At 44.6% G+C, this 144,179-nt stretch overlaps 1 protein-coding gene across 2 annotated transcripts; it reads left to right on the top strand.

The window, feature by feature from the left end:
- Positions 1-63,863: 63,863 nt before the first annotated feature.
- Positions 63,864-141,472, top strand: LOC146789246 (pyruvate dehydrogenase (acetyl-transferring) kinase isozyme 2, mitochondrial-like). Of its 2 annotated transcripts, none has more exons than XM_085630865.1 (11): positions 63,864-64,471; positions 95,226-95,367; positions 98,993-99,064; positions 107,098-107,282; positions 109,435-109,524; positions 110,651-110,728; positions 110,968-111,044; positions 112,379-112,477; positions 114,601-114,711; positions 137,149-137,262; positions 140,321-141,472. In XM_085630865.1, exons 1-11 carry the CDS (start codon positions 64,354-64,356, stop codon positions 140,447-140,449), a joined length of 1,215 nt encoding a protein of 404 aa, XP_085486991.1. In that variant the 5' UTR covers positions 63,864-64,353; the 3' UTR covers positions 140,450-141,472. The 2 variants fall into 2 exon arrangements, with proteins under 2 accessions (XP_085486991.1, XP_085486992.1); XM_085630866.1 differs by lacking the exon at positions 63,864-64,471 and adding an exon at positions 65,516-65,651.
- Positions 141,473-144,179: the final 2,707 nt, after the last annotated feature.

The raw sequence follows: 144,179 nt of genomic DNA, 5'->3' as shown, positions 1-144,179 counted from the left end.
TTTATTGCGTCTTGCTCTGGTGATTTCACAGTTGCATTAGATGGAAAGGGGGAGCGAATTTTTGGGGGAAGAAGCAGAGGCTTAGCACACACCCATGTCCTTGCCGTGTATAGTCATGCACAGTATGTACAAGCCAGTGGGGTTTTCAGGTTTAAGTCTGTAATGCAAATACATTCAGCATCACTAAGGCTGGTTGCCCTTGGTGGAGTGTAGCACTGTGGACATGGGCTTTTTAAAAAATCTGAAAAGTGGTTTCATAATGTGACAGTTTGTAAAAGAGATTTTCACTTGCCCAAAAAAAAGAGCAGTTTGTGTGAATTCAAATTGGCAAAGAAATTTCGTTTTGTGACTATTGTGAAAAGAAATTTAGTAATATATTTAAATACAATAACGGATTTTTTTTTTAGTTTTTTTCAGGTATTGCTGAAGAACAGTGAACAAAATTTAAGATGCCTACAAAATCTCGAGTTCAAAAAACGCTAAAAAAAAAACTATATTTGAAGACAACTGGAGGACCAAAGTTAGTAGAAGATGCTGATGTTGGGAAAAAGAAAAAATCTTCTGGTAAGCAAAAAAAACAATTTCTAAACAAAATATTCAAAACAAAGAAAAATGTACAAAATGTCTGTTCTCGGAAAAATGTAACAAAAAATAGAGAACAGCAAAAAATTGAGAATTTAGTTAATGCAAATATACCTTCTGCAATTGAAAAGTTTAACATAAACAGAAAAACAGCATTTAAAGAGATACGTAGAAAAATGTTTCAGAGAAGAGTTATGTCCAATTTGATAAAGGATATAAAGAAATATAAGCAAAAGGCAAAATATTACAAGAGAAAAAAAGAAATTGAAGCCATTGCAGCAAAGGCATTAGAATTAAAAAGGAAACTATTCATTTTAATTTTGAATAGGATGCGTACATTAGATAAAATGGTTAATGTACTGAAATCACAAAGCAAAAGCAAAAGAGTAGTGAACAGAACAAACTTTTGTAAAGTTTTTTTAGGAAAGTGGATGCATAGTTCAAGTAGTGAACCTTTTTTTAATGAAGAGAGCTATTTTCAAAGTAATAGTTTGCTGCATGCAGTTGACACCAGAGGTCGTTCATACGAAGTAAAAAATGGTTGCATAATGGAGAAGGAGATAATGGTTCCAAGAGATGAGGTACAAGTGATGGCAGATGAGGCAATGGGGAGACGTCCTAAAGCCCCAGTGTACACTTGGAATTGTAGTAGTATTTGCACTGTGCGTCAGGAATCTATTGACAGATTTCGAGAGTTTCTAAGAGAATATAGTAAAAAAAGTGTAAAACAAAAGATTAAGGTGCTTCAAAGTCTGGATCCATGCAGAGTGAGAGAGAATACTGGTTTGCAGGGTCATTCTCTTGCTTGTCTATCTAGAAAAGTGTGCAATAGTGTTTTCCATCATTTTAGGATGCTGGCTGTTCATCATACTGAAATGAGAAAGTTTGTGAGACGGTTGTATTTTGCCAAAAGTCCAGCAATAAAGTTAAATGAATTGAATAGGGCTCTGTTCCGAGGAACGGTATCAGATGTAGAGAAGGTTGTTGATGAAATTCAGTTTTGTTACTTTGGTCCTGAACAAAACAGTGCAGAGAAGGACACAGTAAATGAGGCAGAAGTGGAAGAGAATGTAGAACCTTGTGTAAGTAAGACATTTAATGATCACATAACAAAATTTGCAATAATCTCTAATGAAAGACCAAATGTTACTTGTATTTGTTGCCGCAGAACTCATTATAGAAAACAAACTAGGAATGTTGATCTCTACAGAAAGAGTGAAAATGAAGATAATTATAAGTGGATGGATTTTGCCACATATATATTTCTTGAAAATTGTTTTGAATTGGGTGAAGATCAGCGTATTTGTAAATACTGCTACAACAAGTTAGAGGAAAATAGAATGCCGACCAGAGCTGTACATAATAATTTAGAATTGGATGCTATTCCTGCTGAACTTTCTGAATTAAATACATATGAGTCTATACTCATTCAATGTGTTCATCCGTTCCAGACCATAGTACGTATGGAGCCCAAAACTGGTAAATTACCTCCTTCAGATTTACTGAGAGGTTTAAAAGGTAGAGTGGTGTATTTGCCCTTGGATTTGAAAAAAAATATGGAAACTATTGATGCGGATACTTTGGAAACTGAACCATTAATTATTCTGGTTAATGGTGTACCTACAAAGAATAAGAAGATTTGGCAGGAGCTGGTAGATGTGCGGAAAGTACAAAGAGCAAATTTGTATTTGAAAAAAAATAACAAATGGTATGAATCAATTTATATAGAAGAAGAAGAAGAAGAAGAAGAAGAAGATTTACAAGGAGACACAGAAACACCAACTGGACAAATTGAAAAAGTGGACAAGTCAAAGGAAGAAGAAATTTATGAACATTTTAGCATACATCCTCTCCATTCGAAAGAAGTTATGGGAGACAATATTGATCTCTTTCAGATGAAGAAAGCAAAAGGAAATCCCGTGAGTGTATGGGAGGAGAGCTTGGAAGCTCGATGTTTTCCCCAGCTGTTTCCTAAAGGAAAAGGAGGACGATACGATGAACGTCCAGAACAGATTCCAGCTTCAGAGTATCGAACTACAAGACTATATGCTGAAGATCCAAGATTTCGACAAAGTATTCCTTATTTGTTCCATCTTTTATTTGAAAGCGACTTGTCTGCACTGTCTTATGCAGTAAATCACATTTTAAAAAGTGGAGTACATTTACAAAATGTGTCTGCTAAGGATTTTATGGAGAAAGTGCAGCACCGAGATGATCATTTGGAAACACAACTGATCAATCTGATGGCTTGTCAGCGTGGGACAAATGAATATTGGTACCGACGCCATGGTGAACTAAAATGCATGTTACGCAATTTAGGAACACCAACATGGTTCCTTACCCTAAGCTGTGCCGAGTACGCTTGGGATGATTTACTGGATTTTCTACGAGAGGCCAATTCAAACATTAAAAACATCGAATACAAGACAGCAGGAGAACTGTGCTCATTGGATCCGGTTAATGTTTGCAGATATTTCAATCATAGATTTGAGGCTATGATGTCTTTCATCTGCAATAAAAAAAATCCACCCCTTGGAGAAGTAGTGGATTTCTTTTGGAGAAAAGAGTACCAGGCAAGAGGTGCTCCTCATATTCATATGCTGCTGTGGATCAAGGATGCCCCAAAGTTTGGAACAGATACTGATGAAGCAGTGTTATCTTACATTGAAGAATATGCAACATGTGCTATACCTAAAAGCACAGAAGAGAACAAGTTAAAGGAGCAAGTTCTACGTTTCCAAAGTCATCGGTGTGGAAAATACTGTCGACGGAAATACAAGAGCAAAGAAAAATACTACACTAAATGTCGATTTGGATTTCCTAGACCTGTTCTTACAAATGGAAGAGTCAACAGTTTTATGTCAGCTGTGAGACATACTATCACAAGAAAATCACCTAAGAATACCTACAACCTTAAAAGAAAAGAAGAATCAAAAAATATAAATGACTACAACCCAGTCATTTTATCCATGTGGAACGCTAACATGGATATACAGTATGTTGCTGACAATTCCATTGCTGTTGCTCGATATGTAACGTCTTACATTACGAAATCAGAAAAAACAGAATTGAAGGAAATGTGGGAAGAGATTTCTCACGAGAAGACTGTCAGTAAGAAGCTGTACAGTTTCAGTTTGAAGATGTTATCGCATCGAGAAATTGGATCCTACGAATGTTCAGATAGGTTATCTTCTGCAAGTCTCTACTCGAAGTCAAGAAGAATAATTTGGGCAAGTTTAGGCCTTGCAGCAATGAGAAATCGGGTACTGAAATCTGTTTGAGAAATTGAATATTTGGCTGAGAATGACCCAGAAAGTACAGACATATTGAAAACAAACATGTTGGACACATATTATCCCAAGAGAAGTCATCATCTGGAGAACATGTGTCTCTATGAAGTGTTACAGAACTACATTTATTCACGGAAAGCTGCAGAAGACATCAACAGTGGAAAATATAAAGTTGTTGGTGAAGAAGGATGTTTGGTGAAGCAAACCAAAGGAAGTTTGATAAATCACCGGAAGCTGAGTTGCGACACTACCGACAAGAAAGAATTTTACTACTTGGCTCTTTTACAGTTGTTTAAACCATGGCGTACAGAGGATGAACTACTGGGAGAATTCCAGAGCTATGAAGATTCTTTTAATGCTTGCAAAGACAGCATACAATGCAGTACATTCTCAACTTATCTGCAAATGTTAAATGAAGAAATTGAACAGGAAACTACAATTGCAGCAGAAATAGCTAGAGACAGTTCTCAGGACAGCCAAAGTTCAGGAACACACAGTCAAGATCCCCTAGGACAACCAATCGTTGAAAATGAAGCATCAATAGCCATGAATGAAGTGGAAACGGCTATGAATCAAGCTCAAGAAGAATTTATAGACTTAGAAAATTTGGAAAGACAACTGAATCAAGAGCAGCAACAAATTTATGAAGAGATCAAAAACAAAATTGATCACGGATTTCTACATATCAAAAAAGAGTGCTCATGCACATCATTTCATCCAATCAGGATGTATGTAAGCGGACAAGCTGGCACTGGAAAACGTTTCCTAATTAAAGTCATCAGAAGCTACCTAAAGCAAAAAACGGATTCTACTTTGTCTTGTGTGGTTACTGCTCCAACTGGGTTAGCAGCATATAACATAAAAGGAATCACCTTACATCGTTTGCTAATGTTACCAGTGGAGCATGAGAACAAAATACAATTCAACAAGCTAACTGGAGAAGCATCCTTGGAAGTTTCACGAGTATTGAAGAAGATGCAAGTTCTCATTATTGATGAGGTGAGCATGGTATCAAACTTAATGCTTGCCTTTGTGCATTTAAGAATGCAGCAAATTTTGAAGACAGACTATGACGTGTTATTTGGTGGAAAACACGTCATAGTTTTTGGGGATCTTTTGCAACTTACTCCAGTTAAAGGACAACCAGTGTTTAATACTGTGACACATGAAGACACAAAGAAGTCATTGGGAAGCATTGGAAATACAAATATTTGGTCCTTCTTTGAGTACAAGGAACTTACAACTAATATGAGGCAAGCAAACGATGAAGAATATGGAAGTATTCTGAAAGATATCAGGATTGGACTACTCACAGATGTTGGGAAAAAAGCATTACAGAGTCGGCTGCTACATAATTTATTTCCAAAGGAAGAAATAGTTGCAGAGAAAATATACAAGAATATTGCAGAAAACAAAAGTGTCATCTGCTTAATGCCAACTCTACGTGAATGCTCAATATTTAATGAGGAGCTTTTGAAATTGGAAAAGGAAGACATCAGGAAATTGGAAGCAGTGGACAAAATTGAGGATGGAAGAATTACAGTCACAGTAACAGGCAAACTGAAAAATAAATTGGACTCACTAGAGAAGAACATCTCCAAAACAGCAGGATTAGAAAAAAATCTTTATGTTTGCATGAACTGTAGAGTGTTTTTAAGGAGAAATTTGGATGTTGAGAAAGGCTTAGTGAATGGAGCGATGGGTAGAGTTGTGGGTTTTATTAATTATCAGAAAAAAGAAGGAATTGAATGTTTACAGATAAAATTTGATCAGATAGAGGAAGTTAAAGACATTTGTCGTTGTTCAGTTCGTTTCATGCTTGTGAAAGACTTATATGTACGTAGGAAGCAGTTTCCGTTTTCACTAGCATATGCTGTAACTATCCACAAGTCTCAAGGATTGACTGTAGATTGTGCATTTGTGAACATTGGTTCAACTGTGTTCAAAGAAGGTATGGCATATGTAGCTTTGTCACGAGTCAAAACATTATCAGGTTTATTCATGATAGACTTTGATGACTCAAAAGTTAGTGCTGATACAAACTGTGTAAAGGAGTATAATAGATTAAGAAGAAGCTATGCTCCTCATTTAGGTCAGTATCCTGTGTTGGAGAAACGTGTAGTTTCTCGTAAAAGGAGAAATGAGAATATCTGTAATGAAGATGTAGAGAAGAGGAAAAAAAAGAGGAGTGATGTAATTGCAAGCAAAAAGAATAAGGACAATGAAGAACAGGTTGTAGGATGTCATTTTGAAAATAGCTCTGGTGTCAACTGCTACGCTAATGTAGTGCTGAATGTTGCATTTTATCTGGAAAGTTTGCAAGAGCAGATAATAGTAAATCAGGGAAAAAGATTCTGTTCAGAGCTCAGTCTCCTTTTTCAAAAGCTGAGTAAAGATAAAACTCAAATAGAAAGTGCTACTGAAATTAGAAAACTTTTAGATGTATGTTCAGGACGAACACAGTTTTCTCAAAATGAACAGCAAGATGCACACGAATTTTTGATGTATTTTCTTCAGGTAGTGGAAGAAGAAGGAGTTCCCATTGACATTTTTTTTGGTCTCTCTTATAAATGGGAACATAGTTGTGATAATTGTTATAATATATGTGGCTCTATTGTTGATAATGAAAGGTTTATTTATTTGACATTGCCAGAGAGTAAAACAGTCACTTTTGCAAAATTAGTTAAAGATGCTAATCATAGCATGAAATGTGGTGAGTGTAATTCTGACATGTTTTCAACATTAATTTTAAGGGAATACGGACAGTATGTAATTTTAATGATGCAACGATGTAGAGCTGATGGATCAAAATTGGATACTTTAATAAAGAAGTTTACAGGACAGCAATTATCAATTTCAGGAAAAACTTTTGTAACTGTTGCAATAATTTTCCATGATGGACCTACTGTTACTTCTGGACATTACACAGTTTATCTAAAATGTGAAAAAGGCTGGACACTGTGTAATGATTCCCAATTGATTTTCAAACAACGTTTGCCTTTTGATTTAGCAAATTCCTATCTAATCTTCCTGAAACCTAAATTTTAGAGAGATTTGGCAAGATCTGGACAAAATAATTTTACCATTTTACTGGATTACCATTGCAATTTTGTAGAAAAAAGATTTTTAAAATTATCATTTGGCCTAAAGGAAAGATAACCAATTGTAATGTGGACTTTTTTAAATGTTAATGCAATTTTCAAAAACCAATAATTTAGAGATAATCGGTAACTTTTGCACATTTTAAATTATGGAATGCTATTGGACTGCCATTGGAAATTTTTTCAAAAATGATTTAAAAAATTACTATTTGGCCATGTGGAAAAGTAAGCAATTCTATTGTGGACTAAATAAATTATTCAAAAAATTTTCGTGAACCAAAATGTTACAGAGAATTGGTGAGATCTGGACAGATTAAACTTTAGAATTTTAATGGTTTTCCCTTGGAAATTTATTCCAGGAAAAAAAAAAAAAATACTATTTGGCCTAAAGGAAATAAAATCAGATGTATTTTGGAGTTATTTGAGATATAATATTGTGATTATACTTCTGAAACAAACATATCAGACGGTATTTTAAAGAAAAAAGTATTGTTTTTAGATGATATTTTTTTAGAATAATATGCATTTCTGTAATGATAAGTTTAAGTGAGAAGACATTCTGGGCTTTTTTAATACAATCTTTGTGATTGTTAATTTTTTTTGCCCGCTGTAAAATGATGAATGCAATTGCTTTCACAATTAATAGTGAAATGCAATATATTCTGAAAACAGCAAAAATAAGGCAAAAATATTTTTTTGTAAAAAATGTAAATATGTGTATTGTATTATAAAATGGATAAAAAATATTAATACTTTTTTCTTTATTTTCAGATCGATATAGAAAATTTTCGGAAACTACAACCATTTTAAAAACTATTTTTTAAAAAAACAAATGAATAAATATTTTTTTGAGTGAGTATGGTAAGTTAAAAATAAAAATTGTAGTCTCTCAAGGACTTTGTAATGAGATAAATGATTTTTAGTGTTTTTTTTTAAAAAATAAAAAAAAGGTACGCTTACCGTACGCGTACGGTAAAAAAAAAAAAAAAAAGTTTTTAAAAAAAAAGAAAAAAAAAGATGAAAGATAAGGTTGGCTCTTAAAAGAACCGTTGTGTTCATGCAGGGACAGAGGAAAGAAAGATTGGGAATATTAGACGGTACGACAAGTGTGCTGATCTATTTTACTGTTCACCAGGGAAACACTGGTCTCCCTATAAGTAATTAGATCGTGACAAGTGGCGCACCGTACTTCAACCCTCGCAAACCGAGGGTTAATTTCCAGAGGGCCAGCAAAAGGAGATTCTCCCCCCACAGATGAAGGGCTCACCTGACCTGCAGAAGAAGGAGTCTGCCCTGCAGATGATGGTCCAGGCTGAGCTGCTGTGGATGTACTGGCTCGTCTTTCTGAAGAGTTACCTCCAAAAAGATGACCATGTGTCCTTCTGTGTACTTCCTGGAGGTGTCTCTTCATGGTGTGATTCCCAAAGGAATACTTCCTGTTAGGATTACCTCTAGAAAGTACACGCTTACACAGCTTGCAAGTAACTAAGGGTGCATTCACCTTTTGCTGGCCTTCTGGAAAAGTAAAATACTCCCAAACGTAAGAAGGCTTTACTTTCCTTGCTCTCTGCCTCAAGACAGTGCTGCTGGTGCTAGCCTCACTCTCAGAAGAGCTCTGCTGTTCTGCCATCGTATCCCAAAGACAAACCAGCTCCTTCTCCCAAGGGATCACAAGCAGAAATGAGGGGAATGGGTGTGGTGTAGGAGAGTTCTAGAACTGAAAGTAGTTTCAACCAATCAAAAGTTGTGTTTCAAGATCACATGACCTACCGTATGCTTACGGTACGCTTACGGTACGCTTACGGCAAAAAGTACGCGTGCGCGTAAAAAAGACACGCGCTTGCGCGCATGCGCATAACAGTCACTCCCCGGCACTTCCGCGTAACGTGCGCGTGTTGCGTAAGCGCGCACGCGTCCCACGCGCAGTACGCGCGGCCACGCAAAGTACGGAACTATACGCAAGCAGCGTAGATAGATTACGGGCGTTGCGTAAACCGTACGCTTACCGTGAGCTTACGGTACGCGTACTATAAAAAAAAAAAAAAAAAAAAAAAAAAAAAAACTGGAAATAAATTTTACATGTTTATTTTAAAAAATATATATAAAAAAAATATTTAAGGATTTTAAAAATTTAAGCATAGTCTTTATAAAAGATAAGAAAATTAAATTAAAAATATGTTTGAAAAAAATGAAGAATAAAAAAAAAAATAGCATTTAAAAAACCTTGCAAATTCACTGAAAAAACCATGGGTTTCACACACGTTATATTTAGGAATTAGCATTTAAAAAACCTTTCAAATTCACTGAAAAAACCATGGGTTTCACACACGTTATAGTTAGGAATTAGCATTTAAAAAACCTTAGAAATTCACTGAAAAAACCATAGGTTTCACACACGTTATAGTTAGGAATTAGCATTTAAAAAACCTTAGAAATTCAGTGAAAAAACCATAGGTTTCACACATGTTATAGTTAGCTGGACATTTTACTCGTAACAAACCAATGAAATTGCCCCGTTATAGTTAGTTCAGCTAACTATAACTCGCGCGCCCGCAATGCACTGCTGATGACGTCACATATTACATCACTCATGACATGGTCAGTGACATCACTCATGACATCACTGATGACATCTCAAATGACATCACTGATGACATCACTGATGACATCATCCTTGTGATAGAGTGGCAGACCTCCTCTCACCTTAATATAAGCTTTGATACACACATTCAAAAATAGAGACTAAAAATTTCAAAACAATGGACATACCAATACCAGTTACAACAACCTCTTCAGTAATTCTAAGATCCACATACACATCCACTCATTCACCAACAGTCCTATACAGTCACTCATACATGTACTCACTCATCATATGTACTCATACATCTATACATCCTGTTACACAATGCCACTCATCCATAGAGTTACTCACACACATAGTCACTCATGCTAATAAAGAATAAAACATACATTTACTTGCATATACAGTAATACACACACCACCATACTTACTTCTACGGAAACTTACACATACTTAGTCTTTTAAACAATCACTTATAGAAACACATACTTATTCATACAGGAACTCTTTCAATCTCTCCCTCTCACATATACTCACATATATACACCAATAGTCACATATACTAGTTAAAAACATATGTAGTTACTCCTGAAGACACTATTGAGACAGTCATTCACTCAATAACACACCCATACACACACTCATCCACACATACAGTCCTGCACACATGCTGTCTTCAACACATACAAACAGTGAGTCACTCATTCATGCATCTATGCACTACGTAATACCCCCCACCGTACCATACAGACACTCAGACTGATACTCAAAAAACCAACTAATAACCTATATAGACACCCATGTAGCTACTCACCAACCCATGCAGCCACTTATACACAAAGTGAGAGATACACTTAATCAGTCAGTAACACAATCAATTTTTCAAAAACAAATCATCCATTTAGACACTTATATACCCATTTATTCTTCCATCGACCTTGAGATACACATATATAAAACATATTTAATTTTCAGAAAAACACACATTCACTGGATGATGTCATCAGTGATGTCATCAGTGATGTCATTTGAGATGTCATCAGTGATGTCATGAGTGATGTCACTGACCATGTCATGAGTGATGTAATATGTGACGTCATCAGCAGTGCATTGCGGGCGCGCGAGTTATAGTTAGCTGAACTAACTATAACGGGGCAATTTCATTGGTTTGTTACGAGTAAAATGTCCAGCTAACTATAACATGTGTGAAACCTATGGTTTTTTCACTGAATATATATATATATATATATATATATTCACTTAAAAAACCATAGGTTTCACACATGTTATAGTTAGCTGGACATTTCACTCATAAAAAACCAATGAAATTCCCCCGTTATAGTTACTGCAGGCAACTATAACTCTCGCGACCGTAATCCTCTGCTGATGCTAATACTGTATTTAGACACTTATTTACCCATGTCTTCTTCCATTAATCTTTAGCTATACATATATTACAAATATTTATTTTTCAGAAAGACACATATGTCATCAGTGATGTAATATCTGACGTCATCAGCAGAGGATTGCGGTCGCGTGAGTTATAGTTGCCTGCAGTAACTATAACAGGGGAATTTCATTGGTTTTTTATGAGTGAAATGTCCAGCTAACTATAACATGTGTGAAACCTATGGTTTTTTAAGTGAATATATATATATATATATATATATATATATATATCCATACGAAAGATGCACCCACATTGGAGGCCCACACGCATTTGTGTTGAATCTTTATTTTCCTTCGGTAGCACAGCTAACATCTTTCACAAACTCGAGCAGAATGGCCATCAAAGTTCCAACGCGTTTCAGGCGTCACCGCGCCCTTCATCTGGGAAATGGCATATATATATATATATATATATATATGCGGTCGCCAGTAGATTTTCCCCATGCATTTTCCCATAGGACCTTTAGTCGAAGGTACAGCCCGAACGGCTGAACAGAATTACTTGAAATTTGGCAAAGAGGTAGTCCTCAGGTCAGGCATGTGCCTTTTGCATATATGGAGTCAATCTGTTCAGTATTTCCTGAGAAAATTGCAGTTGAAAGTACATAAATATCTATAGCCGTGCACCGTGCGTGCACCGTGCGCGCACCATGCGCGCACCCTAACGTGCGCGAGCATAATTCTGATTGGTGGTTACATGTCAGTCAACGTTCGAATTGGTCGAAATCAGGAAGTGTCGTCCGCCATTTTGTTTGTTTTGGGTGCGACAGTGAAAAAGAGAGGTGGCGAACGTGAAAAGGGGGCAGGGTAGAGAGTTCCTGACCCCCTAGCCTTTGTCAGGGGGTCCCTAAAGGACCCCGAAGGGTGAAAAAAATATTTTATTTTTCTTTTTAAAAATCGCGGGGTGCGCGCAACGTGCGCGCCCGGTGCGCGCACGGTGAAAAACCTTAAAAAAATATATATAATAATACATACATAACATAAAAAACCGTACAAATTCACATAAAAAGCCATAGATTTCACACACGTTATAGTTAGGAATTAGCATTTAAAAAACCTTGCAAATTCACTTAAAAAACCATAGGTTTCACACATGTTATAGTTAGGTGGACATTTCACTCGTAAAAAACCAATGAAATTCCCCCGTTACAGTTAGTTGAGATGACTATAACTTGCGCCAACGTCCACAACATACCCACACAGTTACATAATTTGTGCCCCGGGAGGTGGTGGTCCCTGGGGCAGTGGGGGGGGGGGCAGCAGCCCCCCCACACTTACATTTTAAAAATGAAGCCCCTGGGAAGTGGCGGACCCCGGAGCTGTGGAGGGGGCGCAAGGCCCCCCTGCATTTAAAGACTAAAGCCCTGGGGAGGTGGCAGTCCTTGGGGTTTGGAAGGCCCGCAAGGCCCCTCACCCAATAATTATTCAATGCCCTGGGGAGGTGAGACCGCAATTTGTTTTTAAAAAATCAAATTCTGCGGGATTCGCATACCCTATGCGACTCCTGCCAATTTCTTTTTTTTATGCTTTTTTTGGCCCTCTGGGTCCTGTGGGACCCCCTGAGCAGGCCTAGGAGGTCAGGGTGTTTCTACACTGTCCCCTTTTCTTGTTTTTAATACTTTTTTCACCTTTTTTCTTGTGATTTGGTTCAACTGGGTGACAAGATGGCTGCCAACACTTCCTGGTTTGAATTGTTGGCAGCCAATCAGAGTCAAGCTCATGCTCTAGAGGTTTTGCTTATCCACCGCAGTCACCAGATACTAATTTATTTAAATATGAATTTCTCAGGAACTACTGAACGAATTTACACCATTTAAAGCACAGCGTGCACTCTGGACCAAGAGCTACCTCTCTGCCAAATTTGGTGTAATTCCGTTCAGCAGTTCGGGCTGTAACTGCGACAAGCGTTTCCTATGGAAATTAAAATATAGAAAATGCGTTTTGGGACCCCCTTTTTTCTCGGCCCCCACTTGACAAATCACCCCGAAACTTTCAAGACAGGAGCTGACTGGAGTGCCCCATTAGTTTTGAAAAATTTGTGAAGATTCGTCAAACGGCGCCAAAGATATTGGCAAAAGAAAAAATGCTTTTTGAAGACAAACAAGGTTCTAACTATAACTACCTACTGGCGACTGCCAGTAGGTAATATAAATAAATATATATATTCATTTACTGTAAATAACAAAGGTTACAGGGACCGTTATAGTTAAAACAGAGAAATAGTTAACTAACTATAAACTGCACCCCCGCCATGCACTGTTTATGACCTCACATATGACATCACTATAGACATATTCTATTACATCATTTATCATATCACTGATGAGATCTCAAATGACTGTGTCAACCCGTGCTTTAAATGGAAACAGGGAAGTGCTGGTACTCACCAAATTGATTGTGGTGCGTCTGTTAGGGGTGTGGCTTCGATGCAGGCATTTACAAGATCAGCATTTTCTTCTTCAATGTAAAGTGCTCGAGTGCCCTTCGACCAAGATCGGCTCATATGTGCAGGACTTGATAGGTAATTTATGTAGTTTTATATATCTGACCTGAGGGCATTAGAGCGTTTTAACATGAGAAGCAGTTTTAGATGAAAACAGAAAGTTCAGGGGCTATTTCCGGGGGTTGGTAAAATAAATTGGGTTATTAGTTACAAAGGATCTGAGTCTTTCAGAAGTAATACATCCGCAATTGTCTTTTAACTAAGGAGCCAAATACCCCATTGTAACACTTGACTCTCTCATAGAAGCACAGCAGAGCAGTCCAAGCCCTACTCAGTGGAGGTGGTGTGGGCTAGTAACCCCAGCTCGCTGCTACTCAAGAACAGTGCATAATAAATCAGTGTACATTTGATGCTACTTCTTTGAAAAAGGAGCCATTTTATTTAATACTACTAAATACTAGGCATAGATTGCAAATATGTCCATCGGGTAAATGGAAATGCCTTTGATGACATGCTCATATTACACTATAGCTCAAGTGGTTCCTGAACCCTATAACCACAATACCCCCACCTATATCAGATACATCATCTCAATATAAGGGGGGATGCAATTTTAGCTTAGGCAGGACTACTGGCTTTGTCAGGGTGTCACCACATTAATAACAATAACCACATGTCATACTGTGTCATAGTAGGACCATTGGAATGAATGGGCACATAAGTAGTGGAAAATATTCATTGTAAATGTCAATATTGCATTGATAATTTAGCATTTTTAAATTGATGATGTGTTTCAGCAACTTCCTTTACATTCTATGGGCCACAAAGTGCAACCATAAGACCAACCACAAGGCAGTCCCTGCACTCCAGAGTCTGAGAGCAAAAGCTCTCATTCTAGAGTTTTACTTAAAATCTTGGTTAACCTGTCCTTCAGTCATGTGTGCAAGGCCCCAGGAGATGTAGAGTTGATTTTGATAATACATTTTTAGGGGGCTGCTGCTCCTCTTGCAGCCACAACACACTTGAAGCAGGTTGGTGGTGTCACTGCTGTTCTTAGGGCTATCATGCACACACACAAATATGTAAGGTAGACCTCATTTGGCATTAAGGGTCGCACCTGGCCGAAAGCAGTGATTATCTGATGAGCAGCTTTGCCACTTTGTTTTTCTCTTCTTGCAGCCGCATGCCAAGTGTCTTCTTGTCTTTGTTTTTTCTAAATCCCAGGTGCCCATGCCCACCAGGCACCCAGGTGCTGCACAAGCTGGGGGCAACACAGGAATTTCTCTTTCAGATGTCCCAAGTGGTTCTGATGGTTGCCAGCACAGGAGTCGGCATCTTCATTGTCCCTGCCATGTTGGCTCTTCAGTGCATGCCCCGCTCCCCTGAGACACAGTACAGGTATTGGAGGTGCACACTACCATTTGGGTGGCGCTCCTCCTCTCCCTCTTCAATTGTGGTCCCAGTGTGGTGCCAGGCCCCCAGTCATACTATGCCGGTCCCAAGGAACCTGGGGCCACTTTGGGCAGAAATCAGTACAGGGAGGGGGCACCCTTCTCAAAGGAGGATCATTTAAAGAGAAAACCATGTTGTTTAGGGCCCAGGCCCTACACCAGGAAGGATTTTGATGACATTGGGCAGAACGTCACTCGCTCAGTCACACGTTTCTTTTCTCTTGAGTGGGCCAATCTTTGAAGTTGCACATCTTTGGCCATATAGGGCTGATTATGATCATATTTTGCTTGTTGTGCTCCCACTGTCAAGCCCTAGCCACCAGGAACATTTTCTTCAGGAGTCCTGGCCTCTAAATGTTGATCTGCATGGGAGCTAGATTTTCTGTCTCTCTGCACCAAACTTGTCCTCTGCTTGGCTTGCTTTTCTCCTGCTAGTGGGGCTTCTTGAGCAGCCCCTCCACAACCAGCCAGTAAAACACCTTCCATGCAACACTCCCCTGATCCCAGAGCCTTCTGGCTTCTTGAATGGCACCAGTATATCAGAGAAGTCCATGGCCAGTCCACAGAAGTGCTAGGGAGCCATTCATCACCTAGGGTTCCCCAGAAGATCCTTTCCTTCAACTGTTCATTATGGGGCATAAATGGGACGGCACCACTGGCCCTAGAAACACCCATCTTAGTCCAGGCAGCTAATATCAAAGTCCTTAGTCCACCCTTAAAGACCATCAGGTGGCTTTTCCTTCCTGCTGGACATCCTTTCTCCATTGTCGCCCCCAGGTCTTGGTTCTTCTCAATGGTCTCTCCCTTGTGCATGGGTTTTTAAGTGAGGTGGATGTTTCAGATACCAGGCATCCTCAGCCAATCTGAGGATTCCACACATTCACTCCAACCCTGTCCCAACCCTTCTGCACAGTACTCTGGGGAAATCTAAAGCGGTAACTTCAAATTGTCTTTTTTAAGTGCTCCTCTGAGAGCCTCAGCTCTGCCCCTAGCTGGCACAACTACCTGATCCCATCTTACCAAAACTTCAAAAGCGAGCCCCTCCTGTGTTGGCTTCAGAGATCTGGGCTTTTCATGCTTTGTTCAAGTGGATCTGGGCTGTCCCATCTCAGGTGCAGTGGGACAAGCTAATTATCGATAAAGATTTTTTTCCCACCCTTTTCCTTTCCCAGGAACTGGATCAAGCACTGTAATTGCCCTTTTGTGTGCGAAGGCATTTGATTCCTCTGCTCAGAAGCTGTAGGGGGGGGGAAAGGCCTGGAAAAAATGATAAGCTAAGCTGGAGAAAGATGACAAATCTTTGAGCCCCATAAGCTGTATAGATACCATCTTTTTCCCAGACATGTTGGAACTCAGGGCTCAAGAGGCATTCTTGCCAAAGGTCATGACTACCTTCCATATTGGGCAACCTATCTCTCTGCCTGTCTTCTTTGCTATGGGCATCAGCATGCAGGAGTGGCGCTTGTATGAGACTCTGCTCCATCATTTCTTTTTTTTTTAATTAACATTTTGTGCAGGTACAAAACAGTATAACAACATTACAGGCCAGTTTGTTGGTACATGAAATCCGAGTGTGGCTTAGTTACAGTGCATACATTGTCTCATTATTATAATCATGGAATTTGTCTCGCTTACACCATAGATTCAAGAAAACACTAAGTACATGCATTAATCTACTTACATGCATTGGCATGGAAGAAAACCAAAACATCACACTATTCCGTGGTCTCGAGGTTCCCAGATTGCTCCCCATCAGCAGCCGCAGTCTGTCCCCGAACCCATGTCAGGAATGGTTCCCAGAGCAGCCGCAGTCTGTCCCCGAACCCATGTCAGGAATGGTTCCCAGATATCCCGAGGACGGGAAGAGGGGGGGGGGGGGCAGCTCCCAGAAAACAGACAGCTGTGTGTGCTCGTAAGTCACGTTCGCTATCCAACCCTTGAGGGATGGTGTTCTCTTCCTACCCCAATGCACCGCAACCTGGCGTTTAGCATACAATAAAAGCAAAGCATGCAACTTACGCAATTTGGGCGGAGTGTCTTTAACATACCCCAATAACCTAAGGGTCAGAGATAGAACCCCCCGATCCTCCAACCATCCAGCTCACTGTGGCAAATACTTTGGTCCAATAATCCGCTATCCCTGGACAATCCCATGCTACATGTAAGAAGGAAGCAGGTGAATAGTTAGAACGCCAACAGCTGTCATCTTCCCTAAGCCCCATGCGGTGTAGGCTAATGGGCGTTCTATAGAACCTGTGTAAAAATTTGAAATGGATCAGTCTGAGTTTGTAATTGGGAGAAAGTTCTCTCAGCTGACCACAACAATATTCCGATTGTGCCTCAGTAAGAGGGGTGGGCAGTTCTTCATTCCAATATTGAAGGGATTTAGGCCGTACCGCAGGGGCAGTGTTCTGCATGTGTGTGTATAGGCGTGTAACAAGCTTGCGGGGAGAAGGGGACTTCAGCAGGTTTTCCAGCGCAGGTAGGGTCGGAGGGGCAGCAGGGAAGTTCTCACAGAGGGCTCGGCAGGCCGTTCGCAACTAATGGTATAGGAACAGCTCAGAGAAGGGCACCTCCCGGTCCTCGTCCGCAGTCAGAGGTGGTCTGCATTGGTCATCAGGGAACAAATCAGCAAAAGTGCAGAGTTGCATCTTCAGTGCTAACGTCTTACCAATTCCGTCACCTACACAGGGTATCATTGGATTCTGAGCCAGCGGGATTGAGGGAGCGTACAACCTGGGGATTCCCGCCCGCCTACGCAGTTCCTCCCAAGCCCAGCGCAGTGTTCCGGCAGAGTCTATATCGCCACGTGGGTGTCGCGCCAGGGCGTAGACAGCTAGCTTGAGCGGTACCGGTGCAACTGCATCAAGTTCCACAGCTACATGAGGCTGGAAGGGTGTCGGGTGCACCCAAAAATGCAAAAATTTAGCCTGAGCACAGAGTGCATAAAGGCGCATAGCCGGAGCTCCCAGTCCCTCGACTAAACCATATGCCCAGATATTTGACCTCCCCTGCCTCCAATTTCAAGGGGTATTCAGAGCTCACTTGAGGTGTTCCGTCTGTTAGGGGAAATATCACTGATTTCGCCCAATTGACAACAATGCCGGCGATGCCTCCAAACCTTATAAATTCCCTCAGGATTGGGTCTAGGTTCCCCTCTGGGTTTACAAGATAGAGAGTGACATCTTCGGCATATAAGGAGATAAGCAGGCTTCTAGTGCTAAACCCTATACCTCGCACTGTATGTTCCATTGCAATTGCAAACAGTGGGGATAGAGGGCACCCCTGTCTCGTGCCGAGCGATATGGAAAAGGAGTCGGACAGCATCCCGTTCACTCTAATCCGAGCTCTAGGTAAGGTGTATAATAGTCGTATACGGTTAATAAAGAGCGGGCTGAACCCCATCTGACCTAGTATGGCGAAGAGGTATGGCCATTCAAGAGTATCGAACGCTTTGGTGGCATCCAAAAACACCACCGCAGTTCGAACATATGGGTGCAAATAATGCAGGGCAGAGAAAATAGTTCGTAAGTTGTGAGATGTGGATCTTCCTGGGATAAACCCCGATTGATCAGGGAGTGCAATTATGTGGAGAAGCGGCTGCAGCCGATTGGCAATCAACTTGGCGAGTCCACATTAATCATCGATAACGGTCTATACGAATCAACCTCCGATTCTGGTTTCCCAGGCTTGAGCAAGGTGATAATCACTGCTTCCCTGTCAGGTCCTCAAATCCTCGGAGACGTACGATGCTATATGGGTTCCACCTCCTGATAGCTCAAAAGGCCTGATTGGTATACACAGACGCTATCGAGAGATCAGGTGAGGGAAGGAAAGGAAGGGGACAGCAGGGAGGGAGATCTGTGAAAACAAAACATATGCAGTTCAATACCTAACCAATCCTCTGAGCACAGTGCAGTCAATGTCCCTTATCTCATCATAGACTTGTGCCCCCTTATACCTGTAAAGGAAAAGAACGTTGTCATTGAGATGAATACTCTCTGAGAAGCCACGGGCCTGTCTTGTTCTATAATTGGAAGAGCACAGTTACAACAGGTTCCACACAGAGACAATGATACAGAGGAGATCGAGGAGGAGTGGTGCATCCAGGCTTGTTACTATCAGGGCATACCTAGCACTCCACAGCCACCGCCCTCTGGGGTAAGGAGCTAACTTCCACGGAGCTCAACCAGACCCTGAGATGCAAGACGAGAAGTAAAACAGGACGTTAGCGATACCCTCTGTAGATTTTGAGAGCCCCCACTGGCGTGTAGCGTATCCAAGAACCATTCCACTGTGACTACTCCTTTTATAGCATGTCTAAGTTCGGAACTCTCAGATTCACCCTTAGCACCACCCGGTGCTAGCATCCAAAGGCAACATATAAGGCACAAAAAATGAGGCAATGTACCGGTTGCCTGGGGCCAAACGGCATTGGAAGCATACAGCTCAGCACTCCAGAAAACCTATCTTTATGTAAGTCACGATACTGTTTCCGCCACAGCGGAGGGGACCTTCCTGGTCCACAGCAAGGGGTAGTAAATAGCAAGCCTGCATGAGTCAACCACGACTCGTCCAACAGGCCCGCACCGCTTCCCCTGGCTTCAACAAAGTATTTCACTTCCACCCCTGTTGACCAAGGGCAGTGTCAGGCTAGCAAAAGGGAGGAGAAATCTCCTGTGCAACAGCGTCAGTTTCACAATCAGGAGGAATGACTTCCTTCCCCTGTAGAATCACATACAGTTATTACGAGAATCACAAGCTCAAATAACAGGTCGATATTCTGGTGCAACCGCACCCCTACCAGTACTCGGCGTTTCGTCCGTCCGACTGGAATCAGCAGCGCCGCTCTTCGGGAACCCGGAAGTATTTCTGTATTCTCCGGCGAGCGTCCTGACGTCAGCGCTGGCGTCCGGACAGCGGGAATCATGGGAAATGTAGTTTTTCTAGGTTCTCCGACGCGCTGGGGCTACAGAAGTCGTCAGTGGTCTTGGACGGCTACGGTGGCTCCTGACAGTACATCCCTCCCCCGAAGAACACTGACAGAGACAAGGTTTCGTAGGGAATCTTTTGTGGAACAGATTAGTGTACCTTGGTGCGTGTACTCCTAATGCCGGCTCCCATGAGTCCTCCTCGGAGCCATACCCCTTCCATGCCACCAGATACCACAGCTTACCCCTGTGAATTTTTTGAGTCCAAGATACCTCGTACTTCATATTCAGGGTCTTCATTGATTAATACAGGAACGGTTCCCTTCTTGGGTGCTGTTTGGGAGGGTTTTAGGAGTGACACATGAAAAGCGGGGTGGATACGGAGAGAAGAGGGTAAGGCTAATTTAACCACAAAAGGATTGATTAATTTAACCACTCGATAGGGCCCGATGTATTTCGGATTTAATATACTATATCGTTTGAATCTGATATGTTTCGTAGACAGCCAGACGTAGTCCCCTATTTTATACACCGGCCCTGGTCTTCTACGCTTATCTGCATAGGCCTTGTATGTGATTTTAGCTGCACTAAGTTCTTTTTGTACTTCTCTCAGTGTTTTTTGGATACTGGATATTCTATCCTGGACTGCGGGCACTACGTTCGTCTCTAATGGCATCACCAAGGGGGTGAACCTGGGATGAAAACCATATGAGCAAAAAAACGGGGAGTGCTTTGTGGAGCTATGTATGGCGCTGTTATAGGCTGCCTCTGCCACCCACAGTTTATCCACCCACTCTTCTGTTGTGACTTGAACATAGCAGCGGAGGTATTGTTTTAGGTCTTGATTTACCCGCTCTGTTTGCCCATCTGTCTGGGGGTGGAAGCTGGTAGAGATGTTCTGGACTATAACCAGCTCTGAACACCATGTCCTCCAAAAGTGGGCTGTGAATTGGGACCCCCTGTCTGACACTATGTACCTGGGCAACCCGTGTAATCGTACTACATGTATCAAGAGTAAGTGTGCCAAAGTTCCGGCTGAGGGTATGGTTTTACAGGCGACAAAATGGGCCATTTTCGTAAGGTAGTCCACTACTACCATTATCACTGTGTGTCCTTTGTCCTCCGGCATTCCAACGATAAAATCTACGGAGATGTTGTCCCAAGGTTGTACGGGAGTAGGAAGGGGATGTAACAACCCGGCTTGCTTGGCGTGACTGGTCTTCATCTGATTACAGACCTCGCAGGCTTTTATCCACTTTGTAACGTCTGTTCGTAAAGAAGGCCACCAGAATTGTCTGAGGATTCTGTCGAGGGTTTTGGTCACTCCGTTATGCCCGGCACAGGGAAGGGAATGGCACCACTCAAATGCTCGTTTGCGTAGTGCTACAAGTGGCAGCAGTAGTTGCTTTCCCCGAATAGGTAAACCTTCCTTTACCTTCCAATATGGATTTTTCTTTAGCCAGGCAATCCATTTTCCAGTCTGGAAGTTTTTTGCCACACTCCGCAGAAATGCATCAGTATAGGTAACCCCAATCAGATTATGAGAAGGTATGATGGCTCTTTTGGGGTTGATCGTAGCGGAAGATGCTGTGGTTTGCCGGGTTAAGGCATCAGCCTTTTTGTTATCCTTTCCAGGTGTGTATGTCACCACAAAATTGAAGCCAGCTAAAAACAGAGTCCATCGCAATTGTCTGGGGGTGAGGTGTCTGGCAGCCGTCATGAATTGGAGATTCCGGTGATCGGTGTAAACCGTAACAAGGTGTCGAGCCCCTTGTAAGTGGTGTATCCAATGCATGAACGCTTCCTTGATGGCCAGCAGTTCTTTCTCCGCAATGGTATAATTGCATTCGGCGCTGTTCAGCTTTTTGGACATAAAAGCCACCGGATGTAGCTGTCCCGTCTCCTTATGCCTTTGAGAGAGCACTGCTCCCACCGCAGTATCCAAGGCATCTGCTTCCACCGTGAATGGTCTTTCAGGATCCGCATGCACGGGTACGGGGGCCGACGCAAACGCTCGCTTCAGGGCCTCAAACCCTTTCTGTGCGGCGTCTGTCCATTGAAAGGCTGACTTCTTTCTTAGAAGTTGTGTCAGGGGGGATGCCAGGTCTGAGAAGTGATCGATGAACCGCCGGTAGAAATTGGCGAATCCAATAAAGCATTGTATGTCCCGGATGTTCATGGGACGGGGCCATTCCAATACTGCCTTCACCTTTCTTTCCGACATTTCCTGTCCTTCGGGGGTCAACATTACTCCAAGGAATTCCACAGATGTTACGTTAAATTCGCATTTGCTGATCTTGCATTATAAGCTGTGCTTCTGGAGTGCCTTCAAGATGGTCTTTACGTGGTAAGCATGGATCTCTCGGCTGGATGAATAGATCAGGATATCATCGATATAAACCACCACGTATTTATCCAGATGTTCCTTTAAGACGTCATTCAAGAAGTATTGGAACGCAGCTGGAGCGTTGCACAACCCGAAGGGCATAACTAGGTATTCATATAGACCGAACCTGGTCTTAAACGCGGTCTTCCATTCGTCTCCGCTGCGCATGCGGACCAAATGGTACGCTCCTTTTAGGTCCAAACGCGTGTAGATCACGGCCTCCTTCACTTGTTCCAGCAAAACGTTTATGAGGGGCAAAGGGTATCGGTTCTTGATGGTTACTGCATTTAAGGAGCGATAGTCCACACACGCGCGGAGCTCGCCGTTTGCCTTCGGTATAAAAAATAACGGTGAGGCCGCTGGCGACTTGGAATCCCGTATAAACCCTAATTTCAAGTACTTCTCCAAGTACTCGCGAAGGTGCTGTGTCTCGGGTTCGGTTAGTGCATACACTCTTCCGGTGGGAACGGCGGCCCCGGGTTCAAGGTCTATCTGGCAGTCGTAAGACCGATGCGGGGGTAGTATCTCTGCCTCTTTCTCGTCGAATACCCCTGCATACTCCTGGTATTCATCTGGAAGACTTACTTCATGCTCTTCTGCGGTGGCAATGTGGTGGCATCGCGCCAGCGATGCCGCTGGATTGTCTTGATGAGGCGTACAATGTTTTCCGCAATATTGAGAAGCGAAACGAAGGGTTCTGGTCTCCCAATCTATTACAGGATTGTGAGTATGTAGCCAGGGCAATCTGAGTATCACCCCATATTGTGGGGCTTGGATGATGTTAAAATTCAAGCGTTCTACGTGGGTAGTTCCGGTCCTCACCTTGAGGTCCCCGGTGTGCCGACTGATGGGTCCCGATGATAACGGTCTCCCATCGACCGCAAACACGGCTTCTGGCGTGTCTTTCTCTAGCAAGGTGATCCCCATAGAGTCGGCCTGACGTTGGTCCATAAAACAGCCTGTAGCTCCAGAATCTATCATGGCTTGGACAATGTGCCATCTGTCTTGTATTTCCACGCCTATCTCTAGATAGAGATGGTTGTTTTTTCCCACGGAATTGTTGTCAAGAGAAGGGATGACGACCTGGTTTGAAGGGATCCCTTCTCTCTTCTTCAAGCATGGTAGATTTCCGACGGTGGCCCCGCAATGGTTGCCGCAGTTTTTCGATATTCCTCCCTCACGGGTCTCGAACGAAGAGAGCATTCCTTGAGGAAATGCCCCTTCTTGCCGCAGTAGAGGCACAGCCCTTTCTTCCTTCTATAGTCGCGCTCCTCTGACGTCAAAGGTGCCCGAACTGCTCCTATTTCCATGGGCTCCGGCTTAGACCCCGAAGAGCTGTATGATGGGTGAGCTGAGTCTCCCCGATAACCTTGTCTATCTCTTTTCTTTTGGTCTCCTTTTCGTTCGCTCAACCTGTGGTCTAATCTTAATACCAACTGGATAAGTTCTTCGCAGGAGTGAGGTTGTGGGTCAATTTGGGCCAACACATCCTTCATGTCTTCTTTTAGGCCTGATGAAATATGGCCGCTTGTTTAGCATCAGGCCACTCCGTCTCCGTGACCAGGCGTCGGAAATCATTAAGATAGGCTATCAGCTCTCGGTTGCCTTGCCTTAAACTTAACAGTTCTCGGTCTGCGGAGAGAGTGGCCGCTCTGCGATTGAAGGTTCTTTCAAATGCCGCCAGAAACGCCTCCCAATCGTACATCAGCGGATCGTCCCTTTTTACTAACGGAACTGCCCATTGTGCGGCGTCTCCGATTAAATAAGAAATTAGAAAGGCTACCCGGGACTGGTTAGAGCCAAAGGCCTTGGGCCTACACGAGAAGTGTAGTAAGATTTGTGTCAGGAATACTTGTACCTTCCCCGGGTCCCCATTAAAGCGTTCAGGAGAGGCCAAAGGAATCGGGGTAGGGACTTCAACAACCACCGAAGGGAGGGCCGAACCTGAAGGAGTCCCTATGCTAAATGGGTTTCTCTGCATCCTATCTACTTGTGCTTGAAGCGCTGCAGTCTCTGCCCTAGAGGCGCTTAACTCGCTTTGCACGACGGCCAAGGCGGCCATCACATCGTCTAAGGTGGCCATGGCACCGTACGTCCGGGAGGATGTGTTTAATCTTGGGCTGCTGATTCTGTCAGGTCCTCAAATCCTCGGAGACGTACAATGCTATATGGGTTCCACCTCCTGATAGCTCAAAAGGCCTGATTGGTATACACAGACGCTATCGAGAGATCAGGTGAGGGAAGGAAAGGAAGGGGACAGCAGTGAGGGAGATCTGTGAAAACAAAACATATGCAGTTCAATACCTAACCAATCCTCTGAGCACAGTGCAGTCAATGTCCCTTATCTCATCATAGACTTGTGCCCCCTTATACCTGTAAAGGAAAAGAACGTTGTCATTGAGATGAATACCCTCTGAGAAGCCACGGGCCTGTCTTGTTCTATAATTGGAAGAGCACAGTTCCAACAGGTTCCACACAGAGACAATGATACAGAGGAGATCGAGGAGGAGTGGTGCATCCAGGCTTGTTACTATCAGGGCATACCTAGCACTCCACAGCCACCGCCCTCTGGGGTAAGGAGCTAACTTCCACGGAGCTCAACCAGACCCTGAGATGCAAGACGAGAAGTAAAACAGGACGTTAGCGATACCCTCTGTAGATTTTGAGAGCCCCCACTGGCGTGTAGCGTATCCAAGAACCATTCCACCGTGACTACTCCTTTTATAGCATGTCTAAGTTCGGAACTCTCAGATTCACCCTTAGCACCACCCGGTGCTAGCATCCAAAGACAACATATAAGGCACAAAATATGAGGCAATGTACCGGTTGCCTGGGGCCAAACGGCATTGGAAGCATACAGCTCAGCACTCCAGAAAACCTATCTTTATGTAAGTCACAATACTGTTTCCGCCACAGCGGAGGGGACCTTCCTGGTCCACAGCAAGGGGTAGTAAATAGCAAGCCTGCATGAGTCAACCACGACTCGTCCAACAGGCCCGCACCGCTTCCCCTGGCTTCAACAAAGTATTTCACTTCCACCCCTGTCGAGCAAGGGCAGTGTCAGGCTAGCAAAAGGGAGGAGAAATCTCCCGTGCAACAGCGTCAGTTTCACAATCAAAAGGAATGACTTCCTTCCCCTGTAGAATCACATACAGTTATTACGAGAATCACAAGCTCAAATAACAGGTCGATATTCTGGTGCAACCGCACCCCTACCAGTACTCGGCGTTTCGTCCGTCCGACTGGAATCAGCAGCGCCGCTCTTCGGGAACCCGGAAGTATTTCTGTATTCTCCGGCGAGCGTCCTGACGTCAGCGCTGGCGTCCGGACAGCGGGAATCATGGGAAATGTAGTTTTTCTAGGTTCTCTGACGCGCTGGGGCTACGGAAGTCGTCAGTGGTCTTGGACGGCTACGGTGGCTCCTGACATTCCCCCATAGACTCAGGTAATACCCCCCCTTCAAGGGCCTCCTCATAAACCGCCAGCAGCTTAGGCGCCAATTCCTCAACAAAGGATGGTGGTCAGACCATCAGGTCCGGGAGCTTTGTCCAGAGGTAGGCTTTTTATAACTTGGGTAACATCTTCGACAGTAATGGGAGATTCATATATTCTCTGTGATTATTATTGAACCAGACCAGCGCAATCGAGTCCAAAAAGGACTGTAACCCCTCAGGATATGTATCTTGGGTGGCTGTGTAGAGGTGAGAGTAAAAAGTGGAGAAAGCACTCAGGTTTTCGGCCTGGCCCCAAACAACACTGCTCCATTATTTCTTAGGTGGTCTGGAATAAACACAAAGCCATGTGGTGCTACCTTGTGGCATATGGAGGCACTTCTATTAAAAGTTTCCAGATGCAGGCTGGCCCTGTGGGAATTTTCTAAGGTGAGGAAGCTGCAGTTAGATAGATATCAACCAGAAAGGGGGAACAACCTTTACAACGCAACTTTTACAACGCACTACCTTTACAACGCATTTTTTACAACGCATAATCCATTACAACGCATGACATTACAACGCATACCATTACAACGCATTTTTAAAAACTACCTTTACAACGCATTCCATTACAACGCATACTACCATTACAACGCATACCATTACAACGCATAATATTACACTACACTATCCAACACTTACTCTACTGTTGCACCCCCTGGAGTTAGAATAGTAATTTTTACCCCTATACTATCCAACACTTACCCTACTGATGCACCCCCTGGAGTTAGAATAGTAATTTTTACCCCTATACTATCCAACACTTACCCTACTGATGCACCCCCTGGAGTTAGAATAGTAATTTTTACCCCTATACTATCCAACACTTACCCTACTGATGCACCCCCTGGAGTTAGAATAGTAATTTTTACCCCTATACTATCCAACACTTACCCTACTGATGCACCCCCTGGAGTTAGAATAGTAATTTTTACCCCTATACTATCCAACACTTACCCTACTGATGCACCCCCTGGAGTTAGAATAGTAATTTTTACCCCTATACTATCCAACACTTACCCTACTGATGCACCCCCTGGAGTTAGAATAGTAATTTTTACCCCTATACTATCCAACACTTACCCTACTGTTGCACCCCCTGGAGTTAGAATAGTAATTTTTACCCCTACACTATCCAACACTTATCCTACTGTTGCACCCCCTGGAGTTAGAATAGTAATTTTTACCCCTATACTATCCAACACTTACCCTACTGATGCACCCCCTGGAGTTAGAATAGTAATTTTTACCCCTATACTATCCAACACTTACCCTACTGTTGCACCCCCTGGAGTTATAATAGTAATTTTTACCCCTATACTATCTAATACTTACCTTAAATGTAATTTAATATAATGCGTTGTAATGGTATGCGTTGTAAAGGTAGTATGCGTTGTAATGGCAATGCGTTGTAAAGGTATTTTTTTTAAATGCGTTGTAGTGTCATGCGTTGTAATGTCATGCGTTGTAATGGATTATGCGTTGTAAAAAATGCGTTGTAAGTGCATGCGTTGTAAAAGTGTGCGTTGTAACGTCATACATCCACCAGAAAGAGTTTCACTAGAGGTAAATAACTTGTTTATCAACTATGAAGCAACAATAGTACTTCAATTCAGCCCTGTTTCAACAAAAATTCTCAAAACAATAAAAGCTAAATAGTCAAAGACTTCCATAAATTCCTTTTTATTTAATGTACGGTTTACACAGCTTTAGAGCCACAGACCGCTAGTAGATTTTTGATATTTGGTCTGTGTCCATTTCAATGTTTCTGTAAGCTATCCCTCTATTCCTCCTGCATAGTTTGGGACTGCTACAAATTCCATTATCTCCTCTGCTATTATTTTTTATCTCAAAATTGAAAAACATAACTTAGGGGGAATCTAATTGACACCTTTTTTGATGATTTATTGACTTTTTGTATTAATACAACAATAAAAATGAAACGAAGTAAAGAGGAATTACAGCGTTCCAGAAATATTCACTGACAGAAAGCAGAGAATGGAAAAGTCCATTGACAGACAGAGCTGAAAGACATTAAAATGTGTGAAGTCCTCAATGAAATTAGGAATTAAATTTAAGCCTAGGAGTGGTCCATTCAATGTAAGAGGCAAAGCTGAGTACTGGTGATGAATATGGTCATCCTAAACAAGAGAAAGAGGGTTATATTATATGTCCGAATACAATGTGACAAAATGACAGCCAGCAACAATATCCACTGCAGAATATCAACTACGGTAAGTATACATCTATTGTTCTTAGTCCCCATCTGTGTAAGATGAAAATATATATGTTGTTGCTGTATGTTATGGAGTTATGAATAGTAAACCTCATATGTGTACCATGAAGATATATATTGCAATTGTAATTGTATTTATGTAGCGCTTACTACCCCAACAAGTGCTTCGACGAGTTGAACGCTACCCCAGAACCCAAAAATGATAAGTGGTGGATTAGGATAGGGAAATATGAGTTAACTTGAGCAGTGGACATTCAAGTCTGTTAGTTGGATTGAGTGGGATAATTGAGGATTACAAGAGGGAAGAGTCTAGAAAGTGTTATCTGGGAGATCAGAGTAGTAAGATGAGGTTTGGGATGAGAAAAAGGAGAGATGGAGGAGGGAAGAGACTCTAGAAAGGAATTAGGGAGAGCATAGTAGTAAAATGAGGTTTAGGATGTGTCAAAAGAGGGATACACGAAGGAAGAATTTAGAAAAGGTTTTTGAGAGATCATAGTAGTAAAATGACGTTTGGGTTGAGCTAAGGAAGGATTGAGGAGGTAAGAGTCTAGAAAGGGTTATTTTGGAGATCATAGTAGTAGAATGAGGTTTGGGATGAGTCAGAGAGTGGAGGTAGAGGACATATTAAGAGAGATGTAGTGTGAGGCAGAGTAGTACATTGGAGAGAGTCAAAGGATTTTTTTTCTTTTTTTTCTTCTACAGTAGAACTAGAGTAATAAATATATAAATACATAACTACATAGAAAAGGTATGCATGTATAAGGAAGGTAACATAATGAGATTTAAAGCTGTATTGTATAAACTCGGACGTTCAGGTGTTGCTGTACTTGAAGCTAATTTACTTGTGTATTTGTAGAACTATTTTTTTAATATATTTTTTATTTATTTTCAATTTTCTTATTTTATTTTTATCTTCTTCTAAATATTTTAATAGTGAAGCACTTGTAAATAAAATAGCTATGATAATATATACATATTGTGATGGATAAATAAAACTGAGAGCTATAAGCATCTAATCAAATAACTTATATGAAAACTATGCAGTGACCTATAACGATGTTTAGCATAGAATAATATATTTAGATATATTGAATCATAGGTCATATATACCTTTGCTAACCAGACCTAAAGAATATCTATATATTTTTTGTAACATAATTATTATTCATATTTGTACAATGAAATACACATATCTAGATACATACACCTAATGAAATTATACATGTTTACATACACAGGGATATGCTGTACATTCGTGTTGGAATATGTTGAGTAAGTAGGAAGGAGCCAACTCTTGAGTAGTCTTCTAAAGATAAGATGGTTACCCGTGGATCTTATTTATGGGGGTATTTAATTCCATAGTTTGGCTGCTTGAACAGAGAAAGAGGTACCACCTACGTTTTTATCTTGTATGGTGGGGTTTTGGGGCGAGGTGCCAATCTTGAGTGGAGGTTCCTTTTTTTATGTATTTGCCAATTTTATTTCTGATGAAAAGCGGCCCTATTCAATGTTTTGCTTTGTGGGTGATACGAAGCAGCTTAAAGGTAGATCTTCTAGTAACCGAAAATCAATGTAGGGTCCTCAAGACAGGGAGATGTGGGCTTGTGGCTTTACATGTATGAGAAGTCTGGCAGCAGATTTCTGAATCCGTTATAGTCTTTTTAAAGTTTATAAAGATGATGCATGGTAGAGCGTAATGTACTCCTCGGAGCCATACCCCTTCCATGCCACCAGATACCACAGCTTACCCCTGTGAATTTTTTGAGTCCAAGATACCTCGTACTTCATATTCAGGGTCTTCATTGATTAATACAGGAACGGTTCCCTTCTTGGGTGCTGTTTGGGAGGGTTTTAGGAGTGACACATGAAAAGCGGGGTGGATACGGAGAGAAGAGGGTAAGGCTAATTTAACCACAACAGGATTGATTAATTTAACCACTCGATAGGGCCCGATGTATTTCGGATTTAATATACTATATCGTTTGAATCTGATATGTTTCGTAGACAGCCAGACGTAGTCCCCTATTTTATACACCGGCCCTGGTCTTCTACGCTTATCTGCATAGGCCTTGTATGTGATTTTAGCTGCACTAAGTTCTTTTTGTACTTCTCTCAGTGTTTTTTGGATACTGGATATTCTATCCTGGACTGCGGGCACTACGTTCGTCTCTAATGGCATCACCAAGGGGGGAACCTGGGATGAAAACCATATGAGCAAAAAAACGGGGAGTGCTTTGTGGAGCTATGTATGGCGCTGTTATAGGCTGCCTCTGCCACCCACAGTTTATCCACCCACTCTTCTGTTGTGACTTGAACATAGCAGCGGAGGTATTGTTTTAGGTCTTGATTTACCCGCTCTGTTTGCCCATCTGTCTGGGGGTGGAAGCTGGTAGAGATGTTCTGGACTATAACCAGCTCTGAACACCATGTCCTCCAAAAGTGGGCTGTGAATTGGGACCCCCTGTCTGACACTATGTACCTGGGCAACCCGTGTAATCGTACTACATGTATCAAGAGTAAGTGTGCCAAAGTTCCGGCTGAGGGTATGGTTTTACAGGCGACAAAATGGGCCATTTTCGTAAGGTAGTCCACTACTACCATTATCACTGTGTGTCCTTTGTCCTCCGGCATTCCAACGATAAAATCTACGGAGATGTTGTCCCAAGGTTGTACGGGAGTAGGAAGGGGATGTAACAACCCGGCTTGCTTGGCGTGACTGGTCTTCATCTGATTACAGACCTCGCAGGCTTTTATCCACTTTGTAACGTCTGTTCGTAAAGAAGGCCACCAGAATTGTCTGAGGATTCTGTCGAGGGTTTTGGTCACTCCGTTATGCCCGGCACAGGGAAGGGAATGGCACCACTCTAATGCTCGTTTGCGTAGTGCTACAAGTGGCAGCAGTAGTTGCTTTCCCCGAATAGGTAAACCTTCCTTTACCTTCCAATATGGATTTTTCTTTAGCCAGGCAATCCATTTTCCAGTCTGGAAGTTTTTTGCCACACTCCGCAGAAATGCATCAGTATAGGTAACCCCAATCAGATTATGAGAAGGTATGATGGCTCTTTTGGGGTTGATCGTAGCGGAAGATGCTGTGGTTTGCCGGGTTAAGGCATCAGCCTTTTTGTTATCCTTTCCAGGTGTGTATGTCACCACAAAATTGAAGCCAGCTAAAAACAGAGTCCATCGCAATTGTCTGGGGGTGAGGTGTCTGGCAGCCGTCATGAATTGGAGATTCCGGTGATCGGTGTAAACCGTAACAAGGTGTCGAGCCCCTTGTAAGTGGTGTATCCAATGCATGAACGCTTCCTTGATGGCCAGCAGTTCTTTCTCCGCAATGGTATAATTGCATTCGGCGCTGTTCAGCTTTTTGGACATAAAAGCCACCGGATGTAGCTGTCCCGTCTCCTTATGCCTTTGAGAGAGCACTGCTCCCACCGCAGTATCCGAGGCATCTGCTTCCACCGTGAATGGTCTTTCAGGATCCGCATGCACGGGTACGGGGGCCGACGCAAACGCTCGCTTCAGGGCCTCAAACCCTTTCTGTGCGGCGTCTGTCCATTGAAAGGCTGACTTCTTTCTTAGAAGTTGTGTCAGGGGGGATGCCAGGTCTGAGAAGTGATCGATGAACCGCCGGTAGAAATTGGCGAATCCAATAAAGCATTGTATGTCCCGGATGTTCATGGGACGGGGCCATTCCAATACTGCCTTCACCTTTCTTTCCGACATTTCCTGTCCTTCGGGGGTCAACATTACTCCAAGGAATTCCACAGATGTTACGTTAAATTCGAATTTGCTGATCTTGCATTATAAGCTGTGCTTCTGGAGTGCCTTCAAGATGGTCTTTACGTGGTAAGCATGGATCTCTCGGCTGGATGAATAGATCAGGATATCATCGATATAAACCACCACGTATTTATCCAGATGTTCCTTTAAGACGTCATTCAAGAAGTATTGGAACGCAGCTGGAGCGTTGCACAACCCGAAGGGCATAACTAGGTATTCATATAGACCGAACCTGGTCTTAAACGCGGTCTTCCATTCGTCTCCGCTGCGCATGCGGACCAAATGGTACGCTCCTTTTAGGTCCAAACGCGTGTAGATCACGGCCTCCTTCACTTGTTCCAGCAAAACGTTTATGAGGGGCAAAGGGTATCGGTTCTTGATGGTTACTGCATTTAAGGAGCGATAGTCCACACACACGCGGAGCTCGCCGTTTGCCTTCGGTATAAAAAATAACGGTGAGGCCGCTGGCGACTTGGAATCCCGTATAAACCCTAATTTCAAGTACTTCTCCAAGTACTCGCGAAGGTGCTGTGTCTCGGGTTCGGTTAGTGCATACACTCTTCCGGTGGGAACGGCGGCCCCGGGTTCAAGGTCTATCTGGCAGTCGTAAGACCGATGCGGGGGTAGTATCTCTGCCTCTTTCTCGTCGAATACCCCTGCATACTCCTGGTATTCATCTGGAAGACTTACTTCATGCTCTTCTGCGGTGGCAATGTGGTGGCATCGCGCCAGCGATGCCGCTGGATTGTCTTGATGAGGCGTACAATGTTTTCCGCAATATTGAGAAGCGAAACGAAGGGTTCTGGTCTCCCAATCTATTACAGGATTGTGAGTACGTAGCCAGGGCAATCTGAGTATCACCCCATATTGTGGGGCTTGGATGATGTTAAAATTCAAGCGTTCTACGTGGGTAGTTCCGGTCCTCACCTTGAGGTCCCCGGTGTGCCGACTGATGGGTCCCGATGATAACGGTCTCCCATCGACCGCAAACACGGCTTCTGGCGTGTCTTTCTCTAGCAAGGTGATCCCCATAGAGTCGGCCTGACGTTGGTCCATAAAACAGCCTGTAGCTCCAGAATCTATCATGGCTTGGACAATGTGCCATCTGTCTTGTATTTCCACGCCTATCTCTAGATAGAGATGGTTGTTTTTTCCCACGGAATTGTTGTCAAGAGAAGGGATGACGACCTGGTTTGAAGGGATCCCTTCTCTCTTCTTCAAGCATGGTAGATTTCCGACGGTGGCCCCGCAATGGTTGCCGCAGTTTTTCGATATTCCTCCCTCACGGGTCTCGAACGAAGAGAGCATTCCTTGAGGAAATGCCCCTTCTTGCCGCAGTAGAGGCACAGCCCTTTCTTCCTTCTATAGTCGCGCTCCTCTGACGTCAAAGGTGCCCGAACTGCTCCTATTTCCATGGGCTCCGGCTTAGACCCCGAAGAGCTGTATGATGGGTGAGCTGAGTCTCCCCGATAACCTTGTCTATCTCTTTTCTTTTGGTCTCCTTTTCGTTCGCTCAACCTGTGGTCTAATCTTAATACCAACTGGATAAGTTCTTCGCAGGAGTGAGGTTGTGGGTCAATTTGGGCCAACACATCCTTCATGTCTTCTTTTAGGCCTGATGAAATATGGCCGCTTGTTTAGCATCAGGCCACTCCGTCTCCGTGACCAGGCGTCGGAAATCATTAAGATAGGCTATCAGCTCTCGGTTGCCTTGCCTTAAACTTAACAGTTCTCGGTCTGCGGAGAGAGTGGCCGCTCTGCGATTGAAGGTTCTTTCAAATGCCGCCAGAAACGCCTCCCAATCGTACATCAGCGGATCGTCCCTTTTTACTAACGGAACTGCCCATTGTGCGGCGTCTCCGATTAAATAAGAAATTAGAAAGGCTACCCGGGACTGGTTAGAGCCAAAGGCCTTGGGCCTACACGAGAAGTGTAGTAAGATTTGTGTCAGGAATACTTGTACCTTCCCCGGGTCCCCATTAAAGCGTTCAGGAGAGGCCAAAGGAATCGGGGTAGGGACTTCAACAACCACCGAAGGGAGGGCCGAACCTGAAGGAGTCCCTATGCTAAATGGGTTTCTCTGCATCCTATCTACTTGTGCTTGAAGCGCTGCAGTCTCTGCCCTAGAGGCGCTTAACTCGCTTTGCACGACGGCCAAGGCGGCCATCACATCGTCTAAGGTGGCCATGGCACCGTACGTCCGGGAGGATGTGTTTAATCTTGGGCTGCTGATTCTGTCAGGTCCTCAAATCCTCGGAGACGTACAATGCTATATGGGTTCCACCTCCTGATAGCTCAAAAGGCCTGATTGGTATACACAGACGCTATCGAGAGATCAGGTGAGGGAAGGAAAGGAAGGGGACAGCAGTGAGGGAGATCTGTGAAAACAAAACATATGCAGTTCAATACCTAACCAATCCTCTGAGCACAGTGCAGTCAATGTCCCTTATCTCATCATAGACTTGTGCCCCCTTATACCTGTAAAGGAAAAGAACGTTGTCATTGAGATGAATACCCTCTGAGAAGCCACGGGCCTGTCTTGTTCTATAATTGGAAGAGCACAGTTCCAACAGGTTCCACACAGAGACAATGATACAGAGGAGATCGAGGAGGAGTGGTGCATCCAGGCTTGTTACTATCAGGGCATACCTAGCACTCCACAGCCACCGCCCTCTGGGGTAAGGAGCTAACTTCCACGGAGCTCAACCAGACCCTGAGATGCAAGACGAGAAGTAAAACAGGACGTTAGCGATACCCTCTGTAGATTTTGAGAGCCCCCACTGGCGTGTAGCGTATCCAAGAACCATTCCACCGTGACTACTCCTTTTATAGCATGTCTAAGTTCGGAACTCTCAGATTCACCCTTAGCACCACCCGGTGCTAGCATCCAAAGACAACATATAAGGCACAAAAAATGAGGCAATGTACCGGTTGCCTGGGGCCAAACGGCATTGGAAGCATACAGCTCAGCACTCCAGAAAACCTATCTTTATGTAAGTCACAATACTGTTTCCGCCACAGCGGAGGGGACCTTCCTGGTCCACAGCAAGGGGTAGTAAATAGCAAGCCTGCATGAGTCAACCACGACTCGTCCAACAGGCCCGCACCGCTTCCCCTGGCTTCAACAAAGTATTTCACTTCCACCCCTGTCGAGCAAGGGCAGTGTCAGGCTAGCAAAAGGGAGGAGAAATCTCCCGTGCAACAGCGTCAGTTTCACAATCAAAAGGAATGACTTCCTTCCCCTGTAGAATCACATACAGTTATTACGAGAATCACAAGCTCAAATAACAGGTCGATATTCTGGTGCAACCGCACCCCTACCAGTACTCGGCGTTTCGTCCGTCCGACTGGAATCAGCAGCGCCGCTCTTCGGGAACCCGGAAGTATTTCTGTATTCTCCGGCGAGCGTCCTGACGTCAGCGCTGGCGTCCGGACAGCGGGAATCATGGGAAATGTAGTTTTTCTAGGTTCTCTGACGCGCTGGGGCTACGGAAGTCGTCAGTGGTCTTGGACGGCTACGGTGGCTCCTGACATTCCCCCATAGACTCAGGTAATACCCCCCCTTCAAGGGCCTCCTCATAAACCGCCAGCAGCTTAGGCGCTGTTGTAAATTAAGGCAGAATGTGATTAAGCATTCACTGAAAACATTAGTGTTTCCCTTTTATCGTGTTTTCCTCGTTATGTTGGCCGAAGTCCGGACTCCATTTTGTATTGACATGCTGCCACGTGCTCACCACGAGGAGAGTCCGACCTCTGTGTTAGTTGCTCTTGTAATCTGCCTAGCAACAGTTTATAAATAGCCCTCTTGTCCATCTGGCGCATGCCCAGACTTGACCACATCTGTTATAATTAGCTTTGCTTGACCATGTGTTTTCGCGGGCTCAAGGAGTGTGTTAGCTCCGCCCATGTATTGATTTGGTATCGAGAATGACCCTAAATGGTAATGTTCTTCGACTTCATGTGGTATCCACCCACTCATGAGCCCCTCTGTTGTGTATAAAAGGGGACTGTGTACGCAAGTTCTTTGTGCTACTCCTTGCAATACTGAAGAGTGTTGTGTGGATTGTAGGACCACCCTTAAGGGTTAATAAACGTTGTTTTTGTACTTTGCAGTTTCCGTGCCAACTTCCTTATAGATCTCGTTACAGAAGAGCGAACCCTTGTCTCTTGCGGGCCTAGCTGGGGCTTGTATTCATCAATTGGCGCCCGTCACGTGGGGCTCATCGGCGACTCGGATGCTCGAAGGACTGGTCGCGACGAAGGTGAGGAGGTTGGCCGGGGACGAGTTCACTGCCAGCGGCGTCTTAGCCCTGGCATCCCGAGGTTTTTCTTCCTTCCCTTCCGAGCTGACCATCTGGGTGGCGCCGGTCATCGACTGAGACCTCTTCTGTCGGTCCTGCCGTGAGAGCCGTTTGGGCGATTGTGGAGCTTGGCAGTTGGAACCTGGACTCTTGATTGGTAAGAACCGTTGTACGGTACTTGCTCCGAGTTTTGAAGCCTGGTCTGGCTATTTGAGTTTGATTGATGGTGACTAGTCATATTTTGAATTTGTCTTTGTGAAAATATATGCGTTGCAACACATATAGGCAGGTAATGTGGAGAAATTTCTCCGGAGCTGTGTAAACTTGGAACGGCGCAACGATTAAGTGCCATTTTTCTTGATAATACTGCATATTTTGCATTATTCTCAGCATGCCTGCTTTTAGCGCACTCCGTAAGTGGTGCTGCTGTTTGGGTAACCGGTTGAACCTCGAGGAATCTGCTCCAGCTCCCCCAGAGGGGACTCCTAATAGGGATATGTACGTGAAGCATGGTCTTTCTTCCATAATGTACAGCACGTTGTGGAGGAAATATACCAAGAAGGATCCTGAGTTGCGATGGCCTTTGTATGGATCGTTTGATATACGTAAGATTGAGTATGTGGAACAGTGTATGTGTAAGCGACGTGCTCGTCAGGATATGTTTGAGTGTGTGCGATTATGGGTGAAGGAAGTGCGTGAGCGAGAGAAGCGTGAGAAAGCGCTGTTTGATAAAGAGCAACGGAAGAATGATCATATGCGAGCGCAGGAAGCGAAGCATCGGGAGGACAAAGAGCAAACGGACAGACAAGAGAAAGAGCGTAGGCTACAAGTTTCGGGTCAATATGTTGTTCGCCAGCCGCTTTATCCTGTCCTTAATAATCCTGATGATGATTTTTATTTGCTAGATCGCTCTCCGCCCCCTTATGTTGGCGCATCCGCTCCGCGGCCGCAAGATTCTGACCCGGCTTCGGGTAAGGTAGACACACGGTCCATGCTGCCGGCCGAGCAAATGGCTGAGCTTCGGCAAATTTCCTTCCGTGCGCTTAAAGGCAAGGTATCCATGGAGGAATTATTTCAAATTTGGGGGCCATGGCAGGAGAGAGATAAAGTGTATTTTCTGGGTCATTTCGCGGATGAAGTGATTAATGCTTTCCGAAAATATTCTCATGTTTTTGAGCCTGACGAAGTGTCTTCGGATGCCAGAGCAATACGTAACGGTGCTTTTTCTCCCTCTAAGGCTCCTGAGGCGGCTCGGCGGCTGTTCGCCTTGCGGGACGAGGTGCTGGCCCTTCGAGAGAAAGCACGCCAACGAGCGGAGGAGGAGAAGCGGTCGGATTCAGTTGCGGCAGGGGGCCACCCATCCGCCTCCCAGTCAGATAAGGATAATGTAGTGCATGCTAAACCGATGCGAGAGGCGGCACCTTTGTATGTCCCTCCGAAAGGAGCAGGGACTAGCTCGGACATTAGCTCCGCCGATGCTAGGGGATATTTTGTGTATAATTGGGTTTATACTCCTTGGCATAGGGCCGATGTTATGGCGTTAAAGAATGCATTGCCTGACCCCCGCAAGAATCCAGCGGCCTTCTATGAAGAAGTCGAGGGGGCCTTGAATTCTTGCATTATGACCTTAGCGGATATAGATCTGTTCTTTGGCCTTATTCTACCACCGGACACGTGGCGGTCTGTCCGAAAGGTGGATGATGCAGTTGCTTTTAAGGCCCGGTGGTCTGAGCTTGAGGATGAGGATAGGGAACGGAAGCCCGCACAGAAACCACCCCAGAATATTCTAGATCTCCCTGCTGCTATTGTGGCTAAATTGAAAACAATAATCCCCCCTAAAAAGATTGACTGGAATATGTTAGCGGCATGTAAGCAGAAAGTTGATGAGTCAGTTGCAGATTTCTTCACGCGCTTCGAAGAAACGTTCCATGACTTTAGTGGCCAGTCGCTTACCGACGACACAGGCCGCCACCTTTTCGCGGACAAATATGTGGCCAATCTGCTGCCGGCAGTTGCGGCCCGGTTAAAAGCGAGTGAGAGTTCTTGGTCCTCCGCGACACCGACGGCCCTTCTGACCATCGCTCAGTATTATGAGCGTCAGGAGCACGAGGCGAAGGGCCAGGAGGAAAAGAAATCGAAAGATCTCAAAACCAAAGTGATGTTAGCACAAGTATATGGCCCGCCCCGCCGGGGTAATAATAATAGGGGAAGGGGCGGATCTTATGGTCCCCCTTCGGGCCGATCTGATTTGAATAAGAACCAATGTGCGTACTGTAAGCAGTTGGGCCATTGGGCCAGGGAGTGCCCAGCATTGCGTGCTTCGCGGCAAAGGCACGCTCCGGGTGGCCAGAGAGGTAGAGGGGGCTTCTCGACCTTTAGAGGGAATTCTAATGATAATGCCCGTTTCGACACTGCTGGCCAGCATCGAGATAGCTCAAACGTTTTCGATCGCCAGCATCAGTATCATGTATCGGACATCGATCGATCGGGATATCATGATTCTCAGCATGCATAGGAATGCGTAGGATGGGGGTCCGAATCAGTTGAGGTGCCGGTCGATCAGACGGGTCCTTATGTATCGGCTGAGGTTTTAGGTTCTACTGATCAGTTCCTAGTGGATACAGGAGCGACACGTAGTGCATTGTCTAGGTACTTGGTTCCGGGGGCTCCCCCATCCGGCTCAATAGTTACATCGGTAGGGTTTGACGGTACACTCTCCCGAAGCCCTCTTTCACAGCCCCTTGCATTTAAAGTTGATTGTTTTTCTGCGCCTTGTCCGTTTCTGCTTGCTCCGTACACACCGGATAACATTATGGGCCTTGATATGTTAAAGTACTTTAGGGCTACAATTCGTTGTTCCCCTGAGGGTGTGAGGGTGATTCTAAATGACAACTACCCCCGATCTGGGCGGATGTGTACGATCTCAGAGGATGTGTTGTTGGCTACCCTCCCCCAAGCTTTATGGGCGACTTCGGACACAGATGTGGGACAAATGGTGATTCCTCCGGTCCACATTAGTGTCCAGGAGGGGGCGGTGCTACCACGCCTCCCACAGTATCGTATTTCCCAGGAGGGCGAGGAAGCTCTCATACAGATTGTGCAGGATTTGATCGCAGTGGGAGTAGTGGAAGAAGTTCCCTATAATATCTGTAACAGTCCGATTCTCCCGATTTTGAAAAAGGACACAGATGCAAAGGTCTATCGGTTTATAATTGATTTGAGGGAGGTAAACAAGATCGTGATACCTCAGCACCCGGTGGTTTCCGATATCACGACGCTGCTTACCTTGGTCCCGCCTACGGCGACCGTGTTCTCAGTGATTGATTTGAAAAATGCCTTCTTTTCTATTCCCATTCACCCTGATAGCCGATTTCTTTTTGGGTTCACATTAAACAATAGATCTTATCGTTTTTGTAGAATTCCCCAAGGCTATACAGAAAGCCCTAGTATTTATAGTCAGGCCTTGAAGCGACAGTTGGATTCCTTTGTTTTACTCGAGGGGGTCGCCCTCATTCAATATGTCGATGACATCTTGTTGGCGGCTGACACCCTGGAGTTGTGCGAGACAAGCACGCTATCCCTACTTTCCTTTTTAGCATCCCACAATCACAAGGTCTCTAGGAAGAAATTGCAATTCTGTAGACCAAAGGTGACTTATTTGGGTCACCTTTTGTCTAAGGAGGGGCGTGCACTCACACCAGATCGTATCCAAGTAATCTTGGACACACCGAGGCCATCCACGCAGAAGGATGTGCGTGCATTTTTGGGCCTCGTTTCTTTTTGTAGACAGTGGATATTGGGGTTTTCACACACGGCTAAGCCATTACTAGCCCTCTTGACAAAAGATACGCCTATCCCAATCCCTTGGTCAGATGAGTGTGATGCTGCTTTTCAGCAATTGCGACAGGCCCTTTGTTCAGCACCAGTGTTAGGGACCCCTGATTATACAAAACCCTTTTCGTTGTATGTGCATGAGAAAGATGGATGTGCATTATCAGTTTTAGTACAGATGCATGGTGATAAGCAGCGCCCTTGTGCATACTTTTCGGCTGTACTTGATCCTGTCGCCCGAGCATTACCAGGGTGTTTTCGCTCGGTAGCGGCGACAGCTGTGTCAATACGGCAGAGTGAAGGAATTGTATTGTCCCATAAACTGTTGGTGTTAGTTCCCCACGCTGTTGATGCCCTGCTTAATCAAACAAAGACGCAGCATTTGACCAGTGCCCGTTTAACGGGATATGAGTTGACGCTTCTAGCTCCTCACATTACGTTAAAAAGGTGCGTGACATTAAACCCGGCCACATTGTTGCCATACCCCGAGACACAGCCTGAGGCACAGAAAGCGCATGATTGTATTCTTGTGACTGAGGAACAAACAAAGGGTCGTATTGATCTCCAGGATACGCCCTTTTCAGATGTAGATGGAGAGTTGTGGGTAGATGGATCATGCCTGAAGCTACCAGATGGTACGACTTCAGCAGCATATGCAATTACCACGTTGCAGACGATAGTGGAGACAGCACGCATACCACAGAAATCAGCTCAAGCAGCGGAACTGATAGCGTTAACACGAGCGTGTGAGCTTAGTACAGGATTGTGTGTGAATGTTTACACAGACAGCCGCTATGCCTTCGGAGTAGCGCACGATTTCGGCCTGCTCTGGAAGGAGAGAGGGTTTCTAACGTCACATGGGGTGCAGATAATGCATGGGGAATTAGTCCACAATCTTTTAACTGCATTGACATACCCAAAGAAAATTGCCATTGTTAAGTGTAGTGCCCACAGGAAAGTAGTTGATAAGGTTGGAGAAGGGAATGCGTTAGCGGATCGAGTAGCACGGGAGACTGCGATGCAGCCCGGTGCTACTGCCATGTATGTAGTGAAGTCACAGGTGGAGAGATGGCATGATGCGAAGGAGGAAGTGCGAGAAATACAAAAGACCGCTTCTGACAAAGAGCGGGAACAATGGGCTAGCGAAGGAGAACTGGATGATGAGGGTTGCTGGAGAAATAAGCAGATGGATAGATGGAAATTACCCACGGCTTTTGTACAACCTATGGTCCAGATGGCACATGGGCTAGCACATGTTGGAGCTTCCGCGATTGTGAAATTGCTTACCCAAGTCTGGGAGCATCCAGAGATTGCTAGCACGGCAAAGAGGGTGGTGCAGACCTGTATGATCTGTCTGAAGTATAACCCAGGGAAAGGCACGCGAACCCCAGCAGGAGGATTTGCGACACCCACTGCACCCTTTGAGGTTCTGCAGATGGATTACATCCAGCTTGAGCGCTGTAACAATTTGAAGTATGTTCTAGTAGTGGTTTGCGCCTTTAGTAAATGGGTCGAGGCGTACCCCGCGAAAGACAATACTGCAATGACTACAGCGAAGCTATTGCTGAAAGAGTTTTTCCCCCGATACGGCGTCTGTAGACTTCTGTGGAGTGATAATGGCCCTCACTTTGTAGCGGATGTTATAAAGTATGTCTTGAAGGGCCTAGGCATCACCCAGAAGTTTCACGCCGTGTTCCACCCTCAGTCTGCAGGACTAGTCGAGAAATATAATGGTACACTGAAGCTTAAGATTGCCAAAATTCAAGCTTCAACGTCTTTGACTTGGCCAGACGCTTTGCCACTGGCGTTATTGTCAATTAGGTCGGTGCCACACTCCCGAACCGGCCTTACACCCTATGAGATTGTATTTGGACGCCCAATGAATATTTGGGGTCCACCAAGACCTAAGGCTGTGTATGATGTACCTTGTGTGATGATGAGTGATTATCTGGCACAGTTAACGGATAACTTGGTTTCTATTCATCAACAGGTCCGAGAGGCGCTCCCTGATCGGTCTACCGGTGAAGGACATGGTCTCCGGCCTGGGGATCATGTCATGCTGAAGGTTTTCGACAGATCGAACAGTTTGGAGCCGAGATGGGTCGGACCTGAGCAAGTCCTTCTTGCAACGAGGACGGCTGTGCGAGTCTCGAACAAGAAGAATTGGATCCATTCCTTGCACTGTCGAAAGGTACCGCCCGGATTGGTGGAATCTGCCGTGCTGACCGATCAACGAGACATCCTAGCAGCAGAGACAGGCCGTGCTGCAGAGCCAAACGACACTGAGGAGCTCTTTTCGGACCACACGACTTCTGGAGGAAGGCGATATCATCTGCGACCAAGGAAGTGAGGTTTCCAGTACCGGGACATACTGTCAGAACGGCCCTTGGGTTAGTGAAACGGAGAGCCGATGAGGCAAGGGGGGGGGATCAGCCCTGCATTAGTGTAGCGACACCCGTCTTGGCCCGCTGGTGAAGAAATCAACCGCTGCCCAAGGGGAAGAGTTCTGACAGACTTTTTAGTTTCAGGAAGATACCAGGGTATTGTTTCCTTTGACATGGAGAAGAAGAAAATTCTTTGTGCACTGGGGTTCATGCTAACAGTAGCTATCATTGGTATAACCACATGGTTTGTGGAGGAGGCAACTCCTGCCCGAGAGACACTTGTGTTGACGACTCCAGTGCCTGCGGAGCACTACTTTTATACATTGCCATACCAAGAGTTGAAGCATCGACAATCCTATTTGAATAACACTTTCATTCAGATGCTGCATCACACCCACGTTGCTACGAACGCTACGAACTGTTGGATATGTGGGATGATGCCAGCCCATCAGAAGAAAGGAGGTACGCCATTCATACCCCTTCCTTTCTCTCACAATGGCTCTTGTAGAGCATGGTACACTCTGTTGTTTGCCACTCGAAAACCGACAGTGGGACGATTGCTTTTCAGACTTAATAAAGAATGCCATCAGGACAAGAATGGATATCCACAAGCGAATGGGACAATTTGGGAATGGGAAGAGTACCGACCGGACAATGAATCCATTCCCTATATCTTCACGAATACCAGAGACACTGTGGGGAAGGAAAAATTTGTAATCCAAGTGGCACAAGCCCAAGCGGACCTGTGCGTCCAGAGTGTGGGTTTTATCCCTGTCGGTGTCAGTGATTGTATAACCGTATTAAACATCGATGGGCTGAACAACAGCACCTTCCTAGCATCCCATAATACCTATTTCGTATGTGGAAATAAAGGTTATTACCGTTTGCCGGCTGGGTGGTCTGGGGTATGCTATGTATCATTCCTATTACCTCCTGTATTCCTAGCACCTGCATCGTATCATAAAGACTTGAAACTATTGAATAATGTGACTGTAAATAGATATAAACGTACTCTATCTATTAATGAGGTGGATCAAACTGATACCAGTTTGCAACAGTATATTGATTTCAATTTAGGACTGTTTTTCTTTGTCGGAGCCGCTTTGAATAGTAGGAAGATCCGAAGATTAACAAGAGTGGTAGAAGCTGTGACTAATCAGACTGCTGCTGCTCTTGGGAATCTTACGGAAGAATTACAGATTACCAGGATTGTTGCATTACAGAATCGTATGGTATTGGATGTGATGCTAGCTGATCGAGGAGGAGCCTGTAAAATTATTGGAAGTAGCTGCTGTGTGTTCATCCCTGATCATACGCCATCCGTTTATAACGCCATTAATAAGCTGCATAAAATAGCAGCTGAAATCCACACGGAAAACGGCACTTGGTCCTTTTCTGGATGGTTTTGGGCGTTGGTTACTGCCTGGGGATGGAAGGTCTTAACTGGTCTCTGCATTATTGTAGCAATTCTGTTCCTTCTCTGTATGTGTATTCAATGTGGACCATTGTGCTGTTCCGTATGCATTTCATTTTGCATTCCAGATAAGAAAGCTATTGCCGATGTTGCCCGCCAGAAGGGTCTAGCTAAAGAGGTTAAAGGAATGATGATAATTGACATATACGATGATTATTCTTGGAAACCGGATGTCTTCAGTAAATGCTGAAAGGGTCGTCTGTTGTAAATTAAGGCAGAATGTGATTAAGCATTCACTGAAAACATTAGTGTTTCCCTTTTATCGTGTTTTCCTCGTTATGTTGGCCGAAGTCCGGACTCCATTTTGTATTGACATGCTGCCACGTGCTCACCACGAGGAGAGTCCGACCTCTGTGTTAGTTGCTCTTGTAATCTGCCTAGCAACAGTTTATAAATAGCCCTCTTGTCCATCTGGCGCATGCCCAGACTTGACCACATCTGTTATAATTAGCTTTGCTTGACCATGTGTTTTCGCGGGCTCAAGGAGTGTGTTAGCTCCGCCCATGTATTGATTTGGTATCGAGAATGACCCTAAATGGTAATGTTCTTCGACTTCATGTGGTATCCACCCACTCATGAGCCCCTCTGTTGTGTATAAAAGGGGACTGTGTACGCAAGTTCTTTGTGCTACTCCTTGCAATACTGAAGAGTGTTGTGTGGATTGTAGGACCACCCTTAAGGGTTAATAAACGTTGTTTTTGTACTTTGCAGTTTCCGTGCCAACTTCCTTATAGATCTCGTTACAGAAGAGCGAACCCTTGTCTCTTGCGGGCCTAGCTGGGGCTTGTATTCATCAGCGCCAATTCCTCAACAAAGGATGGTGGTCAGACCATCAGGTCCGGGAGCTTTGTCCAGAGGTAGGCTTTTTATAACTTGGGTAACATCTTCGACAGTAATGGGAGATTCATATATTCTCTGTGATTATTATTGAACCAGACCAGCGCAATCGAGTCCAAAAAGGACTGTAACCCCTCAGGATATGTATCTTGGGTGGCTGTGTAGAGGTGAGAGTAAAAAGTGGAGAAAGCACTCAGGATTTCGGCCTGGCCCCAAACAACACTGCTCCATTATTTCTTAGGTGGTCTGGAATAAACACAAAGCCATGTGGTGCTACCTTGTGGCATATGGAGGCACTTCTATTAAAAGTTTCCAGATGCAGGCTGGCCCTGTGGGAATTTTCTAAGGTGAGGAAGCTGCAGTTAGATAGATATCAACCAGAAAGGGGGAACAACCTTTACAACGCAACTTTTACAACGCACTACCTTTACAACGCATTTTTTACAACGCATAATCCATTACAACGCATGACATTACAACGCATACCATTACAACGCATTTTTAAAAACTACCTTTACAACGCATTCCATTACAACGCATACTACCATTACAACGCATACCATTACAACGCATAATATTACACTACACTATCCAACACTTACTCTACTGTTGCACCCCCTGGAGTTAGAATAGTAATTTTTACCCCTATACTATCCAACACTTACCCTACTGATGCACCCCCTGGAGTTAGAATAGTAATTTTTACCCCTATACTATCCAACACTTACCCTACTGATGCACCCCCTGGAGTTAGAATAGTAATTTTTACCCCTATACTATCCAACACTTACCCTACTGATGCACCCCCTGGAGTTAGAATAGTAATTTTTACCCCTATACTATCCAACACTTACCCTACTGATGCACCCCCTGGAGTTAGAATAGTAATTTTTACCCCTATACTATCCAACACTTACCCTACTGATGCACCCCCTGGAGTTAGAATAGTAATTTTTACCCCTATACTATCCAACACTTACCCTACTGATGCACCCCCTGGAGTTAGAATAGTAATTTTTACCCCTATACTATCCAACACTTACCCTACTGTTGCACCCCCTGGAGTTAGAATAGTAATTTTTACCCCTACACTATCCAACACTTATCCTACTGTTGCACCCCCTGGAGTTAGAATAGTAATTTTTACCCCTATACTATCCAACACTTACCCTACTGATGCACCCCCTGGAGTTAGAATAGTAATTTTTACCCCTATACTATCCAACACTTACCCTACTGTTGCACCCCCTGGAGTTATAATAGTAATTTTTACCCCTATACTATCTAATACTTACCTTAAATGTAATTTAATATAATGCGTTGTAATGGTATGCGTTGTAAAGGTAGTATGCGTTGTAATGGCAATGCGTTGTAAAGGTATTTTTTTAAAATGCGTTGTAGTGTCATGCGTTGTAATGTCATGCGTTGTAATGGATTATGCGTTGTAAAAAATGCGTTGTAAGTGCATGCGTTGTAAAAGTGTGCGTTGTAACGTCATACATCCACCAGAAAGAGTTTCACTAGAGGTAAATAACTTGTTTATCAACTATGAAGCAACAATAGTACTTCAATTCAGCCCTGTTTCAACAAAAATTCTCAAAACAATAAAAGCTAAATAGTCAAAGACTTCCATAAATTCCTTTTTATTTAATGTACGGTTTACACAGCTTTAGAGCCACAGACCGCTAGTAGATTTTTGATATTTGGTCTGTGTCCATTTCAATGTTTCTGTAAGCTATCCCTCTATTCCTTCTGCATAGTTTGGGACTGCTACAAATTCCATTATCTCCTCTGCTATTATTTTTTATCTCAAAATTGAAAAACATAACTTAGGGGGAATCTAATTGACACCTTTTTTGATGATTTATTGACTTTTTGTATTAATACAACAACAAAAATGAAACGAAGTAAAGAGGAATTACAGCGTTCCAGAAATATTCACTGACAGAAAGCAGAGAATGGAAAAGTCCATTGACAGACAGAGCTGAAAGACATTAAAATGTGTGAAGTCCTCAATGAAATTAGGAATTAAATTTAAGCCTAGGAGTGGTCCATTCAATGTAAGAGGCAAAGCTGAGTACTGGTGATGAATATGGTCATCCTAAACAAGAGAAAGAGGGTTATATTATATGTCCGAATACAATGTGACAAAATGACAGCCAGCAACAATATCCACTGCAGAATATCAACTACGGTAAGTATACATCTATTGTTCTTAGTCCCCATCTGTGTAAGATGAAAATATATATGTTGTTGCTGTATGTTATGGAGTTATGAATAGTAAACCTCATATGTGTACCATGAAGATATATATTGCAATTGTAATTGTATTTATGTAGCGCTTACTACCCCAACAAGTGCTTCGACGAGTTGAACGCTACCCCAGAACCCAAAAACGATAAGTGGTGGATTAGGATAGGGAAATATGAGTTAACTTGAGCAGTGGACATTCAAGTCTGTTAGTTGGATTGAGTGGGATAATTGAGGATTACAAGAGGGAAGAGTCTAGAAAGTGTTATCTGGGAGATCAGAGTAGTAAGATGAGGTTTGGGATGAGAAAAAGGAGAGATGGAGGAGGGAAGAGACTCTAGAAAGGAATTAGGGAGAGCATAGTAGTAAAATGAGGTTTAGGATGTGTCAAAAGAGGGATACACGAAGGAAGAATTTAGAAAAGGTTTTTGAGAGATCATAGTAGTAAAATGACGTTTGGGTTGAGCTAAGGAAGGATTGAGGAGGTAAGAGTCTAGAAAGGGTTATTTTGGAGATCATAGTAGTAGAATGAGGTTTGGGATGAGTCAGAGAGTGGAGGTAGAGGACATATTAAGAGAGATGTAGTGTGAGGCAGAGTAGTACATTGGAGAGAGTCAAAGGATTTTTTTTCTTTTTTTTCTTCTACAGTAGTACTAGAGTAATAAATATATAAATACATAACTACATAGAAAAGGTATGCATGTATAAGGAAGGTAACATAATGAGATTTAAAGCTGTATTGTATAAACTCGGACGTTCAGGTGTTGCTGTACTTGAAGCTAATTTACTTGTGTATTTGTAGAACTATTTTTTTAATATATTTTTTATTTATTTTCAATTTTCTTATTTTATTTTTATCTTCTTCTAAATATTTTAATAGTGAAGCACTTGTAAATAAAATAGCTATGATAATATATACATATTGTGATGGATAAATAAAACTGAGAGCTATAAGCATCTAATCAAATAACTTATATGAAAACTATGCAGTGACCTATAACGATGTTTAGCATAGAATAATATATTTAGATATATTGAATCATAGGTCATATATACCTTTGCTAACCAGACCTAAAGAATATCTATATATTTTTTTTAACATAATTATTATTCATATTTGTACAATGAAATACACATATCTAGATACATACACCTAATGAAATTATACATGTTTACATACACAGGGATATGCTGTACATTCGTGTTGGAATATGTTGAGTAAGTAGGAAGGAGCCAACTCTTGAGTAGTCTTCTAAAGATAAGATGGTTACCCGTGGATCTTATTTATGGGGGTGTTTAATTCCATAGTTTGGCTGCTTGAACAGAGAAAGAGGTACCACCTACGTTTTTATCTTGTATGGTGGGGTTTTGGGGCGAGGTGCCAATCTTGAGTGGAGGTTCCTTTTTTTATGTATTTGCCAATTTTATTTCTGATGAAAAGCGGCCCTATTCAATGTTTTGCTTTGTGGGTGATACGAAGCAGCTTAAAGGTAGATCTTCTAGTAACCGAAAATCAATGTAGGGTCCTCAAGACAGGGAGATGTGGGCTTGTGGCTTTACATGTATGAGAAGTCTGGCAGCAGATTTCTGAATCCGTTATAGTCTTTTTAAAGTTTATAAAGATGATGCATGGTAGAGCGTAATGTACAAGATAGTGGCCTAGGCCTTTTATGGAAATCTCAGGTGGGGAAAGAGGCGTTAGCAACGTTTTCATAGTAATGAAGCTTGATCTTGCAAATTTGTTCACTTAGGCATTCATTGATAACTTGGAGTCCATGGTAATTCCAAGCTTTTTTACGTCATTATATACTTTAGGAGGTGGTCTCAGATCGTCAGGCCAGGAGCAGAATGGGTCATAATTTTCCAACTGCCACATGTGAGGATTTCAGTTATGGAAGCAATCAATTTGAGATGGTTTCCATGCCATCCACTCATCAATGGCTCTGAGGCAACTGAAGATTTATGATTTTCAAATGTCTTTGGGGCTTTCCAGTTTAAGGAGTATTTATGTGTCATCTGCATAGTATTAGCATGTGCGCTGAAATTCATTGATCATTGCTGGTAATGACTTCATGTAGATGTTGAAAAGCATGGGTGAGATGATAGAGTCTTGAGAGAGCCCCGCTTTTGTGAAGTAAGGTTTGGATCAGAAAGGGGGAGTATGGATGACATTTGTTCTGTTTTGAAGGTTAGGTAGGACGTCATCCAGTCCAGAGCAGCCCCCTATATGCCAGCTTCGTAGAATCTTTGTATTAGAATGTCATAGTCATCAGTGTCAAAGGCAGCTGAGAGTTCCAAGAGAAATAGTGCAGCAACCCCGTTTTGGTCTGCTTTGTTTTTAAGGTCATGCCAGATGGCGATAAGGGCAGATCCTGCGCCTCTTCCTGAGCGGAATCCTGTTTGGTAGTCTGAAAGTATGGAGTTATCTTTGCTGAAATGTGGCATCTGGGCGAATGCTGCTCTTTCTATCAGTTTGTGCACGAAAGGTCAATTTGTAATCAGTCTGTAGTTGTCTGGGTCATGCAGGTCCAGGTTTGTTTTCTTTAATAATGGGTGCATGTATGCCTTTTTAGGTCTTCTGGAAAGATTCCTGTAGTTTAAGAATTATTGACAATTCTTCTTACTGGTACGGCAGCAGAGGTATTTGAAAGAATGTTCTTGAAGATTTGTGGTGGACATGGGTTAGAAGGGCAGCCAGCTGGCCTGCTTCCTTTGACCAGATCCTGAAATGTACTTTGTGATATTTGTTGGAAGGAATACAGAGGCTGTGTTAGCCTACTCTTGGAGGGATTTTTGAGAAATGGTTTGGAGCTGGTGATTTTCCTTTGTTTGAAATAAGAGTCCAACGTGTTTGCTTTGCTTGTGTAATGATGTGCCAATTAGTCAGTGAATCCTTGAGTAATGGGATGCGTTCCTTCTGTACATTTAGATTTACTATAATTCTTTATTTGCACATGTTGGACTTGGCCCTTCTGGCAGGTTCACCCCTGAAACTTTTTGCTTTTTAACTTTGACTTGTGTTAGTGATTTTTGGTTTCTGCGCACTTTCCCTGTGTCCCAGAGTAAAGTGCGTGCGCACTCTGAGTGCATGTGGTGAGCTAGGCCTGCCCTCCCATAGGAATGCATGGGTAATGTATGTGTCCCTGGTAGTTCCTGATGCGTGGGGTGTGCAGGCTCAAGTTTGGTATGTGCGGACTCGTGTGATCGAATGCTTCGCAATGATGTATAATGCGTGATTATGTCATGTGCGGAAGTGCCACTTCTAGGAGTTGGCATATTAGAGTAAAATGTGTCTGGCGTATGATTGGCTGGAGCTGGCTGGTGAGCCTGGCTCCAGGAGTCTGGGTGGGTCTGCCCCAGTGGTGAGTGTGAGATTAGTATGCGGGTGGCTGGGGAGGAGTGCACCTTGGTCCTGAATAGGGCAGGGCTTTCCCTACACAATGCTGGCTCCGCCCCCTGTGGTGCGACTGATGACCCTAGCCCTGCCAGTGAATAGAGTGAGGGGCTGAGCACATCAAGGGTGCTCCCCAACCAGCTGCGACTGGTTTTTCCCCTCACCCTGAGAAACAACAAAGGGAAAAGGTGTATAAGAAGGGGCTGTGTCCCCTTACAATTTGTTCTCTTCCAGGATCCTGCCTGAAGGGGCTGCTGCTGTTGCTGGGCCAGAGGACCGCCACGTGGACTGCCTTCCTGCCCCTGGAGGCCCAGTGAGCTGGCTCTGGGCACAGCCTTGCCCCCTGCTTACCTCCCTAAAACTTTGCCAAGACTGTGTGGCTGGACTTGCTCTAAGCGCCTGGAAGCGCTTTTCTTTGCCTTATAGCGCTAGGAGCGCTTTATTTGGACCCGGTGTAGAGAAGCGCTTTCTCTGAGAAGCGCCTTCAGGGTGGCCCGCAGCACGGCGCTACAATTCTGCCAGGGAACCCCGGCGTAGGGATTCCCCCGCTTTTGCCATGCTTGAGGGAAAACGGGTGCCCACCCCGTGTTTGGACGGTTCAGCAGGAGCCTACCCCGCTTGATGCAGATCTAAAGCATTGCGGGAGCCCACCCCGCATATTGGTTCGGTCGCGGGTGCCCACCCCGCAGTGGAGTGTCTTTTTAAAACGGGAGCCTACCCCGTATTGCAACCGCCAAAGAAGGATCACCGCAGCGGCCCGGTCCGTCCCCCGGAAGTCAGGCGACCTCCGTCGGGACGTGGGCGGGACTTCAAAGCAGGAAGCGACGGGAGCCTACCCCGCGCTCCTGCACTGGGCGGAAGAAAGGGAATCAGGAAGTCCGGAGCCCGGCAGGCTCCGCTCCCAAGTCCCGGGTCCCAGGAGGGGGCCCGGGCGAAAGAAGGTCCGCGCCGCAGAGGAGACCCTCGAGCGAGGAGACGCCGCCTCTCTGACCAAAAGGTGAGTGTAGGCGTCCCCGTGGGTTCCTCCTCTGCAGCGCCCAGTGCTTGTCCTGCTGCTCGGCCCGCCACGGCCACTCCAACTGCGGGGGCATTTCTGTTGTGCCTGAGCAAGGCACCAGGGCATCTCTCTGGGGTCTTGAGCCCCGAGGCTCCAACAACGGGGCGAGTATTTGTTTAGAGCCCCGAGGCTCCAACGTTACGGGGGCATTCTTGATTCAGAGCCCAGAGAGGCTCCAACGACGGGGGCCAGTAGTATTTGTTTCAGAGCCCACGAGGCTCCAACGTTATTTGGGGGCATTGTTCCAGAGCCCACGAAGCTCCAACGTTGGGGGCAACATTGTTCAGAGTCCAGAGGGACTCCAAAGGGGGCATATTTGTTTTAGAGCCCTGTGAGGCTCCAACGTCTGCCTTCCCCCCCCCCCCCCCCCCTCATTTCTGTAAGAGCCCAGAGGGGCTCCACGCAGGTGATAGGTTTTGAGAAGGCACAGTGGTGCCCCAGCATTCCTCCAGCTGCCCAGCACTTAGTGGGCAGCTGCAACGTTTAGGTTGTGGCCTTTACGCTTTGGCTTGTGCAGCTTGCGCAGCCTTGCCCTGACTCTGCTGGACAGGGCGTCCTAGCCCCAACCAGGCCAGTTGGCCTAGGGACTGCCACAGGTGGTGGCTAATGTCAGTTTTGCGCTATTGTTCCTAAACCTGCACCTCTGAATGTGTTTTTAGGCGTCATGTGCCTTGTGTTTACACCTCTGAATGTGATGCATCATGTGTAATGTGCGTTTACCCCTACAGGTATTGTGATACTTAGGTGGTTGTGTTCTCCTAGTACAGGTGGTGCTAGTGAGGTCCTGGTTCCCTGCGCGATATTTTCCTAAGGTGGTTAGGGTTGCGTAGGTGGTACTTACCTGTTACCAGTAGTTACTGGTCGTGTGCTACATGTGTTATTTAGTGCTACAGTGATTGTATGTGCTATGTTCTAAAGTATTATTCCTATGTTCTAAGTGCTAATTTCTACAAAGTGCTAATTCCTGACAGTGGTCCATGTGGCCCTGTCCCCTGTACATATAATCCCTTGTAAACTCTGCCCGTGCCTGTTGGCACATTGTAAAGTGTGTGTTTTTGATCTAATGTGTTTTGGTAATACAAAGGCTATTTTTATATAATACCTTGTGTGGAGTTTCTTTTGTGGTGGGCCTTGGGTGTTGTTGCTGGGTGCGCGCGCAAACGCTTTACACATCGCCTCCGGGATAAGCCTGACTGCTCGTGCCAAGCTACCAAGGGGGTGAGCAGGGGTTATCCTTGGCGTGTAAATCCCCAGCCCTGACTAGAGTGGTGGTTTCTGCCTGGCTTTGGCGCAAGCCCTAGCCAACCAGAAATCCCATTTCTAACAGCACATTTAACATTTTGAATTCTGTTGGAATAGTACCTTTTGTTTTTTAGCTTTTTGATTGTTGACTTGTATATTGTGTTAAGTTTGTGTAGGTGAAGTTTATATTGATGTGGCTTGTTTTGAGACAGGTACATTGCAGCTCTCTAATTTGCTGTTTCAACTTTTTAGTTCTGTATTTCTTCATGGTGCTTCTTTGTTGTTGTCACTGGTATTAAGATATCAAAAGCTTCCTGTAACTACTCATAAAGTTTTTTAACTAAATGTATTGTGTTTAGGTCTGTGCTGGATGTTAATTGTGTTTCCAAATATTCAAAATGGAGTTTATTCAATAGTGGATAGTAGATGCATGTAAGGTGGGCTTGGGTGTGTTGATTTGTGGCGTTTTATGTTAGGAAGTTACCAAATGGTGGTCTGACCATGTGACCGGAGTAATCCTTTGAAAGGTAACTAGTTTTCGACGTTCGTTGACGAATGTAGATGTGGGGGTAATGAATAGTAAATCTATGCTTGCCTACATATACTTACCTTGGCAGTGTAGGGGTATGCAATATTTTGCATTGAATATTTTGGAAGAAATCCTGAAAGAGAAAGCGAGATTCAAACAGCGAGGCAGAAGAGGCAATGTGGATCAAGTGGACTCAGAAAAAAGAAACTACAAGACACGGACACATTCAGGTTTTTTTGCTGCTTCTCCCTTGATTTGTCACAGCAGGGAAGAAAATTGTTGGGAGGCTGAGCATGGGCTACGTAGACTGCCATGGGTTCATACAAATTTGATACTGAAATCTTTCTGAGGTAGAATTGGGTAGGGCAGGGCTTTAAGTGGTCCACGTCTCACAGGTGCTGAGCACCAGCAGTTTTTTTAAAGGGGGGCCTCGAAACGGGTCTCTATCGGGCTCTGTTTTGTGCCCTGGCACAGGCGGTCTGTTTTTTTCCGGACTGCAGTGACACCAGGGACAACGATGTGCGTGTGCTCACACAGTTCACTTCTAACTAGTGGAGAAGTTACGGCATGACGTCATGCCAGGTGAGCGTGGTAGGGGAAGAGAAACCCTGTAAAGAGAGTCATTTTCTTCCTGGATTTCCCTTCTCTTTTTTGAAACTGAAGAGCCGCAACACATTGTGGTGGTGTCGCCTGGGCTTTAAGTGGTAGCTTTTTCAATATTACATACAAGCCATAGTTGCTGCTTATTTATCTTATGCAACTAACAACCATTGACAAAGCCAATAGTCCTAACTTCTTGTGGGTATGATGTTACTTGTTGCATCATATATCTGGATACAATGACTGAAACAGCAAAATACAAGTTAGGCGGCACACTATGCTAAACGCAGATTTTCAATGTATGTGTTTTAAGCCACGCCCTTAATTACATTACCCACGCCCCTTTGAGAGACCAACAGTTTCTTCATACAACTTAAAGCCCTGGGGTAGGGAGTGTTTGTGTGTGGCAAAAAAGGCGCTTCGTGCATGGGATGTTATAACTTCCTCCAAAAAACTAATTAACCCCTTCCATGCGCATGACGGAATGGTTCCGTCATGAGCATCGGTGCTCCTGTGCTCATGACGGAACCATTCCGTCATGAGGACAGGGGCACGAAATCCCTCTGCTGCAGACAGCAGAGGGATTTCCTTTTCTCCCCCAGAGCCTCAGGAGCTGGGGAAGAGCTTCCCCAGCTCCCGAGGCCCCCTCCCTGGTTTCTGTGAAAGGACGATCAGCGCGCACCTCGCGCTGCCGTCATTTCACAGAAACCGAAACTAAAATAAACCTTTAGGTTCATTTCAGTTTCACTTTCTACATGCTCAGGGGGCTATCTCAGCCCCCTGAGCATGTAGAAAGACGGGAGAGGTATCGTTGGAAAGGGGAGAATCTCCCCTTTCCAATGGTACCACTCCCCAGTGGATCCCTGCTTGGGGATCGCCACAGGAATGCGATCCCCAAGCAGGATCTACCCACTAGGCACCAGGGAGGGGGAGCGGCCCCTTGGGCAAGGGCTTTTGCTCCCCCATATATTTTTTGGGCACAATCAGTCTTTCTGCCCCCCCTGGGGGTAGATGGGGGCAGTAGCCCCCAATCTGCCCCCCTGGGGGGGTAGAAAGCCCACTAGGCACCAGGGAATTCATGTAGAATTTTTCATTAGGGGTGGGGGCTGCCCAAAACGGGCATGCCGATGCCCCCACCCCCAAGGCACAAAATCAGTCTTTCTGCCCCCCCTGGGGGGTAGATGGGGGCAGTAGCCCCCAATCTGCCCCCCCGGGGGGGTAGAAAGCCCTCTAGACCCCAGGGATGTTATGTTATTATATTCATTAGGGGTGGGGGCTGCCCAAAACGGGCATGCCGATGCCCCCACCCCCCCCTAAGGCACACAAGTAGTCTTTCTGCCCCCCCCTGGGGGTAGATGGGGGCTGTAGCCCCCAATCTGCCCCCCCGGGGGTAGAAAGCCCACTAGGCACCAGGGAATTCATGTAAATATATTCATTAGGGGTGGGGGCTGCCCAAAACGGGTATGCTGATGCCCCCACCCCCCTAAGGCACACAATCAGTCTTCCTGCCCCCCCTGGGGGGCAGATGGGGCAGTAGCCCCCAATCTGCCCACCCGGGGGGCAGAAAGCCCACTAAACGCCAGGGATTTTATGATAATTTATTCATTAGGGTGGGGGCTGCCTAAACCGGGCATGCCGATGCCCCCACCCCCCTCAGGCTCACAATTAGTCTTTCTGCCCCCCCTGGGGGGCAGATGGGGCATTAGCCCCCAATCTGCCTCCCCGGGGGGGCAGAAAGCCCACTAGACGCCAGGGATTTTTTTGGGCAAATTTTTATTAGGGTGGGGGCATTGGCATGCCCGTTTTTGGCAACCCCCACCCTAATTAAAATTTACCCAAAAAACTCTCCGGCGCCAAGTGGACTTTCTGCCTCCCCTGGGGGGCAGATGGGGGCATCAGTCCCCAATCTGCCCCACCGGGGGGGCAAAAAGCCCACTAGACGCCAGGGAGTTTTTTGGAGAAAACTTTAATTAGGGTGGGGGTTGCCCAAAACGGCCATGCCCATGCCCCCACCCCCTCCCCGCAAAAATTACAGCCTTCCTGCCTCCCCGGGGGACAGATTGGGCAGTAGTCCCCAATCTGCCCCTCCGGGGGGCAAAAAGCCCACTAGACGCCAGGGATTTTTTTAAGCAAATTTTAATTAGGGTGGGGGCATTTGCATACCCGTTTTGGGCAGCCCCCACCCAAATTAAAATTTGCCCCAAAAACTCCCTGGCGTCTAGTGGACTTTCTGTCTCCTCTGGGGGGCAGATGGGTGCATCAGCCCCCAATCTGCCCTGTTGGAGGGGTAAAAAGCCCACTAGAAGCCAGGGATTATTTTGGGGCAAATTTTAATTAGTTTGGGGGTTGGCCAAAACTGACATGCCCATGCCCCACCCCCTCCCTGCAAAAGTTACAGCCTTGGTGCCCCCCGTGGGGGACAGATGGGGCAGTAGCCCCCAATCTGCCCCCCCCGGGGGGCAAAAAGCCTACTAGACGCCAGAGATTTTTCGGGGAAAATTTTAATTAGGGTGAGGGCATTGGCATGCCCGTTTTGGGCAGCCCCCACCCTAATTAAAATTTGCCCCAAAAACTCCCTGGCATCTAGTGGACTTTCTGCCTCCTCTGGGGGGCAGATGGGGGCATCAGCCCCCAATCTGCCCTGTTGGAGGGGTAAAAAGCCCACTAGACGCCAGGGATTATTTTGGGGCAAATTTTAATTAGTTTGGGGGTTGGCCAAAACTGACATGCCCATGCCCCCACCCCCTCCCTGCAAAAGTTACAGCCTTCCTGCCCCCGTGGGGGACAGATGGGGCAGTAGCCCCCAATCTGCCCCCCCGAGGGGGCAAAAAGCCAACTAGACGGCAGAGATTTTTCGGGGGAAATTTTAATTAGGGTGGGGCCATTGGCATGCCCGTTTTGGGCAACCCACACCCTAATTAAAATTTACCCATGAAACTCTCTGGAGCCTAGTGGACTTTCTGCCTCCCCTGGGGGGCAGATGGGGGCATTAGCCCCAAATCTGCCCCACCGGGGGGGCAAAAAGCCCACTAGACGCCAGGGAGTATTTTGGGGAAAATTTTAATTAGGGTGGGGGTTGCCCAAAACGGCCAAGCCCATGCCCCACCCCCTCCCGCAAAAATTACAGCCTTCCTGCCACCCTGGGGGACAGATGGGGCAGTAGTCCCCAATCTGCCCCTCCAGGGGTCAAAAAGCCCACTAGACGCCAGGGATTTTTTTAGGCAAATTTTAATTAGGGTGGGGGCATTGGCATGTCCGTTTTGAACAGCCCCCACCCTAATTAAAATTTGCCCAAATAATCCCTGGCATCTAGTGGACTTTCTGCCCCCCCGGGCGGGCAGATAGGGGCAGTAGCCCTCAATCTGCCCCCCTTGGGGGGCAAAAAGCCCACTGGACGCCAACGATTACGCTGGCTTTTTTTATGTGTGGGGGTGGGGGCTGCCCAGAATGGGCATACCAATGCCCCCACCCCCCAAAAAATGGCCACAGTGTTTCTGACCCCCTTGGGGGCATATCGGGGCATTCCCCTCCCCCCGATGCCCCCCCGGGTGGCAGAAATTCAACTAGGCACAGAGTTGTTTTTAGCAATATGCCTACCTGTGGATTTAGGGCCCTAGCGCAGCCATCACATAGGGAAACCTACCACACCCACACATTTCTGAAAACTAGACACCCGGGGGCTTCCAGGGAGGTATGGCTTGGGTGCATCCCCCAACGTTTCCTTACCCAGAATCCCCTGCAAACCTCAATTTTAGCTGAAAAAAACACTTTTTTCACATATTTTTGTGTTGGAAAGTTGTGACATCACCGGGCTCACACAAATTTCCCACCACCCAGCGTTCCCCCAGGTCTCCCGGTAAAAATGGTGCCTCACTTGTGTGGGAGGCCCAAGTACCCGCGGCAGGCAAGGGCCCAAAACGTAGTGAGGCGACATCAAAATGGCCATATCGCAAAACCACCTGGTTTTGCAAGGGGGGTCACTTGGGTTTTTGGCCCGGTGCTCGGCGGCCATCTAGGGAAACCAACCAAACCCATGTATTTCTGAAAACTAGACACCCGGATGCTTCCAGGGAGGTATGGCTTGTGTGGATCCCCCAACGTTTCCTTACCCAGAATCCCCTGCAAACCTCAATTTTAGCTGAAAAAATCACTTTTTTTCACACATTTTGGTGTGGGAAAGTTGTGGCATCACCGGACTCACACAAATTTACCACCACCCAGCGTTCCCCCAGGTCTCCCGGTAAAAATGGTGCCTCACTTGTGTGGGAGGCCCAAGTACCCGCGGCAGGCAAGGGCCCAAAACGTAGTGAGGCGACATCAAAATGGCCATATCGCAAAACCACCTGGTTTTGCAAGGGGGGTCACTTGGGTTTTTGGCCCGGTGCTCGGCGGCCATCTAGGGAAACCAACCAAACCCATGCATTTCTGAAAACTAGACACCCGGCGGCTTCCAGGGAGGTATGGCTTGTGTGGATCCCCCAACGTTTCCTTACCCAGAATCCCCTGCAAACCTCAATTTTAGCTGAAAAAATCACTTTTTTCACACATTTTGGTGTGGGAAAGTTGTGGCATCACCGGACTCACACAAATTTACCACCACCCAGCGTTCCCCCAGGTCTCCCGGTAAAAATGGTGCCTCACTTGTGTGGGAGGCCCAAGTACCCGCGGCAGGCAAGGGCCCAAAACGTAGTGAGGCGACATCAAAATGGCCATATCGCAAAACCACCTGGTTTTGCAAGGGGGGTCACTTGGGTTTTTGGCCCGGTGCTCGGCAGCCATCTAGGGAAACCTACCACACCCACGCATTTCTGAAAACTAGACATACGGCGGCTTCCAGGGAGGTATGGCTTGCGTGGATCCCCCAACGTTTCCTTACCCAGAATCCCCTGCAAACCTCAATTTTAGCTGAAAAAATCACCACCACCACAAATTTACCACCACCCAGCGTTCCCCCAGGTCTCCCGGTAAAAATGGTGCCTCACTTGTGTGGGAGGCCCAAGTACCCAGGGAACGCTGGGTGGTGGTAAATTTGTGTGAGCCCGGTGATGCCACAACTTTCCCACACCAAAATGTGTGAAAAAAGTGATTTTTTCAGCTAAAATTGAGGTTTGCAGGGGATTCTGGGTAAGGAAACTTTGGGGGATCCACGCAAGCCATACCTCCCTGGAAGCCGCCGGATGTCTAGTTTTCAGAAATGCGTGGGTTTGGTAGGTTTCCCTAGATGTCCGCCGAGCACCGGGCCAAAAACCCAAGTGACCCCCCTTGCAAAACCAGGTGGTTTTGCGATATGGCCATTTTGATGTCGCCTCACTACGTTTTGGGCCCTTGCCTGCCGCGGGTACTTGGGCCTCCCATACAAGTGAGGCACCATTTTTACCGGGAGACCTGGGGGAACGCTGGGTGGTGGGAAATTTGTGTGAGTCTGGTGATATATGTGTAAAAGGTTTCCCCTAAGTACTTTTAGGTCTAAGAGGAGGGGAGAGAGACAAATGAAGAAAAAGAACCTCTTATCTGACCTATCTTATTTATGTAGTATTAATCACTTATATTTAGCAAAAACCCCAGAATACAAGATTACTTCAAAAACATTTTCATTCTTTTTATTATTTTCTTTTTTTTATATTAAATTGTAAATAGCAAAACAATCATGTGTGTTCTATTGGCATATAATTTATATATACATCAACATTACTACAAACAATGTTTCCACATTAATTGGATTTCATAAATACTTGTGAATTTAGAAGACCATGTGGAAACATTGTTTGTAGTAATGTATGATGTATATACAAATTATATGCCAATAGAACACACATGATTGTTTTGCTATTTACAATTTAATATAAAAAAATGAAAATAATAAAAAGAATGAAAATGTTTTTGAAGTAATCTTGTATTCTGGGGTTGTTGCTAAATATAAGTGATTAATACTGCATAAATAAGATAGGTCAGATAAGAGGTTCTTTTTCTTCATTTGTGAGTCCGGTTGATGCCACAACTTTCCCACACCAAAATGTGTGAAAAAGGTGATTTTTTCAGCTAAAATTGAGGTTTGCAGGGGATTCTGGGTAAGGAAACGTTGGGGGATCCACACAAGCCATACCTCCCTGGAAGCCGCCGGGTGTCTAGTTTTCAGAAATGCATGGGTTTGGTAGGTTTCCCTAGATGGCCGCCGAGCACCGGGCCAAAAACCCAAGTGACCCCCCTTGCAAAACCAGGTGGTTTTGCGATAGGCCATTTTGATGTCGCCTCACTATGTTTTGGGCCCTTGCCTGCCGCGGGTACTTGGGCCTCCCACACAAGTGAGGCACCATTTTTACCGGGAGACCTGGGGGAACGCTGGGTGGTGGGAAATGTGTGTGAGTCCGGTGATGCCACAACTTTCCCACACCAAAATGTGTGAAAAAAGTAATCTTTTCAGCTAAAATTGAGGTTTGCAGGGAATTCTGGGTAAGGAAACGTTGGGGGATCCATGCAAGCCATACCTCCCTGGAAGCCGCCGGGTATCTAGTTTTCAGATATGCGTGGGTTTGGTAGGTTTCCCTAGATGGCCGCCGAGCACCAGGCCAAAAACCCAAGTGACCCCCCTTGCAAAACCAGGTGGTTTTGCGATAGGCCATTTTGATGTCGCCTCACTACGTTTTGGGCTCTTTCCTGCCACGGGTACTTGGGCCTCCCACACAAGTGAGGCACCATTTTTACCGGGAGAGCTGGGGGAACGCTGGGTGGTGGTAAAACTGTGTGAGCCCGGTGATGCCACAACTTTCCCACACCAAAATGTGTGAAAAAAGTGATTTTTTCAGCTAAAATTGAGGTTTGCAGGGGATTCTGGATAAGGAAACGTTGGGGGATCCACGCAAGCCATACCTCCCTGGAAGCCGCCGGGTGTCTAGTTTTCAAAAATGTATAGGTTTGCTAGGTTTCCTTAGGTGCGGGTAGGGCTAGGGTTCAAAAACTACAGCTAGTCACTTTGCCAAAAAAGGGTCATTTTTCACTGCAAAATTGAGGTGTGACCACATTGCGTTTTGCGCCGTTTCCTGTTGCGGGCACTAGTCCGACCCGCACAAGTGAGGTACCATTTTTCTCATAGGACTTTGGGGAACGCGGGGTGGGTGGAAATTTGTGGATCCACGCAGATTCCAGAACTTTCCCTCACAGAAATTTGGGGAAAATGTGTTTTTTTTGTCAATTCTTTACGTTTGCAAGGGATTCTGGGTAACAGACCATGGTGGGAGGCACTCAAGTCACCCCATCCTGGATTCCCCTGGGTGTCTAGTTTTCAAAAATGTATAGGTTTGCTAGGTTTCCCTAGGTGCCGGCAGGGCTAGGGTTCAAAAACTACAGCTAGTCACTTTGCCAAAAAAGGGTCATTTTTCACTGCAAAATCGAGGTGTGACCACGTTGCGTTTTGCGACGTTTCCTGTTGCGGGCACTAGGTCGACCCGCACAAGTGAGCTACCATTTTTCTCGTAGGACTTTGGGGAACGTGGGGAGGGTGGAAATTTTTGGATCCACGCAGATTCCAGAACTTTCCATCACAGAAATGTGGGGAACATGTGTTTTTTTTGTCAATGTTTTACGTTTGCAAGGGATTCTGGGTAACAGACCATGGTGAGAGGCACTCAAGTCACCCCATCCTGGATTCCCCTGGGTGTCTAGTTTTCAAAAATGTATAGGTTTGCTAGGTTTCCCTAGGTGCCGGCAGGGCTAGGGTTAAAAAACTACAGCTAGTCACTTTGCCAAAAAAGGGTCATTTTTCACTGCAAAATTGAGGTGTGACCACGTTGCGTTTTGCGCCGTTTCCTGTCGCGGGCACTAGGCCGACCCGCACAAGTGAAGTACCATTTTTCTCGTAGCACTTTGGGGAACGCGGGGTGGGTGGAAATTTGTGGATCCACGCAGATTCCAGAACTTTCCATCACAGAAATGTGGGGAAAATGTGTTTTTTTTTGTCAATTTTTTACGTTTGCATGGGATTCTGGGTAACAGACCATGGTGGGAGGCACTCAAGACACCCCATCCTGGATTCCCCTGGGTGTCTAGTTTTCAAAAATGTATAGGTTTGCTAGGTTTCCCTAGATGCCGGCAGGGCTAGGGTTCAAAAACAACAGCTAGTCACTTTGCCAAAAAAAGGGTCATTTTTCACTGCAAAATTGAGGTGTGACCACGTTGCGTTTTGCGCCGTTTCCTGTCGCGGGCACTAGGCCGACCCACACAAGTGAGGTACCATTTTTCTCGTAGGACTTTGGGGAATGCGGGGTGGGTGGAAATTTGTGGATCCATGCAGATTCCGGAACTTTCCATCACAGAAATGTGGGGAAAATGTGTTTTTTTTGTCAATTTTTTACGTTTGCAAGGGATTCTGGGTAACAGATTATGGTGGGAGGCACTCAAGTCACCCCATCCTGGATTCCCCTGGGTGTCTAGTTTTCAAAAATGTATAGGTTTGCTAGGTTTCCCTAGGTGCCGGCAGAGCTAGGGTTCAAAAACTACAGCTAGACTCTTCGCAAAAAATGTGTAAATTTTCAGTGTGAAAATGTGGTGTGCTCACCTTAGGTTTTGAGCCACTTCGTGTCGTGGGCACTATGCCTACCCACACAAGTTAGGTACCATTTTTATTGGGAGACTTAGGGTAGTTCAGTTTTGTAAAGCAACTGTTATTACCTATTGATTTTTGATGCATTTCTCCCTTCCAAATGAAAGATATTGTGTAAAAAAAAGTCATTTTGAAAAATGACCAATAATTGTCATGCAAGTATGAGTATTCCCAATTTCGAAAATGTGCAAATATGCACTGTTTCTAAACTCTGTAATTTGTTCCCATTTCAGAGATACATAGGTGTCTTTCATACCAATTTTTCCATGTATACATTTTCACACTATAATTGCTATATACCCGGAACTAAAAAAAAAACATTACAAAATGCTGCCCAGTTTTTTACTCTGGGTTCGTTGGGCTCTTGGTGAACCTACAAGTCCTATATATCCCCACAACCAGGAAGGTCCGGCGGATGTAACGGTACATTGCTTTCTAAGAGATGTCATAATTAGAAGAAGTTACAGGTGAAAACGTTGACACAAAAGGCTGCTTTTTTCAACTAATTTTTAATTTTTCCTATATTTAACTGTTAGTTTCTATAAAGAAACCTTGATGGATCTACACAAATGACCCCTTGCTGAATTCAGAATTTTGTCTACTTTTCAAAAATGTATAGCTTTCCAAGATCCATTATTGCTTTTCTACACATTTCTACCATTATCTGGAAGGAGGATGAAAGCACAAAAAATTGCAAAAATAGGGTATGTCCCAGAAAAATGTCAAAACTGTGTAAAAAAAGTTGGATTTCTAACAAAATTCTGTCATTCCCTAAAAGCTGGAGAAATGGTGATTTCAGCCCCACAAACCCTTTTTTGATATAATTTGCAGAGAAAAACCCAGACGCTTTCATTTGCAGCCACTTTTCCCCATTTTTCACAAAAAAAACAAAATGTTGCTGTATTTTGACTAATTTCTGGGAACCCTCTAGGAGAATCCACAAACCCTGGGTACCTTTAGAATCCACATGATGTTGGAAGAAAAGGACGCAAATTTGGCGTGGATACCTAATGTGGTCAAAAAGTTACAGGGGCCTAAGCGCGCACTACCCCAAATAGCGCAAAAAAGGCTTAGCACAGGAGGGGAAAAGGCCTAGAAGCGAAGGGGCTAAAGGTTTAGGTAATAGCATTACAAACATATGAGTGAACAATCTTTGCCAAAGAAACTTGTCTATGTCTGTGTTTTTTTTAAAAAACGTTTTGAACAAATACTGACATTAACAGAACAGTAGAACTAAAGTAAAGGTTTTTTGATTCCAGAATATTTTGAAAATAAATGATGTGACAACGTGGGGGAATCTCTCGAGTTCAACAATCGGACGAAGCGCAGGCGACCAGAGAAAGTCGAAACCAAGGAATTGTGTTTATCATTGCAATCATTCGTATAAACGCCCTGTGACTGCCAGCGCCACTAAAGGTGACATACTGTTTCCGTTTTAGCGAGGGAATCTGTAGGGTGGTAAACAGGGTACTCGTTGTTCCTCCTGCCGGGTGTACGGGGCCTCACGCAGCAGCAGTTCCTGCTGACGTACTTTCGATCTCTAACGTTCTGAATCAGAAAAACAGCCCGTGCCCCCTCTCACGGCAGCGTAGTGTTTTCGTCTGCCTCTGATTGGCCGGTTCGGCTGCCTGTCAGCGACAGGGGGCGGTCTGCTGAACTGGTTCTTTCTGCTACCGGGCAGAAGTTGTTAATAAGGGGCTGAACTGAATGGGCAGCAGGTAGGTGGCAGTGACAATAGGTGAGGGCAGAACTGGAGGCACCGTAGGGCTACAAAAGCACAGGGATGAAAGGACAATACAGATCTATCAGTATTGAGCGTACAAAGAGGAGATATAGCCTTATGACACGTGTATTGTGCTAGTGAGTTTAGGGGAGAGAGCTGAAGAAAGAGAATTAAAGACGAGGGGTGCACAGAGGGGCGGGACACCAGGGTGTGAAATCCAACAGAGGGGATAGATAAGCCGACTGAGTGGCAGAGGGGGGTGTTGCTTCGAACAGCTGTTTTCTCATTGCTGAGGCTGGACTGCCTGCTTCTTGGTGCAGAGAAGCTTGCTGACTGGGGCTCTGCCGCAAGGTGCAGATTGCTGGCACAGAGGAGGCAAGAGCAATCGTTGAATCCGGAACCAAGATGAAGTTCGCGAGGTTTCTGATGAAGAATGCCGCCCTGGCCAACATCCCCAAGCACATCGAGCGATTCTCCAAGTTCTCCCCGTCCCCTCTCTCCATGAAGCAGTTCTTGGATTTTGGTAAGCCTGCTGCAGCTGTACCGTAAATGCAAATGTCCCGTGTGCTTGAGGATGTAAACATTCATGTTTCCGGATTTGCAAGACTGCATTATTCGTGCCGTGCTTCTAGACAGGCCGCGATGTTGTCTTCAAATATTTGGATAAAAGGCGAGGTGCTTACCCCTTTGTAGTGGTAATAGGCTACTGGCATATACGTATGCGCATTGTTTTGCCTCTGGTTGACATATTAGCTCTGTGCTGCACAGTGCTTTACACATAGGAACTGGTGTATGTTTTAGTAGTACATGCGAACGTTTGACACTCTTATCAGTGCAGTGCATTTTTTTTTGTTGCTGCAAGGTGATGTAATCTACTTTATTTATTGCTGCAGTCATATGGTTAATATCTCCTTGGGCACAACATTCGTTTTCACTGATTGGTTAGTACATTCGTCTGCTCACTGTCGTTTTACCCCAAAGCCTAAAGAAAAAAAATACGTTTCCTCAGTTGGGCTAAGCGACTGCACCACCTAGAGGCTTTTCATATGTTTTCATTCTTATAGCCTAACAGCTATAGCCTGTGCTCATCGTTTCGTGTGTTTGTTTCGCACAAGGACCGCAACACGAGCGTTTGAGAGTGTGCAGTAGTTACCAGTGCCACGGTTTTTGCAGTACGGTTTCTTGTTGGGAACAATCGCAATACATTTGGGCTCGTACCAATGCTGTAAAAGTTGTGCTCTTTGTCATTCTTTGTTTCAGATGTACGACCCCTCAGGATCCTAGCAATTACGTCATCTGCCACTCAGGAATTGCACAACGTTGGAAGTGCTTACCATGTGAATGCTCGTGTTCTTTTGAGGGGAGCCCAGAGGGCCCATACTGTGAGCGTGATTCACAGTGTCCCAACCATTGCTTAACCTAGCCCCATTGTCCGGTTAGGTTTCGGCTGCGCGCATATCAAGAGCAACACCGGACGCTCGTCGGCCATCTGTTTTCCTTATCTTGATGGCCTAAGCTCACCCTGCCTTTCCGCCTGCTGTCACCTCACGACAGGCATTGTCATGTTAATAGTCAGTCAAAGGGCTTGACCCCCAGCAGCCGAAGCCGCCAGTCCCCAGTTTCAGTTCCATCCTCAGTGGATGTGCATGTTCAGACATGTACAGACACACACCGCGGGCCTTACTGGGGTCTATATCACTGAGGTATGTATTTTGTATTTATTTTATGCGTTTTTATTATATAGCGCGGACTTTACCCGAAGGTGTCAGAGCGCTTCACAATACGAACAGTAATGATACACGATGAGAAAATTACAAGTGAGCTGCTACGTTACATGAGGCAATAGTGACAATTGTGCATGTATCAAGAGCAAACAAAATACAAGAGGTAGCAAACGATACGTTACAAGAGGAAAAAGTGACGTGTGCATGTTGCAAAAGCGTACAAAGTACAAGTAGAGGTATAATACTGCAATAAATGGCAGATACTCAAAACTCAAAAACAAACGTTACGTTACATGAGGCAATGGTGACAATTGTGCATGTATCAAAAGCAAACAAAATACAAGAGGTAGCAAACGATACGTTACAAGAGGAAAAGTGAAGTGTGCATGTTACAAAAGAGTTCAAAATACAAGTAGAAGTTTAATACTGCAATACATGGCAGACACTCAAACCACAAGAACACACTGGGAAGGCACTTCTATAGTCATGGAGAACAGAATTTCCTATAATGGAAGGACTTCATTCAGATAATAGAGAGGGCGTGAAATTAAATTTGGAAGTGTCTTTGAAGGAGGAGAACTTTGAGGTTAGTTTTGAAGGCCTGGGAAGAGCTGAGGCGGAAGTGAGTTCCAGATTCTCACAGCGTTGCCTGAAAAAGATTGGGCCATCGATCTTTCCTTCTTGAAAGTGGGAGGTTCAAGCAATACATTTTCCGCATTACGTGATGGTCTAGAGCCTCCAGAGAGTTTCAGTTTATTCACCAGGTAGCGAGGAGAGGAGGAGTGCAAGGCTTTGTGGGTGATACAGGCAGTCTTGTAGATAGATTTTGCCTCGATGGGAAGCTAACGGAGGGTGGATAAAATGGGTGTGATGTGGTCGCTTCTTTTGGCCCCATATATGAAACGAGCTGCTGAATGGAGAACAGATTTAAGAGGGGACAGGTGGGATTTGGGGAGGTCAGTAAGAAGAGAATTGCAGTAGTCCAGTCTGGAGAGAACCAGCACTTGGACCAGGGTTTTAAGGTCTTTCTCCGGGAAGAAGCGACAAATCCCCCAAAGAAGGCGCAGTTGGTATCGAGCAGACTTTGCAATGGAATTGATGTGAGAGAGTAGATTGAGTTTTTTGTTGAGTATGACACCAAAGGATTTTGCGCTGTCGACAATGATGGGTTTATTGTTAAGTAGATTAATCTGATCCATCCATGATTGAACCGGCGGAGGAGAAAGTGAAGAGGAGAGGAGGAGGAATTCAGTTTTGGAGGGATTCAGAATCAGTTGATGAGTTAACATCCAGTTTTGAATGGAGTCAAGAGTAGAGCTTAGGATGGCGAGATTGTGAGTGGAGGCCATCTTAAGGTAGATTTGAGTGTCGTCCGCATAGAGATGATAGTGGATCCCTGATTTACTTAGGAGATTTCCCAGTGGTTCTAAATAGAGATTGAACAATGTGGGTGCAAGTATAGAGCCTTGAGGAACACCTTGACCCACTGCCAAAGGTGATGAAAGACTGTTGACTATTTTGATCATTTGGGATCTATCAGAGGAAGGAAGCAAACCATTTAAGCACAGTGCCCTCCATGCCCATTCTCTGTTGAAGAATGTTAAGGAGAGTGTTGTGATTAATAGTGTCAAAGGCTGCAGAAAGGTCAAGGAGAATTAGAAGACAAGACTCCCCCGAATCGAGTATCCGCAGCGCGTCATCAATCACTTGCAGCAGGGCTGTTTCAGTGCTGCAGTTTTGAATGAAGCCGGACTGGAAATTGTCAAGAAGATCATTTTCCTTGATATGACGAGAGAGTTGTTTCGCTACACATCTTTCTGTGATTTTCGCAAGAAAAGGTAGGTTAGTGATGGGGCGGAAGTTGTTGAGGTCGTTCGCATCAGCGGTGGGTTTTTTAAGCAGAGGGATGACCTGCCCAGTTTTGAAGGAAACAGGAAGGGAGCCTTGACAGAGGGAGAAGTTAACCAGAGTGGTCCAATAGGAAAGAGAATGGATATAGAAGTCAATGGCAATGGCACTAGGGATGGGGTCAAGAGAGTGGTTGGAGGGCTTTGTTTTGAGGATGCATTTGAGGAGGGCATCTTCAGAGAGGTATGGCTGCACACAATTTCATCTGTACCCTCTGACTGTGCAGGTTGCCACGGTTGAATGCAGGGTAGTATCTGGTACTGTTCATGTACTTACCTGTAAGGCAATCTAGCAGTACCCGGCTGGCTGGTCTGATAGGTCAGTGTGTGAGCCGGGTATCAGAGGTTTGTGGGCCTGTTTTTCAGTCTGGTGGTCGGTTTATAATTCTGATTTCCCTGATATTTCCACAGACATTACTTGTAGCAAGCACACATGCATGCATGCAGGCTCCTATACCTTGCAAACCCCACCTTCCTCCCCCCATTGAAGTCCAAAAATGCCCTAGTTGCAAACGCCTGATTCGGTATTAGATGCCACTGTTATTTGGTGCACGGGGTCATTTTTCTATCCAGTCTAACCCTGCATGTACTGTGTTATTTCTCTTATTATTACCTCGCAGTTTCAGTCCAGATCTGAACTCTGCTCTGGATCTTGAAATAACAGCACAGAATAAAATGTGGAATGCAGACAAAAAAATTATTGAAGAGTTGCATCCTCAGACTCAAGATCGCTGTGACAAATTGCACCTCAGCCCTCCTCGATAATTTAATCTGTTAGTGTGTTAGATGTTTATCTGTTCACATGCGCTGCATGCTTAATTACCTGACCCAAACCCTTGTTAAGTTGGATTAGTTTACTTTAACTAAAAGGCGAATGATCAAGAGTGGCTGTGTTTTATAGGGCGCGTGACAACCACCTGTGCCAGCAATGAATACTACCTGTGACCACTTGCACAAGTTGCAATTACTGGAACCCCCATACTAAAGACCAATAGAGGCAGCATGTAGGTAATGAATGAGGGGAGACGTTAATGGACATGGGGTGTATATTTTTACCATTATAGGTGCACATACATGGGGACAAAACACACGCAAACTGAGATTCTTCAAGAACAAATGATTGACTTTTACTAAGCATTATGTTAAAATAACCAAAATGATGGGAAAAATAAGAAACTTTAAAATATAAATATGTTTGGTAGCATTTTGCACTATATTACTTCTTTACATTCACACGTGAATGTGGAACACTTGGTATTGGCAGTGGTAATGAGAGCAAAACCAGTAGGCACGTGTATAAGGAATTATGTTTACATGTTTGTGATGTGTGTTGTACGTATTAGTGTATTTCAGGCGAATTACACATATGGTGCGCAGTCTCTCACCCATGAAAGCTGGTAATAAGCAGCAGGTACATTGATATGAATTTGCATTTAAGATTTTGTCAATCATTCTTATACAATGACATCTCTTTATGGGCATTTTTAGTCATTAAGCTTACAGGATCTTACAAGTGTTTTTTCCAATGAAAATGTCTATTCTGAGATGTGGAGATTTTGTGACCATGTAAGGGAGCAGATATCCTTCACACACCAAACCACTGGACATGGTCGATAATTATCAGTAAAGCCTTTCCATATGCAGCAATAAGTACAAAGAGTTCCCTTTGTGACGAGACACATGTGGAGCCCAGACATACATGTGCCTGTTTGATGCAGTTCCAAGGGGTGGAGCCTAAGTTACAAGTTTAACGTTACTACTTGTAACTTTTTGGCCGTTGGCATGTATAGGAAAAAGGTTAAAAAGTTTGTTAAAGCTTAAAATATGGAACTATTTTTAGGATTAAAATAATTGTACATTTTATTAATATATTTAAAATGTAGAACAAAATTAACAATACACATCATTAAGATCATTTTAAATTAAATATTTTATTTTTAAAATATATTAAATTAATATTTTTCATAAGATTTTAATAAAAAAACTAACATTTGTAAAAAATGTATTTTCAATTACTATGTAGTAAAAGAGGTGTAGATCTCCGCATGTAGGTTAGTGAATAGCATTTTGCAGTATATTAGTGGTACTATTTATTGCAATACTACTAAACGTACTAAAACTGCAATTTGTGAATAGGCCTGTGGTTTTTACATTGTCCATATTTGCAGTTTGTGGCACAGGGGCATTAAGTAATTTGTATATAGAATCACAAGTGATTTAAAAAAAAAAAAAAAAAAAAATTGGGGGGTCAAGAGCCAAAGTCATAATTAGAACCCAGGTCGCCACGTACCAAGTTCAGTAATTTAGCAGCTACATGACATTTACTAGATTTCAATGTAGCCTCATTGGAACCACAATGCTTGCAGCCACTAACATTTCTTAATATGTGATTACTTAAATAATCTGCTCGGCTGTCGTATAACGGTTTCTTTTTCGCTCCTTTTCCTTGTCTGAGGAAACTGTGCTCCTTTTGGATAAATAATAATGATTTTTACATTTTGTCTTGTCCTCTCAGACTAACCAAGCAGTAAGAGTCCTACGAATTGTTTGATTTCAGTTTTAGCATGTGTATGACCTTTTCAGTCCAAGAAAGGATACTGTATCACAGTCCAGAGGAGTCAGACATACAGGAATAGATTGTACAGACTGGACATCATTTGGGCATTGCAGCTGCTACACATTGGCCTGTTCTTCACCTGTCACTGTCTGGGTGAACCCTTTATCTGTTTTTAGGTGTCGCCTAGGCATCGCTTGCGCTTTCTCTTCGAGACATGCTGTATTCACGATATGTGCATAAAGCTCCGCCCCCTTTCCACACCTCTTTTTAATTGGCTCCTATCCTTTATAAATGGTGGCTTTTCATTGGTCAATAGGCTTAGTAGCCCCTACTTAGTACTGCCTTGTCTCTTCTTGTAACCTTCCATGAGTACATCCCCTGTTACATGGGTTGTTACTCCCTAGGTCTTAATTACAGCCTCAAGGCACTATTTTTTTAAAAGGCTTCAGGCAGGACACACACTATGGACATAGCTATTTGATTGTAGTTGTGGTACTGTCTTGGACGCAATGCATTCAGGGTAGCGTGGATTTACCATATCTTCTGCAGGGTGCAATACCACATGTGGGCCATGGGACCTCTTTTGGCCACATATGGTACTGAACCCTGCAACATGTCTAGATAAAACAATAATTTGCATTTATAATGCCAATAACTCCAACTCCAACAAATGCAAGACCAATTGTATTTCCAATGCAATAGGTCTCGCATTTGTTAAAGTTAGAGCTGTTGGTGTTGACAATGACAATGTTTTTTGCTTTTTCATATCATTGCCAATTGTGCTATGCAAATGTAATATTTCCAGTGCAAATAAAAACAAAACTAAACTTTCCTCCCCATCTTTTTAAGTGGCTCCTGTCCCTGTCCTTTGTAAATGGTGGCTTTTCATTCGTCAATAGGCTTAGTAGCTCCTCCTTAGTATTGGCTTGTCTGTTCTTGCAACCTCAAAGTCAAAGGAACTTATTGAGTGCACAAATCACCAAAAAGGTCTCATGGCGCTTGCGGAAACTCCGTATGGGCTAGAGGTCTAATATAAAAACATTATTGATGATCGAATAACCAAGTCTTTAGTTCTTTGCGAAAGTGCTTATGATTAGAAATGGATAGTAGCTTGGACGGGAGCTTGTTCCAGAGGGCGGGTACGAGAAAGAAGAGAAAACGATTGCCCACCATTTCCTGCCGTGCGAATTCATTGAGGGGCCAGAAGCTGTTTGATACTGGATCTTAATAATCTGCTCGGATGATACCAATTCAATTTCTTAGCTAAGTAGCTAGGTCCGGTTCCAAATAAGCTCTTATGGGCAAGTCCTAGGATTTTGAAGTAAGCTCTCTTTTTCACCGGAAGCCAATGGAGAGTCCTCAGGCTTGGGGCGGATGGGGTTCTTGGAGGGAGATTTAAAATAAGTCTAGCAGCGGTGTTCTGCAGAATCTGAAGTTTTAAAAGAAGGTCTTCATTTATAGCAGCTAGTAAGGCATTGCCATAGTCCATACGAATTACAATAAGCCCCTGTACCAAAGGTTTTCTGGATTCAATTGGAGTCCATAGAAAGATTTTGCGAAGTTTCCACAAAATCCCAGAACAGGTGCCTATTACCAAGTTTACATGGTTTTTCATTGACAACTTATTGTCAGTTGTTATTCCAAGGTTACGCACTACTTGTTTAGGGGATGGACGTGGACCTTAAGTTTGGGGCCACCAGTCGCAAGACCAGTACTCGTCAGATTTTCCAAACAGGATAATCTCTGTCTTGATTCCATTTAGCTGTAGGTGGTTCTTGCCCATTCAGCTGTTGATATGGATCAAAAACTTTTTAAAGTGGGTCATTGTATCTAAGGGGTCGAGACCAAACGTAATTAACAGCTGAGTGTCTGCCGCGTAGGACACCACCTCAAAGCCATAGGACCTGATTACCCTGGCCAATGGGGTTACATAGAGGTTGAAACGCATAGGACTCAAGATGGAACCCTGTGGAACACCTATGCTTACAGCCCGACTACATGAGGCCAGGGTGCCTATTTGTACTGTTGTTGTTCGGTTCATAGGATAGTTCCTGAACCAGTCGAGGGCCCTGACCCGGGAAACACCCATTACAACGACTCTGTATTCAAGCGCTGCCATCGCAACGCGGCTTTTACATCGCGGGAGGCTTGACACCGCAGGTTTTTAGATTGCGTGCACATTTACTTCGCTAACGTTTACAACGCAAGCAAGTGCAACGGGAAACACATGATGTTTTTAGATCGCATATCCGAGCATATGGGGCTCCGCTGCCACCAAGTGGACGATACTCAAATTGTCCTGGGGGCGCCGTGTTTGAAAGTTTATACAGCTTTCGAAGCACCTGCTGCAGCGTTTCTTTCCGCCGGCAATTACCAGGCCTCACACACATATTCTTCTGTACAAGTCCTGTGAGGAAAAACAGTAGCCCTCCCCTGACTGAAAATACAATCACAACTATTACTAAACCGTTGTACACAAAACGCGCACCCACCAGCCCAGGGGAGGTTGGCTCATGAGCGCACGGCTGCCCTCTCCTACCTGAGAACTCGGGGGATGTCCTGACGAAGTGGCTGCAGGCTGTGAGGTACACGACCCCCAGGAACAGGGCAGAAGTTGGGCAGGGGCTATGTGTTGTGTTATACAGCTTTCGAAGCACCTGCTGCAGCATTTCTTTCCGCCGGCAATTACCAGGCCTCACACACACATTCTTCTGTACAAGTCCTGTGAGGAAAAACAGTAGCCCTCCCCTGACTGAAAATACATTCACAACTATTACTAAACCGTTGTACTCAACGCGCACCCACCAGCCCAGGGGAGGTTGGCTCATGAGCGCACGGCTGCCCTCTCCTACCTGAGAACTCTGGGGACGAGGTACACGACCCCCAGGAGCAGGGCAGAAGCTGGGCAGGGGCTATGTGAGGCATACTCAAATTGTCCTGGGGGCGCCGTGTTTGAAAGTTTATACAGCTTTCGAAGCACCTGCTGCAGCGTTTCTTTCGGCCGGCAATTACCAGGCCTCACAGAAATGTCAAGAAAACTCGTGTGATTAATTATCATCCTGGAAAGAGATCAGTGTTCTCATCCTGGAAAGAGATCAGTGTTTTGTATAGTTGAGGTTGTGACCTCTGTGAAGTTAGTGCAGAGGGTTAATATGCCTGCTGCAAAGAACATGTACCAAGTAGATTACAGAGTGCATACGATGGAAACAGATCTGCAGATTACTGCTTTCAAAAGAGACATCCTTTGGTGACTTGCAATTTATAACTTAAAGTCCTAATATAGAATAGTGAGCTATTAACTTTCATCCCAGAACTGCATACACACCGCAAAATATACATTAGAACATTGATTAATGTTGCAAAGAGGGTACATTTGGCTAAAAATCGATTCTTATTATAAAAGGAAACTCCCAACTATGCTGTTTCTTTTTCGACTCTGCGTTTGTGCTTCTCCACACCAAGCACTCTTTAACTACTGCCTACCAGTATGGATGACATGTGACTCCTACACTTTCACCCCCTTATGACAAAATATTTTGAGAAACAATGCCCATACTGCTTGCAGAAAGCACGAATAAAGCACTGCTCAGATTGGCAGGAGCTGCACATGTGTACAAAAGGACCATGTCGTTCCTCCATGACGTTATTAGGGGCTGGTGGCAGGAGGCGGGGTATTTAGGACGCCGCGGCGCCTCAGGTAGGGCTCTGAAGTGCGCTGAAGTTTCTGCCTGGGAGTTCTCGGTCCCATTCATTCCCCGGGAGGGAGGCATGTTGTCGAGGACCGGGAAATCCCTGCTCTCTGCCCTGGCGATGGGACCAGCAGCCTCTGCCTTCTCCGCGGAGTAACTGGCAGGCGGAGGCGAGGGTCGGACCGGAGCCCTGTGGAGTAGAGTCAGTGCTGGGGCTTCAGGATGGGCCCCCATAGCCCCTGCCCAGCTTCTGCCCTGCTCCTGGGGGTCGTGTACCTCACAGCCTGCAGCCACTTCGTCAAGACGTCCCCCGAGTTCTCAGGTAGGAGAGGGCAGCCGTGCGCTCATGAGCCAACCTTCCCTGGGCTGGTGGGTGCGCGTTTTGTGCACAACCGTTTAGTAATAGTTGTGATTGTATTTTCAGTCAGGGGAGGGCTACTGTTTTTCCTCACAGGACTTGTACAGAAGAATATTTGTATTTTCCGCGTGTAGTTGCAATGCGATGCATTTGGCAGTAGTAGGACGTGTTTACATGGATGCTATTCCATACTTTAAATTAAAGCGAGCGAAAGTTGTGTTTTCCGTGTTGTGTGCAGGGATGAAGACTGTCTTCTGTATCCGGAACGGGAAACACCCATTACAACGGCTCTGTATTCACGCGCTGCCATCGATGTTAAAGCATGCGGGGTGTTTGTGTGCGTAGTGATTGTGTTTTGTATGCTTTTCAATGGTGGAGCGATGTAATGGGTTGCGTTGTGACATCGTGCGTTGTGAATGTGTGTGCGATGTAAAGACGGCGACGTGAATGTTTGCGATGAAAACGTTTGCGATGTAGCATCATACATCCCCCTGCTCCTGACTCCCACCTCCCAGAGCAGTTGTTCTAAAATGCTATTGGAGATGGTGTCAAATGCGGATGACAGATCCAAAATGACTAGCATGGCTGATTGCCTATTGTCCAATACCAGCCTGATGTTATCAACTACCTCTACTACTGATGTTTCTGTACTGTGTGCCGCCCTGATCCTTGATTGCGATGGATCAAGAAGTCCATGGCTTTCTAAATGGGTGGTAAGCTGTTTATAAACCAGGGACTCGTACCTTTCCAAAAAATGGCAGCAGTGAGATAGGGCGGTAGTTTCCGGGTACCATTGGATCAGAGGCTGGCTTTTTTGGGATGGGCTTTACTTGAGCTGCTTTCTATCTGGTAGGAACCATAGCCTGCGCTAGAGACATGTTGAAAATCTCTAAGTTTAGCTGTAAGAAACGAGGCTATGTTTGTGCAGAAGCGAGGAGGGAGGGGGTCTGATGGGATACCTGATATAATCTTGGCTAGAGCTATGGACATTTCTTCTGGAGTAAATGCTTTAAATTCCAGTCACTGTTTGTTGCTAGATGAAAATCTACCTCATTAACTTCGCAATGAGGAAAGGACCTATGAAAAGATTTGACCTTTTCGGTCAAAAAAAGAAGACCGTGTATCCACCCATTCTTGCGTGGGTGTATAGATGGGCTGATCAGAGTGAGGAGTAGTGAACTCCTTCAATATTTTATAAAGCTCTTTATTTGAGTTTGTAGCTTTGTTGATCCTGTTTGTCAGATACAACTTTTTAGCCTGTTTGAAGTTATTTAGGTAAGTTCAATGGATTTGGTTATATTTTAGATGGTCTTCCTTTATCTTAGTTTTTCTCCATTTACGCTCAGCGGTTCTACTGGCCAATTGGTCAATTTTTAATGCTAGTGTAAACCAGGGCGAGGCTCTAGCCTTGACCTTAACCCTCGCCAAAGGTGCCACTTTGTTCAGGGTTGATGTAATTTCGTCTTCAAAGGCTATTGCTGCTTGGTCTATATTCTCTGTAGGGAAAAAGACTGATGATTAAAGTGGGCCGAGAATGTTGCATGGGTGACTTTACGTCATGGCCTTATCCAGGTAAAATCCCTGTTGGGACAATTATTTAAAGTGCCTATGGGTATAAAAAAATGTATAACCCATGAGAACACTTCCTGGTACATGTGATATTACTCACTAAGTTTCAATGTCATCCTCAGAGCACTGCATTCTGAAAGGGTTTACAGACAGGACACAAGCCATTGTCCTCTGTAAGGCTGACAGTGGTTACTTTACCGACTAGCACATCTCACATTTATATGAGACCCTCTATTAATTTCCCTTCATCAGCTCCACACACAGTAGAACCTAACCCGGAATTAATATAATAATTCTTTTGTCACATTTCAAAGCTACTCATTTTATATATGAACATAGCTATTTGAATGTACTTGTGGTACTGTCTTGCATGCAATGCATTAAGGGTAGGGTGGATTTACAATATCTTCTGCAGGGTGCAGTACCATATGTGGCCAAAAGAGATCCCATGTGGGACTGCACCCTATAACATGGCTAGGCAAAAAACATTGGCATTTATAATGCCAATAACTCCAACTTTGCAGGGTGCAGTACTATATGTGGCCAAAAGAGGTCCTTTCAGGCCTCTTTTGGTCACATATGGTACTGCACCCTGCAACATGGCTAGGTAAAACAAGCATTTGCAATGCAATAGATCTTGCATTTACGCAAGTTTGAGCTATTGGCATTGTAAATGACAATGCCTTTTATTTATGTTTTGGTTTTTAAAACATAAATAAAAGACATTGTCATTTACAATGCCAATAGATTAAACTTGCGTAAATGCGAGATCTATTGCATTGCAAATGCTTGTTTGCTTTGTAAAAAATGTGCTTGTTTCACAGCACGGACATGGGAAGTATTGGATCGTTTGGACGTGTCACTTTTGATGGCCCTGCTGCTATCTAAGAATCTGTTGCAATGTCTGTGGATTATAAGTGAGTGCTGTAGTAAGTGTAGAATTGGGCACATGTGGTGTTTGTGGCCCTCTTTTACAATCACAGGTTTCAGCTAAATTATCCTTGGCCCTGGCAGTTTGCATGTAGAGTTTCCTACAGGTAGTACCTCGCAGAAATTCCATGCCCGGAGCAGCGCAGTGAAAAAGATACGGTGACATTTTTTTTTTTTTTTGCAAAGACTTTTTATTCCCCACGGAACACACAACATGTGGTATTGGGTGCAGCAGCTGAGCAGATAGCGTGCGCAAATGGTATTTTCCAGGGTAGTTTCACCTCCCAACTTTATCGCAACCTTAGGGACAATGTCTTTATGATCTCCATGTGGCAGTAGTTCAGTGATCCACTTCAGGTTAATTGTTAGCTCCCTGTGATTTCCAATAGGGCAAGTGTAAATCCCACAGAGGCAGCACAAACCACACACTTTGGCATCCCAGTTAAGGGTGTGAGGAGAATGCCAAAGGATTCTTTGAGCTTCCATCCTGGTCTTTTTACACACTGGGACTGCTTGCTAATCAATAGCTGCCAGGCAGATTGACTAGTTTGGTTGTGCTTGCACTGCTGTGGGCATGGAGAGCCTCACTGTCCAGAGTTTCAGTCAGTCGTGCACCAGAAACGAGCATTGACACCTTCTAGGTATTTAAAATAGTGCAGACCTACCGCCAGTTAGCACGACTGTTCCCTACCAGGACATTTTTGTTTTAGCAGGAGCATCTCGAACATGAGTAGCTGTACTTGGAACAGTTTGCTGTTGGGCTATCCTGCTTGGACCTCATTACGGAAAACAAGATTTGATGCGACAATGGAAGGGACATTTGATTAGGACAATGTTAGAGATCAGCTCCTATAGTTGGTTTTAGCATCATTCCTTTTTAGGTCGAGGACCGTCCGGTCTGCCGAAGGCAGAACCGGATGTCCGGAGATCTTATGTTTCTGAGAGTGGCTATTTAGCCCGCCTCTCTTTTTGCTTCTCCTCCATTGGCTGACTTCCTAAACGGAGGCCAGCCATTGGAGGAGAGAGCCGTCCCTCCAAATAGGCTCCGTCTTTTTCAGATTCGGGGGCGTGTTCCGTGCTGTTCTTTCCACTTTTTAGCCACGCCCCCGAATCTGAAACCGCCGCTGCGTTTCTCCGAGGCATTTCTGCCTCGCCTCGGAGAAAGGCGGCGGTGTTAATGGCGTCCTCTCCCCCTGCTGTTGGCTCCAGTGTTCGGCTGCTGCTCTGGTCGCTGCTCCGCACGCAGCGTGTTTCCTGCTCCCTACCATTTGATCCCAGCGCAGGATGTTACGTCCAGCCTCGTTTCTGGCTTCAATCTCACACTCCTGACCCCTTCTTTCTTTCCCTTCCACACTGCAGCTAGACTGGGATAGCAAGAGCTTGCTCCCCAGCTGAGTCCTTGCTCCGTGCATACCCGCCACAGCAGGCTCGCTCACGTGACGCCATTGTTGTGTGCCGTCTCATGTTCTATTTGTTAGTTTTTGGCGGAGCGGATTTTCAGTCTAGAATAAGGATTTACCATAAAGTGATGTGCTTTTAAAGTGAAGAACAAATGTTGTGTTTCACAGGATAAGTACTAGAGGCTCTTGTGACCGCAGCTTTCAGCCGATCATACTAGATAGACGCGTGCTTTACTTCTTAACCTCATTAGACTTTAGTGCCAGTAGGTATGTCAGGGCTGTGACTTTGAAGGGGTTAATGTAAGCAGGCCTGCCGGGGCACGTGCTCAGAGGACATGCAGGTGTCTAATCAGAGGCGCGAGCTGCAGAACGTTGTCGGAAAGAGTAAACTGTGCCAACTTTATAGGGTAACGGAAAACAAAGCGGCTCAGAAGACTTTCGTGTGAATGCGCGCAGCGTGTTTTCTAGCTCTGTTTCCTGCTCCCTACCATTTGAGCCCAGCGCAGGATGTTACGTCCAGCCTCGTTTCTGGCTTCAATCTCACACTCCTGACCCCTTCTTTCTTTCCCTTCCACACTGCAGCTAGACTGGGATAGCAAGAGCTTGCTCCCCAACTGCGATGCCGTGCCCGATATTTTCTTAACGGACTTCAGCCACAGTCTGCACTGCTCTCAAAGGTTTTGTGAGCAGTATGTGTTAATGTTCGGGAAAGTTTCCCTCTAACTTCTCTTCCTCACGCTAGCGAGCAGAAGGAGTTGTTGACTCACTTAACATGGTACCTTTGTTACGTTCCTATTTTTTCTGTTATCTTCAGACACTAATGGTATTTTTTTTTTTTTTTTTTTTTAAACAATTTCGGTTGTCCCTGCAATGTTTGGCATGAACGAAGATATTCCAGTAAGCGTTTCCACCTTAGTTGCAAGTGTACTGTTTGCACCTTAATGTTTGCAAGCCATCGCACGTTTGTTTGCGTACTTGTATGTAGGTGGGGACAGCTTTATCCGCGTTAAGACACTTCCATATTTATGCTAATTCTAGTAGAGCCTCCTCTCTAGGCTAGGGCCACGTAATCTGTTTTAGACTTTTTTCTGTTTATGTCAACTCTAGTAGCCCTATCCCGTCCCCCTACTTCGGTGTGCTGGCACCACAACTGACGTCGCTATAGGTAGGTAATAGGTATCACATATGCAAAAAAAAAGCTAATGCCAATAGAAATGACAATGCCATTTATTTAGGGATACAAAAATGATAAAAAAAATAATGAGCAATACCAATAGCTCTACCTATAATATTGCCGAGACCATTGCATTGTAAATGCTTGTTACAGTTGGAAGTCCAGGGAGATTAATTGAATAACTGGAACCTTGAGGTTCCTGTTTTAATCGATAATGTAGTATTAGAACCAAGTACCATGGTCTCCAACTTTACTATTCAATCATAATACTCCCCTTTGCAACATACCTGGGAAGCATAAACATTTGGTTATCGGTTCATAGATCGCTTTAATTTCAAGGTCAGCAGTTCAGATTTGGTGTTTTTTGCTGATTTACCTTTCTGGGCAAAAGTATCTTTACTGGTGAATGACAATGGTGTGATTTTCTGCCAGAATTTATTGCAGTTACTCAGCTTGGAAAGAAGTTCAAATGTGCACCAGCAACCTCCATTGGTAACACTAGTCTGTTGGTGGTAAGTTATTATTGATCGCTCCATCTGTGTGAAAAAAACCCTGATATTTTATGTACATTTCTTTCCTTTGGTAAGCTTGCTATGGGAATGGAAAGAGTAGAGAAGGGTGAAGCTAGTCAAGTAGTCTTTGTTCAAGTTGTGATGATATTCTTGGAGGTCCACTGTGCACCAATCACTGATGATTTGGGTGTGCTGGCTTAAACATCACGTTTGCTCAATGTCAGAGCATCACCTCTTTCGATCTTTGAAAAACTCCAGCTATAATCCAAGCATCTTAATGGAACTTAAGTCAAACATTGGTGGCTGTTACCCTAACGTCCATCTCTTTAGGGGTGAGAAACTGATATCAATGAAATCTCAGAAGCAGTGTGCACTCTATGGCCCCCGGTTACAAGCTAGTCGGATTTACCATTTAGTCGGAAATAACATTTCTGGACTCTATTTCCACTGCAGAGTCCAGCTTCTATGAGTCCATCCCCACTCAAAGAGGAATAACTATGCAGACATCCTTTTTCCACATGAATTTTCACGCAGAATTCCCGGTTCCATGGGGATTAACTCTACCTTTACCACCTGTCCTGAGCAGTGTGGTAATGGCAAGTGGGGCGGAAGGGCCGTCTGTGCGCGGCTTGCAGGCAGGGGCTTGGGAGGATACAATGGGGGCAGTAGAGCCTGTATCTGGCAAGTGAGAGCATTCTGTGCTCCCCCGTGCTGTAGCATTGAGTCCAGGGAGCGAGGGCCAGCCAGCCCGCATCTGCAGTCCAAGCCTCATGGAAGTTTACTGGCCTGATCTTCCAGCAGGTAGGATCGGGAGAAACAGGAACACCATGTCGGATACAAACTGGTGCAGCAGTATGCCACCCAGAGATACTGCTCTGACCATCATGTAATCGGGGGCTATGTAGGGTGTAAGCCGATCCTTTACATCCTTCTACTACCCACCGTGCTGCCCCTTACACAGTCGGTGCACAGGTTTTTAAGGCACAGTATCTGACAGAATGGCTCCAATGAGGTGTGGAAGGTAGGAGATCTAGAAAGAAAACCGAGTTTGCTCTTCAACATTTCATTTCGTCTAACGTTAAATGTACTAAATGCAGTTCTTGCAACAAAATACACACGAGGTACCTTTGACATTTTATTATGTCTGGTTATGTTTTTTTAACATGAAGTCCATTCGGTCCTAAAATGAAAGGTGATTTGTTTTGTTTTTAGCAGAATTCGATCTAATCTGTTCTTCTCGTTTTAAGAGTTACTATTCACATCGGATTTCTGAGAAGAGTGAAGTAGCGCGCTGTCCTCCACTCCGCTGTGCCAGACGCATCCGCTGGCGAGGCTCCCCCCTCTGCAGCTTTCTAGTCAACAGCAGGTGTTGTTCTAAGAACTCTCGGCGAGTGGCTGTGGCGCGCGGTGCGATCGTGCCAGTCGTCACGGACCTGCCACGCTGCTCACGGACGGGCAGCGGGGGTTCCTAAGATAGAAACCAATCCACAGATTTGCACAGCTGTGACTGTGCATGCTGCTAAGCAAAGTTTAAGGTCAATAAAGCGACAGCAGACATTACATAAGCAGTACTTGTTCAAACAACTTGGTGCTCCAATCCGAGTCCAGTCGCAGAATTGCAGCTGCAAAGATCTGAAAGAAAAAATAGATTCTGTTTTCTGCTTAGGCTCGGCATTTTCATCATTAAACCGAAGCGTGAACATTGTGGAGGTAAATATAGCAATGCACCCATGTGTCCGAGGTATTTAATTGCTCGGTCGCCTGATGCCATTACTGCGCTGATTACTCAGGTTAAGTGCAGCCCACCTGAGATGTATTTACTCTCCGCAGAGGCAGGTGGCGAGCTATGAAGCAACCAGAGTCCAGGTTGGTTGTAGTTGGCTGTTGCCTAGAACCCTCTGTTGGACGTTGCTTCACATTAACAATCAGCAAACTGTACTTTGCCAGAAAACGCGTGGTCAGCACCTCAAATGTTCAACTTCAGCAGTTTTCCAGCGATTGCGGTTCTGTGAGTTCAAGCATAGAAGTTAGGGCCCCCCACCATGCACATTAAGGTAGAGCCATCCAAAATTAACTGTAACCGGCATAAAAACTGTGGAAGTTCAGTATTTTCAACAGCCGAGGCTGGCTTGATTATCACTGCTGCTCAGGCCCCAACGTTGCACTTGATGGAACATACTCTCCCTTCTCACACAACTTTGTCATGTATGACATTGATTCAGGCAACCTGAGGCAGCAATCTAAGTGCTCTCTCCAGCTATGGAGCAGCACAGTAACCCTGACCCTGGTGGAGGATCTCATAATATCCAAGTGGCACTGGTCACCAGGCCAATGCTGGGTCACTTCCGCATACTGTATACCAGCAGTACCTACTTCCGAGTCATGGCTGGAGTACCTGAGAGATGGAGAGAGTGGTCGGTACTCACTGGGCAGGAGCGACAGTTTTGAGGTTTATAAGAGTCTGTTCCAGGGATCACGCACCTCCGCTGTGCTACACCCGCACAGGTCCCATAAATTAGTGGCTTGCGGGCACCACTCACAACAAAGTTTTGTTTTTCACCCTCCCCTCTTATTGTAGTTTGGTTGCTGGAGAGTTGTGGTTTAATAACGAATATTGTTAAATATTGTGTTACTTCTAATTTCTATGTGATGCGTTGTTTTCTCTTTCTTATTGTTTATTGGATAATGTAGTGCTTTCCTGCTTATTTTCATTTATAACTTGCTTCTTATTTTCCATCAAAGGACAAGGTTTTAAATTGGTATTATTTGCTTTCCTTTTGGTCGTATGAACTAGTGCCTGTTTCCTTGTCTCTGCTAAATTTCCGTTCTCATTGCGGGTATGCTTTTGTAGGCGACTCGATGCTTAGTTGTGTTTCACCGTCAAAATACCCTCTCCAGGGTGAACTTTACTAAAGTATCCTAACCTAATATAACGTGGGTAGACAGTGTTAGTCGGTTACATATTTCTTTTCTGTAGTTGTTTAAGATAAATAACTTGCATAATTTTTCCCACAAGTGGTTCGAGGTTTTTCTTTTCTGTAGGAGGTATAGGGCATTTGGCCTTGTCATGTCCTTGGAGTAGAAGGACAGACGTTTGTGTTCACAGAAACACATGGCACCAGTCCTATGTCCTTCCAACTTCACTGAGAGCCATAGTTCTGTAGGGTGTTGCGTGGAGGAAACCAGTGCACACTGAAATATATGTGAGACGTGCCTAATTTCAATAACTATGGGCTGCTATCAAGATGGGCATAGCTTAGTAAGGTTTCCTATTTGAGTGGTATGGTCAGAGGGTAAAAGTCAGCAATTGACAGTTTAAGCAAACCCCAAAATTTGGAATTGTAAGTTAGTGGCGAGGTACGAATGTCTCATTAACTTGCCCCAGAGCGTTACTGTAGGTAGGAATAGGAGTCTTGCACAAGTGTGTGCGCTTTAATAACCTTGTTGGCAGAATAGAGCTTGTCACATGTTTAGCTTCATTTCTGGTCATCTGTGTAGGAGAGTAGGATCTGCTTCACATGTTTACCCCCACTTTTTGCTGGTGTTTCACTGTTTTTCGACTCTAGTCTGGCTGGGACCCTGTAAATGTAAATTGTAAATGTAAATTGATACTTGTATAGCGCACTACTCACCCGCAAGGGTCTCAAGGCGCTTGTACGAATACCGCTGTGGAACCCATCCTGGCTTTCCCTGTGAGGCGTCCACTCCTGGGCACCCCCAAGGTGGAGGCCAGGCATCCGTAGCGTTGTGGGGGCCGTTGTGGAGATTAAGCAAGCTATTGCCCAGAGTTGCAGAGTGGGACTCCATGATTGGAATGGCACCGAGGCGAGAATTATCAGGTCCGTGGAATTTTTGAGCCCAAGACCCGCCGAGGCGGGGAATTGAACCCTGGTCCCGGGCTAGACCTCTGCATCAGGGTCTGCCGCTCTAATCGTTGAGCCACACTTCTCCATGCCACCCTGCTATTCAGGGCCCCAGCCTAGCTGCTTCCTCTCTAAAATGATTCCATGTACTTTAGGTACAGTTCAGATTGGATCTGAGGTGCCCTTATAAGTCCCTAGTATATGGTATACTATGTACCCAGGGCATAGGTACCCCAGAGGCCTACCAGGGGCTGAAGCATGTTTTAATGCACCCATGGAAAGCCACCCAAAATGACACCACAGATCTGCTACTGCAGCCTGGGTAAGGTGGTGCATGCACCCCTTACTGAGATATAGGTTTACTATATCTCACCATATACTGCACATACAAACCTATCAGTCACCCCATGACAGGCCTTATCAACCCTGAAGTCAGGGTGCTTGGTTATATGTGAGAGGGTGCCCAGGCATGAGCGGCGCCCCTCTGCAGCCTTCGGAATCTCTTCTCCGGGGTTGTCAGTAGTGCAGCCTGACCATATACTCTTAAGTGCATTATAACCAAACGGTAAATGCTAACTGTTACAGACTGACTGCACGAAAACATGTTGTGTTTGGTGTCAAACACCTTGGAATCATACCCCCACACCAGTAAATGGTGTGGGAGTATGATCCCACCCTTCTAGAGGGAGAGACATGACAGCACTGGTATACCCGGTAGAAACTTAATAGAGCCCTGGCATCACAAAATGGATGCTGCAGCCACAGACATGGGTCTGGCCTCCTGCTGCTGACCGAAACTCCGGCAGGGGAGGCCTGGACAATAGGTTTCCTGTCACACGGAGGTGTAACCACCTCCCAGACAGGCTTATGTGTATTGGGGCAGGGTGGGAGCACTCTCTGAGTGCTTTGAGGTCCTGCACTGGGAGCACATTTGGTGTCTCTGTGCATAGTCCAGCTCAAACCGGTTCAGGGGCTTCAAGCCCCTGTTCTGGCGTGAAACTGGACAAAGGAAATGGGTGTAGCCACCCCTCTTTCCAAACCCTCCCATAGGTGGGTCCCCAGAGTATGTCCAACCCCCTACCCTAGTATAAGCATGGGACCCCAGTCCTCAGGACTTTATATTACCCTGGACGAAACTCTGAAGCTGAATCCTGGACCTTCGACGCTCTGCTCAAGATCAGAGGACTGAAGAAATCTCCCTTGGGGTCAAGGAGTGACTCCCCTGCTTGGCAGACACCAACGAACCAATTTGCCGGTCTGCATTTCCGAAGCTCCCGCCGGACTCCGAAGTATTTGCAGCCCAGGAAGAGGATTTTCAGACATCTCAGAGGCCGACCCAAGTCTCCAGCAAAGCTGAGACCCGCAGACCTCGTGAGTAGCGTGGAACCGGAACTCCTGGTAACCGCGCATTTCTGCAAGTGCAGTGACTTCTCGACGTCTCTTGAAGTCGTGCTTGGCCAACTTGTAGCCCCCACCTCGAGCACTGAATCCACCGAAGATTGTCGGCCTGGTCATTCCGAGTGGGCCGCCATTTTGAGTTTCGTCTCGAGGTCCCTTCGCGATCCCTGGTGGGTCCCTGAGGGGGTAACTGTATATTTCCTTGGGCTTTCCTGATTGCTCCAGATGTGCCCTGACTCTCAGCCAAGTGGTGAGTCCCACAGACCTTGCTGGTCTGCACCGAAGCATCTTTCTCGTTTCTGCGTGGGTTGCTGTTGCCAAGGCTTGTTGTGTCCAGTCAGGGCACCGACGCTGCAGCACACGACATCCTTCGTGGACAGATCGAATCCAGCTCATAAAGAGACTAGGAGGGTGTGTTTAGTAATAAAAACATATATATATATATATATATATATATATATAGACACACCTACCTGGTGTGGCTATCCTTCATTTAGTGACTCAAGAGATTATAGACTCGTAAAACAAGCTGCTTTACATTCCTTCAAGACTTAGCCTGAAGGCTGCTCTCCATAGCTACCACTACTAGGATAGCTTTCAATAAAGGTTGTCTTTAACCTATAACCGATAAGGGGTTGTTTGGACTGATACAAGGTGCCCACTAGATCTAGTGGACAGCATATATCAGGCCAACTTCTCACAATCTGCGTTATGGCACTTGTGAATGGGTCATTAAAACTGGTATAGTGAACATGTTTAACCTGGGATATTAGGATTATAATTCGGTGTGTAAACTAGGAGCAACTGTGGGTATATCCTTCGCTGAAACTTTGAGGCGTATTCCTTTGTCGTGAAAAATGTCAATGCCTGGTATAAATCTTCTCTCCGGTCTGACATTGACACACTAGAAGTGACTTGAACTTTGATTGTTGACTTTATGGGTTTGTTTGAGTTTTCTGTTTTTATTTGAAGTTCTGGTTTTAAGAAAATTAAAAGTAAAAAAGACATAAGCTAGGACAGGTCATCAATTAATTCCAGTTAATTTCACTGCAACTAGACAATTTTTCACAATTGATTTAAAAGTCCAATACCATATTGTAGCACCTTCCTGGATCCACTCAAGCAGGCAAAAAGTTACGATATTAAATAATGATACTAGAGTATTAAGTCAGCATGCGGGAGACGTAACAACAGTTTATCAGATTGTTTAAATTACGGTTGGACCAGTAGGGACACCTAACCTTCAAACAGCAGTAAAGTCCTAGACTCACAGAAAACACACCAGTTCACTCATAGGCAACAGGTAGAGGAGGGATTGCTTGAGGTAAAGAGATAGAGTGGGGGCACTGCAGGGATAGAGGACGCAAGAGCTCTTGCAGTCAGTAATGGTAGCAATGAGGCATCCTTTTCTACAGCCTCTTCTGAAGTGATACCTTATGCAGCTCTTCTTAAGGCTTTCATAGCTTTCTCTGAAGAGGATACAACGTTTCTGATATTGCATAAAATCAGATTCCGCCTACAGATCCATGCACTACCTCAGTATTCAAATAGATTAGTAAGACTTTCTCTCCTGCCTTGACCCTTCGATTTCATCTCTGTTACATGGTACTGTTCCTTCTTCATTTAAAGTTGCCAAGGGAATTACATTCATCATAAAAGACGGGAAACATCGTTTACATCGCGGTGTTTACACCGCAATACCTTTACAATGCGGGTATTACAACGCAAGTCATTACAATGACTTGCGCTGGATGGCGCTCTAACCTAAGGAATAGTATGATTTACTATTCCAACACCTTCCCTACTGTACGTAGACTGGAGATGGAATAGGAAATCATACTATTCCTAAATCCAGCGCCCTCCAGCGCAAGTCGTTGTAACGACTTGCGTTGTAATGCCTGCGTTGTAAAGGCATCGCAGTGTAAACACCGCGATGTAAAGTCATATATTCATAAAAGACTGATCCATCTGATATTAAAACTTTCATTCCATTTCTTTACTGCCTTTCAATTGCAAAATTCGGGAAAGCCATGTCACTAATCAAATAGACACTCCCTTGTATGAGCATAACATGTTAAATACTTTTCAGGCATGATTCCCTCTTGCTCACAGCACAGCACAAAATCGCTTATGTTATCCATCCCTAATCTTCTGAGTTAGATTCTGGCCTTTATCTCGATCTTATTGAAATTATCTGCCGCCTTTGACACAATCGCTCACAATATTTTGTTGAACTGTGCCGAGGTGGTTGGTATCGATGGGATAGCCCTACAGCAGTTAGCATCTTTTATCTTTGACACTCAGGCAGTCGGAGTTTCCTCTTTTAAAGGACAAAACCTTCAAATACATGTGGTGTGTCCCAGGGCTCTACCCTTTTGCCTCATCCTTTTGACATCTATATTAGCCCCTTGGCAAATGCCCTCGTGGAAATAGGTGGCATGCTATTTATGTATGTTGATGCTTTCCAACTACTGGTGCACTTGAAAAATAAACCATTGCCCATCTAGAATGTCAGTCAGTCATGAGATTCACTTGGCAATGGATGGGTTGTAGTAAACTAAAGCCAAATGCCAGCAAAATTGAAATACTAGTGGTTCATGGTCACTGTATTTCTGCTTGTTTCCTATTTGCATTATGAGATGAGTACACCGCCTGACTCAGTTAACTTGGTAAAAAGCCTAGGAGTAAAAATAGAGGACTTATTCTCTCTAACAATCCAGGGCCAGTGTCACGGTAAGGGCACACTGTCCCCGCTTGTGCTGTGGTGCACCTATAATTAGGTGCACTGGATGCAAACGGGGGCAGTGTGCCCTATTACTGATATTGCAGTGCTCCCGCAAACCGGTTTGGGCAGCTCATTAGTGAGGACAGAATGGCTGTTTGAAGCAGTCTGTGAGCCTTTCACAGTGCAGGGGGCACCGGGCCTGCATTGTTAAGGGGTCAGAGGTCGCTCTGCAAACAGACGCACTAAGTGACCGCAGTCGCATGCAGGGAAATATCTGGGGGGACCATGGGACCCCTTTTACACCACCCACAGGGGTTTCCTTGAGGGCGCACTGACTTTACACCACCTCTTTGTGGTGCACAATCAATGCACTCTTTGACGGCTTCTATGACTCGGTGCCATGTCCATAATACGGAATGGGTGCAGAGGCAAAGTGTTTTTCCTCATTTGCATGAAGCCAGGGCCCCTGCAAAAGATGGAATGCCTTTTTAGGGTAGTGTTGATGCTACTTGTGCACTGACGCTATCCAAATTATAGAAGGGGCCGAGCAAGTATCTGCTGCCGCTTCTGTAAGTGCCTCAGTGGTGCAGAAAGCTGGCACACAAGACCGTTGCACCCTGGAGCACTTCACGGAATACGGCCCAGTAACCTTTTATGGTCTCCACCTGCTGTTAATATTGAAGACTCCTGAGAAGAATTGTCCAATTCTTGTTGTTTGAACAAAATACCTGATTGTCTCTTCTCTTGGCTATGGCAATTCAGTGTATTCACTGACTGGATACACTCACGGGTGAGAAGAAGCGCTCTACAAATCTACTGATTGATCTAGGCCATGGGTACTCACAAACATTGGCCCAGGGTCCACAAAGTACGGTCTGTACTGTGGCTGAGGGCCGCACTGATGCCAACAGGGTGGTGATAGGGGGTCTGGGTGGGTCGGGGATTGTGTGAGGAGGTCTAAAAACATGTTGAAAAAAAGGGCAATCATTTATTTATAGGTTAATAAATGTGTGCCCGCTTATTTAACATCTTTTCCTGAATATTGGTGCTCAGCAACTGAACAGCAGCTCATGCTGCTGTTCAGGGGGGACTGCATGTAAAGGTCAAGCGGTCCGTAAGCCCCCCCCCCCCCGGGCCATACTTTGAGTATCACTGATCTAGGCCTTCTCCAGTATTTGCTTCAGAGAGTACAGGTCATTCAGAATGCAGCTGCATGCTTACCCTTAAGATCTCCTGGTTTCGTACATGCCGCTGAGTACATTTTCTTTAAATCCCTCTTTGATTTGTGATACTTTTTCATAATGTAAACACTGCAGCTTTCATTAAGTCTCTGTTCCAGAACCCTGTCCAGAGAGACCTCTGTGCTCCTCAAGTGCTGATATCATGGGTCACATGTATCATGCATTTTACTGGTTGCATACGGCCCGATTCGCAGAATTCCGGTAAAATGCATTTGGGGCATGTTTAGGGTGTCCCTTCCTAATACCGAATCACAGCAGTATGTAAGAATGTTTTTCGAGTGAATTGCAGTCGCAAATCATTTGTATTTTACCACCTCATCATTGGCTTAGTAAGGTGGGGGCGGTCCGCCCCAAGTGGCAAAAGATTTGAGGGCGGCAGTAAGTCCACCCCCCCCCCCCCCACCTCCCCCCCGGTCTTCCATGCGTTCGCCGCGGGTTGGCAAGCGAGGGAATACCGCACCAACCCCGAGCGCTCTTATGGCCACCGCGGGCCGGGAAAGGCAGGGACCGCCACAGGCAGCAGAGTGGCTAGCTATTGACCTATATCAGACAGGTGGTAACCCATTCGCCAATGGGAAGGGGTCCCCTTTGGCAATGGTAGCAAAAACGTTTTTTTCAGGGCGGGCAGTGACCCCACGGACCACTGCCTGCTCTTAAAAAATGAAAATGCAATAGGCCTCGCCTTTTATTAAGTTAAAGCCATTTGCTTTGCTATATAATACCATTAGCAAAGCAAATGGCTTTAACTTAGTCAAAGGCGAGACCTATTGCATTTTCAATGCTTGTTTCAACTCAAGTGAAGCAACACGCTTCAAGAGCGGCTTTGGGTAGAACGATTTTCCTTTGCCTGTTGGTGAAATAGCAGCTTGGGAGGTGTGACTGGTATGGAGATTAACAACTGAAGAGGGGTTTTCTATCGCCTTCATTTATTCCTGGGAGCTGGCTGGGGGGCTTAAAATGCGGTGTTTGGCGCTCCTGAGGTAATTTCAAATTTCTTTTACTTAACATTTTACCTCTGCGCCTGTTGAAATAAACAGTTGGAAACCGTTGGCTTACCTGATTAACTGCCGCTCCATGTGGTGCCAGCGCGAGCCCTGTTTTCTTCTCGCGCTCCGTCCTGCAGCTTCAACGCTATGCTGCATGGACGTGCTGGGAGCCACCCGGCTCTCCACCGTGCTACGTGCCGCCATTTTGTGTTTGGCACCACCGGTGCATAATAAGGTTTTAAGTGTCTGTGGCATTCTGCCTTGCAGTTCATCACTGCCAATCAAGTTGTTCATTTTAAATAAAGTTTACGGTCTTCAAGACATGACCGGAGACATCGTTACAGCCGAGTGGACTGGGGATCGTTTTCACCAAGGTGACAGAAGGCCCGCAGCATTGGCCAACAAACGCCCTGCTTGCCGAGTTGTGCTGCTGGGCTATGACCTGGGGGCACCGCATCGACATTCACACTAACACGAGGCTAAAACATAACTTGGAACAATAAAGCCGGCGGTAACAGCTCCGCTGACGGCATTCTGTGTACCTATCTTCACATCTCAGCAAGTAGATATTTCCCATGGACACGAAGATGACGACTTCCTCCAGCGACCAATCACTAATCCACAGGATGGAGTCTGTTTGCCTTCTAGAAGATGGCTGCTCAAATCCTCCGGACAGCTTCATTGTTGGAGGCCGTGAAGCACCACAGTTGCTTTGGAAACAGACCTAGGACACTTTCTGCCTGACTTGTGCGATCCAATGTTAGACATTTAAAGCCGAGGATTGGATAGAAAGTCTCAAGGAAATGTTTCTTGTAGGTCGTGCGGTAAAAGAGCTGCTGATGCGGGAAATGTGATACATTTGGCCCGCCGCAACAACTCATATTTAGTTAACGGTGTGACCTTCCAGAGCTTGAACCTGTTCGACTCCATTTCTAACAGCGTAATGAGACCAAAGATAGTCATCAACTACCGACTCGAGATGAGAGAAATCGTTCAAAATCACGTCATTCAATATTAAATGATTGTTGTACTGTGCCACGTCTGGCAATCACTAATCCTCAGGATGGAGTCTGTTCGCCTTCTAGAGACGGTAAAACTCCAGACTAAATAAAAAAAATACAAGGAAAAAACAAACGCCAGTCAGCCACTGTTTATTTTTGCATCGCGCTGTCACTTTAAGCGCGATGCAAAAATAAGCATGCGGCCTGCTTTCCTTCTGACATGAAAGCTTTTCTTGTCTTTATGGGGCCATATGTTTGAAACACATGGCCCCATAAAGATAAGAAAAGCTTTTACCACAAACGTAAAGGAACCGAGCCAGTCCAACTGGGACGGCTCTAAAAGAGAAAAGTGTATGTCACTAGACGCTCTTTTCCAATGGCTGGCCACCGTTTAGCATAAACGGTGACGTTAGCCAATAGAAAAGAGGGGCGGGGCTTAAAGCCCACTAGAGAAACCTACTCTAAATCATTAAATCTCGCCAGCGAGACTACGCATGTCTGTGCAGTCTTATGCCAGGCGAGACCTAATGAAAAGAAAACTTCTCTTTTTTAAATACAAAGTGTTTTTTTTTTTTTATTTTAAAGGAAAACACGCTGCATTTAAAAAAGAAATGATTGCTTTATTTAAAAGCAATCACTGACTTGGTGGTACACAGACCCCAGCCTTCCACCATCCCAGTGATGTTAGAGATTCACAATGGGTCGCAAAATAAGACCTACCTCATTAATACTCATAAGGTAGGTCCATTTGTGACCCACTATGAACTGCTAAATGAAACTCATGGAGTTTTATACGTCAGGAGTAGTGATTACCTAATTGTGATTCGCAGAAAAACCCAATTAGGTAATCACCATTTCCAATATTAAAACATGTGGCCTCACATGCGTTTAAAAGACGTGAGGAAAGAATAGGTTTCTGCAGGTTTGCTCCCTGAGTCTCTAAACCTTGGTCCCTCTTCCTGAATCCTGACTCTTCCTAAAGGTATGAAAGCCTTATGAGGAGCAGCACAAGGTATCACCAAGGAGACTCAGCTGTGAAATAATTGGTCAGGAAAGTTTTGTCTTGGCTCCAGTTAGACGTCTTGTTCTATCTCTGCTCATATTTAATAGTGCCAAGAAACCGACAGTGAACACGCTCTCGAGAAGAACATGTCAACACAACATTGTTACTTAGCCCATTGATGTGCTCTTTCATGTGGCTCAGGCCAACAGTATGAACAAGAGCTTTAATTAACGTCAAAGAGGGGCTCATGAGTTTATAATGCTATGCAATCATTGGGGAGGAGGAAGCCTTCTGTTGCCTAAAACCATTAAAAGGCATATCCTTGGGAAAGAAGGATACACTTCAACGTTCATGATACTGGAAGTGCCCTATGTCTGCTCAGTGGATTTTTAAAGGGAGCTTATTTCTGCAGTAAAAAGGTTATGCAATTGCATCCTATTATGAACATCAGGATTTCTTTACGCACAAGTGCTCTGAACGCCCAAGCTTAGCATGTGTCAAACCAAGGTGGGGGCTGCCACTACACAGGCGCACCTGCGATCGCCTTATGACAGTCAGGTTTGAATACCCTGTCAAAGCTTAGCATGTGTCAAACCAAGGTGGGGGCTGCCACTACAGAGGCGCACCTGTGATCGCTTTATGACAGTCAGGTTTGAATACCCTGTCCAAGCTTAGCATGTGTCACACCAAGGTGGGGCTGCCACTACAGAGGCGCACCTGCGATCGCCTTATGACAGTCAGGTTTGAATACCCTGTCCAAGCTTAGCATGTGTCACACCAAGGTGGGGGCTGCCACTACAGAGGCGCACCTGCGATCGCCTTATGACAGTCAGGTTTGAATACCCTGTCAAAGCTTAGCATGTGTCAAACCAAGGTGGGGGCTGCCACTACAGAGGCGCACCTGCGATCGCTTTATGACAGTGAGGTTTGAATACCCTGTCCAAGCTTAGCATGTGTCACACCAAGGTGGGGGCTGCCACTACAGAGGCGCACCTGCGATCGCCTTATGACAGTCAGGTTTGAATACCCTGTCCAAGCTTAGCATGTGTCACACCAAGGTGGGGGCTGCCACTACAGAGGCGCACCTGCGATCGCCTTATGACAGTCAGGTTTGAATACCCTGTCCAAGCTTAGCATGTGTCACACCAAGGTGGGGGCTGCCACTACAGAGGCGCACCTGCCATCGCCTTATGACAGTCAGGTTTGAATACCCTGTCCAAGCTTAGCATGTGTCACACCAAGGTGGGGCTGCCACTACAGAGGCGCACCTGCGATCGCCTTATGACAGTCAGGTTTGAATACCCTGTCCAAGCTTAGCATGTGTCACACCAAGGTGGGGGCTGCCACTACAGAGGCGCACCTGCGATCGCCTTATGACAGTCAGGTTTGAATACCCCGTCCAAGCTTAGCATGTGTCAAACCAAGGTGGGGGCTGCCACTACAGAGGCGCACCTGCGATCGCTTTATGACAGTCAGGTTTGAATACCCTGTCCAAGCTTAGCATGTGTCACACCAAGGTGGGGGCTGCCACTACAGAGGCGCACCTGCGATCGCCTTATGACAGTCAGGTTTGAATACCCTGTCCAAGCTTAGCATGTGTCACACCAAGGTGGGGGCTGCCACTACAGAGGCGCACCTGCCATCGCCTTATGACAGTCAGGTTTGAATACCCTGTCCAAGCTTAGCATGTGTCACACCAAGGTGGGGGCTGCCACTACAGAGGCGCACCTGCCATCGCCTTATGACAGTCAGGTTTGAATACCCTGTCCAAGCTTAGCATGTGTCACACCAAGGTGGGGCTGCCACTACAGAGGCGCACCTGCGATCGCCTTATGACAGTCAGGTTTGAATACCCTGTCCAAGCTTAGCATGTGTCAAGCCAAGGTGGGGGCTGCCACTACAGAGGCGCACCTGCGATCGCTTTATGACAGTCAGGTTTGAATACCCTGTCCAAGCTTAGCATGTGTCACACCAAGGTGGGGGCTGCCACTACAGAGGCGCACCTGCCATCGCCTTATGACAGTCAGGTTTGAATACCCTGTCCAAGCTTAGCATGTGTCACACCAAGGTGGGGCTGCCACTACAGAGGCGCACCTGCGATCGCCTTATGACAGTCAGGTTTGAATACCCTGTCCAAGCTTAGCATGTGTCACACCAAGGTGGGGGCTGCCACTACAGAGGCGCACCTGCGATCGCCTTATGACAGTCAGGTTTGAATACCCTGTCCAAGCTTAGCATGTGTCAAACCAAGGTGGGGGCTGCCACTACAGAGGCGCACCTGCGATCGCCGTATGACAGTCAGGTTTGAATACCCTGTCCAAGCTTAGCATGTGTCAAACCAAGGTGGGGGCTGCCACTACAGAGGCGCACCTGCGATCACCTTATGACAGTCAGGTTTGAATACCCTGTCCAAGCTTAGCATGTGTCAAACCAAGGTGGGGGCTGCCACTACAGAGGCGCACCTGCGATCACCTTATGACAGTCAGGTTTGAATACCCTGTCCAAGCTTAGCATGTGTCACACCAAGGTGGGGCTGCCACTACAGAGGCGCACCTGCGATCGCCGTATGACAGTCAGGTTTTAGTACTCTGTCTGGGTTGTTTGAGGTATTAAGAGCTAGAACTTGTGCTTTCACTGAAGATGTAGCGTGCTCTTTGTCCTTTTTTTTTTGCAGGCTGATACTGTCTTTGTTTTTAAAGATTCGTTTATTGCCGTGGCTGGAATTAAGAAACCAGCTGTTGCTCCTTTCCATGTTACTTACATATTTCAGCACCAGGGTAAACGCGTAGCGAATGGGATTTAAAAACATTTGAATACCAGCATGAGACTTCCATTGTATCTATTTTAGTGCATTAGAGATTTTAACAAAGAAATCCAGGAGCCTCTGATACAATGTATTCAAAATTGTTTACATTTGGAAATTCACGTGGTTCAGACTTAATTTCGAAGCTACGCTTCCCTGCTCCATTTCCTATTACGCCGGCAGGAAGAATTGGGTACATTATATATGCCCACCTTTTTACACCAGTGCATACCTTACCTAATAGTATTCTGGTTTACTAAATGTATTGCCAAGTGTATTTATCTTCTTCACCGGCTGTATTAATATTGTGTAATTGTAAAGCACTTTCAACTCAACACATGAGGATAACTTGTCTCGTGGATGTTCTTGAAGTTGGAGGCATGGTACTCTCACAAATAACATACACTGTTTTAAGCATGCTATATTCTTTTCCCCAGGATCTGCTAATGGGTGTGAGAAAACCTCCTTCATGTTTTTGAGACAAGAGCTTCCAGTGAGACTCGCCAATATCATGAGGGAGATTGACATTCTCCCAGACCCGTTGCTAGGAACGCCGTCCGTGCAACTCGTGCAGAGCTGGTGAGTTGTCCAAAAACAAGTAAAGTACAAATTACTATTGAGTTCCTTTTTAATTTTGAGTTGATACTTTAGGATGGCGGTCCTAAAACATTTTCTTCTACATTCTAAACCAAGATTTCTCATTGTGTGCCCTGTCTGTGGAACAATATCACTCTTCAAATTAGACTGACCTGCATCATCCTTCAATTTATGAAGGACTTAAAATGCACTCTTGTTATATTCCTTCCAGACCAAATCTATAGATCTATAACCCATCCATGAAAGATTCCTGAACACTTTTCCAAACATTATATAGAATATCATCCAGAATCTCCTTCCATGAATCTTCGTAGTCTACCATTGAGAGCCTGGGCTGCAAATCCTACACACTGACCCTAACCAGCACAGGAGCCAAAGTCATTCATGCTATTTAATGTACTGTTTACCCATACACATCCAAATTATACCCCTCCTGCACAATGGTCTTTGCTTCACAAAACTAAGTCCTCATTCTATCAGTCCTGATAAAAATATTATCAATATCTCTGCTTGCTGCTACTAGCACCTTTCAGTCCATGGTTCTCCCACTTGTAATATGCATCTTTGTAGGCCATCTTGGGATGCTATCATTTTTAATTACAAATTAGTGGAGTTCCCACAGACAACTTTAACAAAGTAAACAGGCATTTGTTTATTAGTGAGGATACATTTTGAGTTCAATGGCGTATTTCATAGTTTCAGTGACTTAACTACATTTTCAAGTTTTTTAAACTTTTTTGTATCTCTTAGCCTAATGCAAAGAATTTCTTTCCAGCATCCCCATCTTCCCCCGCAGTCTGGTTTGGCTAGTTTGGAACCTTATAGTGTAGTTTTTGATCAGCTAAATTATATATTTTTCCTCACCGCCTGATTATGACAGATTGCAAATCCAGTATGAGACTATGGTCACTGCTTTAGTGTGATTCATTGGCAATCAGCAGGAAGGTGCATAGGCAGTAATACAATAGTCAGCCTTAGAGTAATGACTACTGTTCCAAGTAGCATTAATATCTTCATATGGTTTTGAACCAGACTGTGACTTTGATTTAAAGGCAAACAATAATGGACTTTGCAGTCATTTCTAGGGAAGTGCTAAATCCAGAGAAGCACTCACCATAAGATCCACAATCGCACTTTTTATTCCAGGTTTGTCTCAAAATTGGAGGGTTTTCCTTTAACACATCTATTCTGAAATGTTTAACAGACTATATGTCATTTTATTAGTAGTGAGGACTAACATGAATTTTAAGATGGATGCCCAGGTTCTAGTTTGACACGTTGTCAGAAGATTCTTTAGTTAGTGTATAGCACCCCGAGACTGGTTTATAGAATCCTAGGATTAACAGGGGGGCACCATAGCTCCTCCCTTGACACCCAACCCAAGGCCACAGGATGAAGGGGGCCCTGCTAGGGGCCCCCAATTTAATTTTCTGACAGGCTTTCCTGTCGGAAAGTCCAGATTAACAGGGGTCACCATAGCTCTTCCCTTGGCACCCAACTGGAAGCCACAGGATGAAGGGGGCCCTGCTAAGGGCCCCCAATGTAATTGTCTGACAGGCTTTCCTGTCGGAAAGCCCGACATGGAAAGCCTGTCAGAAACCGACATTGTAATCCCTATGGCGGAAACGCCGTCCATAGAGAGTTCGTGCTGGTCTCCGACTGGCCGGTGGGCTTCTTGAGCTTCCCGAAATCCAGCCAGTATGAACGGCTGGTTTCTGTTTCGACCACCTTCATTGTAATGTGGCGGTTGAAACTAAAACCGTGATGAGGCTGGTAAAGCATCCGACCTGCGACCTGTTTCTTCTGGCATGTATTATTTAAGTAACTTGCTCTGTGCAGCTCTTTAAACTGAATAGTATTAAGTCACCCTGGTCAGCTGAAGGAGTGTGCAAGGCAATCAGACAATGCTATTTTTTAAATTTTTGTTGTTGAAGGAGAGATGATAGCATTACTGATTAGCTTTACATAGAACACAAGTCAGAATAGTTCAATTGTATACTGTTTTCCAGGTTTAATATCGCCCAAGATTGGAGAGGAAGTTTGACACTATCTTTAAGACATGCAGTGGGCTATTTCAATTATGTGGCATGCTCAAAATTATTTTGACATCCTTTTCCATCATTTGCTTTATCTGACTTCACTGATGAAGAAAAAAGTCAATATACTTCGTGTGGGGAGATATATCAATCCAAGCCATGTTCACAGCTTAGACTTGAAGGGATTGGAATTTCAAAAACGTTTTCACCAGCATGGGAAGGAAAAGGAAAGGCCCTCTTATAGTCTGTTGCTGTTCAAGCACATGCAGAAGTCCATTGATCATTATGGTCCATCACGTAGCTGGCATAGAGAACTTACAGGATGTTTATTTTGGAACTATGACAGAGTGGACATAACCTGCACCCAACCCACAGAGGTTGGATTCATGAAGTGACTCCTGGCTCTTGGGATTTGGGGGCACTCAGCGCTGAGGAAACAGACCATGCCCTCTGCCCGACCCCCACTCTGCGTGGTGAAATGTGTGCCCAGAGAGTTCTTGGGACATAGAGCCTGCCTTCGGAGTGTGGCTGGTCGTTACATGTCTGGGCACAGAACATTCTAAGATGCTACACTCTGATCCCAAAACTTTCGGTGCCTAGCCAAATGTAATGATTATCAGGTTCGGGAGGCTCATGAGCTGGGGAGGAGTATGGCCGAAGGCCATGTGCAGTGGATTCTAAAGGTACAGATTGTGGGAGGAGCAGGTGGCCAGTGACCACACCCTTCTCTTACTTCACTCGTGTGTGAAGACCATGTGAGCTGGTCTGGGTTTTTGGGCTGATCATAGGTACTTATCTTGACCCAAGAGGTGCCGTGCCAGGTGAACAGCAGGCCACAATTGATGACTGGGTTGGTCTTGGGAAAATTATATAATTAAAATCCTAAAATAATCACTGAAAGCCCTTGTTAAGATGGAAATTATTGTTCTTTACCTAGAAGAGAATAAACATTATGAAATTCCTAAAAAAAAACCTTCAGATTAATGGAATATGTGGTTAGATAGTAAGCCTAAAATTCAGTGAAAATTGCCAGTTGTTGTTAGCAACTCTCTAATAACCTCCTTCAAAGCGAAGAAGCATAATTTTGCTTTACTGAACTCTATTGATAACTGAAAACAGCTTATGTATTCAAATGTATTGCCAGTGGCATATGCTTGGACTGCGTTGTAATTAAATGTACAAACATAATTTTATTGCCTTCATAATACCATCCGAATTCCTTTATACAGTATTCTGTACCTTATGGTTGATTTTGTGCCAGCAAAGCAATAATAGGCTACAACTCATTTTATTTTAATCACTATAACGGCGTCTTGGCCAACACATGGACAGCTGGAGTTTCAAAACCATCAGAAAAAAATAATAGAATTGCATTGCATCATTTTATTAATTTCATAATTCAAAGTTGATTTAATTTAATAGAGTGAATTGGCAACGCTGTTTAAAAGAAGATCTAGTGTCAAAATATTTTCAATGGCCTATCAGATTTGTAATCATGCCTTAAATAATGTACAAGTTTATGTATTGAATCTATTTCTTTATTCTCCACTTTATTATCTACTTATTTGTAGGTATGTCCAGAGTTTAATGGACATGATAAATTTCCAGGACAGAAACTCGGATGACCAGAGAGTTTTATCTGAGTAAGTGCACTATTTTTATGCTGGGTATCCATTATTTTTTGTAAAATCTCACACTATTACTCTTTGTTTTGCACATGCAGTTACTTTTTCTTGCTCTCTTTTCTTTACATTTTCAGCTTTCTTACAGAACTAAATATGATAGGATTGTTCTCCGTTACTTGGAATAACTATGTTGAATGCTGTTTTACCCCAAAGCTAATCCTGTCTTTGCAAATACTTCAGATTCATGTGGATGTTGATGCTATTTTTTGTTCTGCTAAACCATCTATTCTGTACTTTTATCAAACTGGTTTGTTATATAACAGTAGACCAATGGATGAACTCACATAAAGCTAAGCAGCTTACTTTGAAGAAGCGTCGGATTACACCTGGTAGCTGCGGCTCAAGTAACAGGCTTCTTTTAGAGAAAATACAGTTAAAATATTTTAGCAGCACCACAGAAAAAATATATTAAAGAAATACAGCAGATAACATTCCCAAACCAATTTAATAAAACGAAGAAGGATGTAAGGACTAAAACAACACAATAGTGACAAAAATCCCTCCCGAGGGCATGTAGTCAGTGGGTCATGTTAGACATCAAACTAGACACCCTCCAGGTTCAAATGGTGATCTCTGACATATTAATGCTGCAGCTTGACTTGCACGAGTACAGACCTGCTAGGTGAGCATACCACCTTTTTTTAAAGTCTCCCATGTGGGTGAAGTAAGGCCACAATATAGCCCAATACAGCCCATATACTTTCATCCATCTGAGGTTGATAAAATGAGCACCATTGAGTTGGGTAAGAATAAACATATTTCTGATGGATACATCTGCCAGTGGATTCCTCACCTTGTGAATATCCCCTGCGATTCGGAAACTATTGTAGCTCTCCACTCCGACGAGGATGACGTCACAGAGGCACGGCTCCGCTTGTGGCTCCGCTGACGTCACTGGATCCATAAGAAGACCTCGTCGGCGTGATGGCGTCAGTTCCCTTTTTTCCGCGCTGTCGACGCTAACGGTTTTCTGGGACTCTCTGTAGCTTTGGCTGGTTACTTTGTTTTTCTGCTGGTGTCTCTTGATTCCTGTTAGAAAATGTCGACTAAGAAGTCTGGATTCAAGCCGTGCAGGGAGTGCGGTAAGCACATGTCCATCACGAATCCGCACGAGGACTGTCTGGTGCCTGTCGCCGGATCACGACGTCGAGGGATGCTCTTGCTGCCGCAAGATGAGTACAAAAGCTTTGAAGGAGAGAGAGGCCAAGTTATTCATTGCCAGGATGAAAAAGGAGAAGAGAGGCCGAAGAAGAACGAGGTCAAGGTCGAGGTCGGCGTCAAAGTCGACGTCGGGGCATGCTTCGAAGTCCAAGAAACACAAAAAGAAAAGGAGGCATGGTTCTCAACATCGTTCGGATAGGGAAGCGGCTCCGAGATCGACCTCTCCTTCTCGGCGTCGTAAGGACTTTGTATCTCCTTCTCCTGTCTCTGTTCCTGCCTCTCCTGTTGGCCTGACCTCACCTGCTGCTTCATCGGAGCATTCTCCGGCTCCATCTCAGACGCCGGCTCCGGTTGAGGAAGTTCCGGCTCCGGACGAGTTTTCGACTCTGCTGGCTCCACCGTCGGCGCCAATCGGCCCGAGTCCGGTTATGCCTCAGCATGACCCATATCCTCCCTTTCCAGGCCCGGGTCAAGATCCAACGCATTATTTAAATGCTATGTATGGGGTCTTCTCTAGAGCTATGTACCCCTTTGGTGCACCTTTGGGCCCCATGGGTCCTATGGCTTTCAACTTGGGAGTTCCTCAAGCCTACCCTCAGGCTCCTTTTATGCCTTTTTTCCCGGCGACACCGTCTTGGCATTTCCCGGCGCGGAGGACATCAACGCCGCTTCCATCTTCTCCGGCTCGTCCTCGTTCGACTCTGGCTGCTCCGCTGGATCCGGGTTCGACACCGGCTCCGGCGCCGTCAGAGTCGATTACGGCGCCACCGACTCCTGTTGTGAGAATTAGATCCAGGAGAGAAGCTCAAAGGGCACTGGAAGTACAAAGGTACCAGGTTGAGGAGATGGAAGAGGGTGAGCTTATGGAATATGATGATTTGTTTGAGGCGTTGAAAGAAGCTAGTGGCTTGGACTTATCACCAGAGTGGGAGATTACTCCTCCAGTTGATACTCCTTCAAAAGATGTGGCTCCCTACCACTCAGTTATTAAAAAAGCAGCAGAGCTTTTGGATCTGCAGCTACCATCTGCTGAGTTTAAGCCGAGCATTCTTACAGAGGTTTTGCATTCTCCCTCCTCTGTGTCAGAACCCTTACTTCCTTTTAATGACGTCATAATTGAACCGGTCATGGAAGTATGGCGTAAGCCCTTTTCAGCTCCTGCGGTCTCTAAAACTGTAGCAAGAAGATATAGGGCGGCTCCAGGGGACCCAGACTTTCTAACTTTCCATCCGTCTCCGGAGAGTCTGGTGGTTCAGGCTGCTTGTTCTAAAAGATCTTCAGGTGCCTTTCCTCAGGTCTCTAGCGACAGGGATGCTAAAAAACTTGACCAATCAGCCAAGAAAGTCTTCTCCTCTGCCAGTATGGCTTTAAAATCAACAAATGCCACCTTTCTTTTGGGCCGATATATCCATGCTCTAATGGATTCAGCGAAACAACTGGCCCCTAAGTTGTCAGAGGACAATAGACAGAGCTTTAATGAGGTGCTATCAGACACTCCGGCGGCTGCGCGTCAGGTTATCCAGAGTGGCCTGGATACTGCGGACTCTGTCGCTAGAATCATGGGATCTTCTGTTGCCGCAAGGAGGAATGCGTGGCTGAGGTCATCTGAGTTCTCCCCTGATGTGCAGGCAACTCTTCTGGACTTGCCTTTTGACGGCTCTGGGCTTTTTGGTAAAAGGCTGATGCTGCGTTGGAGAGATTTAAAGAAAGCAAAGCCACGGCCAAATCTCTGGGTCTGCAGACACAACCTAGGGGTTCTTTGAGGAGGTACAGGGGCTTTGGAAGATCGTCCTTTCGGACCTACAGGCAGCCCCAGCAGCAGCAGCAACAGCAACAGAACACCCTGTATAAGAGTTACAGGGGCAGAATCGGAGGTCGTGCTCGAGGTCGGCAGCTCTCCTCCTCCTATTCCTCTTCCTCCGTCCCTCCCACCACTGCAAAGCAGCCCTAGATCCACCATTCTGGATCATGTTGGTCCTGTGGGGGGCCGGCTTACCCATTTTTTACAAGATTCGGAATCCGTTGCTACAGAGCTTTGGGTTCTAGATCTTGTAGAAAATGGGTACGCCCTTCCCTTTCGGGAGTTCCCTCCGAATTACCCTCCTTGCCAAGGTGCTTGCTCGGAGGACCACCTTCTTCTCCTGCAGGAGGAAGTCCTGACATTACTAAAACAAAAGGCGTGATAGAGGTGGTTCCAGAGCAGGAGAGGGGTCAGGGATGCTTCTCCCGGCATTTCCTGATTCTGAAGAAGGATGGCAGGCTACGTCCAATCCTGGACCTCAGGATCTTGAACCTTTTTCTGAAGCAGAAAAAGTTCAAGATGCTCAACCTTGCGCAGGCTCTTCAAACGCTGCAACAGGAGGACTGGATGGTGTCGATCGATTTGCAGGATGCGTATTTTCACATCCCCCATCCTGAAGTCACACAGGAAGTATCTCCGTTTCACGGTAGGATCGCAGCATTATCAGTTTGCAGTCCTTCCGTTTGGACTTACTACTGCACCTCGAGTCTTCACCAAGGTGATGGCAGTGGTGGCAGCCCATCTCAGAAGGTCGGGGATTCCAGTTTTCCCCTATCTGGACGACTGGCTGATCAAAGCGGAGTCTCCTGAGAAGGTGCTTCATCTTCTGCAGGATACAACTCAGCTGTTGTACAAATTGGGTTTCTCGACAAACGTGCCCAAGTCTCACCTGGTGCCCTCTCAGCGCAACCTGTTCATAGGGGCGGTACTGGACACTACTGTGTGTCGAGCATTCCCACCTCCACAAAGGATTCTCGACATACAGGAAATGACTCCCCTGTTTTACAATGGAGCGGTTGTTCCAGTCCTGAAGGTCCTTCGTCTGCTTGGTCTGTTTGCTTCCTGCATTCTGTTGGTCAACCATGCATGCTGGCACATGAGGGCACTCCAGTGGTGTCTCCGCAAGCAGTGGTACCAGCACAGGCAAGATCTCAGGGAGTCTGTGAGGATCTCCAGAGAAGCTGCGGCAGATGTCTCTTGGTGGAGCATGGAGAGCAATCTGTCTCAAGGAAAACCCTTCCATCTACCTCCATCGGTGGCCACGGTGATAACAGATGCATCCACTTTAGGGTGGGGTGCGCATCTGGGGGGGTCTGGAGATCAAGGGTCTTTGGTCTCCAGAGGAAAGGTTGTTTCACATCAACCTTTTGGAGTTGCGGGCGATATGTTTGGCACTCAAGGCCTTCCTCCCTTCCCTTAGCGGTCAGTCGGTTCAGGTCTTGACGGACAACACTACCGCGATGTGGAATTTCAACAAGCAGGGAGGAGTGGGATCACATTGTCTCTGCAGAGAGGCTCTGCGTCTGTGGTCCTGGGCTCAGGATCAACAGATTTGTCTGATGACAAATCATCTGGCCGGGGTTCTAAACGTGCGTGCAGACAGTCTCAGTCGGCAGTTCTCCGCCGACCACAAGTGGAGGCTCCATCCGGAGGTGGTTCGTCACGTCTTTCAGACGTGGGGAACTCCTCAGGTGGACCTGTTTTCCACTCACGAGAACGCTCACTGCCCGTCATTCTGCAGTATCCGATGCAGGGAGCTTTGGGGGACGCGTTTCAGTTGAAATGGGAATCTCGTCTCCTTTATGCGTTTCCTCCCATACCCTTGATTCCTCGGGTTCTGAGGAAGATTCGCCAAGACCGGGCCCAAGTCATATTTATCGCCCCGGATTTGCCAAGAAGGGTGTGGTATACAGATCGTCTCCACCTCTCCTCGTGCCCTCCGCTCCGTCTCCCTCTGAGGGCAGACCTCCTCTCGCAGTCGGAGGGGCAGGTTCTACACCCCCACCTCCAGAGCTTACACCTTCATGTCTGGAGATTGAACGGGGCAACCTGAATTCTTTTTCTCTCCCGCCTGACGTGGGAGACGTAATTTTGTCTGCCAGACGTCATTCCACCAAATCTATCTATTCATATAGGTGGTCTAAATTTATCCTTTGGAGCGGAGAGAAGTCTATTGATCCTTTGAGGGCTCGTTTATCCAACATCCTTCAGTTTGCTCTTTCTCTTGCTCAGCAAGGCTTTGCTGTAGCTACTGTGAAGGGATATCTATCAGCTTTGTCGGCTTTCCTTTGTTTACCAGATCAGCCGTCATTGTTTAAGTCACCTATTGTTTTACGATTCCTTAAGGGCCTTGCCAATAAGTTTCCTCCTACTCCTTTTATTGTGCCTCAATGGGACTTAAATCTTGCCTTAACTTACCTGATGGATTCTCCTTTCGAGCCTTTGCACAAGTGTCCCTTAAGGCGTTTATCTTTTAAAACAGTCTTTCTCGTTGCTATTACCTCGGCAAGGAGGGTAAGTGAGCTTCAAGCTCTGAGTTCAAAACCCCCGTTTTTGACCATTCATGCTGAAAGAATGGTACTCGGGACCAGGCCTGCTTTTCTGCCTAAGGTGGTAACTCCTTTCCATCTGGGGCAATCCATTTACCCTTCCTACCTTCTATCCTCCCCCTCACCCTTCCAAGGAGGAGAAGCAGCTTCACCGCTTGGACCCTAAGAGGGCGGTGAACTTCTACCTCGATAAGACTAAGGACTTTCGAGTGGACGACCTGCTCTTTGTGGGCTTTTTTGGCTGCAGGAAAGGCAGAGCGGTGCACAAGCGCACCCTTTCCAGATGGATTATCTTGTGCATCAAGATATGTTACTCATTTTGCCGGTAAGGAATCTCCAGAGGGTATATGGGCTCACTCTACCAGGGCAAAGTCTTCTACTTCTGCCTTATCTAGAGGTGTTCCTGTGGAGGACATTTGTAGAGCGGCAACTTGGGCCTCCCTCCACACTTTCGCGAAGCATTACTGCTTGGATCCCGAGGTGAGGAGGGATGGACATTTTGCTCGTTCCGTCCTTCAGGACTTTCTGGTATAGAAGGGTGGACACCCTCCTCCGGGAGTGGGACTGCTGTGGGAATCTTTTCACAAGGTGAGGAATCCACTGGCAGATGTATCCATCAGAAGAACAAGTTACTTACCTTCGGTAACGCTTTTTCTGGTGGATACAGTATCTGCCTGTAGATTCCTCACTGTCCCACCCCCTCCCCGTTGTCCACCCTTGTATACCTACAATTCTGATGATGGTGTTTCAAAATTTATTTGTTACTGTAAAGCGCAGTGTGTTATTCTTTTGCCTTCCTATATTATCTCCACACTGTGTGTGTTGATTTGTATATTCTGTACTGTGTATACTGTATATATATATTGCTGTCAGTCTGTCCGTGTGCCTCGAAGGCACGGAAAAAAGGGCGGAGCTGACGTCATCACGCCGACGAGGTCTTCATATGGATCCAGTGACGTCAGCGGAGCCGTGAGCGGAGCCGTGCCTCTGTGACGTTGTCCTCGTCGGCGTGGAGAGCTACAAAAGTTTCCGAATCACAAGGTGAGAAATCCACAGGCAGATACTGTATCCACCAGAAAAAGCGTTACCGAAGGTAAGTAACTTGTTCGTTATTCAGCGTCTTGAGACCCATGGGTGAGAAGTGCGCTTTACAAATACACGTTTTATGTCATGTTATGGTACATTGGGCTTTTTATTCCACTTGCCCTGTCTTTCTGCAGATTTATGACACTTAAATAAGAATCAAATATGCAAATTCGTGTTTGCCAATTAATTGCCATGTTTAAAGGTAGAGTACATGCACTGGGAAAGTATGCAGCAGTTTTCCAGTCCAGAGAGGTCCAAAATACCACTCATCTATGTCCTTAAAAATTAATAAAACTTGTTGAGGACATGTAAAAAGTGCAGATTCCTACCTGTACTCTCCATCTGATGCTTTGATTTCAGGTAAGCTGTGGTATAAACTTTAGAAACATTGTACGGAGTTTTTGTGTATTTTGTGAAACACGGGCAAAGAATGCACCTAGCTGAAGGACCTGAGAATTTCGAAACCACTGATAATCTGAAAAATCGTTTCAAAATAATAGTTTTCTGAGGATTGATCTCCCGAATACCTGTATAACAGATTGTCGGAATATATGCCATTTTTGTATTTTTAGTTACTTAACTGAAATTAATAATTTGCCCCATAGAGGCTTACGTGTTTTTTAACACCTCTCCAAATCACGACAAGGGATTTCCCAAAACTCCAAACAGCTGCCTTTCGAATCTTCCATTGGATTATAAAAAGGAAGATTTTTGGAAGAGCTGTGATCTTTAAGCTCGAGGAAATGTGTAGGTCTGTGCCACATACATCTTTCATTGTGAAGGACATGCGAAAAATTAGTTTGTTTTAAAAGCAGGACTTTGTTATATAAAGCCATGTGATGCCACTGATGTAGTGAGGAAAACAGACCTTATAGTAGGGTCCTCGCACTATGTTGATGGCAGTACGTGGGTAAGAGAATTTGGACTGGCTCGTGGCAGTGGCAAAGTAATTTGGTTGAATTTTTCTAATAGGATTTCACAATTAGAGGAGCATTGTTGGTCTCCTATGATGTACCATACAGTACACCGACTGGATGTTGTGTTAAGATCGACTGTGGATTTAGACAATATGTTTGAGAGTTTACAATGCAATGAAACAGTTACATTACTCTAAATGGAAAAAAAAGACGAACCGTAGTCACATTTGAAATGAACATGAATGTCTGTGCACATGCTAATAATAATTTAAAGTTTATGAAGAAAAAAAACCCATTGTAAGATGTTACAGATGTGGGTAGCGAAAAATGTGCAGAAAATACTTTTTAACATGAGAAATTATTCAACGTGTAGAAACAATCCTGAAAACTTTAGCACAATTCTGTTACAACCCTGTTCACACATATCCTATCGTGGAACTTTACATATATGTAATATAATTTTGTGAATTTGTTTAGTTTTACAGAGACTCTAGTGACTATCCGGAACAGGCACAACAACGTGGTACCCACAATGGCACAAGGAGTATTAGAATATAAAGAAGCATTTGGAGTGGATCCCATCACCAATCAAAACGTGCAGTATTTCTTGGACCGGTTCTACATGAGTCGAATTTCCATCAGAATGCTAATTAACCAGCATAGTAAGCAAAAATATTTTACTTTCCTTCAAGCCAAACATTATTGACCTTTTTTTATTATGGTTCAACTATCTGCCCATTTTAACCCCACTTTTCCTTCCAAATGCATTTATTAACTAAAAAACCATGCACTATAAAGCTTGTCCAGTGCAGCTGGTGACAATTGGTCTGGTTTGCAAAAGAAGGGTCAATTATTTTTTTTCGGATTGATGCTGATATTATAGATTTTGTCTTATTTTATCATTTATGAAGGTACCAAGAGTACAATTGAATAGCCAAAGAAATTGTAGATTTCCAGATCTACAATCTATCCTCTAGCCCAGTGATCCTCCAAGTACGGCCCGGGGGCCGCAAGCCCCCTGGGCAGCAGCAGCAGCACTGTGCTGATGTTTACTCGACTCAGCAATAACATGATTTAAAAAAAATATATACAGCAAACACTTATTTAAAGGTTAATTGCAGTTAGGGAAAGAACACCTTCATTTTAAAGACAGCCACTAGATGCACATGCTTTGCTTCCCCCGTACCCGCTTTACACTCCCCGCTGGTATTAGTGCGGCCCTCGGTCACACCATAGACCAAACTTTGCGGCCCCCGGGAAAATGTTTGTGAGTACCCATGCTCTAGCCTTACTCTGCATAGTTACAACATGATAGTCTAGAATTGTGGCAAAAGTATGCATTTTCTGTCATTGTCTCCTTTTATTTCACTATGTGAAAATATTTTTAGAAAGGTGAAAATCCCACTTCCATCAATATAAAATGTATATTAATCCAATCTTTATTTTGTAAGTAACTATGTGCGTTCTTCATGGCCACCCTGCCTTCCCCCAGGCACTTCTTTGGGAACATTGATTTTTACCACTTATTCACTAAAGTTAGTGTACGCAAAAATCAGCCTGCGTGTTGAATTTTCCTGAAATACCTGATATAGATTGTTTGGTTCAGTATTCATAGAACTCCAAATGCAATTCCACTTTTTACCTTTACAAAAACCTGTGGCCTGAAATCGTTTTGAGAATTGGAGACAATGTATTTTGAAATTTTCTCAAAATGTAACATAATTATTTGGATTCAGCAGTGAATGTGACAGTTGCAAAGTAAAGCAACGAATACACATTACATTAGAGGTATAACAAAGGGACTGAAAAGGAGTAATGCAAAAGAAAACCTAGGTATGTGCATGCTTAATAAGGTGAGCCGAGGGATAACCTTGGAATAATATGGTTTTTCCCCCTTGGGCTCAACAAAGTAAGGACATTTAGAATTTCAGCCATAGACTATATTGCAGTCATGAGCTACATTTATAGCTCAGCCCAACATACCAGATTCCGCCCCAGGCACCATTAATTCTTAGGCTAGAGTTTGGGAAAAAGAGAATGTGCCTTATTAAAATGGTGGGACCAAAACTATGTATTAATTAACAGTGAAACACTGACACTTATGGAAATGATGAGTGCATTCAGCAATACAAATGACAAACTGATATTTTTACAACCTCATCCACCTAGCAGTGGCAGCACTACGCCGGAATCTAAACCTGTATTCCTAGTATTACAACCTCAGAAGTGCACTGACCAAATAAGTACCAAAAGCTTCACCATCAGTTTGTGCTGAGCTAGGCAGATCATCTGCAGTGCTTTGTGCAGTCTGAAAGTTACCATCTCACCCATGGTTCTATACAGAGCAAGATGTGCTTTCTCAGCTGCTGGAATAGTTTAGCTGCTAATGCACAGATACCGTCAAATGCCACACACCTATGAATAAGAAGGGAGGCTGATGGTAGATCTGCATTAGCATACAACAGATGACTCCTACATGCCAGACCAGCGTGCAATTTTGACAGGTACCCTATAAGGCTGGTGGGGTACTGTTCAGCAAAGCTGCCTTCTCAGGCTTACTAGGACCACAGTCGTTTGCACATACGATGCTACCTCACATATTGGCAGTTTGAGTTTGCCTGGTCACATCTGGAGCAGAAAAAACAGTGTAGCCCACTGAAGCTCAAAACATAATGTGAGATACAAATCGCTATACAGTTGACTTGCCACATCCTAATTAGTGCTCTGTTCACTTCAAAAATGTATTTTTATGAGTTTGTTTCCTTTGGACTTGTAATTTGAATAAGAACTGTAACACAATTTATTTTATTACAGCACTACTTTTTGATGGCAGCACAAATCCAGCACATCCTAAACACATAGGAAGCATTGATCCTTTTTGTGATGTGGTGGAAGTTGTCAATGGTATGTGTCATTTTACAACTTTTGTTGCCTCCTTTAATGAAATATATATGTGATGGAACTGATAGTATTGCGGTGCCCTTTTTTAAAATAACTTTCTGTGCATAACGTAGCATTTTACAAGCATACTCGAACACACCACTTTTAATTAACTACTTTGAGAAAGCAGACCCCTTGTCATTCTAAGATGAATATGTTTCATTGTTGGAATTCACTGGGTGTTGCTTTTTTTATTTGTACTCATAATGTTTCAGCATTCTACTCGGTGGCAATGCGTCTTCCTCCTAGCTTCATACGAGTAAACCGTTGTACATGCCACCGTAAATACACAGTGCCTTAAAAATATTTGATTGCTTACTATGTGGAAATGCTTTACAGATAATTCATGTGCTGGATATTCATTATAGATTTGAAAAAAAGTATTACATATGAAAAGCGATGTTGCCCACATGCAGCTCTTTTTCCAGCATTTGCTCATGCATCATATTTATCTGTTTGCACAAACTAGTAAGTCCTGCCATAAACTGTCTGTAGAGTATTAGGGAATACATATGTTTTTGGACTACTGCTTACTCGACATTAAATGTTTTTTCTCACATTCCCAAAGAGGAAGTGTTCCCAAGAGGAAATCTTCTCTTTCGTGAATGCCTTCCCTCTCTGGAGTCGTTAATTTGTCAAAGTTTTGCGAGCGGATTTGGGTACCAGAACATTGATGTGTGTCATGCAGAATCACCATTTGGAATGGGCATCCCTTCTAAATAGTAATTTGGTATCGAGTCACAAAAGCCGTTTTAGCAGTCGGTAAAAATGTACTGTCTCCTAAAATGGCTTTAGTGCGTGGTTTAAAAGTGTTTTGCAGTTGCAAATTGCAATTCGGACTGTTTGAAGCTGTGAAAGCACTTATTAAATCAATTCTTAATGTACTAACGGCAGTTTATCGTCTCTGAAATCACTTCACTATTACTACTACACTTATTTGCAAAATGTATTTTCATTACTTCTGTACCATTGAGTACCAACTCCCTGAACTCAGTTAGGAATAACATTTCATTATTTTTTTTGTTCCTTTGAATGTGGGAGCAGTTTTTATTGTTGTTAATTAAAAAAATCTGTTTTTAATGAAATACAGATGCTTTTGAAAATTCCAAGATGCTGTGTGACCAGTATTACCTGGCTTCCCCCGATTTAAAGATTAAGCAGACGAATGGTAAGAACAACATAAAAGCAGCAAACACAGTATATGTACTTAAACAAAACAACACTTGAACACTGCTACTATACATATCAATATTTCTAACTGTTTCACAGAAAATGGAATATTTGCAAAATAATTATCACAAATGTGTCATCACCATTTACACGATTTTGCTATATACATAAAGATCTGTTGGTTAATCACACTTAAATGTGATATAAGAATAACAATCTATTCTTCTTTGATTTTAGGAAAAGCACCTGGCCATCCTATTCACATAGTCTATGTTCCGTCTCATCTTTATCATATGCTGTTTGAGCTCTTTAAGGTATGTGAATTTGAGTCAGAGTTCATAAAGTTCTCTATGTGTGATCATCTGTGAATTGACTTTTTTTTTAATGTGGTCTCCGTTGCTTTGTCCAGACCTGTTTGCTATGAATTTAGTGGCTTTCACTTGTACTTTTGTACCATTGGACATGCGGCGTCCACAGTTCAATTTCTCTGTTTCCTGTGAGTCAGCTTTCAGTAACCCACTCTTCAAATATTAACTCAGGATTACAGATCTTTTTGTTGTTTTACAGTAAGATGTTAGGTAATATGTCTTAAAGACATTTTACACAAGGTTGTGCATGATAGTGTGGAGTGAGTGAAGAATTTAGGAAAAAAAAATCTTTGAACAGTTGCAACTCCGAATGTATAAGTCTTGGTAGTAGTAATCATACTTTCATTTTACAAATAAAACTGAATGTACTCCAGCATTAGATCTTTCATATATTCACATGATTGTATCATACCCAATATCAGTTGGGGGATCCCTGGTAATCTTAAATGGCAGTAAAACTGTGTAAAAATGGCGTTGGCCTCAAAAACTGTGTTTGTTTAGTAGTACATCCACCTCATTTGAAGCAACCCAAACTTCAACAAATGAGGTGGAAGTGCTGTCTCTCCTATTCCCCCTAGAGGCCACCATAGCTGAAATTTCAGCTGCTTGTCATGTGTGAGAAGGTCCGCAAGGAGAGCTCCACTCTAACCCTATACACCTACTTTTTCTGGTGTACCCTAGGACTGAACGAGCCCTACCTTCAGCTTTCCGAGTATTTTGAGTTAATTTTAGGGTAAATTATTTTTCTCTGCAAGGGATACAATTTTCTCTGTCCCCAGCTGTCATCATAGCTGACAGAGCATATCTCTATTCAAATCTTGTTCTAGCTGTGGGCAGAAAAATATTTTTGATGGTCCACAAAAACTACGAATTTACTGCATTTATTCACAAGGCTTCTCGCTCTGATTAATGTATGGATGTCTTATCCAAGAATCTGAAGGACAGGAGAGGACGTTTGCACTAAATTTGTTGGATGATGAAAAGAAATACCTTCTTCTAAGGCTCTGGACTTTCACTTTATTACTTTCATTCATTTAGCCTTACTCTCTCAATAATGTAAGGCTGGGAGATCTTTTACTTTCAACTGTTCTGAATGAGAGCGTGTGAGGCTTGATTTGTGTATTGATGAATGTGACTGCAGTGACAAAAGAGCACCTTCATGCTGCCTGAATGTAATTGCTATGAATCCATGCCTGCATTATTGGTTGTTTGTGTTGAAACCAACAATGCTCCCATTAATGTATATATTACAAATAGTTTACTGTGTTTCCTTTCCTCAGAATTCAATGAGAGCAACAGTAGAAAACCATGAAGACAGCCCCTCTCTTCCTTCGATCGAAGTAAATGTTGTTTTAGGAAAAGAAGATTTAACAATCAAGGTAACCACTTCCCTTTGTAGTTATAAATTAAATAAGAAAAAGAGTCTGCTTGAGTCACATTTGAAATGCTACAGCATTTTTGTCACTATGAATTTCCCTACTACTGTGCTGAGCATGTTTAAGACGGGTACATAGGATCTTCATTGGCACACTCCTCTATTCCCCATATAATTTCCTTTATAATATTTTGGAAGGCAATACACCCAAGTGGATTCCACTTCAAACCCCTTTGCAGTGGGTGACATGGTGTTACAGCTCATGCAACAGTGTCTGAAGGTGATGTGATTCCAGCTATAACCTTGAAAGTTTCTACCGGAGAAGTCCAGCAAAATAGGTGTAAGGGTACACCAGGTGTTTTGAATAGGTCTAGAAGGATGGCATCCTGAACAAGTCTTCTCTAAAATCCACTTGCAAAGGTATGAATATTCTAAATTGGGTATTTTGAGACTCATGAATGCATTGGTCAGTCTTGAACCTCTAACCAGGTAACTGAGTATCATGGTGACATAGTCTTGGTGTGCCTGTATTCCAGAAAGATGGTGGGCTTTTAATAGATGTTTGCTGCTTAGATATAAGCCAATCTGACAAGTAGGTTCTTCATTCCCTTTCAAAACTTTAAGAAGCCTTCTTTAAGTCTTAATTTTTAAGAGAGGTCGTTCCACAGTGAAAAGATCTGTATAGGAAAGGATCTACCTTGAAAATCTTGGGAGTCAAAGGGTGGATAGATGGCAGATTTCTGCCTGGTTTGTTAATAATGCGGGACAATGTTAGGTATTCAGACAGGCAGGGCCATGATGTGCCTTCTGGAAGATGCATTGATCTTTTTGTGAACAGTTTTCAGAGCATGTGTCATGTAGTCAGGACGTTGCAGCAGAAAGCTCAATTAAGGTTAATGCTTCTGCCTTTTTTGCAACTTGGAAAGTTAGGTGTTTTTTCGGAGTCCACTGTAACTACCATTTCATTGGTAAACTCTAGTAATCACAACTGCATGCACTTGGGGCATTGTTGTGAAAGAACATTATGCTCTCACTCTCAGTGAAGCTAGCCAATAGACCGAGAGACAGAATTTTAATTAACACAAAAGGTCATGGTTATCACCAGTCCTAATTAGAGGCCCAATTATTAAATAAAGTCTCAAAAGTGCACCCATGTCCTTACATTAAGTGTAGATATATGGCTTTCATGAATTCACAAGACTTTTTAGAAGTAGACCAATAAATAGAACTTCTAGAAAATATTTGTAAAATGCTATTTAGCATGAGCAAATATGCAGGTGTAGATTTGCTCATGCAAAAATCTGAGTGTATGCAAGTTCACTTTCCCTCCAACCACTTTTTCCCCAACCCTGGAAGACGTTTTATGTCTGCTATTGTCAGGAGTAAATTGCCAGCCTTTCTCAGTATTGGAAAAGATTAGAAAAGAGTTGGTGAAAACCCTTTAAACAAGCAAGTAAGTAGTTTTGCACAGACTCAAAAAGGCATTCCAACCCTGGAACTATTGCTTACCCCACTACCTTCATCCCCAGGATGTAGAGCTGCTGAAACATGGCAACATAAGGGAATTGCTAGTATTTAAACCCTACTATGGAAGGAGCCCTGGCATAATCAGAGAGGCTATTCCAGACCTCTTATATAATGAGATTGCTGCCATAATTTGTCGCTGCATTAAATGGAACAAAAGGGACAAGTGGATTTTGTTACAGGACAAGTAGATCTATGAAGCAACCTGCCCCGTAGACATGTAGCTATTTTATTAAATTCCACACCCCTGATATTTTTTTAACATAATTATTTTTAATCCACCAAAGCTCATAATGTTTGGTGGCACATTGCCAAATACTCTTCTGGAAGATATAGCCACATTTCTGCATAATTGTATACTCATGAGGCCCTATGTTTTCACCTGTGACATGTGGTGTAGTCATCCTTATTTTTTTGGGCCATGCATGTGTAATATTGTTCAAATCTGTATTCAGCAGTGAATGTGATGGATATATTCACTGTTTCAAATATTCGTGCTTGTTATAACACTAGCATTTTGTAAGAAAATAAGCTGATTTGCAGCCGCAGTTGCTAAATATTTACAGATTGCAGTGAGTAACAAAGAAAACTGCCTGTTTCCAGATTTCAGATAATGGAGGTGGGGTTCCTCTGAGGAAAATTGAGCGTCTCTTTAGCTACATGTATTCTACGGCTCCAAAACCAATGATGGACAACTCTCGAAACGCTCCCTTGGTAAGAAAGTTAAGAAGCTAATATGATGTGTTATTTGGCATTTGTATAGTGCGTTTGCAAAAAGGCGGCCAACGGCTTGTATGGCATTGCAGTAACTTTTGGTGTTGGTGGGCGGTCACTTCCAACAAGTCTCACTAAAACTCTTCTCAGCTCTTGATAGCTATGGCACAAGCAGCAGGAAGTTCTCGATTGAAATTCTTGTTAAGTTAAAGCAGTAAAACAATTTTGAAGTCAAAAACACAAAACAATAGAAGTTCCAAAACAATTAAAAAAATATATAGACAAAATCATTAGTTAACACAACAACTAGAACAGACTATGGGAAATCAGCGATATGATCTTTTAAAGTTTTAGGAACAAAGGACAAATGCACCTAGAAAAGGTGAGGCGCCATTGAAAACATTTCTCTGGGACCCACATGCAATTTCAGACTGACTACAATGTAGTACAGTTCAGATACACAAAGCCTGGATGCTGCGGTCAAAGTAGAGCCTAAGTTAGAGTTTGGTGGATGGGTCAGGCTGAAAAAAAAGCACCGCATATCCCTTCCTCTCACAAATGCATTATTATTTTCTGTGGCACTTGTAATAGGATGATGTGCCATTGAAAACATTTCTCTGAGAACCACATGCAATTTCAGGCTGACTACAATGCAGTACAGTTCAGATACACAAAGCCTGGATGCCGCGGTCAAAGTAGAGCCTGAGTTATAGTTTGGTGGATGGGTTACGCTGGGAAAAAAAGCACTGGATATTCCTTCCTCATTATTACAAATGCATTATTTTCTGAGGCACTTGTAATAAGGCAGACAGGATATCCTTTGTGAAAGAGTAACTCATTTGCCAAGCTCTGAATTAGGCCCTTTGCCTTTTTCAGGAGGTCCAAATTTCCCAGCAGAATAAGGTGCAAGGCCGAAGTCAGCAAGAGTCCCTCAGAGGTGGATTGGTCGTCGTTGAGCTCCTGCTAAAGTCATTGTTTTTGGTGCCGAAAGCTCTCAACAGGACAAAGCTGGATTTTGTTGCCACCATGATCACTTCATTGCTGGGTTGGAATTACTTCCTCACCACTTATGTAATCTTGCAATTGTATACCACACAACTGCTAATAGTGTGGCATCTTCGCAGTCATACACAGACTTGTTTGTTTGGAGAGCGTGTGTAATGAGAAGTTTGACACTTTAACTCCTATCATAATAGTGCTGTTAGCTGACAAACTAGGTTGGCTGTTAGTTGTCCCTTGATATGGGGCCCATTGACAGCCAAGTTTTAGTGCAGTTGTTCACCAGGGCTACATGTTGCAGTTACTCATCATTCAAGCGTTATGCCAAGTAAGGGTGGGCGGAATTTGCGAAATTGACTTTCGCAAATTATCGCGAAATTGCTCAAAATCTCCGCGAGAATGCAGAACTTTCGCGAAGATTGCTTTTCCCGCCCGTTCGCGATGTGTTTTTGCGTGCTTGCGGGGAAATATATCTCCAACTTGCCCATGCGGTCGCTAATGGGCGCAGCCATCTTGCTCGCGATGCTTATTTCCTGTTCGAGATCGCAATGACGTGTTCGCGATCGCAAACTCTAGCGGGATAGCGCTACTGGCTACCAACAATCCAACATCTTGTGGCGCGCGCGTGGGTACACATTTTTAAAGCACAAACAAGAAAAATACTTTCGTTTCGCGGCAGATTGCGAAAGTTTTTAAATTTTCGCGCTCTCCGCGGGGACGCAAAAATGTCAAAATATCGCAAATTCCGCGAGCGGAACGAAATTTACCGCCCAGGCCTAGTGCCAAGTCATCTGTTTTATGTTTTAGAAAAAGCAGTCATCTTGTACAATTAGGCCCCACTAAGACGTGGCTGGAAATGTATCATAGTGAGAGTTTAGAATAGTTGATTCTTGTATCTTGAAAGAAAGGGGAAATTATGACTGCTTCGTAAGCTGAGGAGGACAGCGTGTACCTGCACGGGGACTGCAAGTCCCAGGGAGCTCTGCTGCTAATTGCCCGCACCTGTGACTGCCTGTGGGAGCCTACTTGACTGCTCGCGGCACCCGCTTTGCGGGACGCGTTCGGACGCACGCCGGGCGAAGCGCGTGCCCGTTTGCGCCAGTTGAGGCCGGGCTGGGCCCCCCCCTCTAAATCCGTCAAAATCCCAAGGTTAGTCCGCTTCAATTCATTGTCTCTCCTCCCTGAAGGTGTTATTAAGTAGGAATCCTGTTTTGTTACCACACGCCGCCCAAAGATGAATATGCGAGAGGGAAAGGGGAGAAACGCGCTACCTGTCTATCTCTCGATCCCCTCCAGTCTAAACGATCATCATTCGACGGTCTGATGTCTGCTCGTACTCCTGACCGCTGCCTGGTTACAGATACTGATTTCTATGATATGGCAGACGATGTCAGACAGTCCCCGAATGTGCCATTGGAAACACCCATCACATCAAAGTTATATCATCCCCTCATCCGTTGAGTCGGTGCAAAAGGGCACAGCAAGTAGTTGACTCCCACGCATTACTACGTGGTCTGTGCCTCAATCCAAAAATCAAACTCTTGATCCAATCCCGGAGCCTTCATCAAAGAGGAAGCGGGGAGGGGGCCCTCAGAGGCAGAAAACTGCAAAATTGCAAAGGACTAATACAAATGGAGGAACTGCATCTTCAACGATAGTAGATCCTCCCCCTACCACCTCTGGGGGTTCAAATTTAGACTCAGTGGGTGATCCCTCCCTCGAAACTAATGAGGCCATGTGGAACAAACTGGGAAATCTAATTTCAAAATCTTTAATTCCTATCATCCACAGACTGACAAAGATTGAGGAAAGACTAACTAATTTTGAAGGTTATGTCCAATTTCTGTACTATTGAGGGTTTATTGGCCCAAACTAACTTGTCTCCTGTAATTGCATCCAACGAGTTGAGTAACACTGTAGTAGCAAAGCCTATACCCCCAAACCTCCAACAATTAGGCCATTGCTACTACCATCTAGCGTCAAGTAGGCTCCCACAGGCAGTCACAGGTGCGGGCAATTAGCAGCAGAGCTCCCTGGGACTTGCAGATACCAATTCTGTTGTTGGTATAGTTGTATCGGGTGGCAAAGTGGCGAATTAGGGAGTATGTCTAGAGAATTTGCTCAGTCTATCCCGAGCACTCTGGGGGGTGGAGGAGGAAAGTAGACCCTGTGCAAGGCCAGTAAGTGACATTGCACAATTGTCCACCACTCGTGCTTTAGCAAATCAGGCCAGCTCTGCACCAGGGACATATGGCCGAGAACCCCCCCTGATGCATGAGAGATTGGACTGTAGCTCAGCCTCAGAAGGCCCCCGAGCCCTGCACCTTCCTCCGGCTGCCGCCTCTTTGGTGGTGGTCCTGAGGAACGTTCCGGCTCTACAGGTTGGGCAGATTGAATCCACCGAACAGTTAATGGCTAAAACCATGCACTGGCTTACTACTCAATTGAAGGAAGTCGGGGGTCTGGGATTGGGATATTTGTAATCCGATGAATATGGCCAGACGTTCAGCATGGATAGGACATTCCACGAAGGATGGGAGGGGTGATTGCGTAGTTGCCAACTTCAACAATGAGCATGTTGTTAGACTTCTCCTGGACCATCTAGGTAGTAGAAACCAAGGGTACCATTCTGGGAAAATTTCTCTTCTGCCCTTAGGTGTTTTTTTTATAGACCTCGCCACTCCCCTCTGATAGGGTGGGGCACTCCATGTGTAGCGAAATATCTGTGGGTATCCCATAGAACTATATATAGATCCTCTGATTTAAATTTAGCTAATAGATTTGCCCCCTTGTCCGGTCTAGATGCTTGCGACTGACTACAATCTGTAGATTTACCCAGGATAGAGAATACCGTTATTCAGCTTGCTCTTTCCCCCGTGACCGATTTGAGATCCCAGTTAGTAACCCCAAACCCCCCAGAGAGTACTGAGAACCCGTTATCGATAGATAGGGGAGGCAGTACAGTTTCTACCACACTAAGTGTAATATCTTGGAATATTGCTAGTCTTCCATCGAGGACTACTTCTTCTGATTGGTCATCCTTCAGAGAGAACTATGGCATTATCGCTTTTCAGGAGACTTGGTCACTGAGTACGATCTTTCGTCCTAGCTATTTGGCCTTTGGTAAACCGGCAATCGCACGACCTAAAGGGAGACCCTCTGGGGGATTGATTATTTGGGCTAGACAGCAGGCAGGTTATCAGGTGGAAGAGCTAACGATTGACAACCGTGATATCTTGGGTATGAAAATTCGTGTTAAATATGAGCCAGAGCTTATATTCATTAATGTTTATGCAAGAGGGATGGTGGGAGGGAAAGCCTCACCAACCATTTCTAGACTGGATTCCTTCATTAAATCATTAAAAGGGGTAAATCACCGGGTAATTGCTGGTGATTTCAACTGTACATTCGAGCCACTTGCCTTAGAAGATGGAAGTCTTACCAGTGACGAGGATGCGACCTGGGGTATACCACTTCTAACGCTCCCCCAATTAACAAATGGTCAGAGGCAGTTCTCCAATTAAAAAGCTTATCTTTGGAGAGGGGCCTCAGGGCAGTCAATGGGAGATCGAAATCAGATTGTGAAGGCACCCATACTTTTAACAATGGGTTAAGAAGTAGCAGAATTGACTACTTCTTTATTAATTTAGAACTATGGTCAAGGTTATGGGACATGGAGGTTCAACATAGAACAGAGAGTGACCACAATCCATTAATATTGACACTTGAGGTAAAGGGCCAACCCATGGTGAGGGCAGGAACTGAAATTGCGACGGCAGATGTAATTATGTCCCAAGACTGTCGCAGACTAAGATGGGCACTGGTCTCAGAAGACGAGGGCACTATGTACTTGATAAAGTCAACTCTTGAAGACACCCTATTAGCTCTCTCACATCTTGATATGCATGAGGCCTCTCTTCCTGCCCTTACAAAGGCTCATGAGGACCTATTTGCAAAGTTGAAAGCTTTTTTTACAAAAAACAAAAGACCCTTTTTAAGCAGGCTATCCAAAAATCAGCAAAATGGTACGACGGGGCATGTAGGATAGCATTTAGGCACCTCTCACAAGCTATCAGGTTGGGAGACCCGCTGGAGGTTAGGAAAGCAAGGTCTGAATATAAGGAAACCCAACAAAGAGCAAAGAAGACCTTTGATGAAAATAGATGGAAGGATTTGCTACATGCAAGCAACGGGAAAAACTGGTGTCTGTTCTGGCAAATAGTTAAATGGGGTACTGGTGACATAGGGCCGGTACCAGTTAATAACATTCCACCAGAAGTATGAGTCGCGCACTACCAGACCCAGTTTGCATCTACCGTAGGTAGCCCAAGACATTACCCTCGAGTAATTTCTGATACAGTCCTAACCTTTGATATAGGGGGCATTGAGAGAGTTTTGGATGGTGTGCCAGCAGGCAGGGCCCCGGGTCCGGATTGTATCCCGGCGGATATATTTAAATCCGATAGGCAGAATTGGCTCTAATACATTCTTATTATAGTTAACGGCCTGGCAAGAGGTGCCCCCTTACCAGAATCCTGGCGCGGGGCAGAAATCATTCCCATTTATAAAAAAGGGGACCGCGCCAGTCCAAGTAACTATAGGCCTATAAGCCTTGTAGACACTGTACAAAAGATTGTGGCCATACTAGTGCTAAGTAGGGAAAATATGTGGATAGATGACAACGAAATTCTATCCACCTTTCAAGTGGGTTTCCGTCCTCACGTTAGCACTATCGATCACGTTTTTAGATTCATGATGCTATATTGGAACACTGGTTTAAGAAGGGGGGACTCTCTATGCTGCATTTATAGACCTTAAATCTGCATTCAACTTAGTGCCCCGTTACAAGTTGTGGGACACACTTAAGGAAGCAGGGATGTCCCCTGAGATTCTAACTTTTATTATTAAGCTTCATGAGTCTAATTATGCCCAGGTTCGGTGGGGACAACAGGGTGAGCTAACAGATCGCTTCCCTGTGAACAAGGGCGTACGGCAGGGGTGTGTTTTGGCCCCTACCCTTTTCTCATTGTTCATAAATAATGTTATCTCATATTATACTGAGTTTCCAAATGACGCCCCCACTCTTGCCGGTTCGAGGGTTCCGTTTTTAGGTCTCGGCTGCGAAGGCTGCGCTTGCGCAGTCTCGCTCCGAGATTTAATGACTTGGAGAAGAGGGGCTTGAACCCGCTCCTCTTCTCCCCTGTTCTCCATTGGCTGGCCTCTTGAATGCTGGCCAGCCATTGGAGAAGAGGTCAGTCATTCCAAACAGGCCCCGTCCTTTTCGGATCGGGGGGCGTGTTTTTTGCAAGAAGTCTAAAGGAGGAGACAACAGCAAAACACGCCCCCGAATCCGAAAACGACGCTGCCTTTCTCCGAGGCATTTCTGCTCTGCCTCGGAGAAAGGCGGTGGTGTCTTCCGGTGCCCTCTTTACTTGTTTTCTTCGAAAGGGACGCTCCTTCTAACTATCTGTTCTCAAGGGCTGGGCTCCCTAATTATAGGCAGAGAGGTAGGACAAACTCCGGAACCTCTTGTGTTATTCTCGTAAAACTCAGGGCCCGTAAATTAGAGATTATAATCAACAATTATAGGCAGAGAGGTAGGACAAACTCCGGAACCTCTTGTGTTATTCTCGTAAAACTCAGGGCCCGTAAATTAGAGATTATAATCAACAGACGATTTGTCATGTTAAAAAGCCATAATGACTAGGGGTAATATGCGAGTAGTTTAGGTTAAGCCAATGCTCAACCTTCCTATCCACGTTTGTTTTCTTAAATATGCGGAAACGAAAAGTTTCTTACCTGTCGGTGTAGTTTTGCAGCTTGAAGATCTTTCTGGATTCACTATGCTGTGCATTATTCCGCGATCTTGTGGTTGGGTCCGGATTCGTAGTCTTTTCTTTGTTTTTTTTTTTTTTTTTGTAGCCCAGGTGGGCGTCGACGTCCACCATTTGGTGCACCTCCCGTGACGTCGTCGTGCTTCCTGCGGAAGTCCCACCTTTGGGGCGCCATCTTCGGGTTCTTTTTTCCCTTTTTTTTTTTTTTTTTTTTTTTAACCCTAGGCGATTGATTAATCCTTTTGTCCATATTTCTGTACGTTTCCACTTCTTTGATCCTATCCATTTCACCCCCTCTTCCTCCAGCCTCATCTTCCTGGCGGAGGTGGGTGGGTTCGCTAGTGAATCCAGAAAGATCTTCAAGCTGCAAAACTACACCGACAGGTAAGAAACTTTTCGTTTTGCAGTGTGAATCTTTCTGGATTCACTATGCTGTGCATAGATTTTGTAGCGGTTTTCCTACTTTTGCGGTGGCTGGGTGGAAGATGATCGCTGGTCGTTGAAAATGTGTTGTAGCACCTTCTGTCCGACCTGTGCTTCCTTATTCATTTGAATGTCCACGCAGTAGTGCTTTGTGAACGTGTGCACAGATGCCCAAGTTGCTGCGAGACAAATGTCTTGGATGGGCGTGTTTGCCAGGAAGGCAACTGTGGTCCCCTTCTTCCTTGTGGAGTGAGCTTGGGGCCCCTCCGTTAGCTCCTGTCCAGCCTGTTTGTGACAGAATTGAATAGCGAGGGCAATCCACCTAGCGATGGTGCCCTTGGTGACTGGTCTACCAATGAAGCTAGTAGCAAAGGACACAAACAGCTGCTTCGACTTCCTGAGTTCCTTGGTTCTTTCAATGTAGTGCATCACGCTCTTCTGGCATCGAGGGTGTGCAGGGCCTTTTCTGCGTTAGTAGTCGGGTTTTGGAAGAAACTCGGTATCTGGATACTCTGATTCATGTGGAACGCCGACACTACCTTGGGCATAAAGTGTGGGTCCGTCCTCAGGACTACCCTGTCCTTGTGAATTTGAATGTAGGGCTCCTGCAGCGTTAGTGCTTGAAGCTCACTCACCCTGCGTAGTGAGGTTATGGCCACTAGAAAGGCAGTTTTCATCGTCAACATTTGTAGAGTGGCCTTGTGAATGGGTTCAAACGGCGCCTTCATGAGCTCCGTCAGAACCACGTTTAAATTCCATGCTGGCGGCGGCAACCTTTTCGGGGGTGCCATTCTTTTGGCTCCCTCCATGAATCTCTTCACCACCTGCGAGGTGAAGAAGCTTCCACCCTTCTCACCTCTGGTGTAGGCAACGATCGCTGCTAGGTGTACCCTTAGGGAGCTCGAGCAGAGGTTACTCTTTAGAAGGTGTGTGAGGTACCTCAGCACAGTTGAGTCTCTTGTCATTCTGTTTTGCAGGCCCTTTTTCCTGCACCACACCGTGAATCTCTTCCACTTTGCGCTGTAGCACTTTCTTGTAGTAGGTTTCCTTGCCTCCCGTAGCACTCGCATAGTGCTCTGAGGTAACCTTAGGTGTGCGAACTCTAGGTCTTCAGGAGCCATGCTGCTAGGTTGAGTGTCTCTGGCTCTGGGTGCAGGACCTCCCCGTTTTGCATTGAGAGCAGGTCTTTTCTCCTCTCGAACCTGTACGGTTTGCCTTGCGCCATTTCTTGAATCTGTGAGAACCATGTCTGCCTCGCCCACTGTGGAGCCACCAGGATCAGAGTCATGTTGCTGGTTCTGCACTTGTCGAGCACTCTGTGCAACAGGGGTATCGGTGGAAAGGCGTAGGCAAATGTCCTCCACCAGCTTATCCATAGGGCATTTCCCTTGGATTGCTGATCTGGTTGCCTGGACGCGAAGCTTCGGCATTTTGCATTGTGGCGTGTTGCAAATAGGTCTATTGTGGGAGTTCCCCATCTCTGGAAGATTTTCTCCGTTTCCTGGCCATTGAGCTCCCACTCGTGTGATGCTGAGGTCTGTCTGCTTAGCCAGTCTGCCTCCACATTGTCCTTCCCTGGTAGGTGAATTGCCAGTAGATCTATTTTGAGAGGTATGGCCCATCTCCAAATCTCCTGAGCTAGGGATGAGAGGGGAAACGACTGTGTCCCCCCTTGTTTGTTGATGTAGAACATCGCCGTGGTGTTGTCTGTCTGTACCAACACCCTCTGGCCGAACAGGTGTCTCTGGAATGCCTTCAGGGCTAACAGTATCGTTTTCAACTCGAGGTAGTTGATGTGGCGGACCGCGTCTGCTGGGGCCCATAAACCCCTCACTCTGAGGTTGTCCATGTGCGCTCCCCATCCCTTCTGCGATGCGTCCGTGGTAATGGTCATTGTTGGGCTTGGTGGTGTCAGGCTTCTCCCCGTTGTTATGTTGTCTCTGTTCCACCAAGTTATCTCCTCCTGCACTGCGTGCGTAACAACCACTAGATCCTCCCAACTTCCGTTTGCTTGTGACCATTGCTGTTGCAGCCATTCCTGGAATGGTCTCATGTGCAGGCGTACATTCGGCACCAGCTGGATACAGGACGCCATCATCCCCATCATCTTGCTCACCGCCCTCACTGTCAGAGCTCGCCCCTTCTGGTAGAGCTGCGTCTCCTTCAGTAGAGCATCTGTCCTCCTGTCGCTGGGCACTACTGTACTGTTGAGGGAGTTGATCTTTGCCCCCAGGAAAATCTTTACCTGTTCCGGTTCCAGCGATGATTTTCCCCAGTGGATGGAAAATCCCAGATTTGTGAGGGTGTCTGTTACGCGTTTTGCGTGCCTCTCGCACTTCTCGCGTGAGCTTGCCTTGACCAGCCAGTCGTCCAAGTAGGGGTATACGTGTATTCCCTGCTTTCGTAGGTGTGCCGCTACCGCCGACAGGCATTTCGTAAAGACCCTTGGCGCAGATTTTAATCCGAAGGCCAGGGTTGTGAACTGGTAGTGTTCCTGTTCGATGTTGAATCTTAGAAGGCCCTTGTGCCTTCTGTTTATTGGGATGTGAAGGTAGGCATCCTTGAGGTCCACGGTGACCATGAAGTCCCCTTCTCTTATCTGTGGCAGTACCTCCTGCAGTGAAGTCATTTTGAACCTTTGCGTTCTGATGAACTTGTTTAGGTAACGGAGGTCCAGTATGGGTCTGAGGTCTCCGTCTACCTTCGGCACCCCGAAGTAGTTTGAGTAGACCCCTTTGTTGCGTTCCCTGAACGGCACCGTCTCTATGGCTCCCTTTTGTAGGAGTTTCCGCGTTTCTTCTCTGAGTATTGCCAGTTCTTGGGCCGATCTCTGCCTTCCCTTCGGCTTCCTGTTTGGAGGTCTTTTCTCCAAGTCTACGCAGTATCCGTACTGCACGATGTTCCGTATCCACTTGTCTGTGGTTATACGCCGCCACTCCTGAAGGTAGAACCTCAGCCTTCCGCCTACTGGTGACGTATGCTCGTAGGCTCTTGAATCTTCTCTTCCCCCTGATGACACTTTTTTGCGCCTCACCCTTGGGGACCTTACGAGGGTAGGCGTCTTCTTGCGTGCTGAGTCACTTCGAGGAGGGCTGATCGCCCCCTCTCCTCCTTTGGCCACGTCCGTTCCCTCTCCCGCGAAAGGACTGGCCCCGAGGTTGATATTGCCAGTTTTGCTTCTGCTGACTTTGTCCGTGACCTTCGCCCTGCTGACCTTGCTGGAACGCCTGGTGCGACGTCCCCTGTTGGCTTCCACCCCTACCGTAGGGTCTCCTCGAGGGATTTCCTCGTCTCATTCCCCTCAGCTGTAGGGCCCCCATGGACCTCGCTGTCTCGTTTTCCTTCTTGAGCTGGGTGAGCTTTTCGTCCACCGTTGCTCCGAACAGTGTCTCTCCGTTGAAGGGGGTGCCAAGGATGTTGTTTTGCACTTCCGGTTTGAATCCCGAGATTCTTAGCCATGCATGCCTCCTCTCTGTGACCCCTATGGCCATGAGTCTTGCTGAAGTCTCTGCCCCATCCAACGCCGTCTTTATACAGGAGTTGGCGATGTTCTTGCCTTCATCCACCAGGTGAGAGGCTCTCTGGCGGTATTCTTCGGGGAGGTGCTTTACTAGCTCCCCCATCTCATCCCAGTGTTGGTATTGGTGTCTATTGAGGAGTGCATTCGAATTCGCCATGCGCCAGTGCATTGCGGCGTTCCTCTCGACCTTTCTGCCTGTGAGGTCGATCCTCCTGCTCTCCTTATCCGGAGGTGGCCCCGAAGTTGCTGGAACGTTGGCCCTTCTCCTGGCCGTGGAGGCTATGATGGAGTCTGCGGTGACGCTACCCTTGATGTAAGGTGGGTCCAGGGAGGAGTGCTTATATTTCTTCTCTGTCCTGGGCGTGATCGACCGGCAGGTGGCAGGCTCCTTGAAGGCTTCTCTCCCCTGGTTCATCACGCTTTGTAGCATGGGGAGGAACTGACTCCTAGTCTGGATGGGGAGCAGTGTTTCGACGAGAAAATCGGCTTTCGGCCTCTCCTCGTCGAGTTTGACGCCGAAGGCCATTGCTGCGCTCTTCACCACCATATTGTATACCCCGATGTCGTCGGGTGGCGAAGGCCTCGAGGGGTACGTGTCCACGGCCTCCTCCGGGTTTTCGGTGTCGAGATCGTGCCATTCGACGTCGTTGCTGGTAGATGCCGCCGATTCGTAGAACGACTGTTGGTCTTCTTCCTCGGCTTCTTCCTCATAATAGGGCTCCTCTTCTTCCTCGAGATCCCTTGTCAGCCCTTCGGCGTCGAACTCGCCTTCGACCTCGACGACGTCCGCCGATGAAACCGTTGGAATCTTGAATTCCTTCATCCTGGCGTCGAACTCCTTCTTCCTTTGAAGGATGTTCTCCATTTCGGCCTCGAGCCGCCTCTTCTTTTTCTCCATTTCGGAGATGCTTTCGGCGTCGACCGCGGGTCTCTTCGATGAAACTTGCGTCGACGTCGAACGTTCTTTCTGCGTCGATCGGCCAGTTTCATGGGACGATTTCGACGACCCTTGCCTTTCGGCGTCTTTCTGCCCCAGGGAGTCCTTTTGTAAGGATCCGCTGGGCCTTTTGTCCGAAGTTCCCCCTTTGGACGTCGAAGTTTTCGGCGCCGGGGCTCCCTTCGTGGACCTTGACTCAGTTTTTCTCGAGTCACCCTCGTGTTTTCGAGGTGTCTTTTGATTTGCGCTCGACGATTCTCTTACCTCGTCTTCTTTTTTCTTGTCGGTCTCTACGACCGTGAAGTTTTCGGCTGTCTCGGCGACGTTGTCCTCGTCGTCTGTGTCGAGGCCCAGCTCGTAGAGTGTCGGGGGTTTCCCTTTGCCATCCATGTTGGCGTTGGCTCTTCTCTGCCTCTCTCTCACTCTGAGTGTCTTCGGCGCGAAGGCTGAGCAGGCGTTGCAGTCGATACTCCGGTGATCCACCGGTAGGCAGAGGTTGCAGACCGGATGCTGGTCTTTCTGCGCGAACTTGTGGTGGCAGTTTGGGCAGAACTTGAATGGCGTCTTGTCCATTTCGCTCAGGGTCTCTGAGCGTGCATTCTCCAAGGCTGTCGAAGAAAAAAGGTTCGCTGGTCCTCTTTCTTCGCGCTCCTGATGAAATCTGTTCTATTCCTGATGTCTTCTCTTGATTCTATCGATGAAACTCGCTTTTCTTCCTTCTTCCTCCGAGTGAATTTCTGGAGCTTCCCGATGACGATCCAGACCCAACGGCGGAAAAAAGAATCTGAAGATGGCGCCCCAAAGGTGGGACTTCCGCAGGAAGCACGACGACGTCACGGGAGGTGCACCAAATGGTGGACGTCGACGCCCACCTGGGCTACAAAAAAAAAAAAAAAAAACAAAGAAAAGACTACGAATCCGGACCCAACCACAAGATCGCGGAATAATGCACAGCATAGTGAATCCAGAAAGATTCACGCTGCAAAACTTTTCTATAGCATTATGTTACCAGCTGGCGTCTGACTATGGGTGGGTGGCTAAACCAGAATTAGTTGAGGTGACTGCAGCTGTCCGTTTCTGCCCTTTCTTTGTATCCGACAGCCTTGTTTCAATATGGCGGCGCCTCTGTCGAAATAGGATAGTCCGTCGTCGGTTTTGTACCGCGGTGTCGCCGCTGGGGCAGCTCGCACAGACGCTTGCAGCCAGAGCCGGTGGCAGGGAGTTCATCTCTGGCTGTCTGCCGTTTAGTGCCCGGGCCTGTCTGTAGCGCCCGGTTCTCCTCCTCCCCTCACCGGTGCCTCACTGCTTTAGGATGGGGCTGCTCTCCCGGCTCTTGGGCTGGCTGCGCTCGCTCTTCTGGCGGGAGGAGATGGAGATGACTCTGGTCGGGCTGCAGTACAGCGGCAAGACCAGCCTGGTGAACATCTTAGCGGTGAGTGCCAGAGTTGATGGGGAAGGGAGATAATGGGGTTTTTGAAGAGGCAGGTGAGAGCGGTGGGTGGAGGCTGGAAGGGAGCAACTGGAGGGGTATGCGGTGCTTTGAGCAGGTGGACAGTTGAAGTGCTGCAATAAACAACCCAAAAGTATTTTATGTTGGAATAGAGTAGTGTTTACAGATGTGACTGTGCTTCTACTTGGCGTTTATCAAACCAGCGAGTGCATTCTGGGGAGTGTAGTCATGGTTTAGTTGGAGCAGCTCTCATGGAAACAAATGTATATGCCGAAGGAAAACGCTATTGGAAAACGTGTGTCCTTGGCGACAGCCATCTGGTAACCTCAGGGAAGAGTGGCTCATCAGTGCTCGTTCTCTCGATCTTCGCTTTTAATATTTGTAATCGATGACACGATGAACCATTCAAACCTGACATCGGGCAACGTGATCTCACTATAGATATAGAACCTGACCCCGGATGTAGAAATAGTGGAAGCTGCCAGCCAAGAACACAATGTTAATATTGGTTGAGGCTGACTGTATTCAGCTCCAAAACATAAATAAACGGATTAGGGATCCGGGGAAGGACAGCCAATATCATGACCATGTTTTTTTGTTGTTTTTTTTTGGGGGGGGGGCGTTTGTACGGGACTATTGCACTGTTAAGTGGACCACAAGGACCAACACGGCAAGTAGAAGAAAGGACCGTCTGATCAGTGGTGTGCCAGACATTTTGAAGCCAGTTGGTGCCTCCCTATAGAGAATGCACAGCGCAACAACACGACTGACATAGCCTCTGTAAACACACTGACTCGTGGTGGAAGGAAGGTGAAATGGTACAGAAAACCAGAGCCACGTCACATTTACTGTTGTACAATTGAAGGAAAATACTTGAAACCAAAAGTAGGCAGCGTGTAGCTCACTACATCTGGGATCCACTGAACCATTGAAAATAGGAAGGTTTGTTAGGTCAGCGGAAGCAGATGTATAGGCATTCATGGCAAGAATTCTTAGTCATTTGTTGCAATTGCATACTGGGCAGATGGCAGCCGGACACGCATGATCCAGCCAACTACATAAGTGATTATAGCTCTGTGCTATGACTTGTTTGTAGTGAAGAAGAGCACCTCAAACAAGAGCTGAGGTCCTCAGTAGTCGAGTATGTCTAGTAAAAAGTGGGATGTTTAGAGTCCAAAACGAAGTGGGGGCTGCTGAAGGACAGGAACTGTGGTTTTTAGGAGAAGATTGCATCAGCAAAGAACTGGGATCTACTTTTTTGTAGCAGAGTTGCATCTGACCAAAACTAGTGTCTGGTGGAGAATAGTACCACGAAAAATACTTGAGGCTTGTACATAACAGTGCATCTGAAAAAAAACCTGGGGGCTGATGGGAGTGGGAGGGGAGTGCAGCAAACAAGAACTGGTGCAGGGACAGAAGAGAGCAGCAAAGAAAGGGAAGTACACATCAGGCAGAATGTTGGGGCTGGAGCAGAAACGTGCATCTGATAAGAACTATGGCTATTGGTAAGAGAGTAGTTGGCAATAACTGGGTCCTAAGAGTGCAGTTTCTTAGAACTGTAGGGTGGTGGTTCAAGACAGCTACCGACAAGAACTGACACTGGCGGAGAAGAAAGCAGCTGACAAGAACCGAGGGTGGTAGATCGGGGAGAAGAAAATAGCTGACAAGAACTGGGACTTGAGAGTGTAGCTGATAAGAACTCTAGGGTTGGGTGTGAAGAGTGCTTCTAACAAGATCTTTAGAAGACTTCTGTTAATACTGTTTTACTTCTGGGGCAGAGTGGATAGGGCGCCTGCAATACCTTTCAAGAACAAGTGTCTATCTGAGAGACACACTTAACTTTTGCCTCCTGAAGGGCAGCGCTCCTAACGATTCACAACAATATTTAAGAGCATCACGAGCTGAGACAGACAATTTAGCTATTTAGCATAGTTCCTCCACCCAGTCTTGAATTCAGGACTCTCTGAAATGCCTCAGCATAAAGAAATAGCAACATTTACGATTTTTAAAAAGAATGCTGAAATGTCTATGATAGAATAGTTTTTGGGTCTGTGAAGCACAGCTTCGCCTGCAGTCTTTCACTGCTCACTCAAGAACTTGTAGCATCCTTTAAGACAATGGATCTTTGTTATGCAGTTGAAGGTAAGGCGCAGCTGACAGTGGAGGTTCGAGGCAGAAGTTAAGAGGTGAAAATTAAGGAGAATGGAGTTGATACGCATTATGGGGGACTGCCCCCTCTTTACTCCCCAGTGCTCTCTGAAGAGTAAAAGACCAAGCAGACGTCAACTGATGACAAACGGAGAAATCTGCAATGCAAATAGGCAAAGCAATACACTCGAGTTCTAGTTCACTGCTAACTTAAGATGGAGAAAATTAGTGAAACTAATAAATTGTAGTTATTAGCTGAAAGCGAAATAAAGAACTATCCCCACATATTTTTGCATCTCCCCTCAAAGACTAAAACTGCATGCAATTAAGAATAATGCATCAAACACATTGCTTGATTCTATGTCTAGAGAGTCAGTAAAAAGAAAGAACATCTAGTGGAGGAGACTGCTTATAACATCTTCTTAAACACAGGGCCTGGTGTATCAAAGGGTTTTACCTATTCTGTCTCTGTGGTAAATATTAGTACATATGAGCTTACGTTGTTATAACAGTTGCATTCCACCCCAAGGGGCGCCATGCTTCTCCTTGGATGTACTAGTACCTTAGAAGAGCACTTCCTTACCACTACAAGTCTGAGAATTGTTGCATAAGTAGTTGGTTGAAGAATGCCTTCAGTAAGAGGCTTTGGTTTAGTAGAGTGAGCTGGACGCTGTCTCCAAAACACTGGCGCACAGTAAGGGGTTCATAATTTGTTCCAATGTAATAATACATGTTATAACTTTATCTGTGAAGACGGGTTCCCTTCAGGTCCAAGATGGGGCTCATTTCTTCATTGATCAACCCTGGATTTAAGATGGATTTCTGAAAGTTTTAGGGCTCTGAACAGATTTTTTTTTTTGAGTGCATACTAAATATTTTAAATGCTGATTAAAAGGCAATGGCATACCTGCAGAAGGACGTTCCATTTTGCTGTGTTTAACATACTTTCTAAACAGTCTACACCCAGCCCATCCCTGTAATGTATGTCCACTAAAGCCATGATGGATTCCTTTGGTATTTATTTACAGGCACAATTATTTACAATGCTTGAGTTTCGTTTAATTACTCTGGCCTCCCCTGTGCAATGCTGTAATATAGTCAGTCTTTTGGAAAGATGCTGTGCTTTGTTCCTATTTTAGCCCTCATGATGAGCATCGTGACGTTCTGCTTTTATAATCGGGTGTGCATTATAGGGGTCATTGGCTGTTATTTCAGTGGGCAGATACTAACGCCCACTGTTATTTTGGTGTGTTTTTAATGGAGAAGGGGAGCTGTTTTTTAGGGTCATTGGTGGGTAATCTGGAGTATGGTCTGCTTGGGATTCAGCTCTGCTGGCTGTGTGTCTATATTCTGCACCCACTTGACTTATTACGCCTTCAGTTCTTGTTTAATGGGATGAAGCACTCCACGATTTTCCAATACTCCATTTTCCCAAACATCACGTTAGTTCAATAGTCCTTTACTTAAATACATATTCTTGTTATCTCTTTCTAGTTTTCTACTGCTGCTTGCAGTGAAGTGCAGCTGCCCTCTCTTTTCAGTAAAATTTGCAGGTATTGGTGGGAGGCACTTTAAGGAGGTTGGTCCAAGTACATGTTCTGTTTAAGCACTTCCCTCAAAATTCCTGCTCCTATCAGGAGTTGTGTGCCAGACGTTTTGTCCCATGGCTTTAAGGCATCATTGCTTGCTTTCCCGATGTGAGTTTTTCGAAATGACTCACTCTCTCATTGCATGTTTACTGGACCAGGTAATGGCGCCCCGATACTGGTGAATGCTTCAGTTCTGGCGGTTTTTAATGTTGTCAAGCTCTGTAACATGCTGCTCAAGATATAATCAGAAATTGGTGGTAAAGGAAAGAATTGTTTTGGACTGCAGTCTCTCTCTGTGGATTAAAAAGTTAATTTTTGGGGATGTGGTTGGGAATGGTTAACGGGCAGGTTTCCATTTTGATAGTGGAAATATTTCCAGAGCACCAAGAACCACTGTTAGAACGCTTTCATCCACCCCTGCAAAAGAATTTGCGGAATAAGTTAGCAAATTTTGCCGCACCCAGATGCACTTCTTACAGTACACAACTACACTTTTTGTGTCATTTTTGCAGCACTTTTTTACTTGCAATCATTCCTTTTCAGCCTTAAAATAATGCAGACTGTTCCATCAGTGTATTCCACCTTGGTATAGGTATGTTAGAGGTATCTGCTAGTATTTGTTTAGTACTGCCATTGACTTTCAGAAGGGTGAGAACCTGAATTGATTCTGCCAACACTCAAACTCATAATCTGCTAATTGTACCAACAAGGACTTAAGTCCTCAAGTCACTTTGTGCTAAAACACCATACTATATCTCTAGCCACCATCGTCTAATTTTTAGCTGAGAGCATTTAGCTCGAAACATGAGGCTTCACCAACATTTCGCAAACCCTCCAAAGTTCTTTAAATGCTCTTTCATCTCGCCTCTTTGGGTGGCATGAATCGGGTGGTGATAGTCAGATATGAATCACCTAAGGTGCAGCATTACAGCAACATAAAACCCAGAAACACCTTTCTGGACTTTTCCCCCTTCTCTCTCTCTACGTGACTTCTAGCTTTTACTGCTGACCTATTTCGAGGAGCACTGCCTCAGAATAAGCAAGTTTAAAGCTGGAAGCCGTGTGGAGTGTGAGCCAAAAACAGAGAAATAATACAGTAACTGCACTTAATGACACCCCTTAGTTGTTGTTGTATTGCAGTTGCTTTTATTTAGTGCTTCATACCGCTTCGAGCTTCCAAAGAGCATTTGTAGACAGATGGTAGCCTTCTTAGTAGTAGTGCCTTAGATGGAGGGAAGTGTCTGTGGGTAGTGGTGGTGTGCGTGATGATCAGAGTTGTGTTCTTGCTGTGTTTTTGTTGCTGTCTTGAGGTGCATCCCTCTTTCCTCTGTGAAGAACCCCCACCCCCTGCAACCCTCACTTTCCTCCATGGAGGAATCACTCCACTCTCGCAATACTCCCTTTTAGGACTTTGGTGCATCCTCAAAATGCTCTCTGCAATAGCTCACAGCCTCCCCCCTCTGTATATTTATTTAAGACATCAGTGACTACAGATGGTGCTCCCTGTCCAGCCAGCAGACAACTGACTCCAGAGAGAACCCAACTAAGACATAGTGCATAAGAACACCGGAACACTTATGAACCAACACTCCAGGTTTAAAGATACATGTACTATTATTAAAGATTTAGACACTAGGAAGTCCTGACACATGTGCAACACATCTTCTTCCCTTTATAAAAACAAAATACACATACAGCATCATACATATCATTATACTGAATAGCAGTCAATGGCTTAACCTTTTTTTGCATACATAATCCTCCAAGTGCCTTGGTGGTATCCTCTGTCTAGGCTCCCCTCGTGCACTATCCACCTGCATCTCATCCAAACTGTCTTCACCACACCATTCTCGTTCAAACATCTTGACCTTTTTATTCCCAGCACCTCATCATCATGAATCTACTACCCTACTCTTGTGCTTCTTTGTTGCTTCCTTCCACTGCTTCTGTCCCAGCACTGGACCCGCTTTCATACAAATACATATTGGGCGATCCCCAAGCAGGGATCCACTAGGGAAGGGTACCATTGGAAAGGGGAGATTCTCCCCTTTCGAATGTAGCTCTCCCAAGTGTTTCGGTGCTCGGGGGGGGGGGGAGAGGGGGAGAGGAGAGGGCTGAGATAGCCCAATGAGCACCGAAACATTGAAACTAAAACTAAGTTTCAGTTTTGTTTCCAATGTAATGAGGACAGCGTGCCTTGCGTGCGATCGTCTTTGCACTGAAAATCACCAAAGGGCATCAGGAGGTTGGGGAAGCTCTTCCCAGCCCCCCCCCTCCCCACCCCCCTCCCCCCACCTGCAGAGGTCCCAAATTAAAAAAAACAAGCATTTACAATGAAACGGTCTTGGCATTGGTAAAGTTAAAGCTATTGGCATTGCTCATGACATTATTTTTGTTTGTTTTTGTCAATAGCTTAATCAGTGTGTGTGTAGGTGGCCCTGTGTGTGGGTGCAAATGCAATAGGTCTCGCATTTGAGAGTGATTAAGCTATTGACATTGTAAATAACAATGCCGTTTCTTTAACCCTTTCGCTGCGGCAGGAATTCCGCCGCAGCGCTAGGGGGCGTTTGGGGGCGGCGCGGTGCTCATGGCGGAACCACTCCGTCATGAGCTGCGGTTGAGCTGTGCTCATGACGGAGTGGTTCCGTCATGACTCCGCCCACTGCGCTAATCGCCCGCACAGGCGGGGAATTAGCGCCGCGTGGGCGGCGCGGCCGCCAACGGCCGCAGCATGACGGAACCACTCCGTCATGAGCACACGGCGACCGTGGCTCATGACGGAGTGGTTCCGTCATGAGCGGGAAAGGGGTTAAATGTTTTAAAAACAAAAACATAAACAAAAAAAATGTCATGAGCAATGCCAATAGCTCTAACTTTACCAATGCCGAGACCATTGCATTGTAAATGCTTGTTAATGTTTGCGGACGATACCTTAATTTTGTCCAAAACACAATCTGGTCTGCAACGAGCCCTTGACAGATTCACTTTATTTTGCAATGACCTTGATCTAGTTGTCAACGTTGACATGACCAAGTTCATGGAGTTGCACAAACCTAAAACAGTGAAGGGCAGAGTAGTAATAAACAATGAGTCTCTGGAGCAAACTGATTCTTTTACATACCTGGGCGTAACGATTGGCAAAAGGATGGATGAATTGGAAGCCACAGATAGATTTATTAGTCCATAGACACAACCAATTAGCAGGGGCCCTTTTAAAAGAACACCGGCTATCTCACACTAAACCAGTTGGACCGGCACTAACTATATATCAAGGGAAAATTAGGGCTTCAATAATTTTTGGTGCAGAACTCTGGGGCTTTGAAAATTTAGGTCCTTTAGTCCTAGCCCAGAACAAGTTTCTGAGATCATTGACTGGTCTCCCTCAATCGTTCCCCCTTAAGCACCTACTTTTAGATCTGGGATGCACTTCTTTTGAGGAGGCAGCGGGTTTCAGACCCCATGCATATTGGAGACTGCTATGGACAACCCTGGAGTTAGAACCCTATGCTAAAGCAGTTAAGCATATTAGAGAAGCTGATAAGTCCTCAAAAACTACTTGGTTACAAAAGATTAAGAGCACACTATTTGATATGGGGCTCAGCCATTTGTGGGAGGACCCAGAAGGGAACTTGTTCCCAACTAAAAATGATTTTAAAGCTCTATATAGGGACATGGTCTGTCAAAAGTCCTTGTCATTGGTGAATAGTGCCTCCCTAAAAGGCCTCTTTTTACAACATAAGTACGACTATAGGCTGGAGGCCTACTGGGATTTTATTACGAGACCTGCTGACAGGAAACTCTATCACCAATTTAGAGTGGGTACCCTCCCCTTAAAATCTTTTACGGCAAAGTGGGTTGATGACCAAGACACAAAATGCCACATGTGCCTATCTCAGGAAGAGTCTTTAACACATGTATTGTTTGTGTGCCCAGTATACAAGGGCCTACGCTATAAATGGCTCAAGCCGATCTGTTTAAAAATTGGCACAAGATCATGCCAATCAGCATTGCGCATTCTAAAGACAGACACAAGGGAATTCGTAGTTATAGCTATGGCAAAATTCTTGAGCTGGACATGGACCCTAGAAGGAATAGTTTGGATGCAAATGTAGGCTCTGCATTGCATTAAGTAACCTATCTATATTACGTTGTGATGCCCTTTTTCTATTGCCAACCATGGATAAACTGTATTTATATATTTATATGTAGTTTCCTTAAAACATTTTTTTTTTAAAATCTAACCTCGCTCTGCTATGGATATAAATTTTATAATGATTCCTTTTATTCTTTTATATAATCAATTTTTATTACTAAGAACTGTTACTGTGCGGAACCTTTTAATGGAATTTTTATCCAACCCCAATCTCTATGACACTGTTCCTTTAAAACATTTTGTCATTTTACTATATTGCATGTATTTTATATGTGTCTTTTATGATTGAAAATTATCGAATAAAGACTAATTTGACTTTGACTGTTTTGAATGCTGCAATTGTACCTTAACTGCACAGTCAACTTTGCTGTGAATTTTCATACATGTTGTCATAATAGCCCTCCTTACTGTTTAGTATTTTTTAGTTCCTTATTAGAGTAATGGAATATTTATGAGTCTTACAAGAACATCGGAAAGGGGCACAATATGTGGATTCGTGTTTGCATGTCAGAGCATGGCAATAGGAGTGCAGTAGGATTTGAAATGTATTGATGTTATTTGTCTATAACTGCAATACACATATCACACAGAACATCTTGAAAAGATGCACATGCATCCAGAACAGCTTAGATATGATCTCATTGCTAACAACAGCAGTTCAATTGGACATGAGCAGGTCCTGGCACAAAGCAGCACACTTTTGAATAATGTAATAATTGTTTTGAAAATTAGTAAATTGTAGTGCAGGTTGAATTTACAGATTTTTTTTTATTTTTTTTTTTAACAACAGCAGTTACCATGTATACATTTAATGCAACATAATACAGGAGACAAAACTCGTAACACCGTTTCAACAGAGTCAAGATAGGCCTATAGGTGACAATCGTGGTTGCCAAATAACACCCACCCCCTCCGACAGACTCGCACATGCTAAGGAATATGCATGCCAGATAACCCATGCGGCACCTAATCAACTTGGAAAGACCGCCAGCTACACCCATTAAACATTTTAACTCACGAACATTGAGAATAAAAATACCTTTACCTGAAACCAAAAGAATCATATGAACCACTAACAATACAGCTTTACAGGCCAAACCAGATACATCTCTGTGATGGAAGACTCAAAACCAAGTTCAAAAGGTACCCGAGCTCCACCTTAGCTGCAAGTGAGCTTTAACGTAAGACAATTGATATAAGTGTAAACAGAGGTAACTTAAACATTGAGTGCTTTTTCTTACATAGGGAGTGCTAGTTTTCACAAAACTAGTGCTTTCAATATGGCTTCTTTCAGAGAGCGGTAATTCTAAAATTAACATAAGTAAAGATGAAATAATGTGCAATGGTGCGTCTTCTCTAATGTAAGTACGTTCTTTGCTTTCAGGCTGGCTTTGGATATGGACTGCCAATTTCCCGACTGTATGCCAGGTACTTCCAGGGTGATTTACAACTATACTCAATGGAAGGTTATGGAACAGATGCTGTCATCTACCTAAAGGTACGTTTACTTTCACACTTGTCCTAAAATGATATCTTCACTTGTCTTTAAGGACTGAGTACAATGTCAGCTTTCCATCCAGTATAGAAGTGCTAGCTGATTCTCTGAGCAAGATTTCATGCCAGAAAGTCTAAAACTATTCTTTGTGATCCAACCTTCTGCAGGAAGGAGGGACCACTTGTCTATGGCTCATCAAGGGCTTGTTTATTCACTTTGTATCCAAGGTGTTGATTATAGGAGCTAGTGCTTTTTTAGTCTGCAGTCTGTTGTTTGATGAGAGTACTTGGAGCTCAGGGATATATCATCTAGAGCACTCTTATGACCTGAAGTCTATGGTAATCACACTACGCTGCCTTTTTGCAACACCTATATTAAAATCATACCTGCTGTATTTCGGTTAGGAATGGAAGGTTCCATTTTGAAGTGAAGAAATATTTTCTCAGTTCAACATTTTCTCCAAACAGAAATATATAGGGAATTTCAAAGTTTGAAACTGTTTAATTTGATCAGTTTTTTTGTTGCACCAGTAGAAGATTTTGCTGTAGAATATGATTGAGTTCCTAACTGTAATGATTGCCAGCCTGCGTCTCTAATTTTAAATGATTTAAATTTAAATTCCCACTGTTCTAAATGATGAATATGAGTGAACAATTTACAAGTAATTTGTTGTGGTTGAACTCATGTGTAATACTTGGATCCAACAACATTTGACTTGTAGTTAATTTGAATTGCCACTTACGTTAAATTGTCTGACATAACAACCCACTTCTATTATTGGACTAGATTTCTAATTTTGTAGATTCACCAAAAAAGCATCCCAGAAATCTGGATTTCCACAAGTAGTAGGAGCAACCCTTCGTCTCCTTCAGGAAAATAGGCTGCTACTGTAATAATCTGCTACTTTTTATACCCATGAAATATGGGGATGTTTATGTGCTTTTCAAACCCAATTTGTACACATGTGCCAGCCTTCTTTGGTGCAAAGTAGACATAGTAAACACTGGGAAGGTTTTTGAATATCAACAAAGATTTTAATTTATGCATATTTACTACCTTCCTAATAGCCATCCCCTGCCCTAAATCTCCAGGCGTTCTTAAAAACAGACACGTTCCTGCTCTATTCCTAAGCGTAGGAATGTGATAAATCTGCTACACTACCAGAATGTCTAACAGTGAGTCCTTGTGATATTTGTGGCTACTGATGATATTTTTTGCAAGCCTAAGTTAAACTTTCATTGACAAATGATTTTGTATATGCATCTCTGTGTATGCTCTGTGTATCTAAAGTTATTTTTAACTGGCGTTATTTGGCTTTTTTTACACTTTTTCTTTAAATGTAAGTACATTGCAAATAACTCAATTATTGTGTTACAGTATGGAAAGCTGTGTCATGGGTAATTTTATTTTGTTGTTTTGGGCATTGGGATGGGGATTTTAGGATCCTTTGAACACTAGTCTTGGTCGGTCATTGCTAGTAACAGCTTGTTTGACTGTAGTCCTTTTTAGGTAATCTGTAGTGAGATTGATGGCTATACAGCAGCCAGATTTTCATATAAACGTTGGCAAAATGGGGTACTAGAGGGGAAAGTAAGTTTGGATATTGAACATATAAGCAAGAAACAAAAAAATTAACTACAGTTGAGCCAGATGTTTATGCACAATAGGTTACAATATTAAACTGTGGATGAATATAACCAAAACAGGTTTTTTAATACAAGCATGTCACACATCGCTCATGGAGTTTGATGCCGATAGTTGCCTCTTACGTACTTACACTTTCCAAGTGGTGAGAACCACATACTTTGGATTCAAAAAGAGCCAAACATATGAGTGGTGTTTTCTGAGTTAGGAAAATAAGTTTAAATGTTTAAACAATTATTATAAATGATGTTCCTGCTAAGATGTAGATCATACTAACCTAATATCAAATTTCACTTAACTAGTGAGCCCTTTTGGTGGTTGGCAGGGTGCAAGCCATCATCATTAAAACGATTAAATGGTACTCATGATGACGAAAGAGCACCAGGCAACTGAATGTCTAAAATTCTACTTTTCTAATTAATGTATTTTTTTATAAGGAAGCTTGCACACATAAAGAGATGTCTTAACTTGATATGACCTGCACCTAAACGCCAATTTTACCTCAAATTGGATGTGTACAATGACTAATTATTCCAAGGTGGGCAATGTATTCTCCCCCCTCAGTGGGGATTCACAGCCAGTCAGAGCCTGATCCTCTTAATGAAATTAGATGGGAGGGTGCAGCATCATGCAGCCGGGGTTGAATCACTGTTGTTGGCAGTGCTAATTCTAAATAGTTTTCTTTTTACACTGTGGATCAGTCTCTTTCCCCTGAGCGTTTTCCTAGACAGACTCCTGAAATACCTGGTCAAATATTGCAGGTCACGTGCTGTGTGTGCTTGCAATTTTGATAAATGAAAAGAATGTTGCATGTTTGGTGTTCTAAGATCTTGAGTGAAAGATGTATTGCCATCTTTGTAGTACTGACCTCACCTTAATTAGTAGTTTCTTCTGATTTCCCTTCCCTTCCCTCATAAGCAATGTATGACACATTCATTGTTTTGGCATGCTGTTCACTGGAATCGTCTTTGGCTGAAGCAATACTCTGATGTCCTGTGTCATGCTCCAGAGTAACGGCATTTAGCTCATGTTTACACCTGACTTTGCAAATTCAGTGAAGCGATTTTTAATAGCGGCGCACACATCCGATTCCACTGACGGCTTCAATCAGCAGCTGCCCCATGGTATTGGAGGAGTCTTTGTGAGCAGCAGGCCTGCATTTGATTCTATGTGGCACCAGGCATTGACCGTTAGAGCTAGGAGAGCCACCTTTAAGACCTGTGTAGGCTCAGTGGTATCTGAGTGGTATCCTCTCTATATTCCTACCACTTGTATGGGGCAGATTTACGAGCGTTGCCTTCTCCTATATGCGTATGCAAGAAACATTGAGATGCTCTAAGTAGCTGATCTGATGCTGATATTTGTTTGTTGCCTAGGCAATACGAGCATGCTAATTTGTTTTTGGTTTTGTTTGCAGGCGCTATCAACAGACTCAGTAGAAAGACTTCCTGTTTTTAATAAATCTGCCTGGAAACATTACCAAGCGAGTCCTGAAGCTGACGACTGGTGTATCCCCAGTCGGGAGCCAAAGAATCTTGCAAGGTAGAACAAACCACTCCTGGGACACAAAGTGCCAAGAAACTGGAAAGGGAACAAACCGCTTTTCAAAAAAGACCTTTGCCTGAAATTGTTACGCTGTCGTAATCAGTCGGGCGGAGCAACACTGCCTGAGAGCTGGCCGGATAAGCGAGGAGGCAAACATGGGAACCATGATAGTAGGGTACATGAAAAGAAGAAATTTGGAGCAAAATCTCACCTGTGTCTTTCATTGAAAGATTCTTTTGGCAATCTCCGTCACAGAACTTGTGTGATGCAGCATTAGCGGATATGAATATTGATGCCATTTTCACCGGTTTATGATTTGCTTCTTTGTGGAAATGAGTGCCATCAAGCTACCATTGACCCCAACTATAAAGACACATGGGATGACCACATAATTCCCTTGGGCCATGGGTGAGCCCATTCAAGACTGTGATCGCGTGAAATATTTTTGTTTGAGCCATGAAGTATGTTACATAAGTGCGGATTTTTAAAAGCCGCAATTCCAATGATAGCAAAACATATTTTGGCATATTGCCTGATATTTTAATATTTCACTCTTTCAGAAGTAAAAAAAAATACATAAGTGTATTATGTAATTAAGTAAATGCGTGTAGAAATATAGCAATACATACATGAGTCAAATGAGTAATATAAACTGCCACACTACTATAAAAAAGTATTCTCATTTTTCAGGATTATGTAGGTTAGTAATGACTGTTAAACAATTCCAATCAAGTTGATATATGGGGATTGTTAGCAAGACCTTTCAAAAATAACATCTCAACCATTTCACTCTGCAGCAAGATCATGCTCGATTTAACATATTTTATGCAAATCAATGTGCGAACAATTGATGCGTTCAAATAATAAACTTGCTTCATTTTATGGACCATCCGAAGCACTTGTATAAGACATTCGTGTTGAATGTTGAAAAATATATGCCATAGTGATTGCATATCTTATGGCACGTATGTTTTTGTTTCAAAGAAAGTAAATGCACCAAATAAATTATTACTGTTTTACTGTAGTGCAGTTGTTTTTTACAGCGCTAATGAACACGTAATGTATGATTGGCATGAACGTTAAAATCATATTCTCTCTTTTAGTAGACAACAGCCACAGATTCTGCAAAATTGCTGTCCTATCAAAATCATTACCTCACTCTAATGATATTCTTAACAGAAGCGTTTATTGAACGATGACAATAGCTCACCTTTTCCATACATTTCAAGGGTTGGATTAAGCTCAGTCTGTTATACTGTGCAGAATGTCGTGCTCAGTAATCAGTATTGAATTAGTGTGCATTATATTTTTATGTCCTTGTAAAATGTTAACACTGATCCATTCACCATCTCATATCTTTTCTTTGCGCTTGTTCACTGTATGTGCTTTGTGTTTTATTTTTCAAATCTTTAGGGCATTAAGCTTATCTTGGAAATGATATGTTGGGATACATTTTGAAATTGTGAATTTGTGTCATGGAATTGCTTGTCCGCCCTACGGTCTTTTGTAGATCCTCTGATTTCAAAAGAAGGCCCTTTCATTATAACATTTCACTTCTCATGCATGCTGTCTCCACTGTTTGGAAAAATACATCAGCCTTTTTCAATGGTTTACCTTCCACCCTTTTCAACCAAAGAGTATAGAAGAATCCTGTTCGCAAATGTACTACTACCTCGGCACATGCTTGCAACTACCCGAGAAGGAAGCTGAGAAAGTATTTACAGATTGATGCAAGTCAACTCATCAACTTTACATAAAAGCCTTAGAAAGGTGATATATCCAGTAAACAGACGTCTACATTGATGCACATGACTTGGTTAGCATCATAAAATGATTAAGATTAGTCATAGAAATAAGTTTATACTGAATTAAAAAAATAGTTCTAAGCATGCTTGTTCTTAACCACTGGAGAGTCACGTAAGTGATCAACAAAATAGTGTGGGAGTCGGTAAAACACCATTGGTTTGTACTAAAATAGCAAAAACCTTAGTTAACCTGGAGTTGCGGCCTATCGTGTTGTTGAAGCATAGCAATATAAGAATTTATTTAAATGTCACAATTGCTTAGCATGCACAAATGGGAATTTCACAGCAACAAAGAATGGTATGTTATGTTATATTGATTTGCAAAGCGTACTGATCACCCAAGAGTGTATCCAGGTGCTTAGGCAGGTGTGTAGGTTTGTAGTCCCCAATGTGCTTATACGAAGAGCCAGGTTTTCAGCTTCTTGCAGAACCAAGAGTGAGAGGAGGAGGCTCTGATGTGTTAAAGAAAAGTAAACTAAACACTTCGGAAGGCAACAACATGTTATTTGAGTGCCATTTGCAGGTAATCATGACTTAACAGACACATTATTGCATTATGTACCTCCATCTCAGAATATAAAAGATCTAGTCAGCTATATGCATGTGAATGCGGATTTCCTGGCAGCACCAAGCACTGCACTGTTCTGAAGGTGGCCCGCATGGTTTCAAATGAGAGACGGACTGGGAGTCTTTGTTTTGGGCAGAAGATACTTTAAAGTGTAAAGAAGGTAGATAGATGCAAAAGTATTTCATTCTAGTTATTTAAAAGGAGCATGGAGGTTGCCCTTGAGAGGACTGGTTGAGGGATATGATCATTTATTTGTGAGGCATACCTACGGTTAACCACAACAATAAAAATAACAATTATTTAACAGGTCAGCAGTGACCCTACATAAGCACAATGAGGATTGTTTTTATTTTACTTAGCAGTAATGAGGCTACATTAACAAAAATATATGTACATATATTTCATCACAGAGAAAAATACACAAATCATAAGCTCATCTTGTTTATCATTTCTTATACCACACAATCTCATTTTAAATGTTTGCTTTGCTCGCAGGGACATGGTTTGTGTGTGTAAAAACCTACACATTGTACAATCTATTCCTGTTGTGCTGGTAAGCTGGCATGTATAGGTACAGTGTGTGTAACCAGGACAGTGATGGGTGACTTGTAGCAAAAAAAATTGTGATAGGTTTGTTGTGGGCAGTAAGTACAGGTAAGCATTTTGCCCATCATTAATGGATGATGTAAGATTTAGAGGATAAAATGCAAGTCAAGATGTTTCCAACAACATTACCAATTGCACCATATTGTATTTTTATATGACCAGCATGTGCCATTCTAATAGGCTTAAAAATGGAATGAAATGTATTATTGCCCCTTGTAATACGACTTTACCATGAAATTCAGTAAGCCAAAGTTAAGATCAGCATTTCAATAAACACATTTAGTTGTATTTAAAAATGATTTGTGCGTCTTAGCCACAACAGTGAAAATGTTGCAAGTGATTGGAAAATTGCGATCTGTATCCCTGGTTACCACCTCAAGAATATTGTAACATACAAGTTCCTTTCGTTTATGTACTAAGAGAGAAGCATAAGGGGTTACGTTTCAACATAGTTTGCCTATCTATTTGTGACCTATTTTGTGGAAGTCCCACTAGAAAAGGTTATGTATTAGTATTACAAAACAAACTATCCTACCAAAGGTATTGTTCGAGGCATATGAGCTGCAGATCACACACTTAGGATAAGATCGCCATCTGGTGTTGGGCTCGGATGCTTGCAGGTTGTTGTTGTCTTCGGAAGTAGTCTTTTGGTCACGAGATAGGTGACTCCTCCCTTGGACTACAGTGCGCATGGGCATCCACTCCATCCTCTGATTGGTTTTTTTCCGCCATTGGGTTCGGATGAAACTTTT

The sequence above is a fragment of the Triturus cristatus genome, chromosome 10 (assembly GCF_964204655.1).
Source record: "Triturus cristatus chromosome 10, aTriCri1.1, whole genome shotgun sequence".
Taxonomy (NCBI): domain Eukaryota; kingdom Metazoa; phylum Chordata; class Amphibia; order Caudata; family Salamandridae; genus Triturus; species Triturus cristatus.
This window is presented reverse-complemented; position numbering and strand designations above follow the sequence as displayed.

Bases quoted from the DNA above. Each gene is read 5' to 3' on its own strand.
- LOC146789246 (XM_085630865.1), top strand. From the start codon at position 64,354: ATGAAGTTCGCGAGGTTTCTGATGAAGAATGCCGCCCTGGCCAACATC. The intron at 107,283-109,434 runs GTAAGCAAAAAT...ATTTTATTACAG, and splicing joins AATGCTAATTAACCAGCATA to CACTACTTTTTGATGGCAGC. The intron at 109,525-110,650 runs GTATGTGTCATT...AATGAAATACAG, and splicing joins TGTGGTGGAAGTTGTCAATG to ATGCTTTTGAAAATTCCAAG.